This window comes from Pinus tabuliformis, chromosome Q (assembly GCF_031772625.1).
Source record: "Pinus tabuliformis cultivar Carrire ecotype Pingquan chromosome Q, CPIR1, whole genome shotgun sequence".
Lineage (NCBI taxonomy): Eukaryota > Viridiplantae > Streptophyta > Pinopsida > Pinales > Pinaceae > Pinus > Pinus tabuliformis.
In genome coordinates this window covers 139,576,085-139,720,263 of record NC_142296.1, presented here as the reverse complement: position 1 = coordinate 139,720,263, position 144,179 = coordinate 139,576,085, and positions in this window count along the sequence as shown.

Below are 144,179 nucleotides of genomic sequence, written 5' to 3'. Positions count from 1 at the left end.
ATGACCTGTCCGCATAATAGTCTTGAACTCTTCTTCTTCTACATCTAGCTGCAACATGTCCAAGATTATGACATACATAACATTCAATATTATTCATAGGAGGAGTAAAAGATTTTCTTTGAAGACTTTATTTCCTTGGTTGATGATGAGATTGACCTTTCATCTCCTTGTTGATCATTTTGGATTTCTCTTTAGAGTTCCTTGCCTCCCCGTGTGAACTAGTTTCACCTTCAACAGATTCATGGAAACCAAGACCAGTCTTTATAGCAGGGGACCTTTGACTACTAAGAATATCATCCAAGACTTTAGAACTATCTTGAAATCGTAAAAGCTTATCCTTTTCTTCTATTTTACCTTTCAAGATATTTACCTCAACTTGAAGTTGTTCCTCCTTTTCTAGACATTGCTTCTTCATGTCTTCTCCATCTTTCCTTCCTTCTTCCAACTGATGCCTTAGTTTGAGAATCTCCTTTTCTTGTTCTTCATTCAGATCCTGCTGCATTTGACGAACTCGGAAGGCACATTCTAGTTGAGATTTTAAGCTGGTGACTTCGTTTTCTTGTTTTGCAATAGCTTGGAGTAGATCTGTATTCTGCTTCTTTGATTCTTCAAGATCTCCTTTTAGTGAGGGGATTGTAGCTTCAAGATTTTCATAGTAGCTGGATCTATCTTTGAGTTTCTTGATGGTTGTGCTTCTTTCGTTGACTTCTTTTCTTAATGATGTCACTTCATGCTGCAATTTTTGACATTGGTCTTCCTTGTCCTTGAGTAGCTTTCTTATCTTGTTTCCTTCTTCTATTTGGGCCTTTAGTTTGGTAACTTCTTCTTTGAAAGCACATTCCCTTTTGTTCAATAGATCTTGTTGATCTTTAACTTTGTCTACAAGCCTTCTAAACACTGCCTCTATTTGACACTTTTCTTGCTCACCCATAAAAGCATGTTCAGTAGTTTCACTATCACTTCCATCACTTTCACAAGGAAATATAGCAGGAACATCAGAGGATAACACATTCATACCTGATAATGATTCTAAATCTGATTCTGAATCTGAAGAGCTTCTTATACCTAATCCCCAATCGACTCTCCCACTGTCATAGTCCTTCTGAGATGTCTTCTTCTTCTTATGAGCTTTCTTCTTAAGCTTCTTTCCCATTGTTCCACGGATCTCCTTCAAGCGATCAAGCTTCTACCAAAGGACCTGCTCTGATACCAATTGTTGGAAATAATACTGAGAGGGGGGGGGGGTGAATTAGTATTATCAGATCAATCTTTTTCAATGCTCAAAAACATATACGCTACTTCAATTAAGTGAACCCGCGTGTACACGCTACTGTGTCTAATGAAACTCGCGTATATCCAGAGATCTTATAATTCAGTTAGCTTAATCTTCAGTAAATGCATCAGATCATTATTAAGCATATTAACAGTAAACAGGTGCTGTATAACAGAACAGATCATCACACAAAAGCCACACACATGAACACAAAGATATAAGGTGGAAACCCAATGTGGGTGAAAACCACCTGCTGCAAGTCATCTCAATCTTCTTCTTAATAAGAAAATCCTTTTACAATATTTGTACTGGTGCAATCTTATACCAGTACGGGAGCTACAACCCCCTTTGCTCTTGTACTAGCCGATCCATTTACTAGTACGCAGGCTACTACCTGCTACAATGCTCCAAAGATCTCCTTTAGCTTTTGTACTAGCTTAGATACTAGTACGTAGGTGCTTGCCTACAATCTTCTCACCTCCAGGTACCACGTTTCATCAATTTTCAGACTGGATACACTGAAGCACAACACATAATCTTCAAGGCCACTTTTCATCCAATTTTCATACTGGACCCATAACTATCATTGAAGCTCAAAACAATCATCAAACTCTGAATCACTGAAACCCTGTTAACAACAGTCACCAGAACACAGAGCAGACACAGAACTCTGTAATAACCATCAGATCCATCTGTAACTTCAAATATCAAGCTTTACAATGTATACGCTACTTCTATGAATCAAACCCGCGTGTATACGCGCTTTTGCCAAAGACAACCCGCGTACAGATCAAAAAATAATTTCTCATAACTTGCAGCTGTACCAGACATCAGTCATACTCATAACATTTATAGAACAATACATGCGTCAGTATGTAGATCTAGAATAAGCATCATAAAGATAGTTCATTTCAAACCATTTGATCCCGATCTCTCCTTAGATCTAGTTCTCCATCAACCGGTGAGATCTCTCCTTAGCTCAGATCAAGCAATGCATCATCAACCCATAACCCTGCATACTGGTTCTAATGCTTCATCAGATATTCAAGACATTTCAGATGCCCTTGCCTAATGATTTCCTTCCCTTTATATAGCCTTAGGCCTTGTTCAATACCAAGAGCCAAAACCATAGAAATCCAATACCATCAACTTCAAAACTAGGGATCAACACGTCCGCCGAGACGCCAAGGTCCAAAACCATAGGCACAACTTCCAAGGAATAACCGCCATGGGCCAAAGGTACTTTTCCACATACACGCACTTTTGCTGAAGCCAACCAGCGTGTACACGCGACTTGGGCTTAACGAACCTGCGTGTATGAACTTTCTCGTCTTCTTATAGTCTGATCATCAATTCCTTGCTGCTGACCTTCTGTACTATGATTTGTCATCAGTGAGGTTTGCCATCAAGGACAACACTTATCTCATAATGCCAACAATATGAACTCAAGAAAGCACCATGGCTGGCTCCTTAAATTATCGAGAATCATTTGAGACACTATTTTTGCAAGCCTATAACCTCATTTGGGATATATTCTAAGGCATAAGGTGGATTGAGTATGTTGAAATACTATAGGGTATGATGATGAAATTGCACTTGAATTTCATTTAAATATGAAAAATGATAGAGCTATGGTGGGAGAAAAAACAATACTAGTAAACGAGGAAAATATAGCTATTGTATCAAGGATGCCATAGGTGGGGGAGAAATGGTACGTCAAGAAGAATCCATGACCAAAACTAATGGATGAATTCGTAGAAGTAAGCGACATGTTTGTGAATAAGTAAATTGGTTTCAACAAAAAACCCCTACCAGCAACATGTACCAATGTAAAAAAAATTATATGTACTTTACTTGTGAGGGGAACCATCAGTTTGTGTTCCAAAACAATCCGAATTTATTGGAACACTTAAGGAATTAGACAAGGATAAATATTCCCTTTTACCTATGTAATATGTTGCAACATATGGACACCAATGTTCAAAAAGCCCGCTAGCCCTAGGACTCCCTCCCACTCCACTATCTCATCAATTTTTTTGTGGTACATACACTCTAGTAGGAAAGCCAAACCAAGGATTACCTCATGAGGAGACTAGAGCTAAAACCACCTAGTGAAACTCCAAATTAAGTAATTTAAGAGGGTGGTCACAACACATGGAGAACTAGAAGAAAGGGTATTGGTTTAACACATGAGGCATATACAATAGTTGTAGTTTCTATAACACCTAAAGCATCAATATATCCATAATATCCAAAAGAACAAGGTAGAGTCAACCATGAAAATGGTGCATAAAATACTCTAAATCTTCCTTTGATCAAAATGATCCAAATTATTGTTAAGAGACCCTCACATCTGAACATACTGGAAGGACGGAGGAAAATCTATTAAAAAATAAATACTTGGCTCAGTATGCTTCAACTAAAACAAAGGGAAACTATCAAGAGAAGGCCACATAAATCCCTATTTTAAAAGAAGAAGAAGAAAAAGAAAAAGTAGTAGGGATAATGGAAAAATAAGCAATCTAAATCCATACTGATAGGCATGAACAAGTAGGGATAGTGGAGGAAGAAATAAAAGTCTTTGTTGAACCATAAGAACTAGAAAGGAAAGAAAAATAAGTTGAAACCCTTACTAACACACAAGAACTAGAAGGGGCAGAGATAGAACAAGAAATTGACATCCCCACTGGCATAAAGGAACTAGCAATGATGTTGGAGAACCAACTTCGAACCCAACTGACACACAAGAACTAGTAGGAAAAATGGAACAAGGGACATAAACCCTTGCTGGAATATGAGAACCAATGGGGGAATTTTTTGAAAAATGCTCTATTGCATCGAGAGATAATCGAAGGAAGAAGACAAAGGGACAAGAGACTAAAACACCAAAGAGAGGAGTATAACTAAAATACAATGTTGTAGCTCAACAAGTGACTTTTTCTATACAAGAACTAAGAAAACTCCATAATCCTAGAAGAAAGCAAAAACATGTAAGTAAATCCATCTTGAAACCATTTCATTCATTTATTCATTGAAGAGATAATATGTTGGGAAGGAAAAACAAAGAGTTGTAACATAAGGTTAGGACCTGAGAAGCTATGCTAAAGGTTAAATAATATTTTGTGGGGTTATATTTCCTTACTCAAGAAGAAATGTTTCTTGATGAAGATGAACCAAATCTTAAGGTATGGGAACTAATCCGAGGATAAATAGATATAGGGTGAGGCTTTGTTCAAGAAGTGGTTGTTGAAACACAAGAAGAAACGCATAAGTTGCAAGAGGTATCTACTCAAACAAAGGACAAGAAAACAAATTATATATGTTAAAATAGACATCTAAGATATATGGGGAAAACCAAGGATCAAAATTCAAAAAATATGATGGCAACTTATGGAGAAGGGATGTTTTCCATCAAAAAGAATTATCGATTTCTCAAATGCCTCAAGGAGAAGTGGGAAGGAAAATTGACCACTGGAAGAAGGACATTGTTGTAATCTAGGGAAAATTAATCATGGTTACAAGTAGTAAGGACAACAAGAAATTACATAGCAAATAACATAAGTAAATATAGAAGAGAAGAAATACAAGTAGTGGAGAACCAACGAAAGAACAATTTTATTATATATCTCCTAAAGTTGAATGGAGTTGATACAATGAGAAATTCATTAATATATATATATTTCGTTGCGATAGTAACAATAGTTTATCTTTCCACACCATCTCAACTAAGTGAACTTGGATGTTGATTTGACTAGGCTGTCCATTGATTTACAATATAGATTTCTAAATTGACTAGGCTAGTCGACTAAGCTGACTATGCCTCCAACATCTTCCCCACCATCAAATCCTTCTTTTCCCCAAAGAAGGGGAGATTTCGAGTGTTACCAAAAATTTGTACAAAATTATTACAATATAGATCATATTATACAACCTCTTGTTCACTTGATAGCTTTTCGACAACTCCGAAAATATTATAAATTGCTAAAAAAAACATTACAATATGAAACAAGAGATAAATATGTAAAATAAATTATAAGACTTCTTGTATAATTTATGGATGTTCGATGAGTCTTGTAGAATGATTTATGGGCACATATTAAGTTGGTTCTACTGACTAGTAGGCTTCTTGTTCGACTTCAATTTCATGGGACTATTTTTCTGAAGTCACAGCACATGTGTATATGCTTGTTTAAAAAAGTGTATGGGTAGCTCGTGGTGGTTTTGGTGGCGATGAGTGAACTGATCACACTGGTCGCATGTTTGGAAAAGTAGTATGATGTATGACTAGGTCAAGTAGTTGAGGATGATCATCGAAGATTGATCATTCTCGAACTGCTAGACTTGATTGTGCATCTAGTTCTTTTATTTCTGTAAAATATTGTACATTGTCTTCTAATGAATTTTTCTTTGATATCCTCTGGTCGACAAGGCCCTATTGTTCCATCTATCACAATTCATTGAGGATCCCCTACAGAAATTTTTCAACATTGGCTACTTCAAATAGATACTTCTTCCCTTGTCTTAGCCATTATGTTTCTTCCTACATAATCCAGGCTTGAAGTATCCTATCTTGTACAATATTTTTATCTACTGCCAACTTTTCTCTTGGCTCCTGCAACTTTATCAAAGCATAAATCATGAACAACCATCTCCTGAGCTTTAATTCAACTACAAGTTGAGGATATGTATGTAAATCAATTATTTAGGATTGTGCTCAATGTAGCCCCCTGATAGAGTTTTTGTTCCAATTACTACTTAACTGGTATAAATTATGTGCATGCTTTATTGACTAATTCTAATAATTGTTGAATTCCTAGAACTGTTGTTTTCAACTGCAACTCAAGAAACCAGCCCAAGAAAAGATAGAAATGATAGATCAACGCCTTAGAATTCAGCCTGTTCGAGGGGGAAACCTCCTTTACATTACATAAATGAACAATTCTTGGATGATACAAATGACAAAACCTCCTTTCTATATATAGGAGTCTAAGGAGTCACAATATAATCCAGCCGACCTAACAATAATAATATAAAGCCACAAAAATAACAATAGAGGGATTCTATGGGCACATTAATAACAATATGGGGGCAATGGGGGCACAACAATATAAATAAGGGGTATAACTACAATAGTAATGGGGTAATCACTAGTATTATAGGGACCCAACATGCCCCTCTCCTTCAAAAAAGTGTTGTCCTCAACGCTTGAGTAGTTCTGGATACTTCTGCATAAAATTCTCATCCTCCCATGTGGAATCTTCAGCGGATCAGTTCTTCCACTTGATAAGGTACTCTGAAATTGATCGATTTCGTAGCTGTCAAGTTCTTGTTTCTATAACTGCTTCCGGTTCCAATATAATTTTTCCTTCCTCGTCAAGTTCTGGCAATATTGTTTGAACTGGGAGCTTGTTGCCTATAACCTTCTTTAAGAATGAAACATGGAAAACTGGGTGCAATCGAGAAGTTGCAGGAAGCTCCAATTTGTATGCCATAGTACCAATCTCTTGCAACACCTTGTACGGACCATAATACTTTGGTGATAATTTATTATCCTTCTTAGCTTGCTTGAGGGACATTTGTTTATATGGTTGTAGCCGTAGGAATACCCAATCACCTACATCAAAACTTCTTTCACTGCGATGTTGATCTGCCTGTTGTTTCATTCTATTTTGTGCCAACACGAGGTTATCCTTTAAGAGTTGGAGGACTTGTTGTTGATGTTTGATGTGATGTTCCACTGCCTGAACCTTAGAATTTTCTCTTAAATATGATGTGATGGATGGTGGTTGATACCCATAAAGTGCCATAAATGGGGTCATTTTTGTTGCTGTATGAAAGGAAGTGTTATACCACCATTCAGCCAGAGGCAACCATTTGACCCATTGTGTCTGTTTATCAGATACAAAGCAACGAAGATATCCTTCCAAACATTTGTTTACTATCTCAGTTTGCCCATCAGATTGAGGATGATAAGATGAGCTATGAGCTAATTGAGTACCAAGACAAGAAAATAATTCTGTCCAAAAATTTCCAGTGAAAATGGGATCTCTGTCACTTACAATAATCTTTGGGTTTCCATGTAGCTTTTGAATTGTTTCCATAAATGCAGTAGAAACTGTACTGGCTTTAAATGGATGTGATAATGCACAAAAGTGTGCATACTTGGTAAGTCTGTCAACTACCACCATGATGACACTCTTTCCCTCAGACTTGGGTAAACCTGTGATAAAATCCATTGATACCTCCTCCCAACGTTGGCTTGGAATGGATAAAGGTTGTAATAGACCCGGTGTCTTAATTGTTTCAACTTTATTTTGTTGGCAAACCAAACATTCTGCCACAAACTTTTGAATATCTGATTTAAGGCCATCCCAAAAAAATTCCTTCTTAACCCTGTGGTAAGTTTTTAAAAATCCTGAGTGCCCTCCTAAGGGAGAAGTGTGCAATTCCATAAGAATCTTTTGTTTTAGCTGGGAATTCTTACAGAGGTATAAGCGATCTTTGTACCATAACGAATCATTTTTCCAGCTAAATGTATCAGACGTACTGGAATCTTGTTGTAGCTTTCGAATAAGTGCCCACACTTCTTCGTCATTCTTCCATTCCTCCCTTGCTTCATTTATCCAATCTGGTTGGATAATAGAAATAGCGCACAACAATGCTTCCACATCCTCATCCTTTCTTGAGAGTGCATCTGCCACCACATTTTGCTTCCCTTTTTTGTAGATGATTTCAAAGTCATAACCCAACATCTTTGTGACCCACTTTTGTTGCTCTTCAGAGGATAATCTTTGTTCTAAAAAGTATTTAAGGCTATCATGATCCGTTTTTACCTTGAAGTGTCTTCCCATTAGGTAGGGTCGCCATTTCTTAAGTGCATGGAGTATTGCCAACATTTCCTTCTCATAAATAGCTTTGCTTAAAAACTTTCCCTTGATTGGACGACTTTCAAAAGCAATGGGTCTTTCATCTTGCATTAGAACAACACCAATTCCATTTCCTGAAGCATCACATTCCACAATAAAGGTTTTTGTGAAGTCCGGTGTAGCTAAGACCGGTGCTTGGCACATTGCCTCTTTAAGATGTTCAAAGGCCTTTGTTGCTTTCGGAGTCCATGAAAATGCATCTTTCTTCAATAATGTTGTTAGAGGTGCTGCTATTCTCCCATAATTCTTAACAAACTTGCGATAATACCCTGTCAACCCAAGAAATCCGCGCAAATGCTTTATGGATGTGGGGATTTTCCATTCCTTAATGGCTTTAATTTTGGTAGGGTCTACCTTAACTCCTTCATGAGATACAATATGACCCAAATATTCCACCTCCTGGACTCCAAAGAAACATTTGGATCTTTTGGCATATAATTGTTTCTCCTCCAATAGTTGTAGCACCCTGTCAACATGTTCAACATGATCCTTTCAAGACTTGTTGTAGATTAGTATATCATCAAAAAATACTAACACAAATTTTCTAAGGAATGGTTTGAAAATTGAATTCATCAAACCTTGAAATGTTGAAGGTGCATTGGTAAGGCCAAAAGGCATGACCAAAAATTCATAATGACCCTCATGAGTTCTAAATGCCGTTTTCGGAATGTCTTCAATCTTCATTATGATTTGATGATATCCAAAACGAAGATCCAACTTGGTGAAGTAAATTGATCCATGCAATTCATCAATGACAGGAATGGGGAACTTATCTTTAATAGTGAGCTTGTTGAGCTCCCTATAATCCAGACACATGCGCCATGATCCATCCTTTTTGTGCACCAATACTACTGGAGCAGAGAAAGAACTTTGACTCGGTTGAATTATACCAGCCTCTAGCATTTCTGCAACCATACGTTCAATTTCACTTTTTTGGACATAGGGATATCTGTACGGCCTGATGTTTGGAGGAACACTTCCTGGAATCAGATGAATAGCATGATCATGATCACGCATAGGTGGGAGACCTTTGGGAGTCTCAAATACCTTGGAATGATTGTCCAGGACTTTTTGGAGATCTGGAGAAATAGATGATTCTAATGTGGAAACATCTAGCGAACATAATTGTGCAATTACACCCCTTTGCTCCTTTTTTAGAAGCTTTGTCATACCATTAGAGCTGATTATCTTTCCTGGTTTCCCTGCAATACCCCTTAATTCAACTTCCTTTCCTTCCGTAGAAAATTTGATGAAAAGTTCTTGAAAATTAAAAGCTATTGTACCCAAGGATTGTAGCCATTGGACTCCTAGTACAACATCAGCACCTCCCATTGGAATGGAAAGCATTGGGCTAGTCAATACATATTCTCCCATGGATAGCTTGATATTATGGCACTTTCCAGAGCAATTTATTGTTCCTCCATTTGCAATCATCACTTGACACTCTGGTGCTGGATATAGGAAGCAATTCAATTCTTTTGCTACCCTACAATGAATAAAATTGTGGGTGCTTCCTGAATCAATCAACACTATTACCTTTTTCTTCTTGATTTGTCCTTCTATCTTGATGGTTTGAGGAGTGGTAATTCCTACCAATGCATTACAAGATATGGTCGGATTTATTTGTTCTTCATCTAGGCTTTGTTCCTGGAGTATATCCTCTTCTTTTGACCTTTCTTGCTCCTTTTCTTCTTCCTCTTCACAATCTATGTAGAATAATTTCTTCTCAGCACACTTATGACCTTTAGTGTATTTGCTATCACAACTGTAAAAAAGCCCTTTTGCTCTTTTTTCTTCCAATTGTTGTGGTGTCAACCTTATAGGTTGTGGAAGACTAGGGGCAACAACACTTCCGTCTTTATAGTTGTGAGTGGTATGCTTCCTGGTTGCCATAATTTTGCTTTCCATTTTTCTTGCTAACCTGAATGCCTTCTCTAATGAATCAGGTTCCCAAAGGCGAACATCATGTTGGATATTATCCTTTAAAGACCCTATGAACACATCAATCCTATGCTCCTCTGGAATATCTTTTACCCTTATGTTCAATTTTTGGAACTCCTCAATGTGCTCCATTATTGAACCCTTTTGTTTGAGACTTATCAATTGGCTAAAAAAAGTGTTGCTTTTTGTATCCTCATAATGTGCTATCAATTCTTCCGTAAAAATTGCCCAAGTGATAAATTGTTTACGAGAGCAAAGCCATTGATACCATACAAACTGATTTGGTTCCAAATATAAAGTTGCCATACGTACCTTTTGTGTGTTTTGCACATTATTGAGATCGAAGAATTGCTCCATCTGTAATATCCATGTGGCGGGATCCTTGCCATCAAACTTCCTCATATCGATTTTTGGAATATGGTGAGTCTTCGATCCAACATTAGAGTCTATGGAATCATGATTAACATTTCTTTTGTTCTCATCATGAGTTTCCTTTACAACCTTTTCACCATTAGTAAGTATTTCTTGTAGAAAATTTGTCAAATCTGTCTTCAAATCTGCCATGTCTGTCTTCAAATATGTCCTGAAATCTGTCTTCAGATCATCCATCTTAGCTTCCATGCCCTTTATCTTAGATTCCACGCCATTTATCTTAGCATCTGTTAGCTTTTGTGAGCGTGACATTTGTTGCACTTGTTCTTGTAATTTTGATATATCATGTAGCATTTCTTCCTCTTCTTCATGAGTCATGCTAGAGCTTTCAGGTTCCTTACTAGGTGTTTGCATTTTCTTTCCTCGGGGCATCAGTTACTGATAATAATGCTTTACTATGCCCTTTGAATTCCTTCAAACCAAGCTTATGCAAAAATTAAAAAAAAAACTACACACCTTTTTTTACTTTGTAGAAGCTTGATATTGAATCTGATGTATCTCTGTAATTTCAAATCATCCAGTTCTAAAATTATGACCTGTAGTAGCCTTCTATGTCCTCTTTCCAATGCCACTAGTCTGATCCAAATTGGATTCTCCAAGAAAGAGTTATGCACAATCTCCCGCAGTGACTTGATTATAGACTAGTTCAGTAGAGCGAACTTGTATGAAGTGCGACGTGTCACTGTTTCAACCTTTGACTCTGAAAAATATATAAAAGAAAACTATAGTCCATCATCTTTCTGTACCTTCTTACGAAATTTCAATCCGATGCTCAGAAAGAAAGTTATGATGATTTTCCCCAGGTCACCTGTTTTGAGTGTAATTCAGGAGTCTGCAAAAAGACCAACTTCCTCAGATCATATCTGCGAAAATATCACGCGAAAAGCTCTGAAATTCGGACCCAAGGTTCAGCGCGATTTCTTCTCAAATGGGTTTTTTTTTGCGACTTCTGAAACGTCACAGAAAAAACGTTATAGCGAAAATTCCACGATGACCTGTTTGGAGCAGCGAAACCCTAGAATCCAAAGCTCTGATACCAAATGTTATGAAACCAGCCCAAGAAAGGATAGAAAAGATAGATCAACGCCTTAGAATTCAGCCTCTTCGAGGGGGCAGCCTCCTTTACATTACATAAATGAAAAATTCTTGGATGATACAAATGACAAAACCTCCTTTCTATATATAGGAGTCTAAGGAGTCACAATATAATCCAGCCGACCTAACAATAATAATATAAAGCCACAAAAATAACAATAGAGGGATTCTATGGGCACATTAATAACAATATGGGGGCAATGCAGGCACAACAATATAAATAAGGGGTATAACTACAATAGTAATGGGGTAATCACTAGTATTATAGGGACCCAACAGGGTACTTCAAATAGATATTTCTTCCCTTGTCTTAGCCATTATGTTTCTTCCTACATAAGCCAGGCTTGAAGTATCCTATCTTGTACAATATTTTTATCTACTTCCAACTTTTCTCTTGGCTCCTGCAACTTTATCAAAGCATAAATCATGAACAACCATCTCCTGATCTTTAATTCAACTACAAGTCGAGGATATGTATGTAAATCAATTATTTAGGATTGTGCTCAATGTAGCCCCTCGATAGAGTTTTTGTTCCAATTACTACTTAACTGGCATAAATTATGTGCATGCTTTATTGACTAATTCTAATAATTGTTGAATTCCTAGAACTGTTGTTTTCAGCTGCAACTCACTTATTTGAGTATTAAATTGCTAATTTGGGTCAATCAATTGAAGCACTTAGTTTTAATGGAAGTAAGATGATTATCATCCTAGGTTGGCATGTCAATATTCAATTTTTTGTTGCTCGGTATTGACAATCCAACTGGATCTCCCTTTTCTCCTCTTTTTCTTGAAGCTTGTCAGAGTCCTTTTTCCCTTTCTTAATTCTTAGCTTTGCTGCTTTTACATAAGTTTCTAAACATTCTAGAATTTCTTTGTCACTAGAAATGATCCGAAATTAAACCTGAATAGAGAAAATTATAGCTATAACCATAAATACAAAGATGCGGCATAAATAACACTTCATTTCATTAATATCAAATAATGAAATATGCTTACAAATAGAATGGAAATAAGACTAACTCAGGCGATGGTAACTTATCTATGAGAAGAGACGTGGCGGATACATGCCTATGAAATGTGTTACAATGAGGCTCCAAGGCTTATTTATTATTGAGAAATAATGGAAAACCCTAAACATCCAGAAACCTAACCCTAGGAGATGAAGCGACAAAATTGTGGGCCTTGTTTGGGTAAATTGGCACATCAATTTCCCGAGGTTGTAACTTTGGCATACGATCTTCGTTTGGCTATCATAATACCTCATTTATGATATATCAAAGTGTAGGCCGAATGAAATCCAATTACCTTGATTGGGAGTTTTACAATCTCTTTGTTTTACCTGAAAATGTCGTTTAGGGCCACAAAATGCCTCCCAAAGTTGAGGACCTGAAAAACCTCCAAAAATAGTAAACTGTTCTACAGTTAAGGAAACTGAAAAACTGAAAGTGGCATTTTTGGGGGCCCAAGTGGAATAGGAGCTTTTCCACCAATATCGACCTAGATTATTCCTCCCCCTTTAGGAAGTAATGGTCCCCATTGCGTTGAGTTCCTCCACGAGATGGGGAAACTTCTGCTGAATTGGGTTCCTGGTGAGACATTTTCCTTGGTCCAAGAGTTGTCAAGATTTGAAAACCTGATACAATTGGATATTTTACTGGTGAGTGTTCTTGACTTATGTGTCCATAATTCAATCAGTTGTGGCTTGTTCCATGCAATCTCGGTTTAACTCTGTTGGTGTGAGCTGTTCTGGAATGTCTGTTGTGTCCAGCAATGATGGGAAGTGTGGTCAAAGTTGTTCCACATTGAACAATGGGTGAAGGCCAAGGAATGGGGTAATGTTGAGCTCAAAAGAATTTTCTCCCACAGCCTTGGAAATGGCATAAGGACCATATCAGAGCGGTTTGAGTTTCTGATGGGCTTCCGTAAGGCGTTATTTCTACAAATGCATCTAGACTTTATTGTCCACCTAAAACTTGTGTCACACTTGATGTTGATCATGTCACTGATTTTACTTGGCATTTGAATTCTCCAAGATGTCGACAACCTATTCATGAATGTCTTTGATGCACTCAATAAATGGCTGTTTTATCAGCCTCATACAATATGTGTGTGTATTATGCCTGCATAGTCATATGAGGCATGGAAACATCAATTAGACACAATGGTTGAAATCCTAGACCCACTTGAAAGGGACTACAACCAGTCAAACTATGGAGAGCTTTATTATAAATGTGCTACACATATGGAAGACTCTCATCCCTGGTTCAACGATGCTTGGAGTTGTACAGGCGGAGTATGTGTAATATCATCCTATTGACGACATTCCTCTCGCCATCAGTTTGGGGATGGAAGGAAGTCGATTTGGTGAGCTTGGTGTCCAATACTGTCCAAAGGCTTAACCAGAATGGGCTTAGGAACCTACTATCCTGATATGATATAATGGTTTTCGGGATCCCAATATGTACCCATACTCATTCAATGAACATTTTTGGAGTGTCGTCTGTTGTCATACACTTCTTGGTTACCAATATAGCCATCTTAGGAAATCTGTCCACAACCAGAAATACATAGTCATTACCATGCTTGGTAGAAGGGAGGGCATACATATAGTCCATGGAGATGGATTCCCATGCTTGGGACTAGGCAGAGGATTGTACAAGCCTTAGTTATTGATCGTTGGCTTGGCGATGGTGCGCGCAGTGCAGGATATGATATATTTCCTGACATCCAGTTGGAGTTTGGGCCAATAAAGTACTTTTGTAGTAAAACCATAATTTTCTCCACACCAAAATGTCTTGCGACCCGACTGTAGTGTGCCTCCAAAATCATCTTGGCACACTCACTTGAAGGAACCCAAAGGAGGCCCATGTAGCATAATAATGCGTCCTAGAGTTGGAAATCAGGAACTTTCTTATCAGCTACTAACATATAGTATGTCGAGGTGAACTCTAGAGCATTTTTGTATAGTTTTGGCCATCCAGAGATTTCACGACCACAAGAGTTGAGAACAGTTGATAGTGCTACAACTAGGGGCCGACTAAGGTAGTCTGCAACATGATTGGTGCTACTCTTTTTGTATTTAATGTTCAAGTCGAATTGTTGGAGATATGTAGACCACTTTTGATGGTGATTTTTCTGCAACTTCACTTGTGTCTATATAAAATGAAGAGGTTGGCGATTGGTGTGGATGAATGTCTAGTTGCCTAGAGTGTAGTGCTTCCATTGTCGGCAATCCTACATGATGGAATACATCTCTTTATCATAGGTGGGGTACATTCGAATTGTATCAGAAATTCCCTTTATGATAGGCCACTAAATTCCCGTGCTGGATGAGGGATGCAGCAATAACATAGTATGAGATGTCTGTCTTGATTTCAAATGGTGGTTGCAGGTATGGCAGTGTGAGTACTAGTGCAGAGTAGAGGCGGTGCTTCAACTCAATGAATTCCTTCTGTTGGGACTCGGACTAAGAAAAAATTACTTTGACCTTGCCCTTAGGAATCTGACTCAAAGGCCAATTGATATGGGAGAATCCCAACACGAACCTCTGATAGAGATTTGCAAGGCCCAAAACGCTGCGAAAGTACATTAGAGTGGTTGGGGCTGGCCAATCTTGAATGAATTGGATCTTGATCAGATCCACATGCACATCATGCTCACCTACGATGTAACCCAAGTATTGGACTTGGTTCATGTCCAAGGTGCATTTCCCCAAGTTGGCACACATTTTGTGCTACCGAAGGGTTTCAAGGACATGCCAAATGTGTTGCAAGTGTTCTTCCCAATTCTTATTGAAGATGAGGATTTCGTCCATATAAACCACCACAAACGAGTTGGTGAAGGGCCACAAGATATCATCCATTAGCCTCATAAAAGTAGAAAGGGAATTTTTCAACCCAGAGGGCATAACCAGCCATTGAAAAAGGTCTTCCTTGGATTTATATGCGGTCTTCCATACATTTGTGGGCTCTGTTGGAACCTGGTGATAACCAAACTTCATATCGATCTTCCTGAGATACTTGGCTCCCTTCAGTTGGTCCAGCAAGTCATCAATCCATGGGATTGGATACCTGTTCCTGAGAGTGATTTTGTTTAGTGCCCGATAATCAATGTAGAGCCTACAAGTCCCATCCTTCTTCTGTAAAAGTACAATTGAGCTCCCACAATGCAAGGAACTTGGTTGGATATGGCCTTTCTACAACAAATCCTGGATTTTCCGCTTGACCTGTTCATTTTATAGAACAGAGCGATGATATATTGGCCACTTGGGTAGAGGTGCTTTAGGAGTCAGATCCATTGAATACTTGGAATGAAAATGGAAGCGTACTCCTATGGGTGATGAGAAGATTTCCCTATATTCTTCTATGACCGCATCCATCTACTTTTTCTGCTTAGAGAAACCCTTCCCAGGGGCCATGAATGTGGCTACGAATTTCCCCTTACTTTGAGAGAGAATCCAAAAGAAAACAAATTTCCTAGTATGGGGGATGACTTTACTGCATTGCGTAGAAAGGATGAAAGAGATGGTGGTAAGTGAGGCTACCTCGACTATCCTATGTAACTTAGTACCCAAGGAAATAATAATGGAGCAAGGTCTAGACTCATATGCAGAATGTCGCTTCCATAAGTATGGTTGTCCTAATAATACATCACAAACATCAAGAGGAGAAACATCACACGGTACCTCATCTGTGAAAGGTTTCATGTTGTAGGGAAGGTGACACTACTCGATGATGCGAAGATATCATCCTTAATGAAGCCACCCAATGGTATATCACTACCAACGTGGTGTAGTCAGTAGGCCCAACTGCTTCATGACCTCTACTGAAATGAGGTTCTTTTAGCTCCCGTTGTCGACAATGAACTACAGCGGAGAACCCTTCATCCACGTCTATGAGTGGAATAGGTGCTCCCCCGCTTCTAGATCTTTAGCCTCAATCTTCTGGATCTTGGTGGTGGCCACCATGGAACTTGGCTCCACATTAATGATCTACTTCCCTTTGTTTGGTTCTGACTCAGAGTCAGAACATGCATCAGACTCAGAAGCCTTCATCTCAGACACAAATGACTGCTTGGCCCAACACTCACTTTTGTTGTGAGTGGAGCTATTATGGAACTCATACCACATTCCCCTATACTTCTTTTTCTTCGTGGTGTTGTTCTTTTCTTGTGGCTTCAACATGTTCTCCTAGGTCACCCTACCTTGGCCTTGCCCTTTTCTCTCTGGTTTGGGGGCACCTTTCCCTTGCTTCAGATTCATAGATCCAAAGTCTCTCTTTTTTTGGTTAAGCTTCTTCTCGATCTTGATAGCGTATCAATACGTCGTGTCGAGTGAGGAGATGTCCATGAACTCCATCTCATCCTAGATTTACATGTGCAAGCATCCAAAGTACTTGAGTAATAAATGTTTCTCATAATCCTTGATACCCAACTTCGTACAAAGGGTATGAAAAACATTGGTAAACGCTGACACGTCTTGGTCCCTTTTGTGTCACAGTGTGGTCCACTTTATGTATTTATCCTCATAGCTCCCATCAGGGTAGTATTATTCCTTGATTTTATCCCGGAACTAATTCCAAGTGGGTCCAATCGAAAATAGTCAGGGCATACTTTCATCATTCTGCTCATAGTAGGTTTCCCACCAGTCCTTGATGTGGGGGGAATCTTTGAGAAGAGAAAAAGTAATCTTTTCCCAACTAGAAAAATCAGGAACAAAAAAATATCGTTCAAGCAAATTTAACCATTTATCTACGATGTCTGCATCTATCTAACCCTCAAATATGGGAATCTCAAATTTAACTTGTACCTTAAAGGATATGGCGCTTTGAGAGCAGCTATAGGAAGTAGATGCGGTGGCCTTGGGTAGCCGCTGAAGGATCTGGGCAAAGTTGTCCATCATTATGTTCCTTTGTCACTTAAGGGCTTCTTTGAGAAAGATTTTGAAAGGATCTCCTATCCCCTCATCTTTATTTTCTTCCCCCATGGGACATCATCTGGATTTGAGAGGCCTATCTTGCAAACGTTTGACCATTTCAAGTCCTAACTCCTTATATCCTGACCTTTTTGGGGACATGCAAAGAAAAATAGAGAAAGAGAAGACCGCTCTGATACCACTAATTCGAATTTAAACAAGAATGCAACAAATTACAGATATAACCATAAATACAAAGATTCAGTAGAAATAACACTTCATTTCATTAATATCAAATACTGAAATACGCTTACAAATAGAAGGGAAATAAGACTAGCTTGGGCAATGGTAGCTTATCTCTGGGAAGATTTGTGGAAACTACATGCCTCTGAACTATGTTACAATGAGGCTCCAAGGTCTATTTACTAATGAGAAACAAGGGAAAACCCTAAACATCCATAAACCTAACCCTAGGAGATAAAGTTCCAAAACTGTGGGCCCTATTTGGGTAATTAGTGCATCAATTTCCCGGGGTCATATCTTTGGCGTGCGATCTCAATTTGGCTATCATAATACCCCATTTCGATGATCTCAAAGAGTAGGCCAGAAGTGATATACTTTCTTATTATGGGACATTTCTGGTCTCTCCATTTTCCCTAAAAATGTTGTTTAGGGCCTCAAAACACCTCCCAAAGTTTCGGACCTAAAAAACTACCAAAAATAGTAAACTATGCTACAATTAAGGAAATTGCAAAACTGAAAGAGACAATGTTCGGGGTCCAAGTGGAATAGGAGGGTGGCCACCAATATCCACCTAGATCAAGCAAGCATCAATTCAAGAAATTTACTTCACACATCTACAAATTCTTTCCTGACCGTAGTCGTAGGCATGATATTCTAGGTCAGTTGAACTAGTGCCCCTTACTGTTGAGGCATTAGGGTAGTCAACATGTTTTGTTTCTCTATAGTAACCCTTCTAATCATTTTGCCTAACCTTGTGTATTCGATAGAAAATCTTGTGTCTCAGACTTATTTGAAGGGCTTTTTTTAGACTATTCTCATTCATCTTTGACATGCACCAAAGATATGGGAGGTGAGTCTAAAGTTAAATCAATTTCCATGATCTGAACATTCTTCTTTATACTCAAACCCAATTTGGGTGAGTTTGTGCCAAACAGGAATTACCATTTTGTGTGAAAGTCCATAGTGTGGTATTTTTTATCCTCTCTCATCTTGTATCATACATTTTCAATAAAAACATATTTGGAATACTTGAATTCTTGTAATAAGTCCTCTTCAATGCATGATGATGATACTTGAGTTTTCCTAGGATTTTTTATTACCTTTCCCTTTGTCTTAGCTATTTCCAACCACTGTTGGACAATTGTATCCAATTGTTGTTTTTGTTTTTATTCATCAACTATAATGTCTGACAAGACTTCCTACCAGTTGATTCATAGTGAGGAAGTCATAGTACCTTTGGAACTGAGATTTATTACGACTAGATTTCTTAGCCAAATATATCAAAGGGAGTGATAAATCAAACTTAAAAGGTTGTAGGTATAATGTGACCTTTCTTTTTTGCTCATATTTACCATCAACGATAGTGGTCGTAATATCTACAGACGGTTGGAGAACCCCCTAAGGAATCATAATTAATGAGTTGGACTTGTTGATGGTGCTAGAAATCCATCAACCAAGGGGGTCTTCCTGATGTGAAGTCCCAATTAAGCATCATTGAGTTTGGAGTAGGATCTCGATCTGGAGTATCGACCTAGCTACCATAACTCAAAGGTTTCCCTTACCTGCAATCAATAACATAAGAGAGTGTGCCCATAGCCTTGGAAATCAACAAGTAAGTTGACACTGCGAAACACCAATCTTAATGTGTAAAAGTAGGATTTCGGGAGAGGGTGGTAAGAGTGAGTCTCTAGAAGGAAAGTAATAGTACTATCGTAAGAGAGTCACATAAGAGAAAGGAAAATTTTGCTATTTATCTATCGAAGTAGTTGACATAGACACAATGATCGTTAAAGAAAATACAAAACACATTCAACACGATAAGCATCAAAGTCAATGAAGTAATTCAATTTCTTTAGTACATATGAACATAACGGAAACCACGAACATCGAAAGAATATTCTTACAATATTTATGGTGCATGCATGAAAATGTGTTGGCTCAGTGAGCTTCTGACTATTAGGTGAATGATCCACATACACAGTTACAATGGTCAGACACTAGCTCTAATAGTCGATCATTAAGTCACTTCTTTCTTCTCCAAGGAACGATCTTCTCTCCTATGCCAAACTACAGAAGCCTAAGCTATAGCTCCAAATTCTATGACTCCAAAATACCATTTCTTGAGTTATGACATTGTATTTATAACAAGAGGAATAACCTTTCATATCCCCATTACTCTTGAACTTCCCTTATGACTATTCAACTTCCTAAGTGACATTTAAAATTCTATTGACTCTTTGGTTCACATGCAACCTTTCATATTCTACACGTGACTCTTGATCTTCCAAACCTTTACATTTTGTCATTTTCTTGAAAATACAAAATTATATTCCACATCATGTGATAAGACCCATTGACACATATGACAATGCGATGACATTTGTACAAGCCATAACTTGGAAATGATGACATGAGACCTCACGATAATATGGTAGGGCCAAGCTACATTTCTTACTCCTTTGACTTTGACCTCACCATGATATATATTTTCTTGTTCTACATTTTCATGCTCTAAAGGATCTAGGTGAATTTTGAAACCTTCCAATTCATCTCCTTTGTCTTGATCAAAGGTTCATTTATGTTCCTCATGTGTTATGAAACCAGCTCGCAAAAATATAGAAAAGAGAGATAAATGCCTTAGAAATAAGCCTCTTCAAGGGGGCAACCTTCTTTACATTACACAAATGAACAATTCTTTGATGATACACATGACAAGACTTCCTTTCTATATATGGGAGTCTAAGGGGTCATAATATAATCAGAGCCGACATAGCAATAATAATGTAAGAGCACAATAATAACAATATTGGGCTTCTATGGGGCACAATAATTACAATATGGGGACTACATGGGCACAACAATATAATAAGGGGGTTGTACTAATAACCATAAGGGGTTACACTAGTAGTATAGGGACCTAACATGGCCCTCTCCTTCAAAAGGTACTGTCCTCAATGCTTGAGTAGTTCTCGATGCTTCTGTATAAAATTCTTGTCCTCCCATGTGGAATATTCAAGAGTAAGTTGTTCCACTTGATGAGATACTCTAAAATTAATCGATTTTGTAGCTATCAAGTTCTTATTTCTATCACTGCTCCAGGTTCCAATATGATTTTTCCTTCCTCATCAAGTTTTGACAATATTGTTTCAAATTGGAACTTTTGCAACTTTTGAATGAGTGGCCACTCTTCTTCATTCTTCTTCCATTCATCCCTTGCTTAATTTATCCAATCTGGTGGGATAATAGAAATAACACAAAACAATGCTTCCACATCCTCATCCTTTCTTAAGAATGCACTGCAACAACATTTTCCTTCCCTTTTTTGTAGATGATTTCAAAGTCATAACCCAACATATTTGTGACCCATTTGTTTTGTTCTTCTAAATATCATCTTTGTTCTAAAAGGTATTTAAGACTATCATGATCCATTTTTACCTTGAAGTGTCTTCCCATTAGGTAGGGTCGCCATTTCTTAGGTGCATGTAGTATTGCCAACATTGCCTTCTCATAAATAGCTTTGTGTAAATACTTTCCTTTGATTCGACAACTTTCGAAAGCAATGGGTCTTCCATCTTGCATTAAAACAACACCAATTACATTTCATGAAGAATCACATTCCACAATAAACGTTTTTGTGAAGTCCGGCATAGGTAAGATTAGTGCTTGGCACATTGCCTCTCTAAGACGTTCGAAGACCTTTGTTGCTTCTGGAGTCAATGAAAATGCATCTTTGTTTAATAATGTTGTTATAGGTGTTGCTATTCTCCCATAATTTCTAACAAACTCGCAATAATACCCTGTCAACCCGAGAAATCCTTGCAAATGCTTTATGGATGTGGGGATTTTCCATTCCTTAATGGTTTTAATTTTGCTATGGTCTACCTTAACAAGTTCATGAGATACAATATTACCTATATATTCCACCTCTTGTACTCCAAAGAAAAATTTGGAGCTTTTTGCATATAATTATTTCTCCTCCAATAGTTTGAGTTCCCTGTGAACATGTTGAACATTATCCTTCCAAGACTTGTTGTAGATTAGTATATCATCAAAAAACACTAACACAAATTTTCTAAGGAAAGGTTTGAAAATGGAATTCATCAAACCTTGAAATGTAGAAGGTGCATTGGTAAGGCCAAAAGGCGTGACTAAAAATTCATAATGACCCTCATGAGTTCTAAATGTTGTTTTTGGAATGTCTTCAGTCTTCTTTCTGATTTCATGATATCATGAATGAAGATCGTAGTTGGTGAAGTAAATTGTTCCATGCAATTCATCAAATAATTCATGAATGACAGGAATGGAAAATTTATATTTAATTGTGAGCTTGTTCATCTCCCTATAATCTAGACACATTCACCATGACCCATCCTTCTTGTGCACCAATACTATTGGAGCAAAGAAAGAACTTTGACTAGGTTGAATTATACGAGCCTCTAGCATTTCTGCAACGATACGTTCAATTTCACTCTTTTGGGCATAGGGATATCTGTATGGCTTGATGTTTGGAGGAACACTTCCTGGAATCAAATGAATAGCATGATCATGATCACGAATAAGTGGGAGGCCTTTGGGAGTCTCAAATAACTTGGAATGATTGTCCAAGACTTTTTGGAGATCTCGATAAATAGATGGTTTCAATGTGGGAACCTCTAGCGCACATAATTGTGCAATTACGCCGTGTTGTTCCTTCTTTAGAAGTTTTATCATACTGTTATAAATGATTTTCATTCTGGCTTCCCTGCAATACCCCTTAATTCAATTTCCTTTTCTTTTGCACAAAATTTCATGAAAAGTTCTTGAAACTTAAAAGCTATTGTACGCAAGGATTGTAGCCATTGGACTCCTAGTACAACATCAACACCACCCATTGGAATGGAAAGCATTGGGTTATTCAATACATATTCTCCCATGGATAGCTTGATATTATGGCACTTTCGAGAGCAATTTATGGTTCCTCCACTTGTAACCATCACTTCACACTCTGGTGCTGGATATAGGAAGCAATTTAATTCCTTGTCTATCTTACAATGAATAAAATTATGGGTACTTCCTGAATCAATCAACACTATTACCTTTTTATTCTTGATATGTCCTTGTATCTTGATAGTTTGAGGACTCGTAATTCTAGCTAATGCATTACAAGATATGGTCCAATTCATTTCTTCTTCATGTAGGGTTTGTTCCTAGAGTATATCCTCTTCTTTTGACATTTCTTGTTCCTTTTCTTCCTCCTCTTCACAATCTATGTAGAATAATTTCTTCTCAAAACACTTATGACATTTAGTATATTTTCTATCACAACTATAACAAAGCCCTTCGGCTCTTTTTTCTTCGAGTTGTTGTGCTTTCAACCTTGTAGGTTGTGGAATGCTCTGGGAAACAACACTTCCATCTTTATAGTTGTGAGTGGTAGGCTTCCTGCATTCCATAATTTTGCTTTCCATTTTTCGTGCTAACCTGAATGCATTCTCCAATGAATCAAGTTCCCAAAGGTGAACCTCATGTCGGATATTATCCTTTAAAGTCCTTATGAACACATCAATGCTATCCTCCTCTGGAATAATTTTACCATTATGTTCAATTTTTGGAAGTCCTCAATGTGCTCCATCATTGAACCCGTTTGTTTGAGATTTATCAATTGGCTAAGAAAGGTGTTGCTTTTTGTATCCTCATAATGTGATGTCATTTCTTTCGTTAAAATTGCCCAAGTTACAATTTGTTTACCAGAGAAAAGCTAAGGAGTGCCCAAGAAGAAGGAGACAAGGATTGTGTTTTTGGGCATCACAGGGACTGAGGAAGGAATCACTATTGACTGGAACTATACAATACACAATAGGGAGAACTCTAGGGCAAAGGATTCTATGATGAGTGATCTCATTTAGCAGAACTGGTCACTATAATTATGTAATGCTCAATGATTTCAGACAAGATTAGTGAATTTCAGAGTTGAGGATATTAGTGGCTCAAAAGTGACACCTTTTTCACTAGAACTATGCAATGAACAGTAGGAGGAAGCATCAATGAATGGAACTATTGGCTTTATGATACAAGTGTTGTCCTTGATGGCCACTCACATAGATGAAAATTCACAGTGCAACAAGTTAACAACAAAGGATTATAGATCAGACTCCAGAGAATGAAGAAAGACAAGTATATGCTGGTTCATTTTGTCTAAGTAGCATATACACACAGGTTAATAGAACAAAAGGAGCATATATGTATGCATGCACTTTCACAGAAGCAAAAGCACATATGGGATGGAAAATCAAGTTTTTGGTCCAAGGTATTGGTCCTAAGTGGTTTTGGTCCGAGGTATTGAGAAAGGCCTAAAACTATATAAGGAGGAGAAGATTAAAGGGATAATGGAAGCAAGTAACAAATATCTTATGAAGAATGAGATCAAAAGAAAATATGCATGTTATGGGTTTCTGGTGCTTTGCTTCATCTGAGCTAAGGATGAACCTTAGTGGTTGATGAGGGATGAGATCTAATGATGGATCAGGATTATAAGACCTGAAATGAATTATCATTATATGGTCTGACCATGGATAGTCTGGATCTGAATTCTAGCGCATGATTTACACTGTAAATATTTTGATCTGGGTATGACTTAAGTATGGAATAGTTGTGATGTTTTAAGTCAGCATTTCCAGATCTATACGCTGGTTTTCTTTGGTAAAAGAACATATACATGCTAGTTCAACACGTCTAAGTAACGTATACACTATGAAATATGAGGTTTGAATTTATAGTTGGTTATGGCTATTGATGCAGTGTTTTGGGTTCAATTCTGAATATTGGTTACAGTCATCTATCTGTTCTAGTTGATTGGTTGAATTCGATTAAGTTTGAATGAATGGTTGATTCAGTTGTGTCAGAGGTTCAGTGATTGTTTGATTTAGTATGTCAGATGTTTCAGTGATTGATTGATCCAATTGTGGTTGATTCATAAATTGATGATTGGGTTTTCAGTGATTGGTTGTATTGATGTGGTGATTGATTTTGAGCTTCAATGTTGTTGATGGGTCCCGTATGAAAATTTTATGAAACGAGGCATTCATATTATGGTGTTATGTTCTAGGAGTATCCAGTCTAAAACTTTATGAAACGTGGTCCTTAGAGGAAGAGTGAAGGTTGGAGCCTTCTGTAGGTCAGTGCCTACGTAATATTAGATGCATCAACTAGTACAAGAGCTAAGGGGTTGTAGCTCCCTTCCAATAGAAGCTGGAGAATGAGAGAAGGTTGTAACTTTCTGCAGGTGGGTGCCTGCGTACTAGTATGAGTCTGCACTAGTACAAGATTGTAAACAGGATTTTCTTATATTAAAAGAAGATAGCAGCAGGTGGCTTCTATCCCACATTGGGTTTCCACCTTAAATCTTGGTGTTCATATGTGTTTCTTATGTGTGATGGTTTATTCTATTATCATTGCACATGGTTATTTTTTATATGGTTAATGAAGTACCGATGCACTGATTGAAGATCAACATATCGTGAATTAACTGAATGACAAGTTTGTTGGATATACGCTGGTTGCTTTAAAGACGGTTGGATGTACACGCGAGTTACCTTCGTTGAAGTAGCGTATATAAATTTGAGTATGAATTATTTGAGTAATAATGATTCACCCCCCCTTAGTATTATTTCCAAGGGAACATTACATTTGGGCAAGCTAGAGAGATAGGGAGGTAAGGTTACTCATTCGAAATACACAATGTGCGGTGAATGAGGAGAAGGATTAGGAAACTATGCATATGGGAAAGTTAGTGACAAAGAGAGGCCTAAATGCTACGTAGAAATATGCAATTTAAAATATAGTGAAGGAGGGAACAAGGATTGTGTTGTCAACAAGGCTAGATAATTGAATTAATGACTTAAGTTCTAAGGTTAGTCAATGTCACGGGGGCTTCACTAAATGAACCTTCGACATAGCACGTGCGTTCATGGCATACTAAACAGTACCCTTAATTTGACTACATATTGGAAAATACCTTTCAAAATCACATTATTTAACCCCCTACCAATACAAACCCAATACACCTTTCCAATTTAAAAAACCCATACTTTCACTAGATATTGTAGGTATCCATTTTTTCATTAACATTTTTTATTCCCCTTTATATCTTTCATTAACTTTCAGCTCCATTTTTTATACCTGTAAATATAAAAACCCTTTACCCACTATTATATGCTCAATAAATTATGTCATTTTTTACTCAATATATATCCCCCAATATGAATGTACGTGGTATGGTATTGCTCCCCCGGTCAAGCCCATGTGGTCAATGTGTAGATCGAGGAGGGAGACTGTCTTCTAGGTTTGTGCAGGGCATAGCTTCAACAAATAGAGGGGCTCCACTATGGCTCGGGAATGCACAATGTATAGTTCCAGGATGGAGAAAGGTTGTCTAAATATTGAGCAAGTTGCAAATATAGTGAAGGCTCCAAAATGTCTAAGTGTGGGATCAATGAGGAAAAAGAGAACAAGACATGAAATCAAGTAATGAAATGGTGATATCACACTCACATAATATAAAAACACATCATATAACTCAAAATTCACATGCATACCTTAAAACGATAGAAAATTTGCATGTATTTCTAAGTGCGACAGTTTGCGACAGTTAGAATAAAAGTAACAAGGAGAGTTTTGGCTACAACCAAATAGTGCACTAAGCTATGGGAAATATTCTAGCATATATTCTTAAGATATACATGATTGACTAATACAAATTAATGTGCAAGGGTGGCCCCTAGTGGTGCACTAAAATGTGACACGTGTAAGAGTGAAACCAATAAAAAGTGACAACTGTGACAATAAGAAAATAGGAAAACAACACTTGCAAAAGCTAAAGAAAGTGAAATTGACACATGATGTAGTGAAGAGAACAAAAAAAATCATCTTTTGAAGTGAAATAAATAAAAAATGACATTCATAAAAGTGAAAGCGACACTAATGAAAACCAAAGAACATGAAAGTGACTATTGAGAAAACTCACCCAAGTGATGGTATAATTGTAACTAGGAATGAGAGAATATGTCAACTAAACATTGTTCACTAACTGTCCACAGGGATTATGTAGTGTCTATCATTAAATGATGTGTAGTCACTACCCTCACCATCTGCGCAGTCACTATCAACAAGGGTTGTACAGTGCTTGAATTTCTAATTTGTACATTAACTACTAAGGTTGATTGAAATAAGAGTGCCTATAAATGCATGAAAGGCTAAGAATGTGTGAGAAAGTGACTTTGAAATTCAGAACCCGAGAGGAATATTTAAGAACATAGAAAATCATCAACCAATCATGAACCAAATGAGAAGAATGAAGGAACAACATATTATTGGATCACAAGTAGGCTCCAAAATTCAAATGTAGGAAAACATCTCGATGGTGTTAGTCACAGTGACAAGAGGACTGTGGATACATTTATTCAAATATTTGCTCGATTATCAGCTAATAAGGTATCTCTTGAGGGTCTACCTCTACAGCGTTGTTGAACCATACTTTAGTTACATCAAGGAATAGTTGTATATGTGAGGGGGGTGATAACTCCTGCCAAATGTGTTGGAGAACCCTCAATTTATTTGAATTTTCCTTTATGTTTAAAAGAGAATTTCTAAATAACCCTTAGGGACCCAAAGACTGGGGTTTCCCTGACTAACCATGCAATCATTCTTTTGAATTTTTCCATTACCAAAATAATTTTCTGAATGAAATCAATCTCCCCAACCAATGGACTAAGATTCACAACTAACCAGATGAGGAAGGAGGGAAAAAGAATGTATTTACTGGATTTTTGATACTCTTGGTAGTTTCTCTTGACCAAGTCGGTGACATGTTTTTCCTAGATGTATGTTTTCCCTAACTTTCTTATATCTCTAATGACTTCAAGCATTGTTAAATTAATTTTTGATGCTCTACCTACTAGTCTGAGGCACAAAGCTGTAATGATGGAAGACAGATTAACCAATGGGTCCTAGATCTCCCCAATTATGGACACTTTAGATCTCTTTATGGTAATTCCTCCTGTAAATTTGTGAATCCAATTTTTTCTTTCGACTATCTTGGGCATTTTCTCACCCTTTTATAGAAGTCTAGTGACCATATCAATGGTTGGTGGTGAGATCGACATAAGTTATCTAAGGCATAATTTCCCATTATGGTAGTGGCTAACCAGAAATTTTGCATCTTCCTCCTTCATCTCTTGCACTCCATGACTAATGGCTAAGAATACCCCATATTCGAACATTTTGTAGCAACTTCGACTACAAATTTAATTGATTGTTTGGATTTTCCCACTTGACAAATGACTCATTTTGTTTCTCCTAAAGAGGCTCATCCATATTATCCTACTTGTTATTATGAATTCTCACTTCAAGCTTCATTTTCCTAGATAGGTTGCATCTCAATTTCGTTATGGGTTCGACTATGATATATTCATCCTCACAATGAACTTTTCTCTTTATAATTTTGCAATATTTCTCAAATTTGTATGTTCTCAAGAAATTTAACAACTCGAGGTCAGAAATTTAGGACTAGGAATGTTTGATATTAATTTAAGGTCACAGCAAACATTCAACTAAATTTCTGGAAGAGTGTTAGGCAAGTTCAACAATTCACTATTTTTTATATAATTTGAATGAAATGTGCCATACTTCTCATTTGCACCCATGTCTGTGAATTTTCTTGTCAAATCGTGATTATATTTCCCAAAGTCGCATTTATCGTCCTTTTGAAATGTCTGCCACTTTCTTTGGATGACGTTAATTGATTTTTATCTGATTCAAGGTGATGGAGGACATGTTTCTGATGACAACGTGACTTTTTGATTATGTGGCATGTGGTGACGTTGATGGGCCAGAATGACCATGTCAACATTATAAGGGAGACACCCTGGTCAAGAACATAAGGCAACTCCTTTTCTGTTCGGAATGGTGGTTTAGACTAATTCAATTGGTTCGAGTTACCCTTTCTCTTACCCTGTTGTGTTATAGTATATCTTTTACTTGCCAAAAGGGAAGAGACTTCAATTTTGTCTTCTTGGAGAGCTCATGCAAGAAAGTGATCCTTAAGATGAATTAATGACTTAGCCAGACCACTCTAAAGTTTTCCCCTGTGTAAGAGGACTTATAAAATGAAATATTTAAATCTAAAAGAAAATCATCTCTAATTAACATAAAATAAATCTTAAACCTATCTTGATTGAATGAAGGATTAGTCCCCCTTTCAACCCAGAGAAAAGTAAAAGGCGATTTGGACCAACTTTGAATTTGAAATAAAAATGAAGTAAATAATCCAATGAAATAGTTGCAAGAATTATTACTAGTTCAAGCTAGTATATGTATTTAGCTATGTTATGAATGATCATCCGATTTCTGGTGCACCTACATCCAAATTCAAATAAAACGAATTCAAACTAAAAATATATGATTGCTTTAAGGAAATAGTTCTCTTAAAACATTCATTATTCAAAACCAAGATAAACATGACATGAATTTGCTAAATAGTTAACATGTATGTCATGTTTAACTATTCATTCGTAATTTAACTTGATAGAAATTAGTTCCATCATTAAAACATAACTTTTAAATGATTCAAATAAACATATATTAAATGAATTCACAATAGTGAAAAATTTCACAGACACATACTTATCTAAATCATGAATTGCCACAAATTCTATTAATTGCAGACCACCAATCAACTTCTATCTCTGACAGTAGTGTACAAGAAATAAAGATATGTTCAAAGCCTTTGAGTACACGAAATTCTCAGAAAAATTCAAGGAATTTCCTCCCTCGAGTATAAATTCTTGAGCCCCTTACTCCATTCAACAAAAGCCCAATTTACAATTACAAAAGAGAATTAAAATGAGAGGCTATTGGAGAATACAGTTGCTCCAATAAATTAATTGGCAGAAATTATATTTCCTCTCTTGCTAGAGAAATTCTATTGATCAAAATATTTTCTTCTTCATCTCCTCAGCTACTCTTCTGCCACAATCAATTGAAATTCAAAAATTAAAACAAATTTGATGAGCAAAATAGAAAACAAAATTTCTTTCTCAACAAATTGTTAAAAATAAAATACTAAATAAAAATCCAAATAAATTTCAAGATGTGATTGCTTCTATTGAGTCTAGTTTTCTTTTGAGAAATGCTGAAGGAGGAATTATTAACAACAATTTTTCCAAAACCAATAACATTTGCCCAAATCAACATAAAAATTTAATTCTTGATTCAAATTCGCCACTTTCTCCTCCACTGGATTTCAGGGTCATTAAATGATGTTGTTTTATAAAATTAGTGATCCACGATTATCCTCCTCTATTTTAGATTTGCAACGAGCTACTATGAGCTTCATTTGGTTGAGTAAATCTCCAGATATGCCTTTCCAAAGATAAAGTGCCAAAATAATTTGAATTCTAGAAAAATGTGTGCGTGGGTTAAAATTGAGATAATTTAATTAAAAATCTAATTCTATTTAAATGTACAACTAAAGCTAATTAATTTCTAATTAATTATAGATGAATCGCAAACGTTAATGAAAAAACATTATACAAACATTACTGTTTTATTATACAAATGTTATTGAACAAAGGTTAGAGCAAGCCAAAAGGAATATCGGATATCAGAGCTCAATCAATATTAGAGGTTTTAGAATAAGAGTTCCGATATTGAAGAGTCATACGAAGAGGATTTTATAAAATGCCAAGATAGAATGTGCTATCGGTTAATATGAATATATTGTATATTAGCGGAAGTGTGGTATATTGTAAGTTTTTTAAAATAGTTGGTATATCGTAAGTTTTTAGAAATAGTTGCTCCGACACCCAAAATCCCAAAACTCCTATGTATATCGGCATAAGAGGTTACAAGCATTGGAAGGTTTGATTTCCATCTTATTCCAGATATTTTAAATATCGGAACATCTAAAGGTTTGACATCCGAGGTTTTTGAAGTATCACGCATCAGAGATATTGTGTATGGGACTTTTCTTAAGCAGAAATAAGACCATGAAGGGTCTGAGATCTATATATTTTTCTTTTATTATTAATTGTTATTATCTAGTTTTGGTTAGATGTAAAGGGCTCGGCTATGTTGGTTCTGTTGAATGGTTAATTTAAATAATATGAATAAAAAACTAATTAAAATTAATAGTATTTACATTGAAATTAATTAATAATATACATTTTGTACATTGTTTTAGCTCGAGCGGTAAAAACTATAAAACTTCAGAGAGGCTCCATCTACAAATCATGCATCCAAATGATATGGAGTGAAATCTAACAGAAGGCTTGCTAAAGGTCGAATGCAATGAAGTAATCAAAAGGGAAATCCAAAGAAAATAAAAATATAGAAAAATTGTAGTACAATTAACCAAAATAAAAAATTAAAAGATGATTTAGCAAAAATCTATGGAAAGGGTCTCTATTATTTGAAATAAATAAGATAAAAATGGGGGTGTTTAGTTTTCACCTCAATAATTGCAAACGCACGAGGAATAGCCAACTATCTCTATTAAAAATGATGAATGCCAATTTACCCAAAGGTTAAAAGTGAGGAACTATATTAAATTCTAAAACAAAAAAACATTTCAAAGGGTCCCACATTAACAGATCAAGAAATATATGCTCAGAAAGATATATTTCTAAAACCAACTGAGTCTAGAATCATGAATCCAAAATTTGGGATATATTTTATTTTAAGGTTGCCTCATATGAAAAATAGGAGGTATAGATAGGAGTTTTTGATAAATAATATATCCAATGTTATGAATGGTCTCTGGCATCACTTCGCTTCCTACAACTCTGAACAGTACCCGGACGAAGTTTTATTTTATGCCATACAAGCACCGCCATGCTGTGAGTGAGCATCCATAGCTCTAATGTGTTTACTTGTATTTTCCATGCTTCCCCTTTTGATTACCATTTTGATAAACACATTTTTGAGCTTGGTTTATGGTGTACCTGAGTTAAAGAGGTGGGAAGGTAATAGAGACTTATGTTAATCAATATAATAATTCCATAATGTTGACTCCATATCTCTCCCTACTACTATCAATTAGACATTTTTTATGAAGTGGAGGGATGGGAGGGATTCATTAAATTAAACTCAAATAAATTCTTTCCTTGGAAAGGTGAACTATATTACTTAGAGAGGATGTTTGTTCCTCAAGGAAAAAGATCTAAATAAAGTGAGCTTTATGATTCGATAAAGATAGAACTTTAAGGTAAATGAAACTCGTCAAATAAAAAGAGTAAATATTTTAGATGTATGCCAACAAACATTGGGTGAGGAAAAGGCCTTCCCCATAAATCTTAGTGGAGTTACCAAAATCAAACCATAACCAATAGGAAAAGGGAAAAAGAAATTCAAATGGAAGTGAAAGAGGAAATCAACAAACTCAAAACATGTAAGAATAAGGAAAGGAAAAGCTGAAAGAAAAACCTAAATTTAAAATATAAACCCCAACAACACTAATTATAAAATGTCTCAACAAAAGAGTAAATAGGAAAACCATGTGTGTGTTCATCTTATGCTGAGATTTTAATGAATTTTATCTTGTAGAGTTATAAGCAATTAGGTTGTCACGCCATGAAGGTGAATAGTAATCATGTGGTGAATTTAAACCAAATGAGAAGTCTTCACCTGCTAGAAATTTTCTTGTTTCATAGCAAAGCCTGCAATGAAAGCATCTTAATGTTTTCTCTAAATAAAATTATGCTTAAAAAAATAGATTAAAATTTTCATGGACTCCCCAGTTTAGTTGACATGATGGGGATCATTATTGTTCTTCTCAAAAACTCGAAAGAAAAAAAAAAGGGAATGAGCTCCAAATATGAGCTGATAGAAGTGATAGATAATTTTGGAGACCCACAAAATAGAGTTGTATATCAACAAAAAAAACTAAAACAAAGCTAAAAAAAAAATGAAGAAGCTAAAAAGGATGCAAATGGGCATATGAAACTTATCATTTGGAGAATTTAACTAAAATATTACATGAGAGATATCAAGTTTCTCTAATACAAGGTAACCTCTCATTTTAATTAGAATTTAAATTATGAATAAGTGGCTTTCTATAAAATTTTCATTGGCCCAAAATCATAACTTATCAAATCTAAACAAATGTAAGCAGTAAACTAGAAGAAAACGATGCCACATGTTCAAGGAATCTGAAGTAAATGAAATCCATCAGAAATCAAAATGATGATGTACTTCTATATGAATTTCACTAATAAATGCTTTCTTTGCCTTTTGAACTTTCATATCAATTCCAAGATTTTCATAAAATCTCAAATCAAGACCAACTCCCAACCTATGTGATGCATATGTGTTTATAGAGACGATTTGAATGTCTACTCGATAAATATGGAGTGATATACTAAAAATTTAAATAAAAGAGAATTCAAACATGAATTAACCATGATCCATTACCTTTACCTGTTCCAAATTTCTTTACCAGTTGGTTGCATCATCATAGTGGCTGCTCAAAAGTGTATTTGAAAAGCAAATAAATATGCATACTAAAAGATGATCAGGATGACAGGATGAGCATCTGATAGAATGACAAAGATGAAATTGTAGCCAAGCCACAGGTGTTGCATTTCTCATTAGCCAGGAAGATTGCCATGAAGAGTAAAAAGAGGCCCAATTGCACACAACATGAATAATGTATATTTCTAAATTCGTAGAGTCATCCGAAGAAATTAATTCTTGGAAGTTTGACTAAATTATAATTAAAAATGAATCCAATCTTTTGAATATCAAAGTAACATGGAAGTCAATGTGAAGATAACAAGGATAATAAAAGAGAATGCCATGTGAATATAACGATAAGTAAGACTATATAGTAATGGATGAATTGATGAGAGGCCAAGAATATTATATAATATAATATCTTATTAATATGAGGAATTAAAAGGCTCAGAGAGAAATGGAATTTGGGAAAAACTAATAACAGAGGGTCAGAATTCCAAGATTTACTAGTTAGAATTCTGAGTCGTTTCAGAGGAAAGGAATGTAACGAAAGTGGATGCAAGATGAATGAGTGCATTGTAAAGACTCTAATCAACCTAGAAAATATAAGATTTGGAATGGGCAAAGTGAGCAAGGTGATTTTTTTACAACTTGCTACAACATTTTGTGCAATTTCCTTTGCTTATATAAAATTTTAACAAAAAAGAGTCAACAATTTGATTTTAGTTGCATCAACGACAAGAAAAATATGATTATTCAATCATATTTCTAAATTTTGCAAAGAAAGGAAATATGAACGAAAGAAAAACTATAGAATACCCAAATTGTAATGAAACAAAAAATACTTCCCTGAACATGTTGCAGATTAGAAAGGGTTGGTTGCTTGCTTATTTCTAAAGTTAGTTAATAAAAATCAAATCTCTTGATCAAGCCAATGAAGACCTCCAAAAGAAGCAAACCAGAAATATGAAACAAACTAATGAAAAAGATAAATTGACCACAGATGAAGATGAACATATCAAAGCATACCTGGAGGGGTTGAGTTATGAGATTAACTTATATATCTTCAAGTTCTTCCATGCATTTATCAAAATCTACATATGTTCAAAATCATCTACTTACTCAATTTGAATTAAAATTCTTAATAATGAGCTATTTATTTGCATTTACTTTACAATGAGATTGAGGGGCGAGGGTGAGAAAAGTGATCATATAGTAATTCTTTATAAATTGAAAATTGAATTTTTGAAGAGCGCTTTCTTGTAAATATTATTTAGAACTTAACCTTTCCTCACTTTCTTTGCAAACAACGTGATGAAGCTTCACAAGAAGAACAAGCAAGCACATTGTAGGTATAATTTAAGAAGTCATACTTTTCAAACACTCTTAGAATCATATGCTCATTACATGTTTATTAAAAATCTGAAATAATAAAATAGATACAAGAAGGAAAGGAATCTAAATCTAAATTAATCTATTTCTAATCCTAGCAACATGAAAATGAAACCTCACTAGGTATAGTCATAATTCCAATCTAACCAATCAAATATTTTATTTCTTACATATATTTACAAGTCAGACATCAGTAACAAAAATACAATTACAATTGAACCAATAGAAACAAATCTAAATGTAGTATGTAAACTAACTGATAACATATTTATAAAAAAAATTATTTTTTGCAGTCAATTTACTTACAAACATTCTCTCCTCAAAATCTTCCTCCAACCAAATCTCTATGGGATCATAAAAATATGGATGAGTATTCATTGGAGATAGGAATAATTAAAATGGGAGAGAGGTCAAACAACCATTAGCGTTATGTACATAAAACAAAGTATTAATGATCTTCCATGAACATGATGCTTTCAAACATATTTGAAATGGATCAATGGAGTGTGGGTGGAGGCTTAGTATGTCTATAAGAAGATCTTCAAATGGGTTAGATAGTGGGTCATATTGGATAAATTCACTCACAAGCATTTATTCATGTTGAACATGTATTCTAAAAGGAAAATTAAGCTGGTAAAATATGGCCATCCAATGGAATTGGAAACCAACAATGCTTGACGATCATGATCTGAATTTTGTGATTCCTCTTCACATTCTAGTAATGTGTATTGCAAACTTTAAATACTTAATTTCACAATATGCCAAGCAATGATATCTAAAAATTGAAAAATGAAAACAGAATGCAAATTTGCAATCAAACAAAATAAATGAAGGAAAAAAGATTAAAATCAAATCATAGCTTACACTACTTTTACAACTGAAGTTACAACGCAAATGAGATGGATTTGAAGTAAATTCCTTCTCACAAGAACTTGTCAAAATAGTAGAATGACAAAGATCATCTTGTGGGAGAGGGAAATAATCAAAATTATGAAGAGGAGTGAGAACTTGATCATCATAAGAATCCTAAATTGGAATGGACTCTTGAATGCTGACATTAGGAAAGTGATTCATTGTTTGAAAATGAGAACTATTTGGAACAATTTCTAAGTTAGATTGTTATTCATTTTCAAATGTGATTCGACTTTTATGATGAGAATTTTATTAAGAAGAACATACATCGACACATCAATTTCAGAGTAATCATCATAAATAATTCATGAAATTCACTAAGGTTCTATTAATTCCCATATTATATATCAAGACAGGAAGGAATATTGAGCACCTGTTTAGTAATGCTGGAAGAATGATCAATGAATGATTCTTTATCCTGATAAAAACTAATTGGCAATTCATTAATACCAACCTATCTATTTTCTGGGACAATATTAATACAAAGAGGGGATAAATTACTATCAACAAAAATATCAGGATAAAGAGGTAAATTTGAGTTAAAAATTATGAATATGAAAATATCTATGTTTGAACAATCTTTTGCATATTCTTTATTATAAATTTTAAATTCACGACCATTCATTTGTCTATTTACACTTTCTTGAAGAATGTTGCCTAGCTTCCCTATATTTGGGATTTGATGAACATGATCAAATTCATTAATTTTTACAGCACATTGCAGATTAGAATCTTCGATTTCTACTTGTTCTTGTTGATTTAATGACTAATTTTCTGAATTAATTTCATGTTGGTTTTTTTATTATGTAGCAGGTGGTTTTTCAATATTATTACTGGTATCTTTTTGTGGTTGATTTGCATAATTTTCCAATCTTTGTGACTGTGTTTCATTAACATGACAGACAAAATCATGATCATTATTAATGCTATAAAAGATGTGTAGTAAATGAAAGAATTGATCATACATGGTAGAGGCAACTTCATCATGATTGGTATGCACCTCCATATTGGAATTTTCAATTATTTCAATAAAGGTTGAAGAAGATTCATCAAAGCTTGTAATGGTTTCACATGGATTATGAATGCAAGGAAAAGAGCAAACATATTCAAATCAATTCAACAATTCAATCTTCAACTTTAAATTTTAATCAATTTAATTGAAATCTAACAGTAAAATCCATGAAATATTCATTTTCAAACCTTCATAGATCTTGAAATTCATCACATACATGTTCATAAGCATAACCCCCGAAGTCAAAAAGGAAATTTGTGATAAATTGATTCCAAATTGTGAATAGTGGTAATTGGAAGAGAATGACACCATCTTCTAGCTTTTCTTGAGAATGTAAGAGTAAAAGTTCTGGATAAAATACCTTCATCAATACCATGAAAATAAGAATTTAAAAAATTTTGAATAAATTGTAAGGCATGATAAAATGCAGAAGTATTAATCTTATCGTTAAATTTTACCTTTAACAAGTGTCTTACTATTTCTGGTGGAGTATTGGTGGATGTGCATCCAGAGATACAACTCCAAATTGGAAGTTTGAGAGGATCCATTGTAATTAAATAAAAACTTTAAAATACAATAAAATCCAAAAGACAACAAGTCGTCAGGCCCTCTTTTTAGGACCAAAAATGTTGATGGGCCGAAATGACCATGTCAATGTTAAAAGGGAGACAACCCTGTGGGGAACTTAAAGCAACTCATTTTCTATTTGGAATGGTGCTTCTGACTGGTTTAATTGGATCCAGTTACCCTTTCACTTAACCTGCTAGTTTATAGTATATTTTTTTACTTTCCAAAAGAGAAGAGACATCAAATCTACCTTCTTGTAGATCTCATGCAATAAAGTGATCCTTAAGCTGATTTAATGATTGAATTAGACCACTCTAAAGTTTTCCCCTATGTAAGAGGACTTATAAAATGTAATATTTAAAGTTAAATGAAAATCCACTGTAATTAAGAAAAATAAATCCTAAATCTATCTCGATTGAAAGAACGATTAGTCCCCCCTCTCAACCAAGAGCAAAGTAAAAGTGGATTTTGACCAACTTTGAATTTCAAATAAAAACGAAGTAAATAAGCCAATGAAATAGTTCCAAGACTTATTACTAGTTCAAGCAAGTATATGTATTCAGCTATCTCATGAATAGTCATCATATCTTTGGTGCACATACATCCAAATTCAAATAAAATGAATTCAAACTAAAATATATGACTACAATAAGGAAATAGTTCTCATAAAACAATCATTATTAAAACCAAGATAAACTTGACATGAATTTTCTAAATAGTTAACAAGTATGTCATGTTTATCTATTCAAATACATAATTTGACCTGATAGAAATTAGATTCATCATTAAAACATAGCTTCTAAATGATTAAACTAGGCATGTATTAAATGAATTCATAATAGTGCAAAATTTGAAAAAAACATACTTATTTGAATCAAGAAGTCTCACAAAGATTATTAATTGTAAGCCACCAATCAACCTTTACCTCTTATAGTAGTGTACAAGAATTAAAGATCTAATCAAAGCCTTTGAGTACATGAAATTCTCAAAAAATTTAATGATACCATGAAATTTTCAGAGCTGAAATACATCTCTTTTAATCTCCATGAATCTGATCCAAACTAGATAATTCTTTACAAAAATATTACTCCCTAGAGTAGTGAAAAAGTCCATCTCTTTACAGAGAATATCCTCCCCCAATTTTGAGATCTGGAACCTATTAATCCATTCAACTAAAGCTCAATTTCTAATAACAAAAGAGAATTTAAATGAGACACTGTTGGAGAATAAATTTCTTCCAATAAATTGATTTGCTAGAATTTTATTTCTGCTCTTTCTGAAGCAATTCCACTGACGAAAACCTTTTATTATTCATCTCCTCCACCTCTCTCTTGCCATAATTAATTTAAATTCAGAAATTAAGACAAATTTGATGAACAAAATAGAAAACAAAAACACATTCTCCACAAATTACTAAAAATAAAAGAATAAATTTCAAGGTGTGATTTCTTTTGTTGAGTCTGGTTTACTTTTGAGCAATGTTGAATGAGGATTTAGTAATAACAGTTTTTCCAAAACCAATAACATTTCCCGAAATAAACATAAAACTTTAATTTTTTATTCAAATTCATCACTTTTCCTTCAGTTGGATTTCGGGTTCATCAAATGATGAAATTTCCTAAAATTAACCATCCCATATTATCCTCCTCTGTCTTATATTTCCAACGAGCTATTGTGGGCTTCATTTGGTTGACTAAATCTCCAAATATACCTCTCCAAAGATGAGTTGCCAAAATAATTTGCCAAAATAATCTGAATTCTGGAAAAATGTCTACGTGGGCTAAAATTAAAAAAAAATTACTTAAAAACATAATTCTAATTAAATGTAAAACTAAAACTAATTAATTTATAATTAATTACAATTATTATTTAATTATATATAATTGATTAAAATCTCAAACTAGCCTACTACATTCAACTTTCTTGAATTTTTTTTTTTTTCTTTCATGACCTATTCAATGAACCTCATGCAAAATTTTTTTATAACTTCCTTTTTTATATCACATTCTGACATGGATTCGGTGATCTTTTTCCAATATTTTTCCTATGGAAGTGCTCCCTATGGTTTTTTTTATAACTTCCTTTTTTATATTACATTCTGACATGGATTCGGTGCTCTTTTTCCAATATTTTTCCTATCGAAGTGCTCCCTATGGTGATGTACCATCGAGTAGGTTTTTCTGGTATCGTTTTGACTTTTGCTTCGTGCCTTAGATCTACCTATTGAGTTATCCATTTTGTTATAATTATTTCTAAATTTTTCTCATTGATCTTGTCTTCTTTAATTTTTCTGTTGATATCGATCCATATTCGTTTGAGCTATACTATTTAAAATATTACATAGATATGTTTCTTGCTCCATGTTTTTGACACATCTACCTCATTAATTGGCGATTCCCCTTTTTAATAGTTCTCTAACTATTATTTCAGTTACTTGTTGCTAATTTATATCTTCTTTTATAATAAACTTACTAAACTCTAGTTAAGAAAGGAAAATGCTAATCTACAAGAAAAAATTTGGTCAGTTAGCCTACCACAATGTGGCTTTTAAGCTAACCCATGTTCGTGGCACCTCAAAGAGGTTTTCACTAGATACATTCCAGTGCTTTTTTATTTCAGACTTATGTGATCCATATCATTATCAAATAAATTTCAAAATAATCACATCGTTGTTTTGGAGTCGATGTTTGGAACCATCTATTGCGGTTCATCCTCACGACAAGGATGAAAAACTCCATCTGAAGTTAGCTATAAATAGCAGAGATGCCCCATGTGCCAGAAGTAACCGTTAGAAATTTAGTTGAGTAAATTAAATAATTTTACTTATAAGAAGAATGCTAGACATTAGTTAGGTCAAAATAATATTAAAGAAGTAAATTAGCTGGGAAATATATTAAATACTAATATAAAAATAATAAAATAGTTATTAATATTAGACATAGATAACCATTAAAAAAAATAGTTAAAAGTAAATAAATAAAATAAGTAAAATAATTTAAATATTAAAAAAAAATAATAATAATAAATAATAATGTTAATAATAATGCTAATAATAATAAATCAATAAAAATATATATATATATATATATATATATATATATATATATATATATATATATATATATATAGATATAGCTACGAAAAATCAAATGAAAAAAGAAACACAATAAGGTGTAAAACAGATTAAAAAACATAGAAGTCAAGAAGAAAGGGCAGGAACTCAACTCCTCTTTAATTTCCAACCATCATCGCTATTGGGATTCCTTGAATTCTTTTCAATTTCGGTGGCGTGACGTAACTTCGTATGATGAAAGTGCTCAATCTTAGTAATGACCTAGGAATTCTCAATGCAAACATATTGCATAGTTTTCTCTACATGCTTAGCAATAGCTAAGGAATGGAAATGCCTATGTCTGATGTCAGCAGCATGTTCTTGAATATGGAGATTAATGGAGCAACATGTTTCCCTAATGTAGGGAATCCCACAAGAACAAGGGATTGAATAAACCCCTTTCATGTCTTTAGGGTGAACCAGGTACTTAACAAATGTATGGGACCTTTTGATGGTATTAAGGGGGTTAGAGGTAGACATGAATTTATTCTTTTTAAGGATGTGAGAAATCTTGTCTGTGGTTGCCTAGATAAAAAGAAGTTTAACCATGTGAACTGAATCATTCATACATTTTTTAACCATGGGAGCCTCCTTACTGGCTCTTTGAAAATCCTTAAGACCTTGAAAATTGCTATAACCATTCTTTCTAAAAACTTTCAGAAGATGCGATTACTCCTCCAGGTGACTAACATATGAAATTATTAAGGCACGATAGACTAGAGTATTAAGAACTCAAATCTTTTGGGCTAGAAAGTGGTGGGAGCTCGCATAATATATTGCTTCGTGTGAGTTTTTCTAAGAAAAATACGGTGTCACAACAAGTCAACGTCCAAATTGCATAGAAGAACATTGAGGAAGGGAAGGCACCCATCAACCTCAACCTTCATTGCGAATTTGATGGAGTCATATTGAGAGTTAATATGATGAAGGAAGAGGTCTAACTTCTCGCGCCCATGGGACTGAATGAGATAAGTGTCATCGACAAACCTTTTCCAACGCTTGTGTTTAAAAGAAGCGAAGGCCAAATCTTTGGTGTCAAAATCCTCCGTCAATAATTTAGCAATGATAGGGGATAGCAGGGATCCCATAGAAACACCACAAGTCTACTCATAGCATTCCCCTTGGAAACTGAAAAAGGTATAGGTAAGGCAAAGGTCCACTAATTTGGTAGTGCCATCATCAATGATCGTAATTGTGACACTAATGGCTTCCTAGATGTGGATTTTTAGATTAAGCGACACCATGTTGAAGCTCACCAACAAATCACCAGGGGAAAGCTTGAAACCTTTAAACTCATTAACAAAAGAAGGAGAGTGCTTAACAAAGGAATCAGTGTGACCACCCAAAGGCTTGAGCTTCTCGGAAAGATATTTGGCAAAGAAATACGTGGGACCAGCTAGTGTATTGACGATAGGTCTTAGAGGGGCCCCTTCCTTATGAATTTTGGGAAGAGAAGAGATTCTAGGGGAAAGAGGGTTACTCTCAATAATCTTTTTGCTATGGGGGTTGAGAACAGGATTAGACTTTATGGCACAAACATCCTTAGCAACTTTATTAAGGGGGTTCTTATTGAGATTTTTGAAACTCCCACTATTGAGAAGATGGTCTAACGTCTTGCTAATGTACTCAGATTAAGAGAAGTACTTTTTATGTTGGGAACCATTAGCAAGTGACTTGAGCAATTTCCTTTGTAATGTATTCAACTGTGCTACTCTGAAAGCATGTATATCCTTAATAGTGAAGGGTCCAACCTATGTAATCTCTAGATTTTTTGGTTTTACCTTCACTCAATTATCATATAGTAGTACCAAATCACCAACTTTTAAATTATTTGTCTATAATTTGCTATTGTGGCAAGACTTTTGTTGAGCTTTGTTGGGTTGTTGATGTTGGAGTGCATAAAGTTGGTATTCTTCTCAATGTTGTACTTGTTGAAGTCATTCCTTTTGCATTTTTTTGTTGTCTTTCAATACAATCAATACATTTATTGTGTTTGTTGAAAATTGAAATGGGACAACTACTTCCTAAACATAGACCATCTTAAAGGATTATATCTAGTCAGTTGTTTGTAGGTTGTACGATATGCCCATAGAATGGCTGGTACTTTGTCATCCCAATCATATTTGTCTAGATTGTAAAATTTTGTTAATATTTTCTGAAATATTTATTAAATGATTCCATGACACCATTTTCTTGTGGATGGTAAGTACTGGTCTTCCTATTCTAAATCATGAAATTATGCATCAATGATTGAACTATAGAATTTGAAAAATGTGTTCCCTTGTCATTACTTATGACCATAAGGATACCAAATCAAGTTACTATATTTTCATAAATAAAATTTGTCATAGCTTCCTTTGTGCAGGATTTGACTCGTTTTGCTTCCACCTAATTTTTAAAATATTCTAGTACTATTATAATATACTTTTCTCCTAAGCATTTAACTTATTTCGGAAAGGGTTTGCTAAAGTCAATTTCCCAAATTTCAAAAGGTAACGATGGAATAATCAACTATATTTGCATATGGTCTTTTGGAAATGGTCACCCAAACCTTTGAAATATTTTGCACTTTTTCACTTATATTGGTCAATCTCGAAATAAGTTGACCATCATAACCCTACTTGCATAATCTTCCTCACAATTGTATCTCCTTGATAATATGCTCCAAATCCTCCTTTATGTGCCTCAATAATAATATCTTATCTTTCATGCTCCAAAACACATCACAGAAGTACCCCGTCAATTCCAAGCTTATATAATTGACCATTTATCAACGTAAATGGAATTGCTTTAATAATAAGAATATTTTTCTCATTTTTTAGAAAATCCTCTAGGTTCCTTCCTTGTGTGTGTTGGCATTATGACTAATGTGTTTTCCTTGATGCAAACCTACTTGATGAGTTGTCTTTTGATAGCAACCTACTTAATAAACATGTCAACATGATAGTAGTAGGATGAGTCTTCAGGCCAATACAAATGTGAAAGAAATATTGCACAAAGAAATATCATTTTAGAGACAAAAGAATGATAAAGATTAAGTTTGAAGAAGTATACACAGGTTTTATGAAGTAAAGTCGTGTACATACACAAGTTTTGTGAAGCAGAGTCATGTATACTCAAGTTCTATGAATCAAAGTTGTGTATATATGCAGGTTTTGTAAACAAAAGTCATGTATATGTAGGTTCTATGAAAACAAAGTCGCATACACATGCGGGTATGGAGAAGAAAAGACACATATAGTTTCCACACAATGGTATTCTAAATACCAACGGTATTTACCATGGTATTGACCCATTGTATTGAGCCCAACAACATATATTTAATCACTTCAAAGAATACTATCGACATTAGTTTGGTTTTGACCTATGGTATTGGCTAAGGGCTAAGCTATATAAGGAGATGAAGATCAAAGTATTTTTGTGGGTAAGTTATGAATATCTCATGAATAATTAGATCTTAAGCAAGTGTGCATGTAATGGGATATTAATGAATAGTTTTATTTGGAACTAAATATGCACTCAAGAATTTGATTATGGATCATATCCAATAGATCTGAAATGAATATATTGATAATGGAATGATTTGATATGTAATATTTATGTATGACGTATGTTTTATTATGTATGTTGAGAGATGGGTTTTTTCTAAGGGTCTGATGTGCAGCAATTCTATAAGTCAATAGTTGCAGATATGTACGCAATTTTTATAACCTGAAAGGCACGTACATATGTGGGTTTAATGCTAGTAAGTCATGTATTTATTCAGATCTATACACAGATTTGATTCCTGAAAAGTTCGTATACATTCGAAAGTATTTTGCGAAAAGCACATATATAAGCTAGGGTTTTGCTAAATAAGATGTTTGATCAGTCTAAACAATCTTGTTGTGTTTCTATTGTTTGTCAATGAAGTATTACTTGATGATTTGGGCTTAATAATGATGATTAAAGTTGAATTGGTTGATTGAATAATGATTATGTTTCTAGTTGTATGTGATTGAACATATGTGATGATTATGTGATTATTTCAGAATGATTCAGTGGTTCAGGGTGTAACTCAATGTTGGTTTCTGAATGACAATGATTCAGTTTTAGGTTTCAATCTTTTTAGATCTTTACATGGGTATCCTTCAAGTAAGTCATGTATACACCCGGATTTGCTAAAGTAAAGTAGCATATATATTCTGAGATTTTATTGATCAGGTGTTTCAGTTGGTTCAGTGAGTTGAGGTAGTATTTGGGTTCAATATTTGTATTCTAGTTATAGTGATATAACTGCTTCGGTTGTTTGAGAATAAGTTGTTTGATTTGGGTCTCAGTTGGTTTAATGATTGGTTGATTCAGTTGGCTGAATTATTGAGTGATTCTTTGTAGTGATCAGTTTCAGTTACGATATTTGGTATTGGGCTTAAATGATGGTAGTGGGTCCAGTTTGATAATTTGATGAAAAATTGGCCTACAAGTTGTAATGTTTGTTGGAAATAATATTGAGAGGGAGGGAGGGGGGGTGAATTAGTATTAGCAAGTTAACAATATTTCATTTCCTTAAACAAATTTATATACGCTACTTCTGTTAATGCAACTTGTGTGTATATGCAACTATGTTTAGAGCAACGAGTGTATATCTTGCAAACTTATAATTTAGTTAGCTGATCCTCAATTTGTGTATCAAAACCATATAAACAGTAACCAGGTGTAGTAAACAGAATAGACAATCACACACATGAACACAAGATATAAGGTGGAAACCCAATATGGGTGAAAACCACCTGCTGCAATTGTTTCAATCTTTATTTAATAAGAAACTTATTTTTACAAATTTTGTACTGGTTTAGTCTTATACCAGTATGCAGGCTTCTACCTGCAGAAGGCTACAACCTTCTCTCATTCTCTAGTTTCTCCTGGAAGGGAGCTACAACCTCCTAGCTCTTGTACTAGCTGATGTGTTTACTAGTACGTAGGTGATGACCTACAGAAGGCTACAACCTTCTCTTTTCTTCCAGGGACCACGTTTCATAAATTTTGAAACTGGATCCATCAATAACATCAATCAAACATCAAATATATCTGCATCAACCAATCTCCTTTGCACCAATAAAAACTGAATCAAACAATCACTTTTCTTAATGTTGTACCCAGAACATAGTAATAGTAACATGAACCCAAGCCAGAACTTAGAACACTGCAACAGCAAATAGAAGTAGCTAAGACATATTTTATGAGGTGTACGCTACTTCAATATGTCGAACCTACGTGTATACGCACTTTCCTCAAGATAAACATGTGTAACCTGCGTGTATACTCACCCTTGTTGTAATGAACCTGCATACAGATCTGTAAAAGATGATTTAACCTTTACAACTATTCATACATTAGTTATACCCAGATCATCAAATTTACAGATTATGACATGCGCCAATTACTCAGATATAAGATCAAAACCACACAAATATACTTCTCTTCAAGCCTTAAGATCTTGACCCATTAACAGAACTTATCCTTCTTCAAGCACTCAGGTTCTTCCTTGATTCAGATCCAGCTATGCACGATAACCCAATGACCATTATTCTAGATCTTACTCTTCATTAGATATTCAATTCTTGAGTACCTTTGCCTAATGATCTCCTCCTCCTTTTATAGTCTTAGGCCTTACTCAATACCATTGTCCAAAACCACTTAGAATCAATATCTTGGACCAAATACCTAGGGTCAACACTTCGGACAAGATACCTTGGACCAATACCATGGGTCAAAATACCAAGGACCAAATAGCATGGACCAAAGCCATTTTTTCCAACATGTACACGCGTTTCCTTGCATGAAAGTGCGTGTATATGCATATGCGCCTTTTAGTCTACAAACCCGTGTGTATACATAGTTTGGTCAAGGGGAACCTGTGTATACCTCTTTTTCCTTCATTCTGTGATCCTGAATTGTGATCTATCATCTGAGTGAGTTTCCATCAAGGACAACATTTGTGTCCTAGCACCAAACCTATGTCATAATGCCAACAATCTCCCCCTTTGGACTCGATGGCATCCCCAAGTCATTCTCCCCCTTTGTCATCAAAGGAAAAGGGTTATGCTCCCCCTGAGTACATGCTGAATTCTCTGATATGCTGAAGTGTGTTGTTCGTGCTCCCCCTGACTGTAAGCAAGTTCTGCAAAAATATGTTCTATAAGAAGAACATGACTCTATACATCATAAATGACCTTCCTATCACCAGAGACTCATACATACAACCATCTCCCAACCAAGTGGGGATATACCAATATTGACTCATCCACACAACCAAGTGGGGATATACCAAAAGTTTATACATGATAAAACAAGAACATTACATCATCCATCCTGGGAATAATGGGGAAACAAAATAGGTCATTACATGACCTTGATAATAAAAGATATACATGACATAGAGACAAAATATCTAAAACAAGACTATGATAGTCATCAACAACTATCATCAGTAGCATCTGTAAATCACCATCCAGACCAACAACCATGATCTCCTTCTGCACCTGTTCCACCTAAATAAAAAACAACTGAGAAATTGTACCAAGATCTTCTAAGATAATGCCTACAATGCATTATTAGAAGTACATGCTCCCCCTGAGCCTGTGCCAGATGATCACTGTCAGACCCATATCAGACTCTTTTCAACTTGAGTCTAGCCCACTGATATTCTTCAAACCAACAAATATGTGACTGTATCCACAACAACCGGCGTATGTATGTGAATACACTTCATGAAACTCGCGTACAACCACTTTTCTCTTAAACAGATAAGTGTCAACAGCAGGATGATGCATCAACTACTCCTAGCTTCTCTTTCAGGTATTCAAATGTCTCTCTGGGTAGTGGTTTGGTGAATATATCAGTAATCCATTCCTTGGAGGGAACATACTTCAATTTGACCTTTTGTTCAAGCACCTGTTCCCGAAGAAAATGATATTTGATAGCTATGTGCTTGGTCTTGCAATGGATGACTAGATTCTTTGAAATACTAATTGCACTTGTATTATCACATAGAATGGAGATGGGTGTAGTACATGTGATCTGAATGTATTGCAATGTTTGCATCATCCAAAGGAGTTGTGTGTAGCAAGATGCAGCAGCCACATATTCTGCTTTAGCTATAGATAATGAAATTGAACTTTGTTTCTTGCTGAACTAGGACACTAATTTGGAACCCATATAGAATGCACCACCACTAGTGCTTTTTCTATCATCCACGCTTCTTGCCTAATCTGCATCTGTATATGCATGAAGTGTAAGATCTGTATCTCGAGGATATCATAAACCAAAGCTTTTTGTTCCTTGAAGATATTTAAAAATCCGTTTGACTGCCTGAAGGTGTGATTCTTTTGGATTTGCTTGGAATCTTCCAACTATTCCCACTGCATGCATGATGTCTGGTCAGGTACCTATTAGATAAAGCAGACTACCAATCATGGATCTGTAGGTTGGTTGATGTACTACTACTGATTCATCATTTGATCTAAGGCTGCATCCTATTACCATAGGGGTATATACTGGTTTAGAATCTTCCATGCCATATTTCTTCAAGATCTACTTGAGGTACTTGGTTTGTGATAGAAAAATACCATCTTTATTTTGTTGAACTTGTAAACCAAGAAAGTATGTGAGCTCACCAAGCAGGGACATTTCAAATTCTTTCTACATTACAAAAGCAAATTTTTGACTCATGGTTTCTTCATTGCTAGCAAAAACGAAATCATCAACATACACAACTAGTATTAGCAATTTATCAATGTCAATTTTTATATATAGATTACTATTAGCTGATCCCTTTTAAAAACCTTGTTGATGAAGGTATTTGTCAGGACGATAATACCAGGCCCTTGGAGCTTGCTTTAGACCATAGAGAGCCTTTCTGAGTCTATTTGCAAGTTTTGGATCATTTCCAAGGATGAATCTGTCTCGTTGCTCAATATATACTTCTTCTTCTAGGTCTCCATTAAGAAAGGCAGATTTCACATCCATTTGATATACTTTGAACTTCTGAAAGGTAGAAAGAGCAAGGAACATTCTTATGGCTTCAAGTCTAGCAACAAGTGCAAAAGTTTCTTCAAAATATATACCTTCTTGTTGAGCATACCATTTACAAACAACTCTGGCCTTATTTCTAATAACTTCTCCATTTTCATTCAGCTTGTTTTTGAAAATCCATTTGGTTCCTATGGCATTCTTATCATTAGGTCTGGGAACCAATTCCCAAGTATTATTCTTCTAAATCTGCTCAAGTTCTTCATTCATGGCCTTGACCCAACATTCATCTTTGCATGCTTCATTGACATTTTGTGGTTCAACGGAGGAAAGCAATGCTAGATAGCTTGAAGCTTCTATAATAGTTCTTCTTGTCTGCACACCTGCCTCTTTCTGCCCAAAAATTTGAGTCTCTGGATGATTCTTCTGAACAAACCTGGATGGAGTTTTTTCTTCTACCCTTATTTGTTCTTCTGGTGCTTCATTGGTTTCTTCTTCAAAATTTGTCTGATTTGATGTGGAAGGATAGTCCTCATCTTCTTCATAATCTTTAGTTTTTACTTACTTTGGATTTTTGCCTGCTTCATCAACTACAACATCAATACTTTCAACAATTTTCCCAAGTCTTTTATTATAGCACTTATATCGTTTACTTCAGGAAGAGTAACCAAGGAGAATGCCTTCATCTGCTCTAGGTTCAAACTTGCCAAGTTTTTCATCAATCCTTTTGATGTAACATTTGCTTCCAAAAACTTTGAAGTATTTTATAGTAGGAGTCTTACCATACCGAAGTTCTTGTGGAGTTTGAGTGCTGTTTACCCAGACGTTTGTTTTGTTGAGAATAGTGACAGCAGCAAATGCAGCTTCACCCCAAAAGGTTGTAGGATTTCCAATCTCATATAGCATAGCACGAGCCATTTGTTGAACAGTTCTGTTCGTCATTTATACCACTCCATTTTGCTGAGGAGTCATTGCGGTAGATAATTCCCTTCTTATTCCATGTTCTTCACAAAAATTGAAGAATTCATCTGAGGTAAATTCCCCTCCTCGATTAGACCTAAGGCATTTGATTTTGTGATCTGATTCATTTTCAACCAAAGCCTTGAAGGCTTTGAAATTTTTGAATACTTCGTTTTTATGCTTTAGAAGTCCTATCAAACACATTTTGTAAAAGTCGTCAATGAACAATATAAAGTATTGTTCTCCACGAGGTGACTTTTTCTTAGATGGACAACATAAATCAGTGTGAAAAAGTTCAAGAGGCTTACTAGCTGATCCTTCCTTCTCAAGAAAATGTGCTCCGGTTTGCTTACCAAATTGACATGATTTGCATATTGTATTCTCTGGAATGTTGATATCAGGAAGATCACGAACAACCCGGTATCTGCATGCTTTTCTTATTTCAGAGAAACTTAAATGCCCCAATCTTCTATGCCATAGCTAGTGTTCATCGTTTTTGCTTAGGTAGCACTGTTGTTGTCCCCCCTTAAGTATGTACAGGCTGTTTGGATTTCTTATACCTTTGATCATTGTTCCTGTTGTATCAAGCTCACGAACAACACATCCATTTGATAGAAATACTACCTCATTTCCTTGATCACAAATTTGACTGACACTCAATAGATTATGCTTTAGACCATCAACATACATAACATTCCCAGCTTTAACCTTTTCTTTTAAGAGAACAGAGCCTTTACCTTTTATGACTCGAGGAGTGTCATTACCAAATGAGACCTTCTTTTATTTTTCTAAGGCATTATATGACTGAAGTTTTTCTTTGTCTCCTAAGATGTGTTTCGAGCATCCACTATCGACGTACCATTGATTTTCTTGTCCTTCTACATAAAAGGCTATACCACATCTTTATGTTTGCGGTTCTTTCTTTCTCCATGTTTTGGGACCCAATGAAGCTTGCTCTTTGTGAGATGTTTGCTGAAATTTACTCCTACATTCAGAATCTTCATGACCGAAGTTGTTACAGATAGAGCATTCTATTTCATTTTCAAGAGCAGAAAAGTTATTGTATGTCCTTTTCATGACCCCAGCCACATTCCTTTGATTTCGTTCTTCTCTAGTCATGATGGTCTTGTAAGAAACACACTAAGCAGCTTTGTGTCCAAAGTTATGACATGGAAAACATTGACCATCAAAGAAATTCCTGCGATTATCGAATCTACTAACCCGGTGTTTGTAGTTTCCATTGACATTCATTCTTGAAGCAAATTGAGAATGATTTACCTGAGGTTGGTTGTAGCTTCTGTTTGTCCTTGAAGTAGATTGAACTCGATTTACCTGGTGATCTGCTTTATGCCTTTGCTGACGATTGTCAACCTGTTCACTTCTCCTTGCTACATCAAGATAGCTTTTGGAGGTTGATGGCTTCTGTGCTTGAGATGCTTCTTTTGTATATCCAAGACCTATCTTTATCAGAGGAGAATGCTGCACTTTGATAATTTCATCTAAAGTTTCTGATCCTTTAGAAAATCTAAGATTGAGAGCTTTTGTTTTCTCAATGTCTTTTCTTAGACCCACAATTTCACATTCTAACTTTTCATTGTGTTTTTCCCTTTCAGCAAGTTGGAATGTCAGAGTATCTATAATCATACTCTTTTCTTCTAAATAGATTTTAAGTTTATAAATTTCTTCATAGAGACCATATTCATCTAAAGCATCTGTTTAGTCAATTTAGTGTTGTCTAAATTGCTATCATAAATTGTCAACCCGGGGCTCGTAAGCTGATGAAGTGAAGGTGTACAGTATATACTTAAGTAACCTCTTAGATCTTTTTGTCGTTTGGGGGTGTTGTGGTTAATTTAACTTCCTAAGATGGAGTGATGATTTTATAAACAAATGAGTGATTTGTGTGTGTATGGTGGTTTCTAAATGAGTGAGTGTGTGTAACTGGTGGTTTCTAACTACCTTCTAAACTTGCAAAGAAAGAGCTTGAAAGAAATAACTTGAAATGAAACTGAAAGCAAAGCATAAAAACCACTTTCTAATGGCACTAGTCACTACTCATGCTGCTGCAATAAAAAGGTAAGAAAAACCACTTTAAAGACCAATTATAATGTTCATCTCTTCCTAACACTCTGCTTCCAACATATAGTACTATGTGAAACACGATTAAGAAGTAGTTAGATATAAGTCTAAAAAGTAATCAAGCTCTAAGATGACAAATTATAACACCACTTTGCCTCTCTCCAACATTCTACTTCCAACATACATTGTAATGTGTAACAAGTGAAGAAAGAGTTAGTGATATAAGTCAAAAACTACTCAAAGCAAGCTGTGATTTATTAGTATTCTGATCTCTTAAAGATGAACAACTTATGATAAGGAGACCATCAATATGTTAGCATACAACTTGAGAAACTAAACTAGAAATCAAGCTAGAAAAACAGAATAAAGGCAGCAACTATGAATATGACAACTGAAAATACCATTAGAGATAAAGCAAATACAACAAAGACACACAATCCCGGGCTAACACCTGCAGAAAACAATCCTGATCAGTTAAAGTAAATGCTGGAAATGAGATGACAGTGAAAGTAAATCAAAATTGTACATGTATTAAAGGAAAGGAAAATTGCGGAATTCAAAAGAAGGAAATGACAAAAACATAAAGGTAAATTTACTGTACAAAGGCTGTTATGAATGGGGGCCCTCCATCCACAGAACCCAAGGAAAGATCAGCTACTTGAAGGAGTCAAAACAGCACAGTCTTCTATTAACTCATATGCAGAAATTATAGTAAAAAGTGCTGAAACAGCAGCTTCAAAACAGAGTTTCTGTACACACTAAAATTGTAGCAATTACATAAAAAAAGCAACTAAAAACTAATCCTTAAGCGTGCGCAGACGCTGGATTTTATAGGCGTATGAACAACTGCCTACTACGTAAAACGTGAAACTAGAAATTAGCTGACAGTCATGCTAATTAAATGGTACAACAACACGTAAACAGGTCCGTGTGTTATCTGGAGGGTACGGTCGTCATGGAGGTTGAATCCAAGGTTGGATCCTGTCTCCCATAACCTGCATAGCGTGGAGGAATCGCCATCTGGAGTGACGTGACCTATCAGCTCACGCATCACCGTTTGAGCTGGCTTTGTTGACCGAAGTTTGATCCACGTTGATCGGAGGTGTGCGTGGCGTTGCTGACTGAACCAATAGCATAGGAACCTTTAACACCTTCATTCCCACGTGCCCATGTGATTCGTTTTTCAAAATGACACGTGGAACATAGAGATCAATGAAAAGGCTGCGGAATGACTAGATAGCTGCGGAATTGCTGAATGGCTGCGGAATTGCCAGACAGCTGCGGAATCTCTGTGCATATGTCAAAAATCTAGACAAACAGTCAAACATTAGCAAAGTTAACCAATCATGCTTAAAGACATCAAATGTAATGATCTGGATAGGTTTATGAGGAAAATAGGGCAAAAGAGAGGGATAAGTGAGGAAAAGCTGTAGGTAATGATAGATAATTAGGCGCAAGTTAGAGGCTCTACAGCATCCAAGAAATCATCATCTTCAAAAGCCATCAAAAGTCTATAATCATTACCATGTTCATCTTCATCACTATTTGATAAACCATCACTATCTTCATGTGTATAGTAGCTCTTCTTACTTACAATCTATTTTCTATTCCATTTTGCCGGTTCCTTACCTTTATCAAGCTTATCTTTATGAGGGAATTTGGCTGCATAATGACCAACTCTTACACAAGCAAAGCATTTGAAAGGTAGTTTACCTCTGAATCTTCCAGAACCCCGTTGTAGGTTCTTGACAAAGATTGCTTTTTCCTCTCCTTCTAAAATGTGTCCCAATTCATTGAGCTCTTCTCTACCTGAGTCCTTGAATGTGGCTTCTCTCATATTTGATGGACCTCCTTTTCCCATTTCAACAGCAGTTAGGATTCCGAGCAGCTATGTCATATTCATACTCCAAAGATCGTTCTTTTCTTCTATGGAAGAAACTTTTCATTCAAACTTAGAAGACAAGGATCTTCAAAACTTTTCAACTAAAGTAACTTCTTTTATCTCTTCATCCAAGTTTTTCACATGATTAACAATCTCATCTATACATAGGAAGTAGTGAGCTATAATTTCATCATTGTGCATTTTGAGAGTTTCATATTGAATTCTGAGAGATTGTAGTTTTGCACGTTTTACCTGATTGTCTCCTTCATAGCTTAGAAAGATCTTGTCCCATATTTCTTTGGCGGTTTTGATCTGCATAACCTTGAAAATTTCTGGTTGTGATGAACTCCCCAATAGTGTATTGACAGCCTTGGCATTTGTTTCATACTTTTTTTTACCTGCCGTATTTGTAGGAATTCCTGATGGAATTGTATATCCTCCTTCCACGATTTCCCAAACATTTGTTCCAAGAGATTGAAGATAGGTTGTGGTTCTTACCTTCCAATAAACGAAGTTTCTCCAATCAAAGATTGGTGATCTAATGGATCCCTCTCTTTCGTAGCTACCCATGATGATAGATCTTCCTTCAAGTGATCAAGCCTCTTCTGAAGGACATGCTCTGATACCAATTGTTGGAAATAATACTAAGAAGGGGGGTTGAATCAATATTTTTTTTTCTGAGTAAAGACTAATTCTATTAAAGTAAGAGGAGTATTGTACAATGAGGCTTGCGTGCAAGCGAAGCAGAAAAGCAAGGGAGCCTAAGAAGATAGGCTCCACCTTACTCCATGGCGAAGAACCAAGAGAGGGCTAAAGAGAACATGGAATAACAAAGAACTGGAACTGAGCAGAGAGAACTACTCTGAGGGGGTTGTTACTATTACCCAACTTTTTTTCCCTTTTTTCTTGCTAACTTTGACCCATTCAGAGGAGTTTGGCTGAGCTGAAACAAGTTGGAGACTATTCTGCCCAGGCGGCGGAATATCCTTCTCAGAGTCTGAGGACGAAGTGAGATGAGAACGTTTCTGGGATATCTGAGAAACGGAAGGGTTTACCGGATCGTCCAAGGGAGCTTCCAGCGGAATCTCAACGTTCTGCCCATCTGCAGCAATTTCCTCCTCATCCGAACTGGAGGACTCTGAATCGTCCACAGGGGGAGGAGGCGCACAGTGGTTCCAACTTTTAGACTTGGGCTTGCGCTTCAGATTCTTCTTTTTGTCGAGATACTGGGGACAGGAACTTTGGAGGTGTCATGTCTGATGACAATGGCAGCAACGGAAGGCTGTATTCTCGTAATCCAAGGCTTGAGTCCAATGGAAATCTCCATACTTGAGATTAATCTGATCCGGCAATCCTCTGCTAATATCTATTTCTACACAGATTCTACCATAGGTGTAGAGCCCATTTTCCTTCCGGGAAGAATCTACAGCCAGGTAGCGTCCTAAAGTTTCTGCAGTGGCTATGAAGACCGAGACGTGCCATAGATGCGCTGGAAGGTTCGGGAGCCTGACCCAAATGGGGATCTTGGTGATAACAGCTGTAGAATGGTCGAAGTCTGGAAACCAAGGAGTAAGAAAAAGCCCAGTCGAGCCCCAGAACCAAGGGCCTCCCGTTAAGGCCTTCTGGTAATCTTCATTTAGGTTAAAAACCACAATGAAGAATCCTTTTGAACATAAGTATATCTGGCTTTTTTTTGTCCAGTTGGTATGAATCCATTGGTATAAATCTGATGTGCGAGGCCATAGCCCATTAAATCTACGTACACGTGCGGATTCTGCAAAAAGTTGATATCGATTATCAATTCCAGGATGGGAGAGATTGATGGAAGGAATGTCCTCTGATTTGTCTACCAGAAAAGGCTTTGGAGCCTCAAATGGATGGCGTACTGTTGAAGAGGGTTGTGTATGTGTAGCATCTTTGCGGACAACCTCTTTATAAGAGAAAGAAGGGGCGGAGGAGGTTTGCCTGAAGGAACCCCCTCTCAAATGAAAAGTAGCTAAAATAGAGGCATCCCTCTGAATGCTGTAATAAGAGAGAGGAAGGGTATTTAGAAGTTGCTTACCCTTGTATATTAGTCTGAGGCAAGATGAGGGGATCCTTAGCCAGCCTTCAAGATTTTGCAAGAGGTCCTGCACAAGATCCGTTGTGCGTGCCCATTGCATTGTTGTCTTGCCCGAGAGGTTGACCTGGATCTGGAAAACATGTAACTCTTCATGCAGATCTGGTTCAGATCTGGCCTCTGCTACTCGGCTCCAACTGGTCCAAGAAATCTTAGACCCATGGCGAGGATGGGGAGGGTTATTCACCAGCGATTTAGGTTCTGGTTCTCTTGCGGACTCCTTTCTATTGTCCACAAAACTCTGAGGGTAAATGTCAATGTTGTAATCATTGATGGTGAAGTTGCCAGAAAACCTGATAATAGAACCCCGGACGCAGACTGAGGCTCCCTCTGGAATAGGTCTCAAATGCATCCCAAAAACCACATTCATATTAGTTTTCTTTTCACAATAAAGAGACGGATCCGAGTTTATCTCTTCAGTCGCTACAAGGATCTTCTCCTGTTGCAGGCATGCAGGGAGACGGGTCAGATCCTGGTTCATATATATTTTCCGAGGTGATTCCCCTGTTCCGGCTTCTGAGTCGGTGCTAGATTTCGCTCCTGCTTCCCCAGTTTTATTCAATACCTACTTCCATATTGCGGCTTCTACAGCTTTAACCTGTGTAGAATCGGCGTTTGACAATGGCGGCCGCGCCTGTGTGTCTTCAGGGATTTTCGTCAACGAGGTAGGGTTTGCTGCAGTAGCGGCCATTCCTCTCAACTCCGTGTAACCCTTAACTGTCTACTTTAGTAAATGATCAGGGTTGAATCAATATTAGCAAGTTAACAATATTTCATTTCCATAAAAAAATTTATATACACTACTTTTGTTAATGCAACTTGCGTGTATACGCAACTATATTTACCACAACCATCGTATATCTTGCAAACTTATAATTTAGTTAGTTGATCCTTAATCTGTGTATCAAAACCATATAAACAGTAACCAAGTGAAGTAAATAGAATAGGTAATCACACACATGAACACAGGATATAAGGTGGAAACCTAATATGGGTGAAAACCACCTGTTGCAATCATCTCTATCTTTCTCTAATAAGAAACTTCTTCTTACAAATTTTGTGTTTGTGCACTCTTATACTAGTACGCAGGATTCTACCTGCACAAAGCTACAACCTTCTCTCATTCTCCAGCTTCTCCTGGAAGGGAGCTATAACCCCCTAGCTATTGTACTAGCTGATGTGTTTACTAGTACATAGGCGCTGACCTACCGAAGGCTACAACCTTCTCTTTTCTTCCAGGGACCATGTTTCATAAATTTTGAGACTGGATCCATCAATAACATCAATCAAACATCAAATATATCTACATCAACCAATCTCCTTTGCACCAATCAAAATTGAATCAAACAATCACTTTTCTGAATGTTGTACCCAGAACACAGTAATAGTAACCAGAACCTAGAATACTACAATAGCAAACATAAGTAGCTAAAACATATTTTATGAGGTGTACACTACTTCAATATATCGAACCTATGTGCATACGCACTTTCCTCAAGACAAACCTACGTATATGCTATTTTGAAATGTTGAACCAGCGTGTATACATGCACTTGCTGTAATGAACCTGCGTATAGATTTGTAAAAAATGGTTTAACCTTTACAACTATTCAAACATCAGTTATACCCATATGATTAGATTTACAGATTACGACATGCGCCAATTATTCAAATGAAAGATCAGAAGCACATAAAGATACTTCTCTTCAAGCCTTAAGATCTTGACCCGTCAATAAAACTTATCCTTCTTCAAGCGCTCAGGTTCTTCCTTGATTCAAATCTAGCTATGCACCAAAACCCAATGACCAATATTCTAGATCTTTCTCTTCATTAGATATTCAATTCTTGAGTACCTTTGCCTAATGATCTCCTCCTTCTTTTATAGTCTTAGGCCTTACTGAATACCATGGTCCAAAACCACTTAGAATCAATACCTTGGACCAAATACCTGGGGTCAACACTTTGGACAAGATACCTTCGTCCAATACCATGGGTCAAAATACCAAGGACCAAATACCATGGACCAAAACTAGGTTTTCCAACATGTACATGCTTTTCCTTATGTGAAAGTGCGTGTATACGCATACGCGCCTTTTATTCTGCGAACCCGAGTGTATACGCGATTTGGTCAAGGAGAACTTGCATATACCTCTTTTTACTTCATTCTATGATCCTGAACTATGATCTGTCTTCTGAGTGAGTTTCCATCAAGGAAAACACCTGTGTCATAATGCCAACAATGTTTTGTATCACATGGATCTAGTGTGAAAATTTATGAAACATGATCCATAGAGGTGTTGAGGGTTAGAGTCTTCAGTGAGGAAGTCGAAGCTTCCTTACAGTGGGAGCTGGTAAATCTTATCAGGGGGTTGCACCTCCCTTCTAAAGGGTGTTGGTAAATGAGATCAGGGTGTTGGAGATCCCTTCTAGTGGGTTCTGGAGAATGAGAGAAGGTTGTAGTCTTCTGCACTTAGGTGCCTATATGGTGGTATGAGTCTGCGGCAGTACAATATTGCAAGAAGTTTTTCTTAATAATAAAAGAAGATAAAATATGCAAATAGTGGTGGTTTTTCCAACATTGGGTTTCCACCTAAAATCCTCGTGTTCATGTGTGTTGATGTGTTGGTTATGTGTGATGTTTTATCTTGTTCTTACTGCACATGGTGACTATACTAAAACAATAGTTCAAGTTAAATAGATGATGGATTAACTGAAAAGTTAGTTAACTAGATATACGTTAGTTGTTTGCATAACAGTCGTGTACATATGTAGGTTTGATTCATTGTAATCGTGTACAAAAATATAGATAAGAAAAGAAAACTTTAAATGAGTTTTAAAATACTGATTCACTTCCCCCCCCCCCCCCCCCCCCCTCTTTGCATTTTTCTCAACAGTGTGTAAAAAATTTACAATATCAACAAGCTCTATAGGGATTTCTTTAACTCCAAACAAATGTACATATGGGAGGTTTTCTTCAATGTCTGTTGGTTCTTCTCCTATTTCCAATTGGGACAAGTGATTAGGCCCAATGTTCGTTTTACCACATTGAACAATCACATCAAATTCAAATTGCTGGAATAGTAACAACCATCAATAGATGCATGCTTGATTTAGTGGTTTATTAGCAAGTTACTTTAATGCTTGATGACTAATATAAAATATAAATTGATTTTGAAGGAGGTAGTGATGAAGTTTTTGCAATGCAAAGATCATTGCTAAAGCTTCCCTCTCAGCTATTGAATAATTTATTTCAAGTTTATTAAGTTTTTTACTAGCGTATGCATTGGGATTGTCTACCGACTCACCATATGGTTGTGTTAGGACTTCCGTGACTGCCATATTTGATGTGTCAACATGCACACAAAACTATTTTGAGTGGTTAGGGAACTCAAGTATAGGTGCCTCAACTAGTTTCATTTTTTAATAGATGGAACAGTTCATCACACTCCTTCAACCAATTGAATGGAACATCGTTTTTCAAAAGTTCATCTAAAGGAGATGTTATATCATAGTAATGCCTTATGAACCTTCTGTAGTATCCCATATGTTACAATTAATTTGCTTTTCGTTCACTGGGGTTTTCAAATCCAAGATTACCTTGATTTTTTTAATGTCGACTTTTGTCCCTTCTTTAGATACTACATGGCCCAAAAATATTCCTATAGGTGTTTCAAAGATATACTTTTAATATTCAATGATAAACAATTTCTCTCACATCTCTCCAACACTAGCTTGAGTCATTGAATATGATCCTTAAGTAGTGTATAGAATATCCAATCATCAAAGTAAACTGCCATCATTTTATAGATGTATTCCTAAAAGGATTTTATCAAAATCCTTGAGAATACTGCAGTGCATTTTTTAGACAAAAGGAATTAATCAATATGCAAAAGATTTGAATTCATTGATAAACATAGGTTTTTCCTAATCTTATTCACTAATTCGTACCTGATTATATCTTGATGATCCATTTTTAAAGGAATAACATTCATTCCCTGCAACTTATTTTATAATTTCATCCATGAACGGAATGGGAAATGTATCAATTATTGTCATTTATTTAATTTTTGATAATCTACACATGTGCTCAACCTAGTCAGGTTGTGCTTTTTAGGTTGCACGAACATAGGACTTGGCCATTCTCATTTTTCAATTGAGTAGATGATGCCAGCAACAAGCGTCCCCTCTATTTATTTTTGGATAATGGGCTTATATTTATGAGCAAGCTTATAAGGTCTCTTTTTTATTGACTTGGCTCCTTAAATGAGGTTGATATTCATCTTCCCCATTTAGTTTATAAGTCCTTTTAAGTCTCTATAATCATGGGAAAACACATCCTGATATTCCTTAAGTAAGCCGACAAATTCTACAATTTTCTTATCCAACCAATAGTCACCTGGCCAAGCAATCTTTGGTAAATCATTATTTGATATGTTGACTTACTTTATTTTAATTTCTACATCCATCTAGTTGGGGGCCATTGACTCGTTGAATCATTGGTCTCCAACTTTCACCTCTTGATATGCAGGTGGAAAGTCTACCTTTTCAGGCTTCTTAGTTTCATGTTTTTTGATTTTATACATTGATTTTAGTCTTTTATGATTTTCAAGATTTTCCTTTCTCAAGCAAAAAGTTTTTCCTAGTACATAGGCTTCTTCCATTTCTAATCGACTAGCTAATTTATGTTATGGTATGCATGACATATAACTGAAAGTCAATGAGAAGTCGAATATTAATTCTTTATTAAAATTGTCACGTCATTTTTTTAGTTATAAAGTATTTTATTTATTGAACTACCTTCGTAGTTCTTGTTCTTCTAGTCAAAACTCCTTGACCATTAAGGATTTCCTATTGTTATTAAGGATTTTGAAACTCCTCGAGCATTTCCTCTTTCACCCTACAATGGTGGCTCATTATATTGATCCAATGGTTGAGTATGATACATGGCTCGATATTTAGGTTTATTGTTTGCATTGATATGGCATTCTTGTGTTGAATGGCTATAGTCTTCACAGATGGCACACCATTTCAGTTTAGAATTATTAATATTATATTTTAAATTCTCATTACTGTGCTTCAATGTATTTGGCATATGTCATCGCATATATCAAATTGTACTCATTGAACATATTCATCGAAATAGTCAGTGAATCTTGAATTTTCCATAATGTTCTCATTAATTCTCTAGTTAGTACACCATAGATGACTCTTCTATAATGATAACACCATTAAAAAAATTTGTAATTACTTAATATTTTCTTCAATCTTATTACCATTCGATCAGTTAATGGACAATTTCATGCAAATTCAATTCCCTATTTTTCAAAGGGCTCAATCAATACCTATGGGCATAAAGGCATCTCATCTTCATGTCCGAGCAACCCATTCGCTGACAACTATCATACTTGTTGACATACCTTTTCCCATACCTCAAGAGGGATTTCCAAACATAGCCTACTCCAAGAACTTTGTATGTTTTCCTTTTTCAACAAACTTCCCCCCCGCAAGCCTCATCCTGGACTACTCTAAGAATGCCAAATACATCTTCCTCCCTTACACACTTGGAAATAATCAAATCTGAACCTGTGTAAAAGAGTTTACCTTGGATCCATGAATATGAAGCATTGTTTTTAATAATCTTCTTCTTCTATCTAGTAGAGAGGTGAGTTGGTGTCTTTCCTATCACAATATAATTTTCTATGTTTGCAAACCATAGTGAGTTAGTTGATACGACAAATAAATGAATCATCTATAGGAATATATTGACCATGATTATCTAATAAAAAATCAGTAACAACATTAGATTTCGCTTACCTATCAATGATTGTAACATTAAATTCATGTAGTCATAATAACCACCTAGTGATCCTACCTCTATTTAATGGTTTATTCATCAAATATCTAATTTCAGAATGATTAGTGTCAACACAAAATTCATATCAAGTAACATAGTGTCTGAATTTATTTATGGTAGAAAATACAGCTAAGAATTCTTTTTCTATTAGCGTATAATTCAATTCATCATGAGACAAATTCTTAATCACAAAATAGATGGCATATGAAGCATGATTTTCTTCGTGAACCAAAGTTGCACCAACAATAGTCTATGAGGCATAAGAGAAGATATGAAATGGAAGGGACCAATTACGCCCTCTCAACACTGGTGCCTTTTCTCATTTCTCCTTCAAGTCCTCAAAGGCTCATTGGTAAGGTTCGTTCCAAGACAAATCACTATCCTTACCGAACAACCGAAAAATAGGAGAGGCTATCCTAGAAAAATTTGTAATGAATATTTGGTAATAACCTGCATGACATAGGAATCCCCTTGCTTCCCTTTATGTTTTTTATACTAGTAGGGGTATGGTAACTTCTATTTTAGCTGGATCTACCTGGATACCCTTATTGGAAAAAGTATGGCCAAGGACCACACCTGCTTTTCACATCAATCTACATTTTTTTCACTCAAATCAAGGCGAGCCTCTTGGCATCTAACTAGCACTTTCTATGCATTTTGGAGGGCTTCTACAAATGACTGACTAAATACTGAAAAATCATCCATATAAACATCCATACATTCTAGGTCAACAAAGATAGCCAACCCCACCCTTTGAAAAGTAGCAAGAGCTTTACAAATTATGAAGGGAAGTAATTGGTAAGAAAATGTTCCCCAAGGAAAAGTAAAGGTAGGCTTGGCCTGATCCTTGAGTACAATTTGTATCTTGTTGTAACCACTGAAACCATCAAAAATTGAGAATTACTTTTTACCCACAAGGGTGTCTAGCACATGATCAATGAATTGAAGGAGAAAGAAATCCTTGAGGATGGCTTTATTTAATTCTTGATATTCAATGCAAATTTTCCACCTCCCATATTTTTTCAGGACTACTACCAATGGAGAGACCCTTTAGCTATCAGATATAGGATATCTGAACCTCACATCGAAGAGTTTCTGAAGTTCTTCTTTCGAAATATCTCAGAGTGGGGGGTGCATTTTCCTTTGGGGTTGGAAAACAAGTCGGGCACCTACCTGAATATAAATATGATGAGTTCAGGTTTCAGGAGCGATGCCCTTCATGTCCACATAACTCCATGCAAGGGAATCGAGATGGTCTCAAATAAATATCACAAGCTGCTCTTGCTGGGATGAATCTAAGTATGTACTAATGTATAAGGATTTTCCTAGACATACCTCAACAAAAGTAATTTTTGGATGATGAATTTCTATGGTGGCTACCAAACTTTGTAGTGATGATAAGGATTCTGGATCACAACTTTCTTGGAAACTTGGGCTAAAAATCTGACGAAGTAGTCAAAACTCTTACATAATGTCTAGGTTAGCAATAAATTCCTAGATCACACTTTCCTTAGTATACTCAGTATAGTGGTGACTCTGATCTATCATAGAAAGAGCATAAGTCTCCTCATCACTACTATCATAATCGAACCACAAGGTATCATAGAGCTCCTAAATAGATTCGGTAGGTGGATATAGGGTAACCATCTTCCTAGCATCCACATGGAAAATATACATGTCACCAAATTGAAAACCTATATAGGCATCGGCTGTACCAAACCATGGTTGTCCCAAAATCAAAGGGTATCCCCCAATAAGACTCTTTGGTTGCAAAATAATAAAATATGTGTGGTAATCCCATGAACAAATTGAGACAATCACATCATACAATACACCTATGACATGATTTTATATCTATCAACAAGTTCAAGAACAATGGGGGTAGGATGAATGTGAGTTAGCCTATGTTGCTCCATAGTTTTCCTAGTCATTACATTAATGGCTACTCCAAGGTATATCAACACATTAGGAACAATTATGTCACCTATTTGAACAAAAATGAACGGGTTTTCCGGGATCAATATATTTTTCAACTTGAGTAGATTCTATCATCAACTTAGATACTCCTCTTACAAACTAGATAGTGTAGGGTTGTTTTGGGCAAATTTGGTGTTCTTCAAACACCTAACCCTCTAGACCTAGTAGCTAGTCTAGAAACAATAGACAAAGTAATTCATCGCTTTTCCTATAGTTAATAGATAAAAGAAAGGAGAACAAAGGTAACAACCTATAACCTTTGCTCGATCCCTCTCTCCTTTGACTGATTTCGCCACTCCTCTTCGTACTTAACTCGCTTGGAAAGTAGCTACACACAAGCTGAGACAGAAACCCATCAAAGCATACAATAATGACAATCTATTAACTAAAAATATCATTGAATCAAGAATATGATATACATCATATAAACACATCAATGGAAAAAGCTGAGAGTTCTTTATTACTAGAAGGAATGATTACAACCCATGTATATGGATGCTCGATTCAGTGTCATCCTTACAGCTTCAAACCCTTCTCTCCTCATGAAGCAACAATTCAACATCATCACCATACTCTTACAAATCTCACTCAAATAGCATTTTCTTAGCACAAGAAGTTCCAACCTAGACTAGCCTTTGAATGCTTGGTCCATTTATAGCTGAATGGAGGAGGTTAAGCCATTAATGGCCCTCATGAATGCTTTGCCAAAATTGGGAAGTGGTTCCATGGGGGAAGGGATAATGGATTAAGGTTCATTCGTTGTCTTCCTCATCCAAAAGTGAGCTCAATCCATCTGGAAACTTCCAAAAGAATCCATTGGATGAGGAATCCAATGGATTCATTTCAAAAATTCGATGAATCTCACTCAGCGTAGGTGAAAAAAAGGCTAGGTGCGATGCATAGCACCCAGACAGTGTAGTTCCTACAATGCATTGTAGCCTAATAGAAGGATTCTTGTGCTGATATCCTCAGGGCCACTTTTTAGATGATTGGTGACATGAAACTCTTGGGAGGCAAGCATGATGTAGGTTAACTTCATTAGGGAATGGAAACAACTGAATTAGGGGTTGGTGGACCCTAATAATATGGATCTAGAAGCTGGGATTGATGTGCCCAAATTGACCTGTAGCAGTTGCCCCCTAAAGCATGAAGTCAAAAATAAACATGTCGAGTGAGATGCTTTACCACTTGAAGATTTTGAAATGGAAGGAGACCTGCATCTGTTACAATACATATATCATGATACTTTGATTTTTTTTCTCACAATTTAGCTGAGGGAAGGCATATCCATACTCAGTGTTATAAAATTTCATTACATGTACAAATATAGTCATCTGTAGATGTGGACCAATGAATGGATGACCATGAATGTATGGCCATTTGTACATTTGATATTGTACTCCTAAAAAATATATCACAGCCTGGATGGATGAAACTAGATCCAGGTCTTCAATCTTGTCCAATCTTTCACTCAATGTAAAAGTCTAACCATGTCAATAGAGGATCTGGGGTTTGAACATGGAGAGACATCATTTGATTACCAACCAATGATGTAAGCCATTAACATATGCGAGAGGAATCACCAATAATGATAATGACCCTCAAGGTACTGCAGTACATTTCACATGGGGTGAATAAATGATTTGATGTTGAACACCATACGAAGTCTTTTGGTCGAAGGCCAGTGATGTCAACCTATCGCCAGAAGCGAGAAACCTACCATTGATGTATGCAAGACTCAAGGTACTGAAGGGGTGTTTCTAATTCAACTTCTTGGATGGCGTGCTAATGTTGACAAGAAGCGACCTATTGCAGGAGGGCCTTGATGTATCCCACATCAATGACACGAAACGAGGTAAATGATTTTGGAGATGAAACATCGACTAATGACACAAGGTCCAGGAATGGCGGGCATGAAAATGAAGGTTTACTGTATTGTAAAGGATGAAGTTTTGAACTGAATGCCTTCTCTTGAACATATCGGCGACACTGTGGTGAATTGGTAGCATTGACCCAAAACAAAGTGATGGATGGTATGATAGACCAATGGTGTGATAACCATCAAGCTGGATGACCCAACCCACATAGTCACGATGATGAGCTAAAATTGTCATGTTCAAGAGCGACCTGCTACCATAAAGTGTTCCCAACTTTTTCCCCTTTTCCCAATTCATTTCTAACCAATACCTCTTTATTTTTTATCAAGATTGAGGAGGATAACATATGCTTGTTGTATAATTCCACCCTTTAGGCAAATCCATTGCTATTTGATGTTTTAACGAGTCTAGCAAAGGTGAAACTCAATCTCGTCTAGATGGACAAGTTTGTCACTATTTGATGTTTTTAACGAGTTTAACGACAAAGATAACTCAATCCTTTTCATGTTTAGAGAGTTTGAAAAGGGACAAAAATAAAACTCCACAAGTTCCTTTTCATAAAATAATCTCTCAAGTCTGAAAAAGCATAAAATAATACAACAGAGATATTGTTTCCAATCCGTTAACGAGTTGGAAATGACAAGTGCTCGACAATCTTTTCATATTTAGAGACTCTGAAAAGAGCTTAAAGAGGACTCCATTTTTAGGAACGAGTGGTGTCTAGGGTAGCAACTCATTCCAGTGATGTTGGAACATCTCAAAACATGTTGATTTATGTGAAAAGGTTGGCTAACAAGACCACTCATTGCAATTGTTCCTCAAAAAGGGCAAAACAACCAAGTGAAAGTGTATGATTGGCCAAAGAGATGGTGTTGATGGGAGGAAAACAACCAAGGCTCATCTAACGGAAGAGGCTAATAGAATGGCAATCACGAGGGTTAAACTAGAAATGGTTTCATTTTTAGACAAGCTTGAACCATAGGGAACTGTGCTTGGATTCAGCTTCATGTTTACACAAGCTTGAAACAAAAAACTATGCTTGGAATGGTTTAGATGCCCCTAGAATGATGAAAGGGAGATTCTCCTATAACTAGATGGAAGTCACTACAGTGAAGCAGGACGGTTATCCAACACCTATTTGGCTTCATCCAGATAGGGACAAAGGTGAATGGGGTGATTCCCTTCACATAACCTACATGGAAACTTAAATTTACCACTAGGTGCATGCCGCCCAAGCTTCATTACATTCACCTAAGTAGACTACTCGTGGCTATCAGGTGGATGGAATGAAGGTTCATCTACGAGATCAAGTGAATGACTCGACTAGCATTTTATGAGATCTAGTCAAAGACTCAACTTGGGACTTTTCTCTAAGGGACCTTGTTTCATTTTTAAATGAGCTTGACACAAGAGAAGAAACTTTGTTCATATTCCTTGTTTCATTTTTTAACAAGGTCGACACAAGATAAGGAACTATCCTCATATTCCTTGTTTCATTTTTTAATGAGGTCGCCATAAGACAAGGAACTATCCTCATATGTCTGTTTCATTTTTTAATGAGGTTGACACAATAAAAGAACTGTCCTCATGGTCTTTTTTATTTTATTTTTTTAATGAGGCTGACACAAGACAACGAACTATCCTTGTACTCTTGTTTCATTTCTTAACATGGTTGACACAAGACAATGAACTCTCCTTGGACCTGTTTCATTTTTTAATGAGGTTGACACAGTAAAAGAATTATCCTCATATTCCTTGTTTCATTTTTTAACAAGGTTTTCACAAGACCAAGAATTATCCTCAAACCCTTGTTTCATTTTTTAAGGAGGCTAACACAAGACAAGGAACTATCCTCGAATTTCTATCACAACCCATAAGAGTTCATGAAGGAGAGATCTGGTTCCAATGACCCTAGTACATGTTGTACAACATCACTGAATTGATCATCAGTTGATGTAGGTAATGAATAGGTTGCCACATAATTAACCCATGGTGGGGATGGTACCATTAGTACAAAAGGACCATTTAGGGAAGATGGTTGAATGGAAGCCATATTTGGATCGGGAAATGAAAACTGGTCAACGGTGGCAATTCTGCCTTCATGCGGGAAACAAATCACTCGAAAGAGTGTTGAAATGATAGCTCCTATGTCAACATAGTCGTGCCCAAGAAGTAAATTGTAATATAAAGGGCTTGGGACTACCATCACGTTCAGATAAACGTTTTTCCCTCCCAAAGTAATGGGTAACCGAGGGAGGATCCCTAATGGTCAACTCGTTCCTCTGTTAAAAGCCAACAGATTTTGTGTGACTGGCACAAGTGGCAGTGAACCGAGCACTTTCCAAGTAGTTGAGGGAAGGATACTCATAGACGCACCTTCATCTATAATAGTTCTAGATACAATCATATTACAAACTTTAACTATGATCTGGAAGGGCACATAAGAAGAAAGGCGGAATCCTACCAGTCAATTCCAATCAAAGGAATTGACTAGACTACTTGGAGGTGGTACAGTACAAATGGGAGGATTAACCCCTTGAGTTACGAGAACTAGAGTATTTTCCTCATGTCTTGATGGAACAAGAGGACCGCACCCAAGTTCATTAGAATCTGAAGAAACAAAAAAGAACTTGAGTGGTATCATATTCACTCTTTTCAGGAAGCGTATGATTTGCTGAAGGTGAAATTAGGGGAACTGTAGACTCAAAAGACTCACTTTTAGAGAGAGTGGGTTTGACCGATGGTTGATTTGAGTCCTTCAATTCATCAACCAGTGAAGGATTAAGGGATAATTTCCTGTAACTAGATGGAAGTCACTATGGTGAAGCAGGACGGTTATCCAACACTCATTTAGCTTCATCCAGAAAGGGACAAAGGTGAATCCCCTCTGCTAAATTTTCTTCTTCTTCTTCTTCGCCACCTAGTTACTAGTACCAATACTTTCACCAGGCGAAGAGGAAGAAGGGGAGGAAGAGACAACTGAGGAAGAAGGCAAAGGGTCAACTTTAGGATCAATTGGAGGTTGATTTTTTCCAGTTGGAGGTGTACTTGATTGCGGAGAAATCACGACATTTTGAACTAAGGAGGTTGAAAACAACCATACTAGCAAGCCAATGTTAAATCCCAAAAGGGACAGTGTAGCCATATATGGAGCAGCAATATTTCCAAAAGGAGGAAAAGGACCAGGATTTCCATCAAAAGGAATTCCTTGATTGGTTGACTCCGGATTTGTCACCATATGTTTCAACCTAAGATCAACTAAGGAGCGAGAGTGGAGGATGTTATCCACGGTTAATTAATTTTTATGACACTAGAACACAAATTTGATTTTTCATTTTTAAAGAGTCAAGAAAAAGCAAAAGATGACTCTAGTCACTTTCGATGTTTAATGAGCCTAAAAGGAAAAGTGCTCATATGATCCTTTTCTTTTAAAGAGTTGAAATGGAACAAAAGTTACTGCTCTGGAGATTCTAGACAAGAGGGTTTACCAAAAAAATCACAAAATTGCAATATACACCTTGGTGATAAATGAAAGAGAAATTACCAAGGATTTAACGTACGACAGTCTACATTCCCGAATGTTGTGTTTGGTGCATTATGATCAGTAAGGTGGTAGACTCGGCTTCTTAGGGATAAAGGACTTCAACCTATTGGGGTCTCCAACCATATACTCAACGGTACAGGGAGCATAATTCTGTACTAGCACTTATCGAATTAGAGAGGAGGAATCACCCAACCTCATTGGAAATGATATCCACTAGGTTTAAAGATGCCAGAACATGTCTCTAGCCTAGACCTATAGATGTTTCCTTTAATTTCCAATGCGTTATTAGATTAATTGATGTAAATTTTAGGTTTATCTTGCTTAAAATTTGCCTTTTAAGGTTCACCATGTAATGTTTTTCGAAATTCCTAAGAATGCATCTAGAATGAGAAGCACTCTTTCCATTTTATTTCAGTAATGAAAGTCCTAGCTATGAGGGATAGAGCATACAAGTAGTTTTTGAACAAGCAACAAAGAGCACAAACTAATGCAATTCCCTAAACCATTGCTTTCAAGCATTCACAAACTTTAATATGCAATATGCATGTATTTCTTTTTAGTTTCTCTTAATGTGAATGATGCAATAAGAAAAACTAATGCACAAACGATTCATAGCTTTTTTCATAAAAAATGATTTATGACAATTTCTTTTAAAGGGAAAGGAAGACTATATGACACTTTCGATTTTAAAGAAATGAAGATTTTTGACACTTTAAATGAAAATGCAAATCAAATGCACAAGTAAATCAATCAATTATCTATGAAGGAAGACTATACGACACTTCATTATTCGAAGAAAATGATGACTTTATGACACTTTTCTATCGACAAAAATAATCAATCAAAAACTGACTTTGACTATAGACTGATAATGACTAAGAAAACATTAAAGAAACATTAATCAATCCAATCAAAATGGTGTTGGAATAAGGAAATAAAAGACTGTTTTTAGAGACAAATCCTCATTTACACTCAAAATGCAATTCAAACTGATGAAAATTGACAAAAATTTTCAGTTCCTAAATCGGAAAACTGACCCTAAAGGGATCATCACAAGTAGCAGTTAGAGACAGTGTGGTGCATCACACTGGATCTATGTAGGAAGTGCACTACATCGCACTGTGTCAGTCAAAGAAGTGCAATTATTACGGTAAGACAATTTTATGCTCAAAATTGAGTCAACTTTCAGTGAATTGGATTTGAATTTGATGAATAACAAAAGGTACAGTATGTCAAAGTGTTTTAAGAGATTGATGAGCTACTATAAGGGATAGGATCGCTCCCCAGTGGAGTCACCATTTTGTTTTCGGAAAATTTATTGTTCTTCAAATGCCACCCTTCTAGACCTAGTAGCTAGTCTAGAAACAATAGACAAAGTAATTCATCGCTTTTCCTATAGTTAACAGATAAGAGAAAGGAGAACAAAGGTACCAACCTGTAACTTTTGCTTGATACATCTCTCCTTTGACCGATTTCGCCACTCCTCTCCATACTTAACTTGCTTGGAAATTACTTGCACACAAGTCGAGATAGAAATCCATCAAAGCATACAATAATGACGATCTATTAACTAAACATATCTTTGAATCAAGAATATGATATACATCATATAAACACATGAATGGAAAAAGTTGAGAATTCTTTATTAATAGAAGGAAATATTAACATCATCACCATACTCTTACAAATCTATCTCAAACAACATTTCCTTAGCTCTTGAAGTTACAACCTAGACTAGCGTTTGAATGCTTGGTCCATTTATAGCTGAGTGGAGGAGGTTAAGCCATTAATGGCCCTCATGAATGCTTTGCCAAAATTGGGAAGTGGTTCCATGGGGGAAGGGATAATGGATTAAGGTTCATTCATCCTCTTCCTCATCCAAAAGCGAGCGCAATCCATTTGGAAACTTCCATAAGCATCCATTGGATGAGAAATCCAATGGATTCATTTCAAAAATTTGATGAATCTCGCTTAGCGCAAGTGAAACAAAGGCTAGGTGTGATGCATAGCACCTAGACAGCATAGTTCCTACAATGCATTGCAGCCTGATAGAAGGCTTCCTACGCTGATCTCCTCAGGGGCACTTTTTGGAAGATTGGTGACATGAAACTCTTGGGAGGCAAGCATGATGTAGGTTAACTTCATTAGGGAATGAAAACAACTGAATTAGGGGTTGATGGGCCCTAAAAATACGGATCTGGAAGTTGGGGTTGATGTGCCCAAATTGACCTATAACAAGGGTTCAAATCTCTTCCTTCCTACTTTTTTAAGACAAATTTCTTGGACAATTTTAGTACATATATGAATATATTTTAAGTATTGCAGTAGAGGAACTTTTATACAAAGGTTTCTCAAATTAGAAGCCAGGTCAAACGTAGGGGTGGGGTTCACTTTCTCTAAAACCAACCCTTTTGGAATGGGAGGCTGGTTTGAAGAAGAGTGTAAGGACTCTAAGTCTATTGGAACATGCTCTGAAGTAGCATAATTATTTGAAGGATTATTCATTTCCTCCTTAATTTTTTTCTCAATGATCACTGCATATTGTTTTTTTTTTTTTTTTTTCTTGGCCATATCACCTTTCCTGATCTTAGTTGGACGTTATTGACCCCAAATCAAATGGTTTGATAAGTGGGGAAAGGGAGTGGTATAATTGAATGAATCACTTGTACCTCTTTATTATTTGGTTTGGGGATAGGTTGTGCCGAAAACTGAGCTGGGCGAAATGGTGGTGGAAATGCCAATACTGGTTGCATGGACTGTGTCTGCTGAGGTAGAAAACTTGTTAATATAGGTTATTCCATAGGGTAAGGTGCATACTATGTAGGATATGTTTGTGTAGGCATGGGATAAGAGAAATGAGAGTGTGGTGGTCCTCTCCATCCTTGTTGCCAACAATGAGGAGACTGTCTAAACTATGGATAGTACCCATGCTTCTAGGATTGAGGATAATTCATATTTTGTAAATGATATTGTGATGGATTATGAAAATTAGGATAATATTGTGGAGGTTCAGTAGTCATACCTATACCTACATGTGGCCATGATTTTGGAGCTCCCATGTCATGCAATGGATTAGGTACTGAATTCTCCTCTTCGAATGATGCTTTCAACCCAGGTATAGATGATTGTTCATCTATAGAATGTTTACGTGCACATATCACACAGCTATTAACAAACTTGAAATTTGTAGCACATTGAAGTAAAATATGCATTTTCTAATACTTTGGAAATTAAATGGACAATGAATATTGTTCCTCTGCTAGTTTTTGCTGAAATGTTAAAGAATCTATTTTCTTCATAAAAATATTCATGATTTTAGTTTTGATATTATCCATTTTATTTCCCAAACCAATAATCATAGTATTTGTAGATCAAAATTTGTGATTTCTAGAATTGCTTCTAATTCCCTTACCATATCTAGACTGATTACGTGAAAGTTTCTTACACAAGTCACAATTTTTTTCAAAACGAAGTTGAGAAATTTATCCCTATCCTAAGAAATTCAAGTAATTCATAGAGTCTTCCAAAATACCTCATAGAAATAAGGTTCTGATAGTTCTCATATCGAATTTGTGCCTATACCTTTGAAGGATATAGCAAAAATCTTTCGAGTTAGTCCTCCAAATTCGCATCCCCATTATGTGTGATAGTAAAGATTTCATCCTACATTTCATATGTCTTACAATATTCTTGATATAATTTTAGAAAAATACTCATCTGATCCCAAGGAGTGATAGTATTTCCTCCCAACCCCATAAACTAGTATAAATACAAGTCTTTAAGGGTTGCGAGAAAAAGTTTTAACTTATGGGCATCTAATGAATAGTTAGAGCTCCTACAAAGTATCTCAAATTCAAAAATAAATTCATCAAGGTCCTCATGTACCTTACCATGAAAATTTTGGACAGCTGAAGGAGGAAAATTTTTTGTTTGAATGATTGTATCATGGTCCACAACTAGAAATCCAAAGGTGGATTATTCTTCCAGTGGTTGGTTTTCACTTCACCATTGGCATATTCATGATCTGTCCCCTTCTTTTCTCCAAGAAAATTCCCCCCTATAGACTATGAAGGATGCCAATGTTTTAAATTTAGGCTTTCAATTCCAATGGTCACCAAAGGTTGTGATACCATTGAACTACTGTCTCTTGAATCCAGGTGCAAGGTACGATCCTGGTTGTTTTGTTTATGCTTGGAGGTTTTACTTTCAACAGAAAGCCCACAGTGAGAAAAACTTTCCAAAACATCAGTATTTCCTCTTCCCTTATTAGGCTTCAAACCCATGAACCTCGTAGTCATTCATATTTGAAAAGTATAATGAAAATTAGAAAGACAAAAATCTAAAAAAACATTCATTGGAAAAATCAATTCAAATCCATGTTTAATGCTACAACTATCTAAAAAATGTACCTATAAAAATCCAAATGATCCAGAAAATTCCCTCTAGAAATAGAACCAAAATGTAGATAAAAACAAAGAATAACTCACATCTACTGTTGAAGAAAGGAAGTCATAATTGTACTAGAATTCCTTTTAATGCCTACCTGACAATGACGCCAAAAGTTTGGGCTCTAAGATTGTATCTACAATACTCAACACTTTATTGTGAAACCAGGGCTTTATAAGATTTTAGGCATAGCACAGTCAGTGCCAAGTAAACCTGTTAAATTATGAAAAACCTATATCCACACCAAAGAGTCAATCTTCCAAGTTATTTAGTGAAAATAATGAAAACTCTATACTTATATTCTTGCACTCCCTTGCATAGTAGCACCAATATCACTCTAGATGATGGCCTCCTTTTTGAACATTAACTAATCTTTCAAACTAAATAAATATTTTCAAAAATGAACACAAGCTTCAATAATGAATTGAAAACATACTCAGAAAAACCACACAAATCATCAAGTTGTTCCTGCACTGAACAAAATTTCAATCAATCATATTCCTATACTATATCAAATCATTAAACTTAAACACACTATGTAAAAAAAAGTGCAACTATTTTGGTGTGTTTAAATCATCCATAATGCATATGAACCAAAGAAACCTCACTCAACTCAAAATTCATTCAATATTTTAAGCAAACTATCGAAAAAGACTAAAAAGCCTTAAGCAGGTGATAACAATCAAATATGTTTCTAGAATGATAACAAGTAAAAAATAAACTCCCTTGAAGAAACTCATCACAAATGTGCATGCAATATCAAAATAAAACCACTCTCACTCAAACATTAATGAAACAATTTTAATTATATAAACACTCTATATATTTACTTTTCATTCCAAAATCAAATCCCAGTACATGAGCATCAATACTAACATCTTTATCTTAGGGTTGAGAAAGAATCAATTTACAACTTGGAATACTTCAACAATCAATAGTTATACAGTGGACTTTGTTCCTTGACTAAGAATCTATATAACAAACATGCTTGCTAATCCAACCCTTTTAGGATAAAAGGTCCCACCAAAACCCTAGGCTTAAACTAACAAAGTATACTTGTTAGAGGCTTATAATAGTAGTTTGGTTTACCAAAACACATAGCATGTTAAAGAAATATCGTCCACTATTTGCACAAAATAATCAAAATGCACAAGCATGAGTCAATGTTTGGATTCACTAGGGTTTATCAATAGTATACTTTAACTTCCAAACTCTTCCAGGTATATAAAATATTATCATAAAAATAGAACAAAGCTAACGCCAAGGGTTCGAATCCATTTTATAGATGATTTAAAAAGGAAAATTAAAACACAATAGTATAATAAATCTTCAAATGACATCCATACTTTCCAGATTTGGATTAATACCACTCTAAAAACTACACTTTCCACCCTTTTCAAATAACCAAGCTTTCATGATAGTTCATATATCTCTTTATAAAAATAGTTGATAAAAAGACACACACTAGAAAAACAAATATAAAAAACACAGTGCGACTAGCTAAGGGATAATGAGTTGGGTTGGTGGGGCCCTAGCCAACCAGCTCATTTCACTATAAGAGAAATATTATCTTATGGAATGGAATAAACCATTCACAGGATTAAGCAAAAAGATAGTTGAACCTAAGAACAAATATCTGTTTATTAATAAATGTCTTTGTTTAGTACATATGATACATAATGATGCAACTCTAGGCGGGATCTGGGAAATACAGGTCTTGACAAAAATACAATGAAAACAACAATATCACTAACCTATACCTTTGTATGAATCGGTATCTGTAGATTTCTACATTAATAATTGGCCATATCCATCGATATTCTCATAGAGAAAAAAATTAGGTTGTTAACAATAAGCCTCAAACAATACACATCTTAAACAACCACCACTAGTTCGCTCATACTCTATTTTATCTTAGACTATATTCACTAAGAATAGGCCAAAATCTACAATTGTTTTGTTGGAGACTAGGAGTAAAAGGCACCCATTATCCTTCTTGTTTTCCACTAAGAACTTCTTGCTAACAAATCATGTTGACTTCCAACCATGCTTCTTATCCAATAGTTCTCCTAGATTGGTGCAGGAATGAGACTTTGGACTTGTGTAGGAACCCCTTCATAGTGTAAGAATATTGAGATTAAGTGTTGCCTATAGTAAATTCACTTTGCAATATTGTAAATGACAAATACTAACACAAGTCTTTAGGATAAAATGAATGTAAGAACATAGTCATAGAAATACTAATATATTGACCCTTATTTTAATAATGAGCAACTTCTATCCAATTTCTCATGAATAAAATAATAGAAGCTAGAAATTCATACATAAAGTTATTTTTTTAAGTTATCGAATAGAGGAGAAGGTAAGGTTCTACAGGTAGAAAGTAAGGAAATTTTGGGGCCCCACAATGCCAGTTTGATGGTTTATTCACAAGTCTTAACTTCACCCATGCTCAAAGGTCCACATATATTTTCAAGTAATCCAACAACATACCATTGGTCAAGTATATTTTCATTGATAATATATGGGATTTGACTCAATAAGTATTTAAATATTTTATCATGTTCACGTACAGTTTCATTGGGCTACTCCTTAATTTGCCTTGAAGAATCTAAAAAATTGGTTTTGATTTCATCTTTTGATTTTTCTTTATTTCCAGCAAAATTCATAAACCAAGTGAGTGTGTGTTTCCTCAAAGTTGTTGTGAAACATGCCATATGTTTATCTTCGTTGGTGATACCATTTGTAGTCCAAAAATTCTCACACACAAACCAATGCTTCTTAGGGTCTTCATATCCCTCATAGAGGGCTATATGATTTAATCCCATTTTATTTTTTGGAGGCTTAACGTTTCTAGATGTTGCAATATTACTTGATTGGTTGGTGTCAGAAGATCTGATGACTAGTTTATTGTTAGAAGGCGTGCTACTTTATTTTTTTTTACTTTATCTTCAAGAAATGACTCATCAATTTGGAATTCTCTATTTATATATTCAGTGAATTGACTTTCTTTGGGTCATGACTCTTTTTCAACTGGTGTTGTATTTTCAAATTCCTCTGCAAATACTAATTGCGGCAAGGGGGACACGACTGCGAGATTTCTAAGATGGAGAAGCATATATTCATTATGTTTATTTTAATTACCTTTTTGGTTCACAAAAAGGCTTTTAAATTTATATATAATTACTAAAATTACTTTGTTAATCTTGCTTGTACCAAATATTGGGTTTTCCTAAATAAATATATGATCTCTTTGGAGGAACACTTTAATGTCGAAACTTGTTTTTGATACAACTGTTAATCATGGTATTTCAATACCAAAGTCATCAATTTCCTTCGAGGACTTATTTGTAGATCATTAGTCTCTGTTAGAGCGAGCAGTGCTACACCTCTCAGGTCATAAGAGGAGTCCCATGCATCTTCGCACTTATGCTCTGAGGTTTCATTTTCTTCCTCTTGTACTCTTATCTTATCTCTTCTCATTTTTTTTTCTTTTGTCCTATGCTATTTTCTGAATATCATTCAACTCTTTATATTATCAAACATTGTCTGAATTTTTCTATTAGCTTCTTTTTCCTTATTTTTTATTTGCAGTCGAACTCCCTTCCATCTTCAATGTTTATAATTTCATTTATACTCTCCAATTTTACTATTTCTCTTTTTCTTTTTATTATTTATTTCTCCTGAATCATTTCTTCTCGCCCATGCCATCCTGACTTAATGTTGGTTGATAAGGGAATACCCAACAACCATATCTATTTACTTAGAAAGTAGTCCCACGCTTCTTTTGTATCCTTACATTGTGCATGGAGAAACATTTGCTAGATGGTTTTATTTTGTTGGTACTTGGTGTTTATTGGGTTTTGTAGGGATGGTAAATATTTGAGAATATATTTAACACTCTTGTCTAGGATGAAATTATGCAACAAGATAATGGTAATGAAAAAAGAGTTGTCTTGAAGGTCATTAAAGAACCTTGGATTAATATGCTCATTGGAGGTGATCCAAATCTCTTACTTCAAGGATGCATACAAAATTACATTTAAAAGAGCATGTAACCAAGTAGCATAAACATATCAAAGAAGTGGAAAGAAAAAGAAACGACGAGATCAAAGGTAAAAAATAATTTAATAATTGAGTTCACCTAGTGTGGGCTACGTCTCTAGATCTTGCTCAATGTTGGGAGAACTCTTTCATTAATTGGCATCGAAATAAAATTACAATCAATTACAAAATGACACCTTATACCTCCACTTTCTTGAATTGTCTAAAAATGTAAAGCTCTGCTGCAGAAATGGGAAACATCATAGAATTCAGGGCACATAATCGTGTCAAATGACTATAAAGTTGACCCTATTATGGTACGGTCAAAATCTGCCCCCCCCCAGAATCTCAAACATTCCCTCACAAGGATTGACTGGAGTTCAGATACTCATCTAACAAAACAAACTTCACCATTGCGTCCGTGGGGGAATATCAGCTCAAAGCAGTATAATCTTAGCCTATCTCTGCTCTGGTGAATTCTGAAGCAATAAGGAATCTAAAGATGCCCTACAAGATTCCTTAGAATATTCCGATAAAATATTCCTCAAAGATTCCCTCTCAAAATCCATACCTAGGGCCGCACGGTTATGACATTAGTCAAGATTTCTATCCTCATGTTCAATGCAGTCGGTGAGTTTGTCTCTGTTCCATTCGACCTTGAGTCCTTTTGCGAATGAAAAACATTGTGTGGTTTAAATAGTTTTTGGTGGGTGGATTCCCTAACAGGACTGTTGGGTGAATCAGATGGTCCTTAAAGTAGTACCAGGGCGGCCGGTGGCTCAAATCCCACCAAACCCCAATATGTAACCGTGTGTGTTTCATTTTAAACTTGGCGCGTGTGTTTTGGAGAGCATTTTATTATGGGGTCATCGGCCGTTGCGTGTTTGACACCCGCCGACCCCCCGGTTTATGGTGCTCATTCGCAACAACATATATATATGTAATGTGGATCAGTTAGCCAATATTGACCACCAGCCAACTCAGCCAAAATTTGTATTTCTTTTTATTTTTAAAATAGTGGTTAAAAATTGTCCACCGATTTCTAATGGTCACTAGATATTTTAAATATGCGACAAATTCATTGCTGCCAATGGCCGTATTCTAATGACTGCTACCAGTGAAAATTGTCACTCACTTAACTAACTGCAAACCTTGCTAATGTCACGCCACCATGTGGTTCTCTATCATTGGTTTTTACATCCACGTCAGCCTTGCTCACATCACGTTTCTATGTGTTTCCCTATCATTGGTCTGTACCACCACATCACTTTGTCGATGCCATCTTGCCACATGTAACCCGACGGTTGGTCCTCCTTTGACTGTACGGTCAAATTACCTTGCTAATGTCAGTAGCCATACGAATGGTATCAACATCTGTACTATTGACGTCACCATGCCAAGATGCACTGTGGGCCCTGCCTATAAAATTTTTAATTATTTTTGAAAAAATTCAACAAGCCATAACTATCACATACGGTGTCCATTTAAGCTGTCGTTCACACTGTTGGATTCATAATGACGAGTTATTCAATTTTGGATTGGTTTCCTAGAGTTCTAAGGACTTAAACATTTTATCCCTTTGGTTTCCTCCTCGATCGGTAGGTTCTTTCTTTAATTTCTAGTTCTTCCCAGAAGTCATCTAGATTCGTTTCGAGCCACTTATGCAAGTTTTTTCAATTTCTATTTGAAAATTCCAATAAGAGTCAAACATCAAATTTTGTTTTTCTCATGACCAATCTGGTTGATGAATTTTTTGATCTCCATTGGAGCTGCATAAATAAAAAATTCAAGCACTTTTATAAATAATTTAGCTCTTGGTTCTGATATAGACAATATATTTCTTCTCGCATAGTTTTTTAGGTAGTTATTAACCTTTTTCTCCCATAATTCTTGTATCTCTTTCAACATTAACAATTATTCTTGCATATTTTTTGAGACTCAAGTCCAATACTACCGGCAATAGAACCAATGTTGTAATCTAGGGAAAAGTAAGCATAGTTAACAATAGTAATGACGAAAAGTGATTACATAGCAAAGAACATACAGAAATAGATAAGAGAAGAGATACAAGTATTGTAGAACCAACAAAAGAACACTTTTATTATATATCTCTTAAAGCTTAATAGAGCCAATACATTAATACATTCATTGATATATATATATATAGATATCTATATATATATATATATATATATATATATGTTAGGATAGTTACAACAGTTTAAATGTCCAAAATGACTCAATTAATATGACTTAGATGTCGAATTGACTAAGATGTCTATCAACTTACAATATTCCTGACTCCACTCATCCAGTCAGCTAAGCTGAATAGCCCTTCCAACAGAGATAGAATATGTATAGAGAAAACCTTCAGGCTCAAAAAATAGGTGGAAAAGATAGAATCTAAGAAGATTCATCTTAGGTTGTCTGCACGTAGGGTGGAGTCTGCACTTAGGTACGAGGAACACTTCCTTGTCTACAGAACGTACTTGCAAGATAAATATCTCATATTTCAAAGGATGGCCCTAATGACTAGTAAACCCTATGAGATCATTTCCCCAAAAACCTACTTAGAGACCTATTATCAATGCAAAAATGAAGAGAAAAACTTATTGTGTGAGTTCTACCAACATAACATTTTGTTTTGTCATAATCCAGCTTACAATCCTAACCATTTTGTGGGAGATGTCCAATTAAGGGAATTTGTGTTTTACTTGAATAGTCATTTTGTCTAGGAAATTATCATAAGGTGGAAGCAAAAATCTATAACTGTAATATATGTGTCAAGGGAGAGTATTATATACTAAAGGACATTTTGGTTATACATATTAACTAGGTTAACTCCCATTGACATGTAGGATTGATGGCTCACAACAGATAATAATCCAATGATAATTATAGGACACAAACGAAGATATTTAAAAATATATCTAAAGAAGATTATGCTTAGTGGTGAAAACAAGCCACAAATGATATGCATTGGAAGGACCTACTCAATCACAAAAAAATTTCAACGGCTTTGGAAAGGATGCACGCAAACATCAAATGCATGGAGAGTTATGGGAAGCAGTAGTTAGGCCTCGAATTCCACTATATCATGGTTTTTATACTATCCCCAAGATTTAAAATAGATTAAAGAATTACTAAGCAGGAAGAGGCTACTATGACGCCCCTCCATTGTATGCAACACTCTATTGACCTAAGCTAAGAAAATCTAGGTCAAAGATGTATCAATGAAATTAAATACTTTATTACTAAATACATAAAAATAATCACTTGGAAAACGAGACACCAAGAGATGAGATTATTTCCAAATGAAATTCCATTGGGGGATGGGAATGGATATTCTTTCATGATAAGGATTCTAGATTCAATTCTAGATAAGCTTAATGGATTGGAGATAAGTATATATTAAGCTACTTAGCTGGAGAAAGATGCTAAGTTTAAGAAAAAACATAAAAACTTTGTGGGAGAGAAAGGTAAGTTTTTATGAGGTAAAGCCTCATGGGGGAGAAAGGCGAGATGTTCTCGGAAAAACCTAGGCAAATGGATAAAAAGATCCATAAAAGTGGGACACTTCTCATGGAAACCATATCATGGAAGAGGGTATTAAATACCCATTCAAGAGATCAACAAGATGTAGTTGATCCATGGCAAGAACTCTCCGCTCGGGGGTGAACTCGAGGAAGCCAGTTCTATGTTGGGTGGAGGTGCTTGATTTTGCAAGTTACATTCTTTTAGATAATCTAGTTTTCTTGGGATGTTCTATATGTTGGCTCCTTACTCTGTATGTTGTCAAGTCTTTAATCATATGAGAGAAATTGCTTGGGTTGTCTTTACTTATGAGATGATTGAATAATTTCTATGTGACCACTATGCATCAGTAGAATTTCCTGTGTTAACTTTGTTTATGAGATGATTATATATGGACACATGTTAAAACTAGTGCATATAAATTTAATCCAAGTTAAATTTAGTGAAGGAACATAATATGTGGTTTTTATACAATAATTGTTATATTGTCACATCTTTAAACTTATGTCCTATCTCAATTTTCTAATATGGTGAATAATTATTCATGAAACAACTATGTGTGATGAATAATTATGTTTTAAGGCCTAAAATCGTATAGCTTATGGTTCAGGTCATCTATTCTATGCATTATGTATCATGGGGTTAATTTCATCCACTGAGGCTCATTTAACTATGATTCGTATTGCATAAGATATATGTTAGTATTCTTTCGACTATGATCATAGGACTATGATAATGATATATGGAAATGCTAGCTACATTGTATTTATGCTAATGTTTCCATTAATTCTTGTATGGAGTCATCAAAGGACTGAAATATGAATGCATAATCTTATTATGTTGAATGCCATGATTGATTCTTTCCTTCGAGTTGTAAGGTATGAACACAAAATGTTGAAGGGTTGATTCTTAATGTAGTAAATAAGTCTATTAATGGAACCTAAAGGTCCACATCATGGATTTAGCGATGCAGAGTGGGTAGTTAGTGGAGTGGTGCCAAGGATGTATGTGACAAATGGTAATGAATCCAAGTTCAAATATTGCGGCATTTGGGCCATTCAACCTCTATGAGATATAAATGACTTGTAGGTCCTAAAATAGGTTTACAAAATTAAGAATTTTATTGAAGGGTTCCATTATAATTTTTTATAAGACAAATATTCTAGAATCCATAATAGTTGAAATTAAAATTATTTAGTGGAGGGGGAGGTTGAAGCAATAGCATATAATATATATACCTATTAGGTTCTATATATTATATTTATTAATTGAAATCAAAGTTAGTTTTTAACTGGGGTTGTTCAAAATGATGGGTTGCGGAATATCCAAGGCCTTCTATATTTCTCAATTGTGTAGCTAATGGTGTTTCCCATTTTCTTAAATTGATCACTTCAAAACAAAACTAGTCCATCAGATCACTAGATAGTAAAGGAAGAAGGGTAGAATCCGTCAAAGGTTATATACATATATTGAGTTTTCAAGCAATATTTCGATGACAAATTTATTCTTATAACAATTTCGGAGTTGGTAATGTATGTAATCATGGAAAAGCTTGTATCATGCCATACAAAGGAATATAGATTAAAACATAGAAACGAAGGTGATACTATGATACGCTATGTTTAAAGATCATACAAAGGCTTTGAAAGACCAATACAAAGGTACTGATAAATGGTTTGATCAACATTGTAAAGGTCATATTTATCAATGTATGCAAGGTTAAATCATCGATGTAAACATTATACATAAATTATTTTAGACGAGGATTGTCTGTATGGCCATAGCCACATTTATATAAAATCAGAAAGTGTTTGTACTATAAGTTGTGGTATTCTATATTTCTCTACGTATCCCCTTCATTAGGAAACTCAGAAACCATGACTGTCAATGAAGTATACTGTGGATGCATACTTCATGTGGCAACATCATGCTCAAAGATATTATGGTGACTCGCACCTATCTCTCTGTCCCAACGAGCCATCCCCCTTACGCTTTCAATCAATCGGATGAGTTCACTACCTAATGCAGGTATAATCTTGGTCTTACCAAGGTTTGTCACACGCATGACCACAATCAAACAAACTCTATAATGACTTGTGCATGATTCATCAGTTGAATTTGACGCCCTCAGAGCGTTCATTTGGATATATGCCAACATACATTAAAAATCGGTATAAGTCAAGAATTAAACAATACAAGCAAACAAAGGATTTACAATAACAATGTTATGTAAATTATGGAATAAGAGTTAACTTGTTGGTAATTACAGTTATGGTGCAAATTGACAGCACTGAAAATCTATTGCCATAGCTATGATGGCAATATTCGGGTTCATTCCCATATAGACAATCACTCAGGAAAAAGGCAAAGTATACACCCTCAAGTACAAAGATTCGAGAGAATGCAAAGCTCCAGAGAATTAGAAGAATGAGATACAGCTTAGTGAAGTGAAGGTAAATGATTAAGGTTGCACACCTGGTTATGGAAACTATAGGAAACGTCCGTTTTTTGTAAAACTAAATCAAAACAACACCTTTAAAGAAAAACAACACCTTCACTTTGCCAAATAAAATCATCTTAAGGATGGTTGTTTCCTTTTGAATCCATAATACACCTGTCTATTTTCCTTATCCGCTGATTTGTAGCCATGAGTCACCCATAAAAGCAATCAGTGTGGATAATGTTATTGGAAGCATATTGTTAACATGTCTACTCGATCGATTTGAAGTGTCTAACTTTTATTATTGATCGATTGGAAGGTTCTCACAAGATAGAGCTAATAGAAGAGAAAAATTTTCCATATGGCTTGGCGCTAAATTATTTGTTGTGGAGTTTTCGTACATCCTTACGTGACATTACAGTTTCCAACACTGTAACACTGTAAATTTTTGTCAAGCCTGTGAAGTTATTTGAGATAGATATGGGAGTTTCCAAAACCATTCAATTGGCGGGTGTTTATACCCTATTCATTGAACCCCATTCCTTTTACCAATTATTATTATATATGGCACTGTGGCTTGCACTGTGCTTCTGTTGTGGCTCACTACATTCCTAAGCAGGAGACTCCTTAACCATCACATTGAATGTAGAGAAGCTTGGTAGAAGTAATTAGGAGTTGGTTCTTTTACCATTATAGTTTTTCCATGGTTAATTAAGGTAGCAAAGACCAATCCACTTTAAGGAGGGAAGCATAACCTAAAAACTAAGTTAGTCAAATATTTCGACCATGAATATATAGGATCCCCTTTGGAACTGTACCAAGTAATGGGTTGTGATTCCACGTAAGGACCTCCAGAGTCTTCGGTCATCACGCTCAATCTGAACTCAATATGGATTAGGAGACCTGAAGCAGTAAACTAGTAGTGACAAGTAGACAACATCTCACTCTGCGAGGTTAGCAATGATTACGAAAATCCAATGTGATAGATATAAGTCTAACCAGAATCAAATAGAGGTACTGTGCTTTAGACCATTTTAAGTGAGGATATCGTTCAACCTGTAATTGGAGGAATGGTTGGAAAAGAGGCAACCTTGAGCCGCACTAAACCGGTAAGGTTAAAGGTGCAATAATTAAATTATGAGTTGTTTGTTTTAATGCATAACACATACCTTCTGTTAATACCTCCTCAGAGTTGTGTGATTACATTATGTGTTTATCCTTTCTTATTTTTCATATGATGAGTTCAAACTAATGGCATGGTTACATGCATTTTCTTACATATAATGTATGGCTGTCAGTGTTATGGCATTCATTTATGTAATTCGTATTCGATTTTTTGACTAAGGCTCAGATCTTGTAGCTTGTAAGCTAGAAATTCTCATTTCCTATTGTTTTCACTCCTTGTGGCATAGATTCACTATGGCATGGACATCCTTTAAATAGTGACACACATGTATTAAACCACAAACTATGGCTCGTTCCTCTTAAAACTCTATGATTCACATTGCTTGCTATCGAAGGCACCTTAGAACCTCACTAACTCATTGTGAATATTTGTAGTTTGTATTGAACATATATGACATTTGTTGTCTCTATATACTATCCGGTGTGGCTATATTTTGTGGCTCAATCCAGTGGAATAATTATACATAGGACAACGGCATCAATCTAGATATTAGGAATCACATAGATCATATTCTTCTAGACTAGATATTTTCATCATTGTTCAATAAACCCATTATGCAAAATTATTTTACTGTAATCCAAATTACAGTAATTAGTATACTATCTCAATGGTTGCAAGAGAGTCGAGTTTGAAAAATTTGGATTCAATCCTTGCACTTTAACTTAAATTTCTCAAGTCGAAGTATGGTATTTCATACACCATAGTGGACAACTAGAGTATCATTGTGGAGAGGAGAAAATAGGAAAAGTTAGATGGGACTAAATAATTATGCAATGTGGTTATATGACATAGAACCTTGTAGTGATGTGGTGGAATTGAGAGTAATAAAAAGAATAACAACAAGTAACATGTTGATTAATTTCAATAAGTAGAGATGGATAAATTGGTGACTATTTTATTTTTCCTACTTATTAAGTGTGGGGAATTATGTGGAAATTTAATTTTTTGTTTCGTTATATGTTCTCCAAAACTTAGGTTGTTGTTGAATGCTCTTTGGAGGGCACAAATACTCTATACCATTATTTAAAAGTGGTTTGAAATACCTATACATGATAGGCCTTAATTTAAATATTCATAGTTGAGCTTGATGATAAGGTATGATTATTGTATTAAAAGTTTGGATGAGGAATTCTAGTGATGTGGTCATCATGGTTTATAAATATAAATGTAAGTGTTGAAAGGAGTAATGATGGATAAATAAAGTTGAATACTATGTTTAATTGTGTACCAATAGGTCTCTTCTACCATACCATCACCATATTACTTTACTCATATTAAAATTAAATTATGAGTTGCACGATTGCTATGCGTAGTATAATCAAGGACATAGCTTAATAGAATGAAGATTATACTTATAAGAGATCTTAAGGGAAGAAATTTTGAACTCTTATGAGTTAAATGGAAAACATAAAAGATAAAAGGACAAGTGCCATTTCCATAGATCATGGTCAATAGAGGAAATATTAACATAAAAGTATATAAATGGAAACTATATAAATATTCAGAAATTGATGGTTAATTAAGTGGGTTCCATCCTAGAACAAATTCTGAAGATTTTACTCATGAAATACATGTCCTTGTACAAAGTATTAGACTATGTAATTTAATTATTATTATTGTGATGATTGGTGCATCTACATGTAATGATGCAATTCATTTTTGATATGGTTTTGGATGAGTCATTTAATTCACCCTTAGTAGGAAAATGCTCCAAATATACACTATTGGAGGGAACTAAACCTTACCAGGTTATTATTCATATATTCAATAGAAATATGTGTAATTAATTGAACATGCATATTTTGGAACCTACAAGTTTCTTTGAGGAAATAAACATCTTAATAATTATAACTAAAGTAGATAAGAGGCACAAATTATATTCCAATCTAGATGGAACTAGGGTCAGAAGTTGTGAAGGAAATGCACAAATGCAGTACACCTCATTGTATGCATGTTGGAAAAGACATCAATAAATTATGACTCTAATAAGAAGGTCAATGGGACTGACACCAAAATTAAATCTAGTGTAAATACATAATGGGAGTGTAAAACCAACTCCTCGTGCTTCTCAGTTAATACAAGAAAGACAATATTAATCTTAAGACCACATTCTCAAAGGTTCACTCAAATTCAAATGTGTAAAAATTTAACAATGTTAACTTTGAAACGAGAATTGATACTATTACCTGTTTCATAGAGATAGCAAAAAAGTGACCTGATTTTGAAAAGGTGTGATGCAGAACACACATGTTTTTTTCTAGAGCATAGTTTTTGGCACTTTAATTTTTTTATGTACATTGCATTTTAGAATGGTAGTGATTTCCTTGTTGATTTAAAAAAGTGGTATTTCTGCATCAGAACTTTTTTTTTTAAAAGACCTATTTTTTGACTTTAAATTTTCTAATGTATGAAATGTAAATAATTATTTTGTAAATATAATAGATTTTGAAGTGGTCGTTTTCTTCATATTTTCTTGTTTTTATTTTAATTTTAATTTTATTGTAGTGAGGTTTTTATTGTTTTGCATTTTTAAATTAGAAGGTCGATATTTTGAATTTTTGATTTTCTCCATATTTATACATCCTTAATTAATTTTTCAATCCACATGAAATAATATTTTCTAAAAAACAATATTTTTTAACAATGCACATAAAAATAACCAATTTTAGCCCACGGGGCTTTGGATTGACGGTGAATGGGTGCGCTGTTAAGACACTCCTTGCGGTAGGTCACCGGTTCAAATCCCCCGTGGGTACTTAGGTTAGTCTTAAACTAGAAAAAAAAAAATAACCATTTTTAACATAAATATAACTAAAAAACTACACGTTTTAATAATTTTTTGCTAGAATTGACATGTCAAAATCACAATTTTTATACGAAAATTTTAGCTAAAAATGGTTAAATAATAGTTTTTTTCTATGAATTTCATGTCAAAAAAATTAATAATCACCTTTTTTTTCAAAAAATAATGATTAACTTAAAAATTAATGTGAAAATAACATATTACAAATATTGAATGCATAACCCATAATCGGAATCGAACAGCCACCACGTGGCCACCCCCACTAGTGGCTGAGCGGTGGCCATCTCATTCTGAGAATTAGATAGCCACCGCTCGGCCACCCCCACGGGTTGCTGGGCGACAGCTATCTGATTCCGAGAATCGGATAGTGTTATGAAACCAGCTCACAAAAAGATAGAAAAGAGAGATCCATGCCTTAGAATTCAGCCTCTTCGAGGGGGCAACCTCCTTTACATTACATAAATGAACAATTCTTGGATGATACAAATGACAAAACCTCCTTTCTATATATAGAAGTCTAAGGAGTCACAATATAATCTAGCCGACCTAACAATAATAATATAAAGCCACAAAAATAACAATAGAGGGATTCTATGGGGCACAGAAATAACAATATGGGGATAATAGGGGCACAACAATATAAATAAGGGGTATAACTACAATAGTAATGGGGTAATCACTAGTATTATAGGGACCCAACATGCCCCTCTCCTTCAAAAAAGTGTTGTCCTCAACGCTTGAGTAGTTCTGGATACTTCTGCATAAAATTCTCATCCTCCCATGTGGAATCTTCAGCGGGTAAGTTCTTCCACTTGATAAGATACTCTGAAATTGATCGATTTCGTAGCTGTCGAGTTCTTGTTTCTGTGACTGCTTCCGGTTCCAATATAATTTTTCCTTCCTCGTCAAGTTCTGGCAATATTGTTTGAATTGGGAGCTTGTCACCTATAACCTTCTTTAAACATGAAACATGGAAAACTGGGTGCAATCGAGAAGCTGCAGGAAGCTCCAATTTGTATGCCATAGTACCAATCTTTTGCAACACCTTGTACGGACCATAATACTTTGGTGATAATTTATTATCCTTCTTAGCTTGCTTTAGGGACATTTGTTTATATGGTTGTAGCCGTAGGAATACCCAATCACCTACATCAAAACTTCTTTCACTGCGATGTTGATCTGCCTGTTGTTTCATTCTATTTTGTGCCAACACGAGGTTATCCTTTAAGAGTTGGAGGACTTGTTGTTGATGTTCGATGTGATGTTCCACTGCCTGAACCTTAGAATTTTCTCTTAAATATGATGTGATGGATGGTGGTTGATACCCATAAAGTGCCATAAATGGGGTCATTTTTGTTGTTGTATGGAAGGAAGTGTTATACCACCATTCAGCCAGAGGCAACCATTTGACCCATTGTGTCTATTTATCAGATACAAAGCAACGAAGATATCCTTCCAAACATTTGTTTACTATCTCAGTTTGCCCATCAGATTGAGGATGATAAGATGAGCTATGAGCTAACTGAGTACCAAGACAAGAAAATAATTATGTCCAAAAATTTCCAGTGAAAATGGGATCTCTGTCACTTACAATAATCTTTGGGTTTCCATGTAGCTTTTGAATTGTTTCCATAAATGCAGTAGAAACTGTACTGGCTTTAAATGGATGTGATAATGCACAAAAGTGTGCATACTTGGTAAGTCTGTCAACTACCACCATGATGACACTCTTTCCCTCAGACTTGGGTAAACCTGTGATAAAATCCATTGAAAACTCCTCCCAACGTTGGCTTGGAATGGATAAAGGTTGTAATAGACTCGGTGTCTTAATTGTTTCAACTTTATTTTGCTGGCAAACCAAACATTCCGCCACAAACTTTTGAATATCTGATTTAAGGCCATCCCAAAAAAATTCCTTCTTAACCCTGTGGTAAGCTTTTAAAAATCCTGAGTGCCCTCCTAAGGGAGAAGTGTGCAATTCCATAAGAATATTTTGTTTTAGCTGGGAATTCTTACAGAGGTATAAGCGATCTTTGTACCATAATGAATCATTTTGCCAGCTAAATGTATCAGAAGTACTGGAATCTTGTTGTAGCTTTCGAATAAGTGCCCACACTTCTTCGTCGTTCTTCCATTCCTCCCTTGCTTCGTTTATCCAATCTGGTTGGATAATAGAAATGGCACACAACAATGCTTCCACATCCTCATCCTTTCTTGAGAGTGCATCTGCCACCACATTTTGCTTCCCTTTTTTGTAGATGATTTCAAAGTCATAACCCAACATCTTTGTGACCCACTTTTGTTGCTCTTCAGAGGATAATCTTTATTCTAAAAAGTATTTAAGGCTATCATGATCCGTTTTTACCTTGAAGTGTCTTCCCATTAGGTAGGGTCGCCATTTCTTAAGTGCATGGAGTATTGCCAACATTTCCTTCTCATAAATAGCTTTTCTTAAAAACTTTCCCTTGATTGGACGACTTTCAAAAGCAATGGGTCTTTCATCTTGCATTAGAATAGCACCAATTCCATTTCTTGAAGCATCACATTCCACAATAAAGGTTTTTGTGAAGTCCGGCGTAGCTAAGACCAGTGCTTGGCACATTGCCTCTTTAAGATGTTCAAAGGCCTTTGTTGCTTCCGGAGTCCATGAAAATGAATCTTTCTTCAATAATGTTGTTAGAGGTGCTGCTATTCTCCCATAATTCTTAACAAACTTGCGATAATACCCTGTCAACCCAAGAAATCCTCGCAGATGCTTTATGGATGTGGGGATTTTCCATTCCTTAATGGCTTTAATTTTGCTAAGGTCTACCTTAACTCCTTCATGAGATACAATATGACCCAAATATTCCACCTCCTGGACTCCAAAGAAACATTTGGATCTTTTTGCATATAATTGTTTCTCCTCCAATAGTTGTAGCACCCTGTCAACATGTTCAACATGATCCTTCCAAGACTTGCTGTAGATTAGTATATCATCAAAAAATACTAACACAAATTTTCTAAGGAATGGTTTGAAAATTGAATTCATCAAACCTTGAAATGTTGAAGGTGCATTGGTAAGGCCAAAAGGCATGACCAAAAATTCATAATGACCCTCATGAGTTCTAAATGCTGTTTTCGGAATGTCTTCAATCTTCATTCTGATTTGATGATATCCCGAACGAAGATCCAACTTGGTGAAGTAAATTGATCCATGCAATTCATCCATAATTCATCAATAACAGGAATGGGGAACTTATCTTTAATAGTGAGCTTGTTGAGCTCCCTATAATCCGGACACATGCGCCATGATCCATCCTTCTTGTGCACCAATACTACTGGAGCTGAGAAAGAACTTTGACTTGGTTGAATTATACCAGCCTCTAGCATTTCTGCAACCATACGTTCAATTTCACTTTTTTGGGCATAAGGATATTTGTACGGCCTGATGTTTGGAGGAACACTTCCTGGAATCAGATGAATAGCATGATCATGATCACGCATAGGTGGGAGACCTTTGGGAGTCTCAAATACCTTGGAATGATTGTCCAGGACTTTTTGGAGATCTGGAGAAATAGATGATTCCAATGTGGAAACATCTAGCGAACATAATTGTGCAATTACACCTCTTTGCTCCTTTTTAAGAAGCTTAGTCATGCCATTAGAGCTGATTATCTTTCCTGGTTTCCCTGCAATACCCCTTAATTCAACTTCCTTTCCTTCCGTAGAAAATTTGATGAAAAGTTCTTGAAAATTAAAAGCTATTGTACCCAAGGATTGTAGCCATTGGACTCCTAGTACAACATCAGCACCTCCCATTGGAATGGAAAGCATTGGGCTAGTCAATACATATTCTCCCATGGATAGCTTGATATTATGGCACTTTCCAGAGCAATTTATTGTTCCTCCATTTGCAATCATCACTTGACACTCTGGTGCTGGATATAGGAAGCAATTCAATTCTTTTGCTACCCTACAATGAATAAAATTGTGGGTGCTTCCTGAATCAATCAACACTATTACCTTTTTCTTCTTGATTTGTCCTTCTATCTTGATGGTTTGAGGAGTGGTAATTCCCGCCAATGCATTACAAGATATGGTCGGATTTATTTGTTCTTCATCTAGGCTTTGTTCCTGGAGTATATCTTCTTCTTTTGACCTTTCTTGCTCCTTTTCTTCTTCCTCTTCACAATCTATGTAGAATAATTTCTTCTCAGCACACTTATGACCTTTAGTGTATTTGCTATCACAACTGTAACAAAGCCCTTTTGCTCTTTTTTCTTCCAATTGTTGTGGTGTCAACCTTATAGGTTGTGGAAGACTAGGGGCAACAACACTTCCGTCTTTATAGTTGTGAGTGGTATGCTTCCTGGTTGCCATAATTTTGCTTTCCATTTTTCTTGCTAACCTGAATGCCTTCTCTAATGAATCAGGTTCCCAAAGGTGAACATCATGTTGGATATTATCCTTTAAAGACCCTATGAACACATCAATCCTATGCTCCTCTGGAATATCTTTTACCCTTATGTTCAATTTTTGGAACTCCTCAATGTGCTCCATTACTGAACCCTTTTGTTTGAGACTTATCAATTGGCTAAAAAAAGTGTTGCTTTTTGTATCTTCATAATGTGCTATCAATTCTTCCGTAAAAATTGCCCAAGTGATAAATTGTTTATGAGAGCAAAGCCATTGATACCATACAAACTGATTTGGTTCCAAATATATAGTTGCCATACGTACCTTTTGTGCGTTTTGCACATTATTGAGATCGAAGAATTGCTCCATCTGTAATATCCATGTGGCGGGATCCTTGCCATCAAACTTCCTCATATCGATTTTTGGAATATGGTGATTCTTCGATCCAACATTAGCATCTATGGAATCATGATTAACATTTCTTTTGTTCTCATCATGAGTTTCCTTTACTACCTTTTCACCATTAGTGACCCTTTCTTGTAGCAACTTCTTCAATTCTTCCATGTCTGTCTTCAAATCTATCTTCAAATCTGCCATCGAATCCTCCATCTTAGCTTCCATGCCCTTTATCTTAGATTCCACGCCATTTATCTTAGATTCCACGCCACTTATCTTAGCTTCTGTTAGCTTTTGTGAGCGTGACATATGTTGCACTTGTTCTTGTAATTTTGATATATCATGTAGCATTTCTTCCTCTTCTTCATGAGTCATGCTAGAGCTTTCAGGTTCCTTACTAGGTGTTTGCATTTTCTTTCCTCGGGGCATCAGTTACTGATAATAATGCTTTACTATGCCCTTTGAATTCCGTTAAACCAAGCTTACACAAAAATTTAAAAAAAACTACACACCTTTTTTCACTCTATAGAAGCCTGATATTTAATCTGATGTATCTCTGTAATTTCGAATCATCCAGTTCTGAAATTGCTACCTGTAGTAGCCTTCTGTGTCTTCTTTTCAATGCCACAAGTCTGAGCCAAATTGGATTCTCCAAGAAAGAGTTATGTGAAATCTCCCACAGTGACTTGCTTTTAGACTGGTTCAGTAGAGCGAACTTGTATGACATGCCACGAGTCACTGTTTCAACCTTTGAATCTAAAACACACGCACAAGAAACTACAGTTCGTCCTCCTTCTGTACCTTCTTACAAAATTTCAATCCAATTCCCAGAGAGAACGTTATGACGATTTTCCCCAGGTCACCTGTTTTGAATGTAATTCAGAAGTCTTCAAAAAGACCAACTTCCTCAGATCATATCTCCACAAATATCGCGTGAAAGGCTCTGAAATTTGGACCCAAGGTTCAGTGCGATTTCTTCTCAAATGGGTTTTTTTTGCGACTTCTGAAACATCACAGAAAAAAAGTTATAGCGAAAATTCCACTATGACCTGTTTGGAGCAGCGAAACCCTAGAATCAAAGCTCTGATACCAAATGTTATGAAACCAGCTCACAAAAAGATAGAAAAGAGAGATCCACGCCTTAGAATTCAGCCTCTTCGAGGGGGCAACCTCCTTTACATTACATAAATGAACAATTCTTGGATGATACAAATGACAAAACCTCCTTTCTATATATAGGAGTCACAATATAATCTAGCCGACCTAACAATAGTAATATAAAGCCACAAAAATAACAATAGAGGGATTCTATGGGGCACATAAATAACAATATGGGGGTAATAGGGGCACAACAATATAAATAAAGGGTATAACTACAATAGTAATGGGGTAATCACTAGTATTATAGGGACCCAACAGATAGCCACTGCCTAGCCACCTGTGGGGGTGGCCAGGTGATGGCTATTTGATTCTCAGAATTAGATAGCCACCACCCAGCCACCCCCACAGGCGGCTGTGTAGTGGCTATCCGATTCTGAAAATCGAATACCCACCCCCATGGGCAACCAGGTGATGGCTATTCAATTCAAACAATTGGATAGCCACCGCCCAGCCACCCGTGGGGGTGGCCGGGCGGTGGATATTTGATTATCAGAATCAAATAGCCACCACCCGGCACCCCCATGGGTGGCTGGGCGGTGGCTATCTGATTCTCGGAATCAGATATCCACCCCCATGGGCAACCAGGGGATGGTTATTCAATTCAAAGAATTGGATAGCCAGCCCCATAGGCATCTGGGTGATGGCTATTTAATTCCAAGAATCAGATAACCACCCCCACGGGTGGTCGAATGATGGCTATTCGATTCTGAGAATCAGATAATCACCCCCATCGGGGGTCAAGCAGTGGCTATCCGATTCTCCGAATTGGATAACCACCCCGTGACCGCCCTTGAGGTGGATATCCAATTCTCAGAATCGGATAGCCACCGCTCGGCCGCCACCACGGGCAGCTCAGCAGTGGCTATCCGATTCTGAGAATCAGATAACCACCACCCGGCCACCCCCACAGGCGGCTGAGTGGTGGCTATCCAATTCCAAGAATCGGATAACCACCGCACAAGCGCCTGTGGTGGTGGCCAGGAAGTAGCTATTCGATTCTCGGAATCGAATAGCCACCGTCCGGCCACCTGTGGGGGCGGTCGCTGATAAATTTTTTTTTTTTAAATAAAAAATAAATTTTGTTAAATATGTTTATTGTATATATATATATATATATATATATATATATATATATGTATATATATATATATTAAATGTTTTGTTTAATTTTATATATATTTGTAAAATATATATATTTTAAATATTTTAAATGTTATTTTAAAAAATATCAAAAATATATTTAGCTTTTTTTAATTTTAATGTTTTTTTGAAAATGATGTTTAATTTGAAAATATGTATTTTTTTTAAATTTTAATTGTTTTTTGGGTTTTTATTTTATTTTTAATTTCAACATATTTTTGTTTTTTAGGGTTTTTTGAAAATGTTTTTAATCTTAATTTTTGTAGTTTTTTAATTTTTTTTCGTTTTTTTTGTTATTTTTCTATTTTTCTTAATCTAGTTTGTTTTGAGTTTTAAATTATTTTTTAAGCTTTTCTTAATGCTTTTTTAAAATTTCTTATTTTTACTTAATTTTATACTTAATTTTATTTTATTTTATTTTTTTTCCAAATATTTTAAGGTTTACCACATTAAAAAAAAATGTTTTTTTTTTTTTTTTTTTTAAATATGTCATTCTTATTATTTATTTCTTTAAATGCTTTTAATTTTTTAATTCTTATATTTTATAGGTTAATTTTTTTTTTCTTTAATTTTATGTTTTGTTTTTAATATATGTTTTTACTTACGTTTTGGTATTTTTTTTAACTTTTTTTTGTTTATTCTCATTTTTTTATTTTTAATTTTATGTTTTCATTATTTTTTTTGAAATTTTAATGTTTCTTGAAGTCCTAACAAAATATTTTACACCATTATTTCAAAATGTTGAAAATTTACCCAAAAAAAGAAGAAAAAAAAATGTTATTCGAGCATCAACACTTTTTGTTTTGAGGGTGTTTTTTGCAGAATTTTTGCACATAAAAATTTGGTTTTACTAGCATTTTTTTAAAATGTTGAAAATTAACCCTAAAAAAAAAATCCATCGTTCCGTTATTAGCACTTTTCATTTTCAGGCTGGTTTTTGCACAATTTTTGCAAAAAAAATTCGTTCTCACTGCCATTTTTAAAACATGTTCAAAATTGACCCTAAAAAAAAAAACCATTGTTCTAGTAGACACACTTTTCATTTTTAGCACTGTTTTTCATGTTTTTTTGGGGTTTTTTGGGCGGAGTTCTCATTTTGAGTTTATAGTTCCCGTTTCAAAGTTTACATTGTTATTTGCAATTTAAAGTGTGCAACCCCAGACTCGACAACCCTAATGCACATGTCCATCCAGATATAGATGGGGTTCTATGAGTATGTCACAAATAAGAACCTTTCAAAAATATGCTTCCAGTAGGATGATTGTGGATCTTACAATTGTACTTCTTATTAGAAGTGGTAAGAGAAAAAAAATATCGGTGTGCTTCTACTATAGACTAGATAAGGTGGTGCTAGATGCACTAGATGGGAAATAGAGAAATTCAGAGGAGCCTAATGACTAACAATAAGTATACACTAGATTCAAAGCATGAATGGTCTGAATTGATTAAATTTTGGTAGTCCAAAATGTTTCGTATTAATACAACTAATGATGATCTAAGGATCTTATGCCAGTAGTAAAATAATACATGCATCAAGTAAGACAAGAAAGAGGATAACAAACCATGCAACAACTTGTTGTTAAATTAATAGGATGAATTCACTATATTGATGGCTAAGTGGTACTGGTAATCAAGATTGTTGTAAGATAATTGGTTTGACAAAACACTATCTAGCAATCCATTCAAATAAATTTGGAAATCGTACAATATGAAATGCATATTTGGTATCCCTATTTCCTATCAAGCAATATGAGAGAAGTCTACCTATTATATTGCATTAATAGCATTGTCTGGTTTTGAATATGACAACATAACAACTAATGCATAAGATGTTTATGAATTATATTATACCAAGTCATGATCTACTGTTAAAGTGGGTTTTTAACATAGTAATGACCTACGTTCACACCCTAGTACACATAGTGCCTAAAAACTCAATGGGTGTGGAATTGAGAGTATTGTAGATTTCATTTATAACTCATGTATGGAAGGTGTATGTACTTTCATACTGATTATTCAATTAGTTTTGGATAGTCACTAAATCATTCGTGGCTAACAAAATGCTAGGAGTAGCGGTAAAAAGAGAAAACAAGAAATCATATGGCATAACTATTTTATGTGTGGAGTTCTTTTGAGTACCAAACAATTTTTTTCTTAAAGACAAGGCTAAAAGTTTCTATTAAACTTCAAGTTTAATAATTAAGGCCATACTAGACTGCCTATCATAGTCACTAAGTCTATTTTATGATGGGTCGGAGGTGATATTCCATTGTTATTAAAACCTTGTCTATGGGACAGATTCAATCCTGAAACTCAAAGCTATTGGCTTTATAAAGTTGTATTATGCACCTCTGTTATCATTTTGCTGAAAATTTTCTGTAACCACAAGATTCATGAAAAGGATTAGCTAAATCTCCCAATCGGGATGAGGAAGCGTGGAGGTGACAAAGGCAGGAGCATTTATCATAAGGACAGGACAGTCAGACGTGACCGTAGGGATCAGGCTACCTTCCCAACAAAAGCAATGAGTATTAGGCCAGATCAAGTTTCAAGTGGCAGGAGTGGGGAAGGAGGAGTGCAGATGATTAGGAAAAATGGCGGTGGTAATGGCAGGGAGAGAAGGACGGCGAAGAGGCATAATATGAAGGTGGCAGGGGCAAAGGAAAGGATAATGCGGACAGAGTGAAGGAGGAACAGAATGAGGAGCAGGTTGGAAACATAACCAGGGTGATCTGCGAGCTTGGGTATGTGCATACTGCTTTCTCTATCTTACTTGTAACCATTATTATAAGTAGAATGGACAATCGTCAGTCTTGGGAGGATCTGGAGGTAGAAAAGAGTCTGAGAAAGCTGGTCAGGCCCCCTGTATCTCATTGCGAGGGTCACCTGGAGGGGTCCCAGGGTGGGTACCCTGAAGATAAAGAAATTGCAGTCGGGGGCAAAGTCTTAGGAGCAATGCGGGAAACCAACGTGTGACCCCCATGGTAGGAACCGAGGGGAAGTCAGGTAGTAGAGAGTCGACGATTGATCCCTTAACACTGTATCTGACCCGCATGACAGAGGGATTACTTCATCCCTTGCACTCGGGGAAGGGTTATCAGGATCAGAGTAAAAAAAATGAAGGGGAGTGCAGTAGGAATAGAGAAGTCTCCAAAGGTCAAGTGGTAAACGATGACGGGGATGAAAATGTTGACAAACTAACACCTGTGATTGATAACTGTGAACAGGAGAAGGTAGAGGACAGGATGGCTCGGCAGGGCCGGAGGTGAGGTCGCGGAGGCAAAGGCCGTCCGAGGCAAAGCAACCAGGGTGACAGGCCTGTGGAAGAACCAGGGAACCAACATAAAGGGAGGCGGTCCACCCAGACTACAGCTTAAGAGGCGGCCCGTGCCTATCAGGAAGAAACTGACGAAGACATTCGTCGTATAATCCAAAATCTGGAGTCCAGAGTCCTGGAAGAACAGTCGGGCTCGGAAACTGAAGAGTGGGTAGCTATGGTAAGTGACCCAGGATACACAAGGGGCAGACTGACTCTCTACCAGAGGTCTCTGCACATTTATTGGGTCCTAAAGAGTCTTCTGGCAAAGGCCCTGGAACAAGTTGCAAAAGAAATGGCTGACATTGCCAATGGGCTGCCAAACCTGCAGAAGGAAATGAAAAATTTCCAAGTCATTATGATCAACCAGAACAATAAGCTGGAGGAGATGTCCCAGATTCTGTCCAAGATGGTAGGCTTGCACCCAAGCCAGGAAGAACATACGAATTTCCCCATGGAGACAGACAAGGATAATGGAACCAGAAAGGCTTGATGCTCTGGACGATATGCTGGAGGTTTTTTGTTTCTCTACTTTTACAGTCTTATGTTGAACATAAGCTTAATAGGTAATTTTAGTTGTTTGGTATATATAGCCAGTATGGACAGAATTATCAAATTTTGGTTTTGGAATGCCTATAGTAAACTCAGGTGGCCAACAGACCTGGTTTCCCCTCGGGGCAGGTTGAGGCCACCAAAACGTTGTATCTGGTCTTTATGTTAAGCATGAATAGAAAGAATGGTACTACCTTACTTACAAAAAAAAAAGAAAAGGATTAGCTAAATAAAAGTGTTTGAATACTTGTACATAAAATTATTCATTTATGCTCTAGTTCCAGAAGAGAATAGGTCCATGGGTTCCTTATTCTCCAATCGACAAACTGAGCATGGTTTGATTGGATTTTTCTAAAGGTAGTATGAATAAATAAAGGGATTTTTTGCATTGACTTGATGTTATGATAATAATACTAACATTGCTTGAAAACATGTGGAGCATGTATGAGTCATGTATATGATGCTTGAGTATGGTGTACCTGTTGTACAAGTGGTACTGTGTACATGTGCTACAGATGGTACTGGTGTGGATGCAAATATTGCATGATGTTGGATGATGTGTATAGATGTATGTGTGTGATGCACACTGATTGTGTGATGTACACGTGATTGAGGAGAAAGAACTAGATGATTTCCTCGTGTGGAAAGCGATCTAGAGTGTGTACAGAGGCACGACAAAGGTGCAAATTAAGGATAAGTATCAGTGTCTTATTTATTTCTTAGTATACATATGACATATGATTCTAACTTATGATGGTTCCATGTGGGTTATGATTTTGATGGCTATGTTTGAGCTAACCTGATATGATATTTTATACACGTTGATTGGTAAAATGTGTTAGTTTGGTTTGTTGTGACTAATGTAGGGAAACTGCAGGAAGCAAGTGTTCCACAAGAACACAAGGGCATTGGAAGAATGAATTTGAGTAGCATGTATTCAAATGGACGGAAACATGAACCCATATTTACTCATGTAGTAGTACTGTTACGTTGACTATGTTAAACAAAATTGAGTTTCTGCATCTGAAAATCTCTCACAAAATTGATTGGAATATATGTATAGGTAGTAATGGAAGGATAATTCTGATAGAAATCCTTTGTAACCAATGTTTTGGAAGTTCTGATTCAGGTGGCAAGGCCATGGGAACCTAAAAATTTAGAAAACAACTACCTGTGAATGAGGAAATAAATTGTACAATGCAGTAATACATCGAGGATGGTGTAACTTTAAGGGGGGAGGGGGGGGGGGGAGTATGTAACCCCCCTTTGTTATATGTCACACTCTATTGACCTAAGCTAACAAAAATTAGGTTTGAGATGTAATAACGAAAGTAAATACATTATTATTAAATAAATAAAATTATTCACTTCGAAAACGAGACACCAAGAGATGGGATTCTTGCCAAATGAAATTCCATTGGTGAATGGGACTAGATATTCTTTCATGATAAGACTTCTAGATTCAATTCTAGATAAGATTAATGAATTGGAGATAAATATCCACTAAGATACTTAGCTAGAGAATGATGCTAAGTTTAAGAAAAGACATAAAAGCTGTGCAGGAGAGAAAGGCAAGATTTTATGAGGTAAAGCCTTGGGAGAGAGAAAGACTAGCTCTTCTATGAAAAGCCTAGGCAAATGGATAAAAATATTCATTAAAGCAGGACACTGCTAATGGAAACCATATCATGAAAGAGGGTATTAAATACCCATTGAAGAGATCAACAAGAGGTATTTTATCCATGCTAAGAACTCTTGGCTTGAGGGTGAATTGGAGGAAGCCAGTTCTAGGTTGGGTGGAGGTGCTCCATTTTCCAAGTGACATTCTTTTAGATAATCTAGTTTGCTTAGGATGTTGTGTGTTGGCTACTTACTCTCTATGCTCTCAATTATTTAATCATATGAGAGACATTGCTTGGGTTGTCTTTTCTTATGAGATGATTGAATAATTTGCATGTGACCATTATTCATGAGTAGATTTTCCTATGCTAATTTCGTTTATGAGATGATTATATACGGACACATATGACAACTATTGCATATAAAATGAATCCAAGTTAAGTTTTGTGAAGGAACATAATGTGTGGTTTTTATGTAATAATTGGTATATTGTCACATCTTTAGACTTAGGTGTTATCTCAATTTTTTAAGATGGTGAATAATTATGCATGAGACAACTATGTACGATGAATAATTGTGTTTAAAGGCTTGAAATTGTATATCCTATGGTTCAGGTTATCTATGCTCTGCATTATGCATCACGGGGTAAATTGCATCCACCGAGTCTCATTTAAATATGATTCATATTACATAAGATATATTTTATCATTCTTTCGACTATGACCATAGGACTATTTATCATGATACATGGAAACAGTAGCTATGTTGGAAATAATACTGAGAGGGCAGATGAATCAATATTATCAGATTAATAATTTTTCGTTTCCCAAATAGATTTGTATATGCTACTTTTGTGAAGTGAACTAGCATGTACATAGTACTGTGATTAGTGAAACCAGCGTATACCCAAAGAACTAGTGATTTAGTTAATTTATCATCTATAACTAGTGCATCAGTAACTTATTAAATAGTGCAGTAAAAATAGAATGAAACATCACACATTAGCAACACACATGAACATTGAAAATTAAGGTGGAAACCCAATGTGAGTGAAAACCACCTACTGTTGTCCTCTCTGTCTTCTTTTAGTAATAAGAAAATCTATTTACAGTCTTGTACTAGTGCAGACTCATACCAGTATGCAGGTATCCACCTGCAGAAAGCTACAACCTTCTCTCATTTTCCAGCTTCTACTAGAAGGGAGCTACAACCCCCTGGCTCTTGTACTAGCCAATGTGTTTACTAGTACGTAGGAGTCAGCCTACAGAAGGCTACGACCTTCTCTCTTCCTCCAGGGACCATGTTTCATAAACTTTTAGACTAGATTCTCCTGGTACACAACAATAGACATGATGGCTTTGTTTCATCAAATTTTCATACTGGACCCATCAGAAACTTTTAAACTCAAACTGCATCAACCAACAATCAGTTAATCTGAACAATAATATCTCTGTCACCAGATCATTGTGCTAAACACAGAAACCTACATCCCCATTTAGAACCAGCTGTAACCTTAAAAATCATGCATCAGAATGTATATGCTACTTGACTGAACCCAACCTTCATGTATACACTTCTTCCTTTAAACAAACCTGCGTATACCTCCAAGATTACTAAAACATAAAACTGATGAGTCATGTATGTACCAACCAACAATCTACTGCTAATTTACAGAGCCTTACATAGGCAGTGCAAAGATCACCCTTCTCACTTATACAATCAACCAACCAAATATCAAACTTCTTATACATTCAGTTTTACATTCAGATCTAAGAAGACTTCATTGACAAACAATAATAAAAAAACAAAACTAATCAAATAGATCAGTCATATCTGAACAACATACTTCTTTTGCATACACTACTTGCAAGAGTTTAACTAGCTTGCATATGCAACTTCACCGAAGCAAACGAGCGTACAAATCTGCAAATATTAACTCATAACTTTGTTGCTATTCCGAACTTTAGACAAACCTAGATCATGACATTCAAAGAATAAAACATGTGTACATAATTAGATCTAGCCCAACCAATATCAAATCATTCAATGATAAGTCATTTCATATCTCATGATCCTGATCCAACATTGAATTCAAGGTGCACAAAATATTTCAGATCAAGTCACCAAGATAGCCCCTAAAACATAAAATATACTTCAGATAGAAGTATTCCTTACAAACCCTTTTCACTTGCACACCTTGGCCTAATGATCTTCTCCTCCTTATATAGTTTTAGGCCTTTCTTAATACCTTTGACCAAAACAACTTAGGACCAATACATTGGACCAAATAGCTTGGACCAATACCTCAGACCAAAACCTTGATTTTCCAACCTCTACACACTTTTCCTCTTGTAAGATTGCATTTATACATATATGCTCTTTTTGTTCTGTGAACCAGCGTGTATACACCGTTTTGACTAAGTGGACCTGCGTATACTTCTTAAACTACTTTACATCAATATTTTCCTTCATATTCTTTATTCTGATTAGTAGACCTTAGTTACATCTTCCTGTTCTTCTGTACCACTGCCCTGTTACCTCTCAATATTCGTTTTGTATTTTTAGTTTCCTTTTATCAAAAATGAATTGACCTGTCAGTGAGTTTCCATCAAGGACAACACTTGTATCATAATTCCAACAATCTCCCCCTTTGGTCTTGATGGCAACCATGATGGTGTTGATTACTGCAAGCTATAGAAACTATTAGAGATAACATGCAACACCAAAATACTCTCCCCCTTTGACATCAAGGGAAAAGGGTAGGCCAAGCAAATTTCCTCCTTTCATATACATTATGTTGTCCATACTCCCCCTTAGTACATGCCGAGTCAGCAGAGATATGATTCAAAAGAATAACATGACTCCATAAATCAACTAAGTGAGTGTGACCTCCTTATGACAAATGACTCATACATACATCAATCACCCAACCAAGTGGGGATACACCACATTTAACTCATCTACCCAATCAAGTGGGGATATACCAATTGTTTATTCATGAAAAAAATATAGCAATTATTACATCATCCATCCCATGCAAAGTGGGGATAAAAATTACATCATATGTCTAATAGGACTTATTGAAATATAGATCATGACAAAAGAAGTCATATCACACCCTAGATCTTTACATGACTTATGCAACAAACGATATAAGTATCTAAAGCCATAGTTTAACTTAGAAACCATGATGCCAACAATGTTGAATGTGTGTGAACGCTAATGCTCCCCATGAACTTGTGCTACTTATGCATTGTCAACAAGTCATTCATCAAAGCATCTTTGTCAGTCAAATAAAAATCAATGAACAAATCATATCTTCAGACTATAATCATCAATATCAGACAGAGCACCCATATGAGAGTCCGACCCACTATTTTTCTATTAGAAAAACATATACGCTCCTTCAGCCACAGAAACCCACATGTATATGCGACCATACTTCATGAAACCTGCATATAATAACCTTCCTCTGAAAAGCTAGATTTAACAGTAGGATGATGTAGCAACTACTACCAGCTTTTGTCTGAGATATTCAAATGTTTCTCTAGGAAGCGGTTTAGTGAATATATCAGCAACCTATTCTTTGGATGGAACATACTCCAATTTAACCTTTTCTTCAAGCACTTGTTCTTGTAGAAAATGATACTTAATGGGTATGTCCTTGGTCTTGGAATGCATGAGAGGATTTTTCAAAATAATAATGGCACTTGTATTATCACATAGAATCGAGATGGGTGGAGAACATGTGATATGAATGTCTTTCAATGTTTGTGTCATCCAAAGTAGTTGTGTGCAGCAAGATGCAACAGCCACATATTTGCTTTAGCTGTAGATAAGGTAATCGAACTTTGTTTATTGCTAAACCATGACACTAACCAAGAACCCATATAGAATGCACCTCCACTAGTTCTCAATCATCAACATCTCCTGCCCAATCTACATCTGTATATCGATGAAGAGTAATATTTGTATCTTTAGGATAGCATAGTCCAAAGTCCTCAGTTCCTTGAAGATATTTGAAAACTCTTTTGAGTGCCTGGAGATGTGATTCCTTTGGATTTTCTTGGAACCTTCCAACAATTCCTACTGTATGCATGATATCAGGTCTAGTACTTGTTAGATATAGCAAACTTCCAATCATAGATCTGTAAGTTGGTTGATTTACTGCTGGTGATTCATCATTAGAAATGAGATTGCATCCTATTTCCATTTGAGTACATACTGGTTTAGAATCTTTCATTCCGTACTTCTTCAAGATCTGCTTGAGATATTTGGTTTGTGAAAGAAAGATGTCATCTTTAGTTTGTTGTACTTGTAGACCAAGAAAATAAGTAATTCACCAAGTAAGGACATTTCAAATTCTTGTTGTTTACATTATACTCCAGGCATATCATTGAATGGTTTTTGGTTGTTAATGATTTCATCTCATATTTTGGTGATTTTATCAAAGTAGTGTTAGATATCCTTCTTCCATATTTCCTTCCTAGAGGATATTATATCACCTACTACATTCTTGGTTATTTTCTCCTCTTCTGCATGTCTCTTGAATGTTTTTTCAATCATTCCAACTTCTTCTAATTGTAATTTCAGATTTATAACTCTCTACTTTGTCTTTTCATAGTTATTAATGGGAATTTGTTAACATTCTTTTAGTTTCTTTACCTCTTCCTTGAGTATAAGACTTTTCTTCCTTGTTATTCTAAAATCACTCAAGGAAATAGTCACTTCTTCCTCAAGATACACTTCTCTTTCTTATTCTCCATGATTTCCTTTATATTTTTCAAAAATTTCATTCTAAGAATCTAATTCCATGAAGAGAACTTTCAGAACCATGGTCACTATCATCATCTTCATCAGATGGATATTACCTTCTCATGAATATAAACTTTTCTTCTCAAATAATTTTCCCTTGTTCATTCCTTTGTTACCTTTTTTATATTTCTTCAACATAAGCTACATTTATATTTTCCACTTCCACTTTCAAATTTCTCATTATGATGGTTCTTCTTCATCATTTTAATCACCACTATAGACAAAGTCTGTTTTTTTATTTTGCTTGTTTTTCCTTGTCTTCTTTAAGACCTAGAAAGATGCTTCCCTTTTGGATGGAATTTCTTGTTGTTTCCTCATTTCATATGGTATAAGAATTCCATGTATCTCATCCATACTTAATGTAGCCAGTTCTTTTCTTGCTTCTAAAGCTGAGATTTTATAATAAAATGTCATTCGGAGAGATGTTAGTATCTTTTGAATGTTGACTATATATGAAAACTTCTCTCCTAATCCTCTTAAATTATTCATTATCTCATCAACACGAAAAAAGTAAGATGTATTTTATTCATCTTTTTTCACCTCTAGGCGTTTGAACTATCCTCTATAAGTTTGAAGGTAGAGCCCTTTGACGTTTTCATCTCCTTCATACAAATTCTTGAGCTTGTCCCGGATTTCATTTCCTAATTCACAATGCATAACCTTAAAAATCATTATCTTTTCAACCCTATTAGACAGGCATACATATCTTTTGAATTACATTCATAGAGTCTACTTCCAACCATATTAGTTGGATAAAGGTTCACACCTTGTATTCATTTAGAACAACTTACCAAACAACAATTCCTTGTTCTTGTAAGAAAAATCTCATAGTTATGCTCCAAAATGCATCATTTTCTCCATCAAACAACGGAAGAACATGTTTGGTGTATTTTTATTACATGTCCACAAGTATCATTGAGATCTAGGTTTTAGTGGAAAAATTGTTTCTGAGAACCCACTCTAATACCAATTGTTGGAATATTTAGAAACACTGGGAGGGGGGAGTGTGAATCAATATTAAAAAGGTTTAACTTCAAAAACTTGTAAATCCATCCATATTTATAAAACAAAGCACATAAATATACATAAAATAGATAACTTTACATGAAAACCATAAAATGCTCTTCTTAATACATATAAAGAGTACATTCAAATATATCATCACCAACTAAAAGGAAGCACCAACTCCCTGGTTTATGAGTGTCAATTAAAAGGAAGAAGCAACACCCTAATTTATCAACACCAATTTAAAGGAAGCACCAAATTCATGATTTATCAACACTAAAGCTTTTAAAAGAGTCAATATTAGTCAAAGTAAGTATGTCCTTCTGGATGATACTCCTCTATCTTTGACATAGGAACTCGACTTCCTAAACATGACCTTCTTAGCAACATAAATCCCATCAAAAAATGATACTTGAAACTGGCTTCCTTCTCTGCAAAACTCAACCTCCTCCATAGGTATCAACCTCCTAAACATAGGACAATGTTAGATCTTCAAAATAAACTTGAAATTTTCCTTCAAGCAAACCAGGATTTAGCCTTCAAAAAAGTGTGTATTAGGCCATATTTGTACCTAAACTTTGATTATAAAATTAGGCCCCAATAGGGACATGACACTATTCTGAAGATATACCTAAACTTAAGCCTTTGACATTGGAATACAACCCTCTACATAGATCTGAAATTTGGCCTTTCAAGGAGACATAATTCAACCCTCTAAAACATGTCTACAATCAACAATCTAACTAGAGCTAAAAACCTTCAAAAGTTGTGCCAAAAATCCTTCCAACATAAGTCACAACCCTTCAAAATGTGCTAATACTCCTTACCAAATATATCTATAAATGATCTCCTCTTCACTTATGGTTCATGAGGTGTGAACCTAATAAACTATGATATTCTTCACTTGTTTGAACATATCCAACCTTAAGAAAATGAATTAAAATTTTCCTTCTCACTCCTACTTATAATCCATCCGAGGTCTAAATTGGGCTGACTTGTCCATTGGCTAAGCCAAATTGTCCCCTTGCTTGTCGACTTGTCCACTGGTTGTACCAACTTGTGGAATTAGAAAAGTGCATAATGAATATTAAAAAGTTCATTTCTCCTCAAATGTGAGAAGTTAGGGGTATGCCATATACTTTTGTAAAGGTATGGGAATAATATTTCCAAACATAGTCTAGATGGAGTAAAAAAGCTTTCAAAGATAGAGTAGGTAAAATATTAAAATTGCAAAAATAAAATTTTAAAATATGTTTTTTGAATATGTAACTTTCTCTTTCGAATGGACATCCTTTAACATCAATGGTAATTTCATTGAACAAGATCATTGATTTGTGAAAGAGCTTGGAGTTTTTCCCACCTCTTTTAGTCATTTCACTCTAGACTTTCTCTCCAAGGTAATTATTCCTAGTTACTCCTTTCATCCAGTACAATTGAAATAAATATTCTTCTTCAATTAGGCTCTCAATTCTCCCTCCCATTATAAATCTTTGTTGAATCTATTCCATTTGGATGTCTAGCTCTCTCTTTGATTTGAAAATGTAAAAAAAATCCCATTTTAAATACTTTAGACATTGTTGAAATCAAAATATAAATGTCCCTTTATTTACCTATAGTCGTTCCATCAGTTCAAATCATAGAATGAGGGGTATTCTACCAAAAAAAAACTTTAAATTTGAAAAATATTTTTTGAAATTATTTTCATATTAACCTCAAGGAAAATTGCTTGTGATCATATCTAGAATATGGGAGGATAGAGGATTCCATGTGAAGTATCATTACCAAGAATGATTTAGAAATAAGGAAGCAATCCAACATAGAGGCCACTTAATGAGTTCCTCACTATATATTGTTCGAGGTGTGTATCCTAGTGATACTTTCAAAATTCGTCATGTTGCTTGATGCATTTCCAATCATATTCTAATAAAATTATTTCACCCCCATTTTTAACCATAATTTTGATGACGTTAAGGTCACCTCCCATAATCCAATGGGAATTCCCAATGATAGTGTGAATTCCCTATATATATTGCAAGAAGTTGAGTTTTACCACCATAGATTTAGAGCCATCATCATTTGTATTGAATCCTTCTCCATCCATTAGGATCATCTAGTTGAGTGTTATGTTTGTGAAGAAAAAAATGTGATTATTATTTCTACAATATTCGACATTAACCCTATGAATCATGCCACTCCTTGTGTATATATATATGGATCGATAGCCTCATCAACTAGTAGAGCCTACCTTTGTAAATAGTCCACTAAAGCATTTAGTCTTTTAAATCATTAGAATAGAAGATTGTTTCTAGAAGAGGCAGATAAAATTACACACTCAACAATATATTCTATTCATTGTTTACACACATATTTATACAATCAATAGTCTCAAGATAGGAATGCTATCTTAGACGTACAGTAGTGTGGTTGAGAGATTCTCTCAACCACACACTAAACTAGGAGAAACTAAATTCCTATTACATAGGAACAAACTCCTCAAATAGAAAAGTACAACCATAGACAAGTAGGAATTAATTATTTCCAACTCCCCCCCTTAATGACTACTTGTCATGATAGTCAAATCCACCACCATCAGGCAAATTGCATGTACAAAACCTCCAAAAACACAATCTGCCGCCCTCGGACAAATCCACAATCTGCAAATTCGGTGTTTCCAATACAGCCGAAGAATTGATCTGATCAAAGATTGATCCGATCCGCCTCTCCCGGATAGATCTGCAACTTCGCCGATCTTGCACCCCTTACAGACCACCAAACGAAGTTGAGGCTTCCCGCAGATCCCCTTGAAGGTGAATTGGCGCGATCCTGAATGAAAAACCCGCGCCCATTGGCGCGATTAATGGCCTAGCATACGCGCCATTTGGCCTTCCTGGCGCCACTGTCAGCGCGGAAAATGCGCCAATCCCCTTCTACTCAGAAAAAATCATCTGAGTCCGAGCCAGGTGTTCTGCAGTCCACCTGCTCAATTGAGCACAAAGCTCTCGTGTACACACAGCCACAAAGGCACGCTGACTCAATTCAGCCAGAGCTCAACACAGCCACAAAGGCTAGCTTGTCAAACAACGTGTTGACATCCATGATTCCAGCCACAAAGGCACCTCAAGCCACATAGGCGATTCAGCCAGAAAGGCACTTCAGTCACAAAGACTATATAGATGGTTTCTGGCTCACCACCAACCATTCAGCCACAAAGGCAAGCTGGCCACAAAGGCACTTCAGTCACAAAGACTCTATAGATGGTTTCTGGTTCACCACCAACCATCACATTACAGTGACAAAAGATGGTTTCAGGCTCACCACCAACCATAAACCATTACAAAGTGGTTTTAAGATCACCACGAACTTTCAGATGCCTTCAAAAATCTTACATCTGATTCCACATTTTGGAGTTTCTGAGTACATACAATGACTATTACAATAACATGTTAGGGAGTCTATTCCACTAACTCAAACAAACATCTACTTTGCTGTCCACCATAACCGTTGTTGCTGCTGCTTTACCTCTTCTATTCATTGTTCATATCTTGGGCATCTTTGTCAAATAAATTCTTGGAACTCCATGCTTATCCTGTCATTTGTTAGAGTCATGAATTCTAACAAAACAACTTTACCTACATTGAGTTAGCTAGGCTCAATAAGGCTCAATAATATTATGCATAATTCCAAGATATAAAAAATAAACTTTCAGGTTGACAAAATATCAAATTTCTCTATCTTTGCCCAAAGATGATTATTTCCCAATCATAACAGCAACTATTAGAGTCCAGAAATATCATGAATCATAACCAGTGATCTGCAATTGGCTGCCTGCTCGGCACACACCACCGGCCCGATCTCCTCCAATCCTGGAGTGTTCTTGGACCCAACAATCTTCTCCATGCTGGGCTGCCACTTCACAACCAATCCTCTGCCAACATAACCAGTCCACCGGTTCGACCGATCTGCTGTCATCTGCTCGGATCTCACTCTCCGAATCGCAGACACACATAAGTTGTTTCATTCTGTCATCCTCGGATCTGTGTTAGGATTCAGCTCACTGCAATCCCAAACACCCTTGCATCGAAGAGACAAAGGTAACCAGCCACACGACAATCTCACAAATTCGAGATCGCTCCAAGCTGCTAAGAAATCCAACATCTGGAGGGGTCACAAGTTCTGGAGGGGGAGCGATCTCCAAAAACCACAGGCTCCAGCCCATAGCGGAGGACCAACGCTTGAACTCATGCCTGAAATTTTGAACAAAGCCATCAGACTCCATGGAGACCTTAGCTCAGATCCGAGCAACGACATCACACCAAACATAATCCATGCCAGACGCAGTCCAGCGCAGCGAGACCATACACAGGTCTCGACTCCAACACGGTAAGCCACTGTAGATCTCTGTATACGAGATATCCCACAATAACATAACGGGCAACAGAGCTTCCACATAATCGGCAACAGACCCTTCGCATGCTCACAACACCTATCTCGGACGCACGGGCTAGAGGGCGTCGCTCCTTCTCTGCCTCAACCCTCAGAACAAGTCAGATAAAATCATCGGCAAAAAACGAGAGCCAATGCAGCCCCGTCCAACACGCAGATCACTGCGCGACTGCAGCCTCCTTCGGTCTTCTCCTCGGCTTACAACGCACCAGAACCTTGGAATTGCTTAACATCTTCACTGTCGCTTTTTTCTTCGGACCTGGAATAGGAGCATGATAATGGCAAACAGAACTTTTGCATGATGCCGATCGTATGCCCTCGAAACGGCACGGGCAGTTGGGGAAAGACCCAACTTGGAGTGGCAAACACTACATTCTATCACCCCGTTCTTCATCTTTCTGCACAAAGTTTATTGTGCACACAAATGTCCAAAAAACTCTCGGCGATCACTTCTGGAATATATCAGTGACCTGAGTTCGAATCTCCTGGTTATATCCCATTACAGAGCACAAAGCCCAATGCTGTTATCAACAGATCCACGTTACTGATCTTTCACCTGGGCTTCAATTTCCTTGCAATTTCAATCAAATTCGCAGAGATCTCCTCCAGACTGGCCCTCTAGCAGTGCACCCACGTCATCTCCTTCGCGTGACCTCTGTAAGCGAGCAAGTCAAACGACGATGCTCCTCACACAGATCTCCTCTTTCACCACGAAAGTGAGAGACAAAACACAGACACCGCACCATAACACGCTCACAGCACCATTAGGAAAAGGTTTAAGAGCTTCTTTCTTTCCATGAACATAATACTCGACAACGGTCTTCATTCTATTAAGCTTATCCGGATGATATGAACAATAACTGGTTTGTAGCGGGGCATTTCTGGCTCCTTCCTGAATTTTGTAAACAACACTTTGCTATTCAAAAAGAGATAATAATCCATTGCTCGCTTTGATGCATGAAGCCCTTCATAACCTGGATGAGAGGGGAAAAACAACAACTCATTAAAGACTGCCTGATCCCAAGCAATCTCCTTGGAAAGTCGATCTACAACTCGATCCAAAAGCTCGATTGAAGGAATGGTAGGCCTGATGTAGAAAAACCCAGAATTAAAAAACCAAAATCCTCATTGTGTGAGCATAACGAGACCAACCCATCAGAGGATCATCGAATACATCATCAAACCCATTAGATGGCAGGATCAAACTCGTTTGGGATTGTTGGCACAACGGTGGTGCTATGGTTTAGTTAACCTCCTCTTCTTCCAATGTGCCACGTTGCTTCCCAACACACAACTTTCCTGCAAAGCATGTCGATCAGATCTATCGCAACTGGTTGTTGAGTCTGCCCACGACTTCCGGATATCCTCACGCAGTAACCATCTCCATCACGGTCTCCATTCTGCCTTTAGATCCTCGTCGCAAATGTCCACAGCGTGCGGCAATATCAAAGCATTCATATGGAGGTCTGCATTACTTAATGCACGATTGGCCTTATTGTTTACTCAGACGGCTGTCATCCGAACATTACGCCCTCAGATCCGGTCCTGAATTTAAACCACAAATTCCAAAAAATAGCAAACATGAAACCCGGATTAAACGAAATCTCGCCAAAATCAGATATATTTACGCCAGAAACTAGGCTTCTGTCCTCGCGCACAGCAACCCCAGAGGAGCTCGAACTGCGCAGCTCCTCGACCGATTCCCTAAGGTCATGGCCGAAGCTGTGCCCGCTTAAAACACATGGCAATTGAGCTCGATTTAGTCGCTTCAGGAACTGCTTGAGCGCCTTTTAGTCTTAGTCAACAATCCGATTGGCCAAAAATAGCGTATCCTTCACTCTCCCACTGGCAGACACACCGCGGGTTGCGCAGTCAATCCGACCGCTCGACCTCTGCTGCGGATCTACTGGGCAGTCCAGGCCTCGACCTGTAGCGACGAGCGACAAGTCCCTCTGCGCGTCTTCGCTGCCACAGCCTTACAGATTTCTCTCCAGATATTTAGACATAGATGGACAAACAAACAAAAGCTAAAACAAAATATATCTTTTATTTGCCTCAGCCCAGGTGGGGCCAAGCCCAGAAGGGCCAGGCCCACAAGACTCTGAAGCTCTGATACCAAGATAAAATTACACACTCAACAATATATTCTATTCATTGTTTACACACATATTTATACAATCAATAGTCTCAAGATAGGAATGCTATCTTAGACGTACAGTAGTGTGGTTGAGAGATTCTCTCAACCACACACTAAACTAGGAGAAACTAAATTCCTATTGCATAGGAACAAACTCCTCAAATAGAAAAGTACAACCATAGACAAGTAGGAATTAATTATTTCCAACTGAGGCTACGTTTGAAAATAGTCCACTACAACATTTAGTCTTTTAAATCATTAGAATAAAATATTTTTCTTAAAAACTTTATTCTTATGAATCATGTGCTTACTTTTTCCATTTAGGCTTTTGATATTCCATCAAACGATTTTCATTAATAACTAGTGGAGTAGGTGGAAACTTATAAGTTAGGAAAGCAATTCTCCTTAAATTTACAACATTTTGTGTCACTCCTTACCTATTGTTTATTGTTTCTTATTCATTGATTTCTTCCCCTCTTTAGTTTTGGAAAATCTCTTTGAGAGCATTGGTTCTAACCATTAAAGATCATGAATCTAGATTTTTACCTATGTTTTATTTGTTTTTCTTTTCTTTCCTTTTCAGCAAGGAAATTTTTAGTAACTATAATTAATATTAATACTCTAAAATCTAGAAGGATTTTTCGCGATGTATTATGTTTCTCCAATGTATTATAGATAAAGCTGCACAATATCCATATCTTCTCCATTTTTCATTCTCCATGGTTCTCCCCATCAAGCTCCAACATTAATGCAAATATCCTTGAGTATCCAATTTCTTTCTTTTGAGTTATTCCTTAGCCTACATAGTGAGGTCTTTATTAGCCAATTGAAGTTTTAGGATCTAGTGGTCAACCTGGCTTTGTCTTTTTTGACTTTATAACCCTTGGTTAATATTTCAAAATCATTATTAGACTTTAACTCCTCTTGGATTCAATTACGTTACCAATATTTTATTAGGTTTTCTCCTACTTGTAGCTTCTCCAAACCCCTCTAATTCTTCCTCCATAGGAATTTTTAGTACATTTAAAGGACAATCTCTAAAAAAATGACCATGTTCATGGAATTGTGGTTGAAAAAAAAAATGTACTCATAATCAATAATTTGGATCCATTCAATCTCCATATAACTTAACCATATGAACTCCATATGGAATGTTACTATAACTTAAACAAATGAATTCCTCTAGAGCCTAAGAGACATCTATGTAAGCATAAATATGGGCATAAAAAGTACAATGTTCCTGTTTGGCAACTTCATATATTTTGATAGTCATTACTAACCCCTCTAGGATTACACATGAGTATATACCAACCCATGTTAGAGTTAGAGTGGTTTTATTTTTCTCTCTAGAAGTAATTTTTAGTTGAAAGTTTAGGATATGGTCCTATTAAATTAAAGAGATATTGGCCATTCTCAAAGACATACTTATGATCTTCCAAGTTATTAAATATCACAATGAAGAATCCTTTTGAACCTAATTTCAACTTCACTTACTCTTTCTATTTCCTTCTTATATTGATCTACCAAATATGGGCCCTCTCATTGGACCAAATGTACATATACTCCCCTATGTTGTGACAACATGAACCTATTTATACAAGAGATGTTGAAAATCAAATAAGGACCTTCTTCGTGGACCAAATGTACATAAAATTCCTATGTTGTGACAACATGAACCTATTTATGCAAGAGATGTTGTAATGTTGTGTCATGTTGTGTCGTGTAAACATTTTGACTTGGTAGGAATAAAATAAAATAAGTTATTGTTTTGAAACAAATTTTATTTGGTAATTAAAGTAAAGTTTGAGATAAAAATAAAAATAATCCTAAGTTAAAATAGAAGCTCTACATTATTATTATTTTAATTATTTTTTGTTGGGGAGTTAAAGTAAACTTGAAAGTTCTACATTATTATTATTTTAATTAATTTTTGTTGGGTAGTTGAAGTAAACTTGACTGTTTACTGATAGTTTTTGAGGTCCAAATTTATGAGAACCCATGGCATTGCTCATGGTATTCATGTGAATATAGCCTATTTAAAGGGGGAATTAATCCATCTTAACTTTGGATTTACCAAGAGCCCAAAGGATCAAATCTCTTGAGATACAAATATGTTAAGATGCAAAGAGATTCTATCCTTCTCTACCCTTAATAAATCTAAAATTAAAGTAATCTAAACTAGTTTTTAGTGGAGATCATCTCATACTAAGTTTTATAGTGGCCTTGAGTATGCATTTGCTACCCCTTCCCTGGGGTGATTTCTTCTATTTACTGATTTTAGTGGAGGTTATATCATACTTCAACGTTTCAGTGGCCTTAAATACGCATTTGGTACCCGTTTCCTGGGAGTGATTTCTCCTTACTGTTCTTCTCCAAGTATTTTTTTGTTCTCCCCTCTCTTTTGATTAGTTACTACATCCTTCCATTTGTCATTGTTTGCTATTGAATCTTTACGGAAGTTTTCACCCAACCCTAGCCACAACGTTACTGTAGGGAGGGAGTGGCGTTTCTCATCCTGCAGCCACGACCGCTATAAACAGAATCAAATCCTAATCGGCCGCCTCCTCAAACCATCGCGGTCCTCTCTGAACGGTATCGGATATAGGAATTTAGACCGAGAAAAAAAAATAAAAAAATTAAAATTAAATTTATAAAAGCTTGAAGTTAAATTAACTTCATATTTCAAAGTCCATTTATAAGAGGTTGTATAACTTCAAGAAAAATAATAATTTTACCGTGTTTTTATAGGAATTTTATTATTATTAACGTAATTCATAAATTGCCTCAAATCTTAGTGATGGTTATGGCTACGTAGAATAATTAAACTTTTTTCTTTCAAGTTGAAAACGAGATAGTGGTCGTGGAGTCCACCAAACTTTAAATATTTATTACTTCTTCCATGGCCATGTGAAAATATACTTTTTAACAGATAAATGTCAAGATACTATTTAAAACAAAATAATTTATGACTCAAATCGCTAGGATAGTGATAGTTGCGTAAAATGGTCTATTTCTTTTATTTAAACTTGAACAATAGGATTTTATTTTTAATTTAACTTGAGCAAGAGAATGAATGATGATGGAGTCCACTGAATTTTTAGTATTATTTTATTTTTAATTTAACTTGAACAAGAAAATGAATGATGATGAAGTCCACTGAATTTTTAATATTTTGCATGGCCATATGAAGGTATTTTTTTAACAGAAAAATATTATTAAAATTTTAGTTGTGATAATTTGAAAATAAAACGTTTTATGAGTGTTAAAATAAAAATCAGAAGCGTCATACAAATTGATATGACAGGTAAAACTGCATCGAATCCAATAGGATCCATGAATGATCGGAAGAATATATAATTTAGGGTACCATTGAAAAATGCTTCGTAAGCCTGTCAGAATTCAGTGAGATGTACTCCATGTTTTGAGAAATAGAATGCGTAGAGTACGTACTGGAATGATTGCAAAATTCAAAAGATTGATCCACTTGCTGTGAGAGAAGTGGAGTTCAGATATATGCAATGTTGGGTACGTGCACTATTAGATTACTCAGGTTTTCCTAGTAAATTTAGTTCTCAGAAATCCATTTTTAACACCTCAGCAATCACTTTATTCCATTAATGTCAGGATAAAGATCCACTATTCACATTATAAAGGATAACTTTCACATCTTAAAAAGAACGTACGTTGTATTATAGTTCATGGTTGCAAGTTGCAATAATGAACCCGTGTTCACGTGAATTTATGAATTCAGATGCTTGTTTAGTCAAAAGGGACCCAGAAGGAACCACACATCAATATATTCCTTCCGCTTTCGCTAGATAAATGTTCATACACTTTAAGTTCGATTTGAATTGATTACATATATCACATAATTTCAATGTGCGTTTCAGTCGCGGAAACAACTTTTTATTTATTTTGATATTTAACTACTCGCTCTGTTTTTGCTTTTAGTTGTGAATTAAAACACTTATGAAATATAAACAATAGAAATAAGAGAGAAGAGGAGTTATAATTGGAATAACGGTTACATTAGTATATAGGTTAGATTGGTTGGATTGGTTTGTTGGGTGGATTGCTTAGTTGAGACATTTTCTCAACAATAATTTCTTATTTTAAAAATTGTTGGATCTCATAAAATACTATTTATGTGGCATGTATATGGGGTACTATACCTGCCACTATGTCATGAACCTACTTACATAAACAATTTTTTATTTATTTTTGTTTACTATATGGGTGATAAAAGTGACTTCCACCATTTTATTAATTGCTTATATGGAGTTTCCCTATGTCATCATTTAACATCAAGGTGACCCCTATTAAGTAATGGTAATGGCTAACTCATCAACCTACTAACACATGAGTTGTTATAGGTATCCTTGCCACTATATAGTTATGTGCGCTATCATTTTAATTTATATATATATATATATATATATATAGATGTATGTATAGGAGTTCATATTGTTTTCATTCTACTACCACCATGGATATAATTGATGCCCATTAATAAAATCATTTTGTATCACTATTTGAAATCCCCAATCAATGGTTTAATTATTGATAGGTTAAACCTTTATGTTACCTCCCGTGTTTCTTGCTAGTTGTTATGGTGATTTAACTTATGTGATGGCTCAAGGGATTAAGTGTTAGTGCCTTCACTGATGACCATTTACTACCCCTCAGGCATCGGTACCCACGAGGTCTTGTCTTGACTTCTTCACGTGACACTTGTACCCTCCCCCTCACGTCGTGCGTCAACATGCTCCATGTACCCTATTTCATATGCCACTGCACTTGGCCACATGGCTCTTGTAGTCACGAGGAAGGTGAGACTTCGACGGTTCTGATTCAATTTAATAGATCTACGGTGCTGATAATCTCACTCGAACCCCAACCACACCCCACGCTAGCTATGGCCACATTCTGTTAGGCACTTTGTCGCTCTAGTATGGAAGCTTCCTCTCGATGGCTTATACCATACCATTGGTTTCTTGTGCACTAAACACCACCATAGTCACCCCTTCGTTTATCTCATATGCTTTCCAACGTCTACAATAGGGTTTATAGAACCTCATGGAATTTTTCGTCACGGAAAGCTATGAGTTAACAAGTTTGTTGACGAGCAATGATGCTTTCTAGTAGGGAAAAGCCTGCAAGAAGCACCATGGTATCCCAACAAGTGCCTCCTATCTGGTTCAGGTAACCCTTGCTTAAAATCTTAAACTTTCTTCTTTTTGTATTTGTATTCCTATGTATATATCATCCCTACAATGTTGACTATGCTATGAATATGTGGGGATATGTGGATGTTTCCATTGAAGGCCTAGGAAGGGGCTTCAACAGTTCTTGTCATGGCTACAGTCCTCCCTCTAAAACCCATGGTATGTCTCTTTCTAGGTAACTAGGGGGCTTTAGCAGTGGATATTTGCACCAATACCCAACTTGCTTCCATTATTAACCCTTTTTCTCATGATCTAGAATTCCTAGTTTCATTCATCTCCAACCCACTTCCGTTGCACGCCCTAGTGTAGGTATGGTGAGTCTTTCCATGACTTTATTTCTATAGTTAAGAGGTGTGGTCTAGTGATTCTTATCAAATTATCGTTTTTTCTAATTTATTCCTCTGTCTCTGGATTTGGACAGGTACATGTACCTCTCAACCTCCTACCTCTCCTCTGTGCCACTTGTCGCTACTACTGATGTGCTAAACTCGCACTCACCTTCTTCAAGGTTCGTTTTGTGGCTCGAGCCTCTTTCCTCTCGGTGCCTCACTCTAATAGTAGGATTGGAAAAACGATGTTATTATGCTTTATGAAGTCGTTCGAAGTTGAATGGTTTTATTTTTCTTTTCTGTTGATACAATATTTGTCACGACGTGTTACTAGGTTCTTAAGGGGATACAGTCCTGACCCCATCTAGTTTTTACTCTTCCTCCAAGACTTGAGGCTCCCATTGTCTTCATGTGTCTTCTCATTTAACAGGTCTCCATTTAAGGAGTTACAGTTCTATTGGTCTCGCTATATTTGACGAGGGTTTACATTTGTTCCCTTGGGAAATGGTTATGCAGCACAGTGCTTAATTTATAAAGTTATAATTTATTCATATGCTCTAGAGGACGTATTTATCTTTGTTTCGATACCTCTACTGTTTATAACATTTGGCTCATGCTCTAATCGTGACTGTGCTACTTTATTTGACTTTTTGATTCGCTATGCTCATATAATATTTTGTAAATTGTTTTGGGTTTCTTCCTTCTCTTTGCTAGGAATATTTTTATATCAAAACACTAGTTAATTTATTGTCTTTAGTTTTAATGAGATGATCATTGTATATAAGGCAAACTCTTCCAAAATGATTTCCACAAGTGGTCCTGTAGAACCATCTTCATCCGAGATACTTTTGTTATTACCATTTTCTTTCTGCACTCCTTTACTCAAGGCATATCTTCCTTCTTGGCCTATGTTCCTATTTTTTTTCCTATCACACCTTCAGGGAAATTGGTTTTTGAAATTCTGGGGAAATCTGTGATTATCATGCACAATTTCTGCTCTTGTCATATGCCCTTCTAGATGTTAAATAGTTTAAATTTCCCCAGATTGTGAAACTAGTGTAGTCATATCTAATTTCGTTACACTACTATTTGAGCCACAATGATTAAATAAATTGTTAATTCTGTGTTTATAGAAACATAATTTATTGCTTCCTTTCTTAAAGTTTTATTGTGTATAATTTACATCTTTTTGTTAATTGTACATGTGCAATTTTTAGTGCAACCTAATAGCACTATTATCCACTGAGTCTTATATGATCTATGTGTAAGGTCATAATATGTTGGAATGGATACATTCTGGTAACTCGATTGAGTCCATAATTTCAAAAATAAAAGTACATGCATGGTGCATTCATTACATCTTATAGCTTGATTTTATGACTCGATTGCTAGATACAATTTTGGTATGACTTCCAGGGTTACTAGGCATGAAGATTATCCTATTTCTTGTCCCCAGAGCTACATCCGAGAAGCGACATGCAAGATTTCACTTGTGAAATTCTTCTCCCATTCACTTCGCTATTACTTTCTTCCATGCTTTAATGTAGTTAAATTTTACTACTATTGATCCAAGTGGATATTGGTGGCCACCCGTTGAGTGCACTTGCACCTTTACCATTGTTTCTTTCGGCTTTTCAATTTCCTTAATTGTAGCATATTTTACTATTTTTAGCAGTTTTTTGGGTCCTGAACTTTGGAACTATTTTGATGCCCTAAACGACATTTTTTGGGAAAACTAGGAGTAACATGGGTCCATGGACCGATGTTGCTCTTCCGAAAGTTGTAGTTCTTGGAGAGATCTTTCTAACGAGATATTGTGCGTGTCAAACAAAGATCGTATGCCAAAGTTACAACCCCAGGAATTTGATGTACCAATTTATGCAAACGACGCCCACAATTTGGCATTTCATTTTCTAGGGTTAGGTTTTTGGATGTTTATGGTTTTCCATTGTTTGTCAACAATAAATAGGCCTTCGAGCCTCATTGTAACAAAGTTCAGAGGTATGTAGCTACCACATCTCTTCTCAGAGATAAGCTACCATCGCCCTAGCTGGGTTTATTTCCATTTCTGTCTGTAAGCATATTTCATTATTTTACATTAATGAAATGAAGTATTATTTCTGCTGCATCTCTGTGCTTATAGAACCATCTATCTAATTTGTTGCGTTCCTATTTAAATCTAGATTAGTGGAATGAGAGTGGTCTGATTTTTCTCTATTTTTCATTACATGTCCCCAACGAGGTCCAGATATAAGGAGTTAGGGCTTGAACTCGTCAAACCTTTACAAGACCAGCCTAACAAATCCCGGCGGCGTCCCATGGTGGATGAAAATAAAGATGAGGAGGCAAGAGATCCTATCAAAATCTTGCTCAGAGAAGCTCTCGAGTGACAGAGGAACGCAATGATGAACAACCTTTCCAAGATCCTTCAGCGGCTACCCACGGGCGACGCATCGGCTTCCAACAGCGACTCTAGAAACACCACACAGTTTAAGGTACAAGTTAATTTTAAAATCCCCATATTTGAGGGTCATATTGATGCAGATGCTGTCAATAAATGGTTAAATCCGCTAGAGGTTTACTTTTTTGTTCATGATTTTTCTAGTGGGGAAAAGATTATTTTTGCTCTTCTCTAAGCAACCCCCCATGTCAAGGGCCGGTGGGAAACCTACTGCGAGCACAAGGATGAAAGTACAAGCTCACTATTTTCAGCCACAGCCACTTGGAATTCATTCTGGGATGCCATCAAGGAGCAGTACTACCCTGTCGGAAGCTATGAGGATCAATACGTAAAGTGGACCATGCTGCGACAGGGAAGGAACCAAGACGTGCAGAAGTTTACCAATATCTTCCATACCCTCTGCATAAAGTTGGGTATCAAGGATTCGGAGCAGCATTTTGTACTCAAATACCATGGCTACCTGCACAAGTACATCTAAAAAGAAATAGAATTCCTGAACATCTCCTCACTCAGCATGACATACCGATATGCCGTCAAGGTTGAGCAAAATTTTAAATAGAAGAAGTGAGACTTTGGATCTGTGAATCCAAGGCAAGGGAAAGGTGCCCCCAAACCATAGAACAAAGGACAAAGGCAAGGTGGGGCAGCCCAAGACAAACCGCCAAAGCTTCAAGCAAAGAACAATGCCACGAAGCCGAAAAAGGACACGTGAAAGCGGTTTGAGTTCCATAAGAGCACCACTCACAACATAAGTGAGTGTCGGGCGAAGCAGTCATTGGTGGTCGAGCTAAAGGTTTTAGAATCAGATGCATGTTCCGACTCTGAGTGAGAACTCAATAAGGGGAATGATAAAGGGAAGCATATTATCGATGTGGAGCCCAACGCCATCATTGCCACCACGAAGATCTAGAAGCAGGAACCCGAAGATCCAGAGGGGGAGTAGTGTCTTTTCCACTCCCAAATGTGGGTAAAGGGCTCCTCGCTAGAGTTCATTATCGACAACATGAGCCAAAAGAACCTCAATTCGGCAAAGGTCATGAAGTGGCTAGGCTTACTAACCATAGCACATCCATAGTTGTACACCATCCGGTTGCTTCACCAAGGACAGGATCTTCGCGTGATCCAACAGTGTTGCCTTCCATACAATATCAAGCCCTTCACGGATGAGGTATTGTGTGACATTTCTCCCCTTGATGTTTGTGATGTATTATTAGGACAAAGATACTTGTGGAAGCGACATGCTCTTTATGAATCAAGGCCCCATGTTGTTATTGTTACTTTTGGAAATAAGTTGTACAGGATACTGGAGGTAGCACCACCTACCACCATCCCTTTGGTTACTGCAAAACAATGGATTAAGCTCATTTCCAAAACCGGGAAATTTGTTTTCCTGATGATACGCCCTCAAGGAAAGAAGAAGAGGGTGGTCATGACCTCCAGACAAGGCCCCTCAGCATGACAACTACAAATGGACAAGGTCATGGAGGAGTATGAGGACATCTTCACCTCCCTTGCAGGTGTTCCTCTGCACTGTCAAGTCAAGCACTCCATCGATCTGACCCCAGGTGAATCACTGCCCAACGGACCAGTCTATCGATGCTCTGTTCTGGAGAACGACAAAATGAAGAGGAAGATTTAGGAGTTGCTATAGAAAGGTCACATTCGTTCGAGTTCATCACCTTGTGGGAGCCCAATTGTGTTGGTACAGAAGAAGGATGAGACTTGGAGACTCTATATTGTCTATCGAGCGCTGAACAAGATCATTGTCCATAATAGATACTTGATTCCACGAATTGATGACCTCCTAGACCAACTGAAGGGGGGAAAATATTTCATCAAGATCAATTTGAAGTCAAGATATCACCAGTTACCAATCGAACCATCCGATGTGTGGAAGACTGCCTTCAAAGCTAACAAGGGCCTTTTCGAATGGTTGGTTATGCCTTTCGGATTGACGAATGCTCCTGCAACCTTTATGAGGCTAATGGATGACATCTTCCGGCCATTCACTAACTCATTTGTAGTGGTATACTTGGATGACATCTTGATCTTTAGCCAGAGTTGGGAAGAGCACCTCCACCACATCCGACAGGTTGTCAAAACACTGTGGCAACACAAGTTATGTGCTAATTTGGAGAATTTCACTTTTAGCATGACCCAGGTTTAGTATCTGGGATACATCATTAATGAACATGGGGTGCACATGGATCCAGCCAAGATCCAAGTCATTCGGGATTGGCCATCTCCAACCACTATGATAGAACTCCGCAGCTTTCTAGGTCTTACCAACTTCTACCGCAAGTTTGTGTTGGGATTTTCTCATATCACTTGGCCCTTGAGTCAAGTCACTAAGGGAGGAGTGAAAGAAAAACTATTTTGGTCTGAATTTCAACATAAAGCATTCACAGAGTTGAAATATCACCTCTGCTCAGCACGAGTGCTCACATTGCCAGAATTGCAACAACCCTTTGAGGTCAAGACAGATGCCTCTGACTATGCTATTGGGGCAGTCCTTACTCAATAGGAGCATCCAGTGGCATATCACAGTGAGACACTTTTAGACACAGTCTGTAAGTATCCCACTTATGACAAAGAGATGTATTCCATTCTGTAGGCCTGCCGACAATGGAAGAATTACATTTTGGGGAAGGAAACGGTCATCCACACAGACCACCGATCCCTGCAATTCATACAGACCTAAGGGAAATTGCAGAATGATTGCCATCATAAGTGGTCCACATACCTGCAACAGTTCCATTTGAATGTCAAGTATAAGAAGGGAAACACCAATAATGTTGCAGATTGCCTCAGTCGACCACTGATCATGGCATTAACCACTGTGCTCAACTGTTGTGGGCACGAGACTTCTGATTGGCCACTTCTCTGTAAAAGCAACCCAGAATTCGGCCACACATACCAGAAACTCTTGGAGGGTCAGAATGTTCCTAATTTTCACCTCTAGGATGCCCTGTTATGCCACGTGGGTCACCTTTGTGTTCCTTCAAGAGAGCATGCCAAGATGATTTGGGAAGCACACTACAGTCGGGTTGCTAGGAATTTTGTGGTCAAGAAAACGTTGGCAGTAATGTAGAAGTATTTATATTTGCTGAATCTTCTACAGGATGTTGGGAAGTAAATCAGATCATGCACTGCATGTGCCATTGCCAAACCGACCATCAAGAAGCAAGGCCTCTATACCCTGCTGCCTACCCCTAGTCGACCTTTGGAATCCATCTACATGGATTACATGTCAGGCTTTCCTTCCACTAAGCATGGAAACGATTGTGTTTTTTTGGTCGTCGACATGTTCTTGAAGACGACCATTATGGTAGCCTATAAAAAGAATATCACAGCAGAAGCCACTGCTAAACTCTTCTTTGAACGAGTGTGGGTACACTTTGGGATGCCACAGTCTATCATCTCATATCATGATAGCAGGTTCCTCAGCACATTTTGGTCCAGTATCTTGTTAATGCTGGACACCAAACTCACTAAGGCCATAGGCTTCCATCCTCAAACTGATGGCCAGACGGAGGTTGTCAACATGATGATTGTACACATTTTGGGCATGTACAACTCAAAGCATCCACACACATGGGACAAGAGCCTCCCCTATGTTTAGCATAGCTACAACTGGGCTCCCCATAGCTCGACTGGCCATATCCCTTTTCAGGTGGGCTTGGGATTCTAGCCACTATGTCCCATTGATGTGGCCATGCCATCTGCAACTACTCACATAGATTCGGCTGATGTCCAGCTCGAAACAGATAAGGCAAATAGCTTCGCTAAGAACATCCAACATATTCACCAGCAGGTCTATGACATTCTGGTGAAATCAAATGCCAGGTAAAAGAAGTGACATGATCAACATCGGGTGCCACACAAGTTTCATGTGGGTGACAAAGTCTGGTTGCATTTGCAAAAGGAACGCCTTACCGGAGCTTATCAGAAACTCAGAACACTACGATATGGTCCTTACACCATTACCAAGGCTGTAGGAGACAATGCATTTGAGCTCAACATTCCCCGATTCCTTGGACCACACCTAGTGTTCAATGTGGACCACCTTCGGCCATACCTTCCACCATTACTAGACACATCCGACATTGCAGAATAGCTCACACCCATAGAGTTAAATCTAGATTGCATAGAACAAGATGCAACTAATCAGATCATGGAAACACAAATCAAGCGCACTTGCCAGTAGAATATCCAACTATATTGAGCTGTCAAAGTAGGCCAACTCCTTCACCAAGGCATGTGGTTCGCCAGGGACCAAGTTCAGTAGAAGTTTCCTCATCTCATGGAGTAACTCAATGCAATGGGGACCATTGCTTACTAAGGGGGGAGGAATGATCCAGGTGGATATTGGTGGCCCCCGCCCATTGTTTCTTTCAGCCTTTCAGTTTCCTTAATTGTAGCACAGTTTACTATTTTTAGTATCTTTTTGGATCCTGAACTTTTGGAGTAGTCTTGAGGCCCTAAATGATTTTTTTTGGGAAACTTGGGAGAAGCATGGGCCCATGAACCATTGTTTCTCTTCCCAAAGTTGTAGTTCTCGGATATATCTTTCTAACGAGATATTGTGTGCATCAAATGAAGATCGTATGCCAAAGTTACGACCCCGAGAAGTTGATGTACCAATTTACCCAAACGGGGCCCACAATTTGGCATTTCATCTTCTAAGGTTAGGTTTCTAGATGTTTATGGTTTTCCTTTATTTCTCAACAATAAATAGGCCTTCGAGGCTCATTGTAACACAATTCAGAGGCATGTAGCCGCCACATCTCTTATCAGAGATAAGCTACCATTGCGCTAGCTGGTTTATTTCCATTTCTGTCTATAAGCATATTTCAGTATTTTACATTAATGAAATGAAGTATTATTTCCATTGCATCTCTGTGTTTATGGTTATCTATGTAATTTGTTGCATTCCTGTTTAAATTCAAATCAACTATACTCATCCCAGAATTCTAATCAGTCCACCACAAGGTGTGACTTAGCAGTCATGTTTTCAACATCAACCTTCTATTTTTTGAAAACCCTATGTTATCACTATTTCTAACTTGTCAGCTAATTTTCTACAGCCATATAATTTACATTTGCAAAAACAAAACAAGTATATAAATAGTGTATCCACACAATACCCATCATTCACCTACATATGAATACATGAAACTAAGTATACATATTCTGATACAACAATTAATGTCTTATTTAATTCCACCGTGCAAGTCATACATAAATAAATATTTGAGTAATTGGAGTACATCCCACGACGATTTTCCCTTATAGAAACTTTTCATATTTATTCTTCAGAAATGAAACTTTTACATCTAGTGTCACAAAAATAATTTAATATGCACTGAGATTTCTCTTACTATAATCATATCATTTAGTTATACAAAATAAAGGTAACTGACTAAGATGCACTGATACTCCATTTACTCCAAAAATACCAATCAGACATACAAATTAACATTAGCAATAGCCTCAAATTAGTAGTTTAGTCTGAACGATTTGCCTCCCAACCATGAACCTCCTCCTCTAGTTCTCCCTCATGCAAATATATTTATTTTCCCTAGAATCAACCACCATTGTTATTCTAGTAAAGGCATTTTTATACCTCACTTTCCTTGGCAGACTTTCTATAATGACGTCCCATTTTGTCTGGGTTCTCCCAATCCTGATAACCTATGATTTTCTTAAGAAAAAGAAAAGATTAAATTATTCCTTTTCTTCCCTTATAGCCCGTATTTTCCACTATAGTGCTTACTCACCCATTCAACTCTTGTTCCCCCCACACTAGATGATTTTCCTAGATTTTTCTCTCCTCATCTAGTCAATCATATAATTTTGCTCCATGGATGTTTTTGGAGTGATTTGGGAAAGTTCTTTTTTTTTTTTTTGGGCTGCATCCAATCCGTCCACCCTGGATCATGCATTAGAATAATTATCTCATTCATTGATTTGTTCTTTTCCATGTTAGTTCTTCAAATGGTATATTTATTTATTTCCAAACAATTAATTTCATTATCAAAGTTTTTCCCACAATGTAAACCTTGGATTTCATGCCATTTCTAATAGTAATTCAACTATTAAAAAAATAACAATAATTTGACTACAATAGTTTCTAGAACATGGGGGCATTACATATCCCCACCTATAATAGGAAAGAACACCATCCTCGGTGTTTATTATTCATCTATTTTTTTGTCAAACAAAGATGGATAATTTGTTTTCATGCTATCCTCTAGTTCCTAATTAGCCTCCTCGGGAGTAAAGTTCCTCCACTGCACATTAACCCAAGTAACGACTCAATTACAAAGAATGGTCTCTTTCTGCTCCAAGATACGAAATGGCTCTAGTAGAAATTCTCCTTCGAGTTCCACCTGTAACACATTCCAGTCTACTATATGAGAAGGATCATGAACATATTTAGCATGGCTAAGAAGATCCAACTAGTATGCTACTAGACCCACTCGATCCAGAATTTTAAATGGCCTGCAGGATCGTGGTGCTAATTTACCACACCCTGCAGTTCTGAGAGTACTTTTATGAGGCTTAACCCTCAGATATACATGCTCTCCTACTTTTCACTCTTTGTGTATCCTCTTTCTATCTACATAGATTTTTTTTGGTCTTGGATGGTTTTAATATTCAGTTGAATTTTCCGCACTGTCTGCTCCATTTCCTGCAAAACATATGGTTCAAGAATCAACCTGGCCTCAGGTTGGCTCCAAGTGAGTGGTGTATGGCATTTCCTGCCATATAAGGATTCAAAGGGTCTCATTTTGATGGATTTTTAATAGTTGTTTTTTTAGCCGACCTCAGCTAGATGCATAAAATATTCCCACTTTGTGGGCCTGTCCATCACATACATCTGGAGCATATCCTCCAAAATCTGATTAGTTCTCTTAGCTTTCCCATCTATCTTTGGATGGTATGGAGTACTAAATTTTAACTTATTTCCCATGCCCCCGAACAAGGCCTTCCAAAATTTGGAGGTAAAATTTTCATCTCTATCTAAAACTATCACTTTTGGTATGCCATGAAGTTTGAAAATGTTCTCCATGAAGATATAAGAAATTTTTACAGTCCCACAAGTGGAATGTACTGGTATAGAGTGAAATTATTTAGTCAATGTATCAAGTACGACCATAATGAAGTCATGATGATACTTGGTCTTTGGTAACCCTATTATAAAATCCATGGAGATCACCTGCCACTTCCATTCTGGTATGGGTAGTGGGTTTAGTAATCCTGCTAGATGTTGGATCTCCACTTTGACTTGTTAACACTCCAAACATTTGGTTGGATAATCTACTAGCTCTCTCTTCATACCTGGCCAAAAAAAATGTTTTCTTAAGGTTGTTATCATTTTCTAGTATCCCGGATGACTAGTGAATGGTCTCTTTTGGTTCTCATCCAAAATCATTTGTTTTAGTATTGAAACATTAGGAAGATATAACCTATTCTGATAATTAATTAAACATTTTGAGTTTAAAGCATATCCCAAAATTTCTTCCAGCTACATCTTAAGCCGAATTTCTTGATATCCAGCATCTTCTTGTGCCACTAGTTGCACCCATGCTTCAAAATATGCCTTTACACTAATTCCTCCACTTGCTATCAAAGAATGAGCATGTCTACTTAGCGCATCAGCAATTTTGTTTTCCTTTCCCTTAATGTGCTTTATTTCAATTTCAAATTCACTAACTAATGGTAGCCATCTTGCGTGTCTTGCATTTTGATCAATCTGACTAAAGAAATATTTTATGCTAATATGCTCGGTTACTAAAACAAACTTCTTTCCCAGTAAATAATGCCTCTACATTTTCAAGGCATGGATTATGGCAACTAGCTCCAAGTCATAGGAAACATAATTTTGTTAATGTTTTTTCAATTTTCTTGACTCATAGGCTATGACAACATTGTCCCGCAGTAGTAAACCCCCCAATCCTTCTAAACAAGCATTTGTCCACATTTTAAACTCCTTATATGGGTATGTTATCTTGAGAATAGGAGTTGTTCTTAGCATCTTTTTAAGTTTGTTGAAACTCTCATGACAGTTGGTTGTCCATTCAAACTTTATTGCTTTCTTCGTAGGGAGGTAATGGGGTAAACTAATTTTGAAAATCCCTAAAAAAATATTCAATAATACCCAACAATCCCCATAAAGGAGTGGCATGTTGATACATTTTTTGGTGTTGGCCAATTCATAATGGCTCTAACTTTCTTGCGATCCATTGCCAATCCTTCTTTGGAAATAATATGTCCCAAATACTTGATTCTAGGTTTCTGCAATTCACACTTATCGATCTTTGCTTAAAGATGATGCTACCTTAAAGTTTGCAACAAGAAATATGAGATGCTCTTGGTGTTCTTATTCATTTTTTGAATACACTAAGATGTCATCAATGAAAACTATTACACGTTGGTCAAAGTAATGATGGAGTACATTATTCATAAGACAGATGAAGATCACAGGTGCATTGGTGAGACCGAAAGGTATTACCACGAATTCATTGTTATGAAACCAACTCACAAAAAGATATAAATTATAGATAAACAACTTCAAAATCAACCTCTTTGAGGGGGAAACCTCCTTGACATTACACAAATGAACAATTATTGGATGATAAAAATGACAAGGCCTCCTTTCTATATATAGGAGTCTAAGGGGTACCAATACAATCAGAGCCTCCATAACAATAATATTGTAGGGCCACAACAATAACATTAGTGGGCTTCTATGGAGCATAATAATAACAATATGGTGACTATATGGACACAATAATACAATAAGGGGTTTGCACTAATAACAATAAGGGGTTGCACTAGTAGTATAGGGACCTAACATGCCCCTCTCCTTCAAAAAGTGTTGTCCTCAATGCTTGAGTATTTATAGATGCTTCTGTGTAAAATTCTCATCCCCCCATGTGGAATCTTCAATGTGTAAGTTCTTCCACTTGATGAGATACTCTAAAATTGCTCGATTTTGTAGCTGTCGATTCCTTGTTTTTGTGACTTCTTCCAGTTCCAATATCATTTTTCCTTCCTCGTCAAGTTCTAGAAATATTGTTGCAACTAGGATCTTCTCACCTATAACCTTGTTTAAGCATGAAACATGGATAATTGGGTGCACTCAGGGAGATGCGTGAAGCTCCAATTTGTATTCCATAGTACCAATCTTTTTTAACACCTTGTACGGACCATAATACTTTGGTAATAATTTATTATCCTTCTTAGCTTGATTGAGGGACATTTGTTTGTATGGATGTATTCATATAAATACCCAGTCACCTACATCAAAACTTATTGCGCTGTGATGTTGATGTGGTTGTTGTTTCATTATATTCTATTCTATGCCAAAGTGGAGTTATCATTTAAGATTTTGAGAAGATGTTGATGCTCAATTTCATATTCCATTGCTTGAACCTTAGAATTTTCTTTTAAAGATGATGTGATGGATGCTGGATGATATCCATAAAGTGCCATAAATGGGGTCATTTTTGCTGCAGTACGGAAGGAATTGTTATGCCGCCATTCAACCAGAGGAAACCACTTGACCCATTTTGTTTGTTTATCAGATAGAAAACAATGAAGATATCCTTCCAAACATTTGTTCACTATCTCAGTTTTCCCATTAGACTAAATATGATAAGATGCATTTTGAGCTAACTGAGTACCCAAATATTACACCTCCTATACTTCGAAGAAACATTTGGAGTTTTTTTTATATAGTTGTTTCTCCTCCAATAGTTTGAGCACCTTGTCAACACATTGAATATGATCCTTCCAAGACTTGTTGTAGATTAGTATATCATAAAAAAATACTAGAAAAAAAATTCTAAGGGAGGGTTTGAAAATAGAATTCATCAAACCTTGAAATGTAGAAGGTGCATTGGTAAGGCCAAAAGGAATGACCAAAAATTCATAACGACCCTCATGAGTTCTAAATGTTGTTTTTGGAATGTCTTCAGTCTTCATTCTGATTTGATGATGTCCTGAATGAAGATCCAACTTGGTGAAGTAAATTTCTCCATGTAATTCATCCAATAATTCATCAATAACAGGAATAGGAAATTTATCTTTAATAGTAAGCTTGTTGCATTGCCTATAATATAGACACATGCGACATGATCCATCCTTCTTGTGTAACAATACCACTGGAGTAGAGAAATAACTTTGACTGTGTTGAATTATACCAACCTCTAGCATTTCTGCAACCATACGTTCAATTTCACTCTTTTGGGCATATGGATATCTGTAAGGTCTGATCTTTGGGGGAACACTTCCTAGAATCAAATGAATAGCATGATCATGATCAAGAATAGGTGGGAGGCCTTTAAGAGTCTCAAATACCTTGGAATGATTGTCCAAAATGTTTCCTAGATTTGGAGAAATAGATGATTTCGATGTGGGAACCCCTAGCGAACATAATTGTGCAATTATGCCCCAATGTTCTTTCTTTAGAAACTTTGTCATGCTGTTAGAGCTGATTATCCTTCCCAGTTTCCCTTCCATACCCTTTAATTCAACATCCTATCCTTCCCAAAAAAAATCGAGAAAACTTCTTGAAAATTAAAAGTTATCATACGGAAAGATTGTAGCCATTGGACTCCTATTAAAACATCTACACCACCCATTGGAATGGAGAGCATTGGAATATTAAAGACATATTCTCCCATGGACAGCTTGATATTACGGAACTTTCCATAGCAATTTATGGTTCCTCCATTTTCAACCATTACTTGACAATCTGGTGCTGGATATATGAAGCAATTCAATTCCTTGGCTATCTTACAATGAATACAATCATTGTTACTACCTGAATCAATTAAAACTATTACATTTTTCTCCTTGATATGACCTTATATCTTAAGAGTTTGAGGAGTGTTAATTGCTGACAATGCATTACAAGATATGGTCAAATACATTTCTTCTTTCTTTGGGATTGGTTCTTGGTGTATATCCTCTTCTTGACATTTCTTGTTCTTTTTCTTGCTTTTATTTCCCACCTATGTAAATTAATTTCTCCTTAGCACACTTATGACCTTTAGTGTATTTTCTATCACAATTGTAACAAAGCCCTTTTGTTCTTTTTTCTTCCAATTATTGTGGTGCCATCCTTGTAGGTGGTGAAAGGCTAGGAGCAACAACATTTCCATCTTTATAGTTATGAGTGGTAGGCTTCCTTGTTTCCATAATTTATCTTTCATTTTTTATTGCCAACGTGTATACCTTCACCAATGAATCAGGTTCGCAAAGGCAAACCTCGTGTTGGTTGTTATCATTGAAAGTCCCAATGAAGATTTCAATAATATGCTTGTCTTGAATATCATTTACCCTTATATTCAATTCTTGGAAGTCCTCAATGTGCTTTGCCATTGAACCCTTTTGTTTGAGATCTATCAATTGGCTAAAGAAGGTGTTACTCTTTGTATCCTCATAATGTTCTATCACTGCCTCCATGAAAATTAACCAGTTGACAAGTTGTTTATGAGAACAAATCCATATATACCATTAAAACTGATTTGGTTCTAAATATAAAGATGCAATATGTACCTTTTGTGGTAGTTGCACATCATGTAGATCAAAATATTTCTCCATCTGTAGTATCCAAGTTACCAAATCCTTGCCATCAAATTTCCTCATATCTATATTTGGAATATGGTGGGTCTTCAATCCAACATTAGAGTCTATGAAATCATGATTAACATTTATTTTTTTCTCATCATGAATTTCCTCTACTACCGTTTCAGCATTAGGAAGCCTTTCTTGAAGTGACTTTCTCCCACTTTCCTTCAAACCTTCCATGTCTTTATTCAAATATTCCATGTTTCCATTTAGTTTTTCTTCAATACCATTTATATTATTGATCATATCTTCAATCACATTCTTCAAATCATCCCTCCAATTTTGCTTTCTCGTTGTTTCTATTTTCTTGATTCGAGTCATTCATTTTCTTGCTTTTAGTAGCTCGATCTTGAATCTGTTTTATCTCTGAAATTTTGGAACTCCAAGGTTAGAAATTGTGACATATGGTAGCCCTATTCATCCTCTTTCGAATGCCGCTAGTCTGATAGAGATTAGATTCTCCAACAAAGCATTATGCCCAATATCCCAAGATGACCTAATTATATACTATTTCCATAGGGAAAACTTCTATGAAGTGCCACCTATCATTGTTTCAACCTTCATACCTTAAAATGCTACAAAGTAATGTAAATTTTGTCTCCTTTCTATAACTTCTTACGAAATTTCAATCTAATGTTGAGATAGAAAGCTATGATTATTCTCCCAAGGTCACTTATTTGGGATGTAATTCGGGAGCCCGCAAAAACCCTACATGTGTTGAACCATATCTCCAAAATTATATTGAAACAAGATTTTACATTAGGGCCCAAGCTTCATCAAGATTTCGTATCAAATGGGTTTTAATTTTTGAGTCTGAACCTTCATCAAAAACATATTATGGTGAAAATTTCATGATGAACGATTTGCGATGGAATTCGGGATCCTACAAAAACCCTAACTTCCTAAGATATTATCTCTGAACATATAGTGTGACAATATCGGAAATTCAAACCCGAGGTTTAGAACGTTTCCCACTCAAATGAGTTTTTGTTTTAAATTCTGAAACTTCGTAGACAAAACGTTATGGCACCAATTCCATGATGACCTGTTTGGAGCAACGAAACCCTAGAATCCAAAGCTTTGATACCAAATGTTATGAAATTAGCTCAAAAAAAGATAGAAATGATAGACAAAGGACTTCAAAATCGGCCTCTTCAAGGGGGCAACCTCCTTTACATTATACAAATGAACAATTCTTGGATGATACAAATGACAATATCTCATTTCTATATATAGGAGTCTAAGGGGTCCCAATACAATCAGAGCCTACATAAAAATAATATTGTAGGGGCACAAAAATATCAATAGTGGGCTTCTATGGGGCATAACAATAACCACATGGGGACTATATTGGCACAATAATACAATAAGGGGGTTGTACTAATAACAATAAGGGGTTACACTAGTAGTATAGAGACCTAACATTCATAATGACGATACCAAGTTCTAAAATCTATCTTATGTATATCCTCATCTTTTATGCGTAACTGATGATATCCAGTTCACAAATCAATCATTGAAAAGATAGTTTCCCCCTTCACTTGATCAAATAGATCGTCGATTTGAGGTAGCGGATATATGATTTTGATGGTTAATTTATTGAGCTCCCTATAGTGAATGCGCATTCTAAAAGTGTCGTCCTTTTTCTTAACAAACAGTAATAGTGCTTGCCATAGTGACACACTCAGTCTCATGTAACCCTTATCTAACAACTCATGTACTTGCATTTTCAATTCTAATAGTTTTGGGTTCTCATTTGGTATGAGGCCCTAGATACAGGTGTAGCACATGGCACTAAGTGAATCGATAAATATATGTTTCTTCGAGGGGGTAACTTGGGAATTTCTTCAAAAAACATATCCTAGAATTCTCATATTATAGGTAATTGGTGTACCTTTTCAGTTTATGTTTGCTGTTAATCTTTTTCCACATGAACCGTATAAACTTGACATCCTTTCCTTGTTGTTATTTTCAACTCTACCGTAGTTACTTATCTAACATAAACTGGTTTTGTTTTTTCTCTTATCAAGAATGATTTCCCCTATGAGTTAACGCAACTTACAATATTTTCTAAACTAATTATAATAACTTTTTGTTGTTCCAACCAATCCATACCAATTAATCGGTCATACGGCCCTAAGGGAAGGATATTTAATTTGATTTATGTACAATATCCATTTAGATGTGTTATACATTGTTTTAACATATGGGTCACTTTCTGTATTGTACCAATGGCTACCTGTACCAACCAAGGACTTTAAATTTTTTTGATTTTAACTTACACTTTTTTATAATTCGAGGAATAATATAGCTTAAAATAGCCCTAGGGTCTATTAAAACAGACACAGGTAGGTTTTGAATAATACCTTCAATGTTAACCATCATAGATTGATGTTTTGTCTGTCTGTCCTCTAATCATTGCTAATCCTCAAAATGTTTCAGGCCACATCGTTCAATGTAGATGCCTCATGTGCCACTTGAACATTTTGAATTGATCTTGGGTTATGGGGCCAATCCTGCAACATATGTGGTTCATTGCAGCCCCAGCATTTCAGTGGCTCTCTTTCTTTACATCCTGTGCCCTTTTTGTTGCCTAACTCCACTGTTTTTGACCCTGTGTAAGATTGTGTTGGTTGACTTTGATCCCCTTTGTTAAATTTCTTCCATTGGTGATCCTTCCCAATTTTTTTCAAATAAGCAACCTTATGTCCTCTAACATTCATCCCCATTTTGTTTTTATCCATAATTTTCCATGGTGTGGAACCTCCATCCTGAGTTTTGAACTTCTTGTAGCAAAGTTTGGCCTTTATAACCACTTCATCCATAGTGCTTGGACTATCGAACTCAATTATTTCCTTGTACACTACTGGCAAACTGTTCAGAAATCCATGCACCTTGGCTTTTTCTTCTCTAATATAGGGCACATACCCAATTCATTTAGTGAATTTAGCCACAAATTCATCCATGTTAAGTTTCCCCAACCTCAGCTCATGGAATTATTTTTCCTGAGCATCATAATACCTCTCGCTCAAATAGCAATATTTAAATTTCTGCTGAAAGCCTTCCCACGAAATAGTTTTCTCATGCAACAAGTGTATAATTTTATCTCCTCCCACCATAAGGTGGCCTTTCCCTATGACTGATAGAAATCAAATCTTGCTTTCATGTTTCTTTGATATTCATACACTTGAAAATACTTGACCATATTCAAGAGCCAAGCTTCTGCATCCTACTCCTTTTCCCTATCAAAGGTAGGAGGTTTTATCTTCAAAGATTCTCCCTATAATACCATATTTCTCTTATCCTTATCAGATTTATAATATTTTTATCTGATTCTTTGTCACTTTCGTATTTGTCTGGCATCGTCCCATCCTGTTTCCATTTTGACCCTTCTAGCACTACACTCTTGTGACTAGATTTCTCAGTCCATTCTCTAATCAGTTTTTCTTGTGCTTCACTAGCTTTTATTAATTTCTCATTACTATTTTGGACTTGTCTTAATTGATGATGAAAATTCCTCACTATCTCCACAAACTGAGTGGCATTCGGGTACTACCTTCCCCCAGTTCCACATATAAATCATCCCCTCTAGTAATAGCTCGAGGCAACTCCTCCATCATTCACTGTGGTTTGCTTCCTATCAAATCAACCCAACTAATATCAAAAAATTAACTTCTAATACTAATCCTAATCTAGAATATGGAAGCTTGATCTCGATGGTTTATGCCATACCACTAGTTTTATTTGTACTAAATTCTTCCATTGTCACCCCATCCTCTGTTTGCTATGGTTGCCCATGTATACAACAGAGCTTATGGACCCTCATCCCATTTTTTTCAGGGTAAATGGATCAGTTAACAAGTCTGTCGAGGAGGCATGTTGCTTCCTACCAACGTGAATCCTGAAAGAAGCAATAACATAACACAATAAGTGCCTCTTATCCTGTTTAGGTAACCCTTTCTTATAATTTCAAACATTCTTCTTTTTCTATTTTTATTCTTGCATATATATCATCCTTACAAGGCTCACTATGATATGATTATCCAGTGAACTAGGCACGTTTTGGTTGAAGGCACAGGAAGGAGCTTTAGCAGTTCTTTTTGTGGCTATAGTCCTCCCTATGGAACCAACAATATGTGGCTTTTTGGGTAGCTAGGGGGCTTTAGGACTGGTTCTATGCACCACTACCCAACTTGCTTTCCTCATTAACCCTTTTTCTCATGATGTGGAATGCCCAATTTCATTCATCTCTAGCCCACCTCCATCGCACACCCTCATGCAGGTATGACGAGTCTTTCCATCACTTTATTTCTAGAGTTAAGAGGTATTTTCTAATTATTCTTATGGAACACTAGTTTTTTTCTAATTTATTCCTCTATCTCTAGATTTGGACAAGAACGGGTACCTCTCAACCTCCTATGCCTCCTGTGTACTGCTCGTCCGTGCCACTTATGTTCTAAACTCACATTTTCCTTCTTCCAGGTTCATTATGTGGCTTAAACCCCTTTCTTGTTGGTGCCACACTCCAACAATATGGCCGAAAAAGGATGCCATTATGTTTGATGGACTGATTTGAGGTTGAATGGTTTTATTTTTCTTTTTTGTTGATACAAGATTTGTCACAATGTGTTACTAGGTTCCTGAGGGGATACAATCCCAACCCCATTTGGTTTTTACCCTACATCCAGGACTTGATCCTCCCCTTGTCTTTAAGTGTCTTCTAATTTAACAGGTCTACATTTAAGGAGTTACAGTTGTGTTGGTCTGGCTGTATCTTGAGGATAGTTTACTTTTGTTCCCTTGTAACATGGTTATGCAACACATTTCTTAATTTATGAACTTATAATTGTTGCTCTAGTTGTATCTTGTTGATGCTACCTTAATGTTTGCAACATGAATGTGAGATGCTCTTGGTGTTATTCATTTTTAGAATACACTAAGATTTCATCAATGAAAACTAATACAAATCGGTCAAGGTACTGATGGAGCACAATATTCATGAGACACATGAACATTGCAGGTGCATTAATGAGACCGAAAGGTAGTACCACAAATTCATTGTGATGAAACTAGCTCACAAAAGGATAGAAAATATATATCAATGACTACAAAATCATCCTCTTCGATGGGGGAACCTCCTTTACATTACACAAATGAACAATTCTTGGATGATACAAATGATAAAACCTCCTTTCTATACATAGGAGTATAAGGGGTCCCAATACAATTAAAGCATAGGTAACAATAATATTGTAGGGGCACAACAATAACATTAGTGGGCTTCATGGGGACTATATGGGCACAATAATACAATAAGGGGATTGAACTAATAACAATAAGGGGTTATACTAGTAGTATAGGGACCTACTATGCCCATCTCCTTCAAAAAGTGTTTTCCTCAACACGTGAGTAGTTATGGATGCTTTTGTATAAAATTATCATCCTCCCATGTGAGATCTTCAACGGGTAAGTTCTTCCACTTGATGAGATACTCTAAAATTGATCTATTTTGTAGCTGTCGATTTCTTGTTTTTGTGAATGCTTCTAGTTCCAATATGATTTTTCCTTCCTCGCCAAGTTCTGGAATTATTGTTTGAAATGGGATCTTCTCACCTATATCCTTCTTTAATCATGAAACATGGAAAACTGGGTGCACTCGGGAAGATGTGGGAAGCTCCAATTTGTATTCCATAGTAAAAATCTTTTGTAACACCTTGCACAGACCATAATACTTTGGTAATAATTTATTATCCTTCTTAGCTTGATTGAGGGACATTTGTTTCTATGGTTGTAGTTGTAGAAATACCCAATCACCTACATCAAAACGTCTTTCACTGTAATGCTGATCTGCCTATTGTTTCATTCTATTTTGTGCCAAAGTGAGCTTATCCTTTAGAGTTTGAGAAGTTGATAATGCTTGATGTGATATTCCACTGCTTGAACCTTAGAACTTTCTTTTAAATATTATGTGAGGAATGGTGGATGATATCCATAAAGTGCCATATATGGGGTCATTTTCTCTACAGTATGGAAGGAAGTGTTATACCACCACTCAACTAGAGGCAACCACTAGACCAATTATGTCTATTTATTAGATATAAAGTAATGAATATATCCTTCCAAACATTTGTTCACTATCTCAATTTTCCCATCATATTCAGGATGATATAATGAGCTATGTGCTAACTAAGTACCCAAATATTCCACCTCCTATAATCCAAAGAAAAGTTTGGAGTTTTTTTCATATAATTGTTTCTCCTCATAGTTTGAGCACATTGTCGACATGTTGAAAATGATCCTTCCAAGACTTGTTGTAGATTAGTATATCACCATAAAATGCTACAGAAAAAAATCTAAGGAACGGTGTGAAAATGGAATTCATCAAACCTTGAAATGTAGAAGGTACATTGGTAAGGCCAAAAGACATGACAAAAAATTCATAATGACCCTCATGAGTTCTAATTTTTTTTTTCGAATGTCTTCAGTATTCATTTTGATTTGATGATATCCTGAATGAAGATCCAACTTGGTGAAGTAAATTGCTCCATGTAATTCATCTAATAATTCATCAATGACAAGAATGGGAAATTTATCTTTAATAGTAAGCTTGTTGCGTTGCCTATAATCCAGACACATGCGATATGATACATCCTTCTTGTGTACCAATACCACTAGAGTAGAGAAAATACTTTGACTAGGTTGAATTATACCTACCTCTAGCATTTGTGCAACCATACATTCAATTTCACTCTTTTGGGCATATGGATATCTGTAAGGTCTTATGTTTGGGGGAACACTTCCTGGAATCAAATGAATAGCATGATCATGATCATGAATAGGTCAAAGTTCTTTAGGAGTCTCAAATACCTTGGAATAATTGTGCAAAATGTTTTGGAGATCTAGAGAAATATATGATTTCAATGTGGGAACCTCTAGTCAACATACTTGTGCAATTACGCCACGTTGTTTTTTCTTTAGAAGATTTGTCATGTTGTTAGAGATGATTATCTTTCCCAGTTTCCCTTTGATAACCCTTAATTCAACTTCAATTCCTTCCCAAAAAAACTTCAAGAAAAGTTCTTGAAATTAAAAGCTACCATACCTAAAGATTGTAGCCATGGGAATCCTAGTACAACATCTGCACAACCTATTGGAATGGAAAGCATTGGACTATTAAAGACATATTCTCCCATGGACAGCTTGATATTATGGCAATCTCCATAGAAATTTATTTTTCCTCCATTTGCAACCATTACTTGACACTTTGGTGCTGGATATAGGAAGCAATTCAATTCCTTGGCTATCTTACAATGAATAGAATTATGAGTACTACCCGAATCAATCAAAACTATTACCTTTTCTTTCTTGGTATTCCCTTTTATCTTGAGAGTTTGAGGAGTGGTAATTCCTGTAAATGCATTACAAGATACTATCATATTCATTTCTTCTTTCTCTTGGATTGGTTCCTGGTGTATATCCTCTTATTTTGTTTTTTCTTGTTCCTTTTCTTGCTCCTCTTCTCCATCTATGTAAATTAATTTCTTCTCAGCACACTTATGACCTTAGTGTATTTTCTATCACAATTGTAACAAAGCCCTTTTGCTCTTTTTGCTTCCAATTATTTTGGTGTCAACCTTGTAGGTGCTGAAAGTCTAGGAGCAACAACACTTCCATCTTTAGAGTTATGAGTGGTAGGATTCCTTGTTGCCATAATTTTTGTTTCAATTTTTCTTGCCAACCTGTATGCCTTCTCCAATGAATTACGTTCCTAAAGGCAAACCTCGTGTTGGATTTTATTATTAAAGTCACTATGAAGATTTCAATCATATGGTTCTTTGGAATATCATTTACCCTTATATTCAATTTTTGGAAGTCCTCAATGTGCTCTACTATTAAACGCTTTTGTTCGATATTTTTCAGTTGGCTAAAGAAGGTGTTGCTCTTTGTATCTTCATAATGTGCTATCATTTCCTTTGTAAAAATTAACTAGGTGATAAGTTTTTTATGAGAACAAATCCATCTATACCATTCAAACTGAATCAGTTCTAGATATAAAGATTCAATATGCACCTTTTGTGGCAGTTGCACACCATGTAGATCAAAATATTGCTCCATATGTAGTATCCAAGTTACTGCATCCTTGCCATAAAATTTCCTCATATCTATATTTGGAATATGGTGGGTCTTCAATCCAGTGTTAGAGTCTATGAAATCATGATTAACATTTCTTTTTTTCTCATCATGAGTTTCCTCTACTACCTTTTTGGCATTAGGAAGCCTTTCATGTAGTGACTTTGTCCAACATTCCTTCAAACCTTCCATGTCTTTCTTCAAATATTCCATGTTTCCATTCAATTTTTCTTCTATACCATTTATCTTATTGATCATATCTTCGATCACATTCTTCAAATCATTCCTCTAATTTTGCTTACTAGGTGTTTCGATTTTCTTGATTCGAGTCATTATTTTTCTTTATTTTAGGAGCTCGATCTTGAATCTATTGTATCTCTGAAATTTCGAATCTCCAATGTTTGAAATTGTGACCTATGGTATCCCTCTTCATCCTCTTTCCAATGCCACCAGTCTGATAGAGATTGGATTCTCCAAGGAAGCGTTATGCCCAATATCCCAAGCTAACATGATTATATATTACTTCCATAGAGCAAACCTGTATGAAGTGTGATGTGTCACTGTTTTCACATTCAGAATTGAAAACAATATAAAGAAACTTACAGTCTATCCCCTTTCTGTAACTTCCTACGAAATTTCAATTTGATGCTCAGAGTGAAAGCTATGATGATTTTCCCAAGGTCACCTATTCGGGATGTAATTCAGGAGCCTGCAAAAACCCTAAATGTCTTGTACCATATCACCACAAATATATCAAAGCAAGATTTAAAATTCGGGCGCGAGCTTCATTGATATTTTGTCTCAAAACAGTTTTAATTTCATATTCTGAACGTTGGTAGAAAACAAATTATAGCAAAAATTCCATGATGAATGGTTTGCGATGGAATTCTGGAGCTTACAAAAACCCTAAATTCCTGAGATCTTATCTCCGAAAATATATTGAGACGATATTTGAAATTTGAATCCAAGGTTTAGAACGATTCCAGCACAAATGGTTTTTTTTCTAGCTTCTGAAACTTCGCAAAAAAAACTTTATACTGAAAATTCACGATGCCCTGTTTGGAGCAGTTAAACCCTAGAATCCCAAGCTCTAATACCAAATCTTATGAAACCAACTCACCAAAATATAGAAAACATAGATAAATAAGGACTTCAAAACCAACCTCTTCAAGAGGGAAACCTCCTTTAGAGTACACAAATGAACAATTCTTGGATGATACAAATGACAAGGCCTCCTTTCTATATATAGGAGTCTAAGGGGTCCCAATACAATCAAAGCCTACATAACATAAATATTGTAGGGCCACAACAATAACAATAGTGGTCTTCTATGGGGCATAATAATAGGAACAAGGGGAATATATGGGCACAATAATATAATAAGGGGGTTGCACTAATAACAATAAAGGGTTACACTAGTAGTATAGGGACCTAACATTCATAATGACCATATTGAGTTCAAAAATATATCTTATCTATATCCTCATCTTTTATGCGTAATTGATGATATCTAGCTCACAAATCAATCTTCAGAAAGATAGTTTCTCCCTTCACTTTATCATATAGATCGTCAATTTGAGGTAGTGGACATATGTTTTTGATGGTTAATTTATTTAGATTCCTATAGTCAATGCACATTCTAAAAGTGCCATCTTTTTTCTTAACAAATAGTACCGAAGCTCCCAACGGTGACACACTCGGTCTGATGTAACCCTTATCTAACAACTCATGTAGCTGCATTTTCAATTCTAACAGTTTTGGGGTTCTCATTCGGCTCAAGGCCCTAGATACAAGTGTAGCACATGGCACTAAGTCAATCGATAAACCTATGTTTCTTTGAGGGGTTAACTTGGGAATTTCTTCAGAAAACATAAACTATAATTCTCTTATTATAGTTGATTGGTCTACCCTTTCAGTTTCTATTTTTTGTTCATCTTTTTCCACATGAACATATAAACTTGACATCCTTTCCTTGTTGTTTTTTTCAACTATAACGCATTTACTTGTCTGACATAGACTGGTTTTGGTTTTCCTCCTATCAAGAATGATTTCCCTTGTGAGTTAATGCAATGTACAGTTTTTTCTAAATAATTTATAACAACTTTTTATTGTTCTAACTTATCCATACCAATTAATAGGTCATATAACCCTAAGGGAAGGGTGTTTAATTTCATTTTGTCTAATATCCATTTAGATCCATTATACATTGTTTTAACACATGGGTCACGTTTCATTGGTACTAGTGTCTAGCTGTACCAACCAAGGACTTTGGATTTTTTCTGATTTTAACTTACAACTTTCCATAATCTAAGTACTAATATAGCTTAAACTAGCCCCAGGGTCTATTAAAATACACACGGGTTGGTTTTGAATAATACCTTCAATACTAACCATTGTAGATTGATGTTCTATCTGTCGGTCCTCTAATAGTGTGCTAATCCTCAAAATGTTTATGGCCACATCATTCAATGTAGATGCCTCATGATCCACTTGAACATTCTCAATTGATCTCGGGATATGGGATTAATCCTGCAACATATGTGGTTTGCAATGACCCCAGCATTTTAGTAGCTCTCCTTCTTTACTTCCTGTACACTTCTTGTTTACTAACTCCATGGTTTTTGACCTCGTGTAAGACTGTGTCGATTGACTTTGGTCCCCTTTTTTAAATTCCTTCCGCTTGTGATATTTCCCATTTTTTTTCAAATAAGCATCCTTATGTCATCTCACACTCACCACCAATTTTTTTTTATCCATATTTTTCCATGATCTAAAACCTTCATTCCAATTTTTGAACTGCTTGTAGCAATGTCTGGCCTTTCTGACTACTTAATCCATAGTCCTTGGATTACCAAATTCAATTCTTTCCTTGTACACTATTGGTACACTGTTCAAAAATCACTGCACCTTGTTTTTTTTCTTCTCTAATGTAGGGCACATACCAAAGTCAGTTGGTGAATTTGGCCACAAATTCATCCATGGTAAGTCTCCCCAAACTCAGCTTATGGAATTATTTTTCCCAATCGTCATAATAACTCTCACTAAAATAACATTTAAATTTCTACTGAAAGTCTTCCCACGAAATAGTTTTCTCATCCAACAAGTGCATAATTTTCATCTCATCCCACCATAGGGTGGCCTTTCCCTATAACTGATAAACATCCAATCTTGCTTTCAAGTTTCTTTCATATTCATACACTTGAAAATACTTGACCATATGTTGAAAATAATACTGAGAGGGGCGGTGAATCAGTATTATCAAATTCTTTTTCAACGTATATAAAGATTAGCAGATCTGAGTAATGAAACTAGTGTATAGCTTCGAGACTTATAATTTAATTTATTCTTCAAATGTTGATCATTAATCTCTGTGTCAGAACCATATAACAGTAAGCAGGAATAGAAAAGTAGAGCAGATAATCACAGAAAAGAACACAAGATATAAGGTGGAAACACAATGTGGGTGAAAACCACCTGCTGCAATATGTCTCTATCTTCTTTCAATTAGAAAATTCCATTTACAATGATTCTGTACTGGTGCAGGCTTCAACTTGTAGAAGGCTACAACCTTCTCTCGTTCTCCAGACTCTTATGGAAGGGAGCTACAACCCCCTTAGCTCTTGTACTAGCTGAGGTACTAGTACATAAGCGCTGACCTACAAAAGACTTCTCTTTTCTTCCAGGGACCACGTTTCATAAATTTTTAAACTGGATCCATGAATATCAATCAAACATCAAATAGATCTGCAATCAACCAACTTCCTTGTACAAATACTGGATTAATAACTTCTCAGAACATAGTACTAGTAACTGACACCAATTCAGAACCCTGAACACTGCAGTAATAGACAAAAGCAGCTAAAACTTATTTCAAGAAAAATTCTGCAACTTCACCAATAGAAACCTGCGTATGTCTACAGTATTCAGTTCTTTGACCTGTGGGTATCCACACCTCCGTTGTGTCGAACCTGTGGGTATCCACACCTACACTGTGTCGAGCCTGCGAGTATCTGCGTCTGCGCTGTGTCAAAACTACAGGTATCCACGCCTGCGCTGTATCGAGCCTGCGGGTATCCGCGCCTGCACTATGTCACACCTGCGGGTATAGATAATTTATCAGAATTCACTTATACCCTAGATTATCATATTTATAGATCTGATCATGCACCAAAGAGATCTCAACCCATTAGTAGATTCGTCTTGTAATGCTCAGGTTTCTCCTTGATTCAAATCCAGCTATAACTCACCAACCAATCACCAGTATTTCAGATCTTGCACATCTCAAGATATTCAACACATTAGTTGCCCCAGCCAAATGATCTCCTTTCCTTTTTATAGTCAAGTCTTT